General features: G+C 29.6%; 3 protein-coding genes across 5 annotated transcripts; 1 reads left to right on the top strand and 2 right to left on the bottom strand.

Annotated features, from left to right (window-relative positions):
* Positions 1-12,118: 12,118 nt before the first annotated feature.
* LOC147805190 (uncharacterized) lies at positions 12,119-12,898 on the bottom strand. Its single transcript, XM_087151559.1, has 2 exons — positions 12,847-12,898; positions 12,119-12,801 (listed from the first exon to the last, which is right to left on the bottom strand). Exons 1-2 carry the CDS (start codon positions 12,896-12,898, stop codon positions 12,119-12,121), a joined length of 735 nt encoding a protein of 244 aa, XP_087007685.1.
* Positions 12,899-14,045: 1,147 nt separating this feature from the next.
* Positions 14,046-15,464, bottom strand: LOC107443940 (uncharacterized). The gene has a single exon (XM_087151558.1). It carries the CDS (start codon positions 15,462-15,464, stop codon positions 14,046-14,048), a length of 1,419 nt encoding a protein of 472 aa, XP_087007684.1.
* A 9,234-nt stretch (positions 15,465-24,698) lies between these two features.
* Positions 24,699-134,455, top strand: LOC107447802 (sialin). Of its 3 annotated transcripts, none has more exons than XM_071186307.1 (11): positions 24,699-24,801; positions 96,477-96,518; positions 104,133-104,341; positions 104,464-104,697; positions 106,282-106,465; positions 107,456-107,583; positions 116,122-116,271; positions 122,976-123,108; positions 124,767-124,922; positions 127,208-127,293; positions 132,904-134,455. In XM_071186307.1, the coding sequence occupies exons 3-11, from the start codon at positions 104,210-104,212 to the stop codon at positions 133,129-133,131; spliced, it is 1,431 nt and encodes a 476-aa protein (XP_071042408.1). In that variant the 5' UTR covers positions 24,699-24,801; positions 96,477-96,518; positions 104,133-104,209; the 3' UTR covers positions 133,132-134,455. The 3 variants fall into 3 exon arrangements, with proteins under 3 accessions (XP_071042408.1, XP_071042407.1, XP_015918314.1); XM_071186306.1 differs by having other exon boundaries at positions 24,706-24,807; XM_016062828.5 differs by lacking the exons at positions 24,699-24,801; positions 96,477-96,518 and adding an exon at positions 99,736-99,890.
* The last annotated feature ends 9,724 nt before the right edge of the window (positions 134,456-144,179 follow it).

The following is a 144,179-nucleotide window of genomic DNA, read 5'->3' as shown; positions in this document are numbered from 1 at the left end:
AAAAAATTCATAAAATTTTTTTTTCAAAATATTCACGAATTTAATTTTTTTTTAAGGGAAAAGATATAATCTCGTCATCAGTTAACGCGATTACATCCGAAAAATTAGTGCTTTCTAATATTGTATTAATATAGCCCAAAAAAAAAAATATATATATATATATATATATATATATATGTACATCAATACAATCGTGTGAGGAGGCACCAAAAAATTTAAACAAAAATAGAACTTATCAAGCAAAAAATGTGAAATAAAAATAAAAAATGCAAAATAAAACAATCAACCAAAAATGGAAAAATACAGAATAAAACTCAAAATGTAATATATAAAGGGCGTAGGGATTTCAAATATACTTACATTACAGGCATTTTTCAAAAATGATTTTAAATAGAAGTATTAATAGAGGAAGGGAGTCAACTAATGGCGCGTTCGATCTACAGTCGCTCGTTTGATTTCCTGTGTTTTTGTCTTTATAATATACAGATATACACACAGTTATGCAAATTCAGACTAGCACTACTGTAACACAAATTTGCTTGTTTTTACCTGATAGTTTTCTCCAAATTTTTTACTGGAATGGTGTTTTGCGACACTTTTTGTTTTGATATTTATGCATGCCGGTACAGTAATATTAATACATATCTCAATACATATAGCCTGCTTCACTCCATTCAAATAAATGCTCAGTTTCTTCAATTGAACTATTTTGAATCATTTTGAACTATTGTTCATCTTCATATTTCAAGTTTTACTTAAAGTCAGTTACCATTGATCAAGTTGACAACTGGATCGCCTAAGCACAATCAATAGAGCTAAGAATATATGTTGCATTAATAATGTTTTTCCATAATTATTTATATTTTGTATATTGTCAATAGTCATGACAAGTTGGTCGCAGTTGTTATGGATAAGGCTCCTACTATCAGAGCTGACCTATGAAGCAATATTGGAGCAAACAAGTTCGCAAGTTAACGTTGTGTTAGTATTATGCTTATATTAGCTCTTTGCTCCAAAAATAGATGATAAGTTGGCCTGTCTAATTCAGGTGCTCTAGTTATGGATACAAGCAATTCTTGCTTTGGCGAGAACTCATTTCGTGCGCATGCGCATGCTTGAAAAATGCTTCAATTCAAATCTGATTTAGGCGACCGAACAAACTGAACATAAGTTTAACTAAACATTTCGAAGTGTTGACTAAGATGGATAAAATTTTACTTTAGTCATCTTATTAAGATGCATATCTTTACTAAGATTTTCTAAGCAAATACGATTAATTAAACGACTAAAATAATTTTCGATAATTTGCGATGGCAACGCTCGAGTAAGCCTCTTAGTGGATGGATATTTTCAGGCTTTTATTTAATAAGTTTTCGCTTGGTTCTATCAGCATCATTAGCAGAATAGGACGCCATTTTTTAGCAGCAACTGAAAAGCAAAATTTCCTTGAAAAACTTGAAAAAACGACCCAGAACATTGGTAAATATTTCTGAAACATAACACGCCCAACAATTGAAGAACATTTTATCGATAATTTTTACCTTTCTATTATCAACAGCAAAACTTCCGATTTCGTGATTGCATGCTCTTACAGTATTACTGTAAAGCTATTTTTTTCTTCTCTTCAATTCATTACAAATTAAAGTGAAGTCAACATTGCTTACTTCATTCCAATAAATTAATGTGATTTCAGAACGTACAGAACTGTAATAATTATAGAATATTCTTCTTCTTTACAGAATAGTATATATTTCTGTATTCACATAATTCGAAAAACAACAGTCAGAATAACCCAAATTACTTGAAATAGTATCATTTGTGTTCATTATTAATAAATTGCTATCGTTTTCTTGGTAAGTATTTTTTAATTTTGAGAGAATGATAAATTTCAACTAGAATTCAGCTATTCAGCTATTCTGCTTTTATGTTGCATATTGAATTTCATATCGAGATCTTACAATTATAAAATTTTATTGTGTGGTATGTCTTTTTTAAGTAATGAAGGGATAATCTATGTATATATTATTTGAGAATAAAGTTTTTAAACGAAGAACATATCATTTTGGAATTCTCCGGATTTACAAATCAGGTACCGTAAACCGGGGCGAGTCTACCCATCCAGGGGCAAGTCTACCCATTTTAGTTTTATTTAATTTTCACTTCTTTAAATTGCAAATAAAAAAATTTTTACCGACGGAGGACTTAGTTCAGACTCAAAAGAAGATGGCGCTGTGGTAGTTTGATCCGTTTTTATTTATTTGGTGTCCTTTTAACCGACCTGTTCAAACGTCTTTTGAGAGATTTGTATTGAAAATCAGCAAACTTTTAGTTGGTGCTCCGTAAGTATATTATTATTATTACTATTTTCACTTTGGTTAAGTGTTAAACTTATCTAAGACTAAGATTACATTGATTTTATATGAAAAAAAAAACAAAAAGAATGTAAGTTTTGCTGTTGTAAACAAAAAGCCAGAATTCGCGGGGCGAGTCTACCCATTCGTATTTAGTTTTAATAAAGCATAATAATATAATTTAGAACTTTGTTTATATTAAAATTAAGTCATATTAAATGAATTTGAGTATATCATTTTAATTCTGCATTGATAAATTTATCATTAATAAGAAAATTTATAGGTTAAATATAAATGTAAATATAAAATATGTTTACTTTACCTATTGTTTCAATTTTTATATTACAAAATTAAATTTTTTTATTTAATGCAAGTTAAATAAATTATTATTTATTATAACAGATGGTTCGAAATTATATTCGCAAAACAAATGGATTTATACGTTACAAAAAAAATGCCATGATTTTGTTAATAATCTTTAATTATTATTATTTATTAATTATTTAATTGTAAATTTATATTAATTTTAATTTATTTTTATCAACAATAATCAGAAAAAAATGTTATTTTATAATGTTAATGATTATAAAAGCAAAACTGTGATCAAAATGTGATAATCGATCAAATACTCAATTTGTGTTATTTTATGAATAAGAAAATGGAATATATAATAAAGTTATGAATTTCACTTCATAAATATCCTATATAGTAACTAAAATAACAATTTAATAGTAAAATTTTATTATTTACAATGTTAACATTCATTTTAGTAGAATGGGTAGACTCGCCCCATACGAGAGATTTGTCAGCAGTTCTATAAAAATATACAATAACAGCGTAACTGTTAATATTTTCTAAAATCGATTTCACAGCTTTAAAGACGGATAAATAGTGATTCCGAAACACCTATTAAAAGCCTTTTTTCTTTAATATTTACAAAAGTTTGACCACTTGAAAGTTGACAAACTGAAAAAATGGGTAGACTCACCCCAGTTTACGGTAAGTGTTATGATTTTTATAATAAAAAATTTTTTGAAAATATTTTTTTTTCTTATTTGATGATAGTTTTCTATAGAATGCTTTTCTACGTCCGATTAAGAATAAAAAAAACCATGGAAGCTTTTTTTTTTATTTTAGTTTGAGGAACATTTAGAATCGCTTTTTTTTCGCAAGCATTCTTTATTTTGCGATTTTTAGTCTATAAATAATGATATTTATTGAAACTTAAAATTTTTTGATAAAAATTTTTGTCAAAAAACTTTCTTTGCAAAATTGAATGATATAAAATTATGGGCTTAAGTATACTTTTTGCATATTTTAATGTTTTATTTTATATCCATCCTTGAACAGCCGATCCAATTATGGGTTTACGACTACTGATGTTCAACTCCTTGCCTTGTAATTTTGAACCAATCCAGAAGACAAGGAAACTCCTGGATCAGTACCCCCAGAGGTTTGATTTGTTATGAGAACATGAAGAATTTGTGACTCGACAGATTTAACGCGCATCATTCACCATTTACTACACGGGGACTCATCGGGCGGCAGGGATCGAACCCAAGAACTTTTGGACATGGGCCCACTGCCCTACCAACCAATACCACGCTGAAAATATTTTAATGTTTGAAGTAATATGATTCATAAGACTATGGAATGTAGAGTTTAAATAGGCCTTTCACGTTAAATCATTAAATTTAGTGAAATGATTTCGCAAGCAATAGGTTTTAACTCTAATAAGGAGATACATATTTTTTTCTGCTTATTTACAAATACTTTTCTAATGTGTTTCGGATGTTACTTCTTTAAAAAGAAGAGGTACTATTTTGTTTTCGCTTGAATAAGAAGGAATATCAAACATTTTTCTTTTTTTAAATTTAATAAGCCACAATAAAGAAGGAACGTTATAATGCTTCAAGCTACATTATAGACGTCTGCAGAGAAACTGAATGACTGTTCATATGGAAATCGCAGCTTTTCGTCTCATACAACAACGCCCCCTATAGTTCGTTGCGATCGCGAATTACATCGTATGTCGTTTAAGAAAAAACATACACCTGTAATGATGCAAACCTTTAACTAAATGTTATTTCTGAATTTTCGAAACACATGAGAATCTATAGCATTATATAATAATACACCTTTCATTTTAAAGGGAATACAAAAATCGATTTCAAAGAAAAATTTTCCCGAAATCATTATTTAAAAATAATCTAATCACATGATTTTGTCGTGCGCAAGGTCAGTAAAATCGCACGCATCTAAGTTTCATTTTATATAAATGCAAATAACGCGTTGCTCGGACAACGTAACATTAATAGCAATCCTGACGTTCTATATAATTGGGTTATTAAAGAAATAATGGGTGTAAATATTTTCCCTCATTAATAATGTATTTAGGTGATTCTCGCGAAATATGACAATTTACTGTTCAATACTATACTACCAAAAAAAATTTTTTTTTTTTTAAATTTCAATAAATAGCATTTTTGTTACCATTTTAAAATGACCTTGTATTAGCATTGACTGTTTTGTATATTAAAAAATTTTAATTGAATTTCAAAATCTCATTTTCCTGGTATGTCAAAAACAGTATTTCCAAAAATAACTAGCTTCAAAACTTCCCATAAATTTTTCAATATCTAATTTTTTTTATCTCAACCGTTGTAAGCATTTCTGGAATATATGCAGAGGGTATTATTTACAAAAACATTATTGATAAAAAAATTTCTGTCAATAATTTGTTTTTCACATTAAAATCAGTCATTTTCCTTGCCACTTTTTTTTAGTAATTTGTAACCAAAATATATAGGGCCAGCAATCAATATTTTAGGTTAAGAGATTTATTAGAATACCATCATATCTGAACCTGTCTTACTTAGGGAATAAAGAACCAACTTTCTGGTTCGAAATCTATTTCAAAAAATTTTACAAGGTGAGTAGGTTTTTATGTTGTCATTTTCCTGTCTTCTTGAAATCATTAATAACATAAACATAGATTTACCTGAGTTATTTCAAGAAAACCTGTTGTGTTCTCTGGAATGTAAGCGTCTTAGGCCCAAATGTCAAATTGAAGAAAAGTTAATTGCTATAAAATGGCCAATTGTCATTACCCTGGATGTCATTTTCCTGGCTTATGAATGCCAGGACATTGACACAGTTACCAAAAAAGAGGGAAAGCAAAAATTAACTAATATCAAGTTTATGTAAGATTGTAATATGATTGAATGTAATCAAAGTTATTTATTCATTTAATGATGGATAATTATACGCAATTTTATTCTTTACATGTAAGCAACAAAAGCATTTTGGATTCTTTCTACAGTGGGTAAAATAATTAATTTAAGCAATTCATGGTCCATCTAACGCAAAGGCTTAAGTTGATATACTTACTGTTTTTTTAACTTCTAAACTAATATGTCATTTTCCTGGCATTCAAAATTTGGTGAATTTCTATTTTTTTTTTTTTTTCCTTGAGGGAAATGTCAATGAACTGCACTGGTGTCTGTAAGATATTAATAAATGTAACTAAGTAAATATACAAAAAAAAAAAAAAAAAATTAGATTATTTTGAAGACTTGAAATTTAAAGAAAAGTTTTGCTCCGAATTGTCATGTTTCCAAAAAATCATCCATTTAACTGGAATCAATCATGCTTATAAATACGTATTAATTTGTAAATAACTGTAGATATTAAATGTTATAGTGTCGTCAATTTACTTAGCATTTATTCATCCAAAATCACATACTGTAGGAAAACTAAGCACTTACCCATATAATTTCTTATAAAATTACATTAGTTTAAGTAAACCAATTATTATAACTATGTAATTTATATTTTTCCAATATATAAGGTACATGCAATATTTCGAGCACTTTTTATCTTTCAGGAGAAAATAAAAATTTATAACGATGCAAAGATTTCCCTGAAATTTTTACTTATGTATCTTCAAAACCAATGAATTCCTATATGATTGTATTTTATAATTTTATAACCGTCGTTGAACAGCAGACCCAATTTTATGGGTTTACGACGACTAATAACTAGTTTAACCCCGCCCCCATAAGGGGGCATCCGGGGACACTCCGAAAGTTCGAAGTGCGAGCAACAGTTCAATCACATAAGCAAACATATTCAAAAGTTTCAAATTAGAGTTTTAACAAATAGGTAGAATATTAAATATGAAATCCAGAAAACAGCGTTACTTAGAAATGAACTAAATACAAACAAACATTACAAAGAAAATAAACAGCATCTTTCAGAAGAGATATTGATGTCGCATTTTCAGTAGGGGTGCAAAGTTAACAAAATGAAAATTTATTATAAATAGTAGTGGTTAACGTCATTATAAACCAAATTTATTAAATCAAGAATTCGCGATCGCAAAACTTGATCGCAAAATTTCTTAATAATTAGTTCCTTTCCTTTATCAACAAACTTGCATCTGATAACTTCCGATTTCGTGATCGCATACTGTTAAAGATGTGTGTAATAAGGTGAAATACATTTTTTTATTGTCTTCAATTCATTATACATTAAAGTGAAGTTAACATTGCTTCCAATGAATAAATGTGATTTCAGAACATGCAGAACTGTAATAGTTATAGAATATTCCTCTTCTTCATAGAATGATATAGATTTCTGTATCTAAATAGTTCTGTATCTAAATCGGAAGACAATAATAAAGAATCATCCAAATAGTATCCCTTGTGTTGATTATTAACAATTTTTTTATCGTTTTCTTTGTATTTATGTATTTTTTATATGAGGTTCATAACACCGTAAGTGTACTTTTTGTCTTGAACTGGAATACAAAAATTTATAATGATGCAAATCTTCCTAAATATTATCATTAAATAATCTTCAAAATATTGAAACACATGCTGTGCTATAGGGCTAAACATTTTACACGACATTTAATGCACATTTTATCTCTTTCGAAATACGATGCAAATATTTCCTAAAATTATAGCTCAATAATCTTCTTCCAAATCATTAAAACGTATAATTTCTTTAGAAAAAAAAAAAAAAAAAAAAAAAAACTACAATTTTCTTATTTTTAGTGAAAGTTCTCCCAAGAGATGTCACTGCAACCACGCCATTGACTATCTGCTCAAACCATCTTGTAGTTCTTCATTCCATCTTCGCCTCATAAAACTGTCTCCCTTTAAAAGGTCAGAAAAGTACACAATTTCCCTCTTCATTGTTCCATATGTCACAGTTAGACAGTCCCTTAACAGAAGCAGAAAGACCTCCCAGGTAAAGTGTTTGTCGTTAAGGACTTACCTGAAATTGGGGGAGGGGAGGGAGTGAGAGTAAGGCGCGTGAAAAAGCAGCAGGGTTGTATGGACGAGTAAGAGCAAAGCTTTGCCTTCAGGAACGCCGGATTTATTTTTCTAAGAGGACCCCCTCCAGACTGAACTTTAAACCAGTTTATCGGGAGAAAAGACAGTTAAATGTAATGACAGTTTGCACACCTTTTTTCCCCAAGGTTTGTAACGCCTTTATTATCTTATAACATCATCGTCTGTGGGGGGTTTAAAAAGAGTTAAAACACCTAAAACTATCTAATACGAGCCACCTTCAGTGACCAGCCTTTTAAGTCAGTAGAATATCAATTATTTCGAGATTTAAAATTGTACAGTCAAGACAATATATAAGTGAGCACAAGTAAGAATGGATTTAATTTTCGTCCTTTTCGCACTTTAAGGTGATTTTGGAGTATTTTTCAGATATGACGGTAATGAGTACCGTGTTGAATTTGTTGTATAGTGGACAAAAGAAAAGTAACACCCCTAATAACTCTTGGTTTGATGATGGGATCTTTGTGCAATAAGACTCAATTTCTATGGCTTAAGGGGGTGTCCTTAAATATGTTAATTAAAGTTACGAACCTGACACGGAAACATAGTTTCTCCTAATAAACAGATCTTTTTTTACCTACGGATTTGGATTCTTGTTCCTCAAAATAATGGGAGTGGCCGCAGTCTGGGAAATATTGTAACTTCCCAATAGTTTGGTCAGGGGAGTGATTTGGACTCCTTAATGTTAATTTTACTTTTTGCGCATTTCGTTGCATCTTTTAAGCGAAACGAAATTTTTTTTTTACTCAATTATAAAATTTGTTTATCCAAAGGTAATTTCCATGAAAAATTTTTTAATGATAATTAATTGTTTGTTATTATTATTTGTATTTGATTTAATAATAATGAAAAGTAGGTTTTGAATTGTAAATTATCTAAGTTTTTACTTTACTTTAAAAAATGCAATTTCACAAGACAAAATGTAAAATTTCAAGGAAATTGGTTGAATAGATCCTGAGAAATCGAGTTTGAAATCTACAACTTCGTTTAAAATTTAATTTCTTAGGAACTACTCCGTCGATTTCAGTCAAATGTTATATTTTGAAACAGAAAATTACATTCTTTAAAATGAATTGAAAATTTTTATACTTTGAAATTGAAAATTTCTTCAACTATTGTTAAATAAACTAATAAAAAATATTGAATGATCATTAATAGTTATTTTTTACATTTAATTATATTTTGACGAACGATATTTATAATTGTGAGCATAAGTTTTCGATCCATTCGAAAGTTTCGAAAAAAGCTCTCTCGATATGTGAAAATACACAAAAAGCAAGATTTTCTATAAATGGTCCAAACACTTCTCCTAGTTAACCATTCACTTATCCTAGCCACCCTATTTTGAGAGTCAGAAATCCAAATCCGTCGAAAAAAGTTTATTTTGAGAAAATGCATTTGTGTATCCGATTCTGTAACTTAAAACTTTGTCCGCGTTAATTAATTTGCATATTTGAGGACACTCCATTAAACCATTAAGATTGAGTTCTAGTAAGTGAAGTTATCATCATCAAATCAAAAAGTATTCGAAGTCTTCAGTTCTTTTCAATTTACTTTTTTTTCTCACAACTTATGATAAAGTTTTAAATAAAGAAATATGCTGATTGAGTCCATAACACTTTTGTAGCATATTAAAATGCAATTTTGTTGAAATCAAACTACGTACTTATGCACTTATTTGCCAGTATTTGTTTACAATTAAAGTGTGAGGTAATGAAATTTATTCTTTCACTAAAAGGAAATGAATTATAATCGTCATAAATTTCTTTAAGTTAAAAAAACACACAGATCTGAAACAGTAAAGAAAATATTTTAAAGTAAAAATAAATAAAAAATAATAATTTAGCTGAATGGGGCTGTTGAACTGCAAGACAAACGTAGACAAGAAAATGAGTTGAAAATTTAAAATTAGTCCTTACATTAATTTGATGCGTTTAATTGGTAATTAAAATAGATTTTCGATTGACAACCAGTTTTATTTTACTTTTTTATTATTTTACAAAATATGTTTTGCTGCAAAAAATTTTTCGTTTTCCAATATTAAGAGTCAAGATTAGAGGCGTAACTCATTTACGTCTAAATGTGAGTGTAAAACAGTTAACATTCTATTAGCCTGCGAATTCTTTTACGCACGCCTTTTTACTTCGGCTTTTAAATTATGAACTTAACATAGAGAAATGCAACATAGCGTAGGTAACAGTTTAACGTAGAGAAAGGAAAATATCGCAAATGATGCCCGAAAAAAAAAAAAAATTTTTAGCAAACAACAGAAACTGCCACGCCAATCAAAGACGCCATACAAAGGATATTAAGAAAAGTTTAATCTGTAACAACGGGTTTTAAAAATGGAATTTCGTATTTTTGATATTAATACGATTCACAGAATTTGCATAAACTACTTGAATCTGGATAGTGTTGATTCTTTACAAACCACTCCATAAAAATTTGCAAACTGCTGGAGAAAAAAAAATCAGTGCTCCTGTTGTCGTATGTATATATATATATATATACATACGATATATGTATATATATATATACGATATATGTATATATATATATATACGATATATGTATATATATATATATATATATATACGATATATGTATATATATATATATATATATATATATATATATATATATATATATATATATATATATATACGATATATGTATATATATATATATATATATATATATATATATATATATATATATATATATATATATATATATATATATATATATATATATATATATATATATATATATATATATATATACAAAGAGGACAAAAGAAAAAGAAACGAAGAAGATTAGGAAAAACAATAAGTTTTATTTACTGCGCACAAGCTGCGAGTAAATAGAACTCATGAAATAAGTTCAAAATGTAGAGAAAACAAGAAAAAAATTACAGAACAATGGAAAAAAAAAGGTGGGGGGAATGAAAAAAATAAGAAGAAACCGGGGAAAAAAAGAAAAAAACTAATAGAGGTCCGGAAACTAAAAGATATAATCTTTTCATCAGCTCAAACGATTATATCCGTAAAAAGGAATGCTTTCTAATGTTGTATCAATATAGCCAAAGCAAAATATATCAATACAATAGTGTGAGGAGCACTCAAAAATAATTTTTATAAATAATTACAACAAATAAAATAGAATACATTAAGTAAACGTATCACGTAAAAACAGAAAATAAAATTTAATTACAAAACAGAATAAAACATGAAAAGAAAAATATAAAGTGAGAAGCGAGTTCAAATGAATTTACATGAACGGGAAATTTTTCAAGAATGATTTGAAATATTTTCGCAACGAGATTGCCAGATTGCAAAATATGAAACCAAAAGCGCAAATTGAGGTAAAAACGTAAATAGAGGTGTTTTGTATTAAAGTGCGCTCTTATTGCAGTACCGAAGTGCGTTTGATATGTTTGTTACCAAGGATGGGCCCGAAAATGGATGTGTGCAAGGTAATATTATACTGAATAATTTAAAGAAGTTGACAATTAATAATTTTAGAAAATTAACATTTATTTAAGAAAAAAAAATAAAATAGAAAAGAGTGTGGGGAATACTAACATGAATTTAACTAATATGAGCCATCGAATAACGAGATAAAAACTAAATTGCCAAAATAAACTATTTATTAAAAACTTTAAAATAAAAACTGAATTATAACATACTTTCAAAATAGTTGGGGAAAGAAAACCACGAGCCCTGAAACGCTCAAAGGCCAAAATAAACATGCAGTTGCGGAATCGCTAATCCAACTGACTGGCGAGCAGTCAAAAATATTTTAGTCAGCAAGAGTCCCAGCGCGCATGCGTAACAAATCAACAAATAACAAAAGATTTCTCCTAATAAGTGATTATTCAACTACAGCTGAACATACCGCCGCCCTTGAAGTAACTAACTTCAACAATTAATGAAGTAAACAATTGAGTAACAAAATGAGCCAAATCACAACTTCCTAAACTTGTTCAAAACATTTAAATTACTAAAGAACACTTCAGAACAGTGTTTCAAGAAATATTAAATTTAGCAATCTTAAAAATATCTAATTGAAAAATTAAACAAGCATAACTCTAGAATCACAAAATCAATTATCTTAAAGTATAATGTGCTACCGTAAAGTGCTCGACTTCGCGCGCAGGTCGTTGGGCTACCGAAGCGGGGGTGCCATCCTCTCTGCACAGGATCAAAATTGTGATGGCATGTCTTCGGATCATCCTCAGGGATGTTTCCCAGACCGTCGCCAATAGCCCATTGTGCAGCTCTAGTGCGACGTAAATCAACAACAACAACATCTTAAAGCATAAATTTTGAAAATCACAAAAATATACGAAACTCAAACTTTAAATTATTCTAAGTAACTTAGAAATTTCAGAAATAATTGTAATAACTAAATAGTAGAATCTAGAGGCAATAAACATAACTTTACAATTGGTATTTTAATTATACCATTAACAGTTTTTAAAGATGCAACTCGTATCTTATCGTCACTGCCTGGAAATGTCTCAATAACTTTTCCTAAATTCCATTTTAGAGGTGGTAAATTGTCATTTTTTATGATCACTAAATCACCTACCTTTATGTTTTGTCTGCTGGCATACCATTTTGGACGATTTTGCAGCCGGGATAGATATTCGGATTTCCACCGATACCAAAATGTTTGTATCAGTTTTTGTAATAGATTCCATCTAGATAACCTGTTGTCAGGAAGAGATGAATAATCCCTCTCTGGTACTGATGTTAGGGATTGTCCTGTTAGAAAATGCCCCGGAGTCAAAGGAGCTAAATCGTTGGGATCACTTGAAATTGGTGTAATGGGTCTTGAGTTCAAGCACGCTTCAATTTGCACTAGAAGCGTGTAAAACTCTTCATAAGAAAGTATGGTGTGTCCCAGAATGCGGCGTAGATGGTATTTCACAGATTTATCACCTGCCTCCCAGATGCCTCCCATGTGAGGAGCTGACGGAGTGTTGAAATGCCAACTTATGTCATTGTCGGCTAGATGATGGGATACTTTATCTGTGTGGGTTATAGACCTCCAGTTGCGATCCTCTTTCAGTATTTTGGATGCACCTACAAAATTAGTACCACAGTCACTATATAGATCAGTTCACTGACCTCGTCTACTGATGAATCGCTTTAGAGCAGCAATGAATGCCTCTGAAGTCATATCACCCACTAGCTCCAGATGAATGGCTCTTGTTACAAAGCACACGAAGAGTGCGATGTACCCCTTGTAGGTGGATCTGCCTCTTCCTTTCGAAGCTTTTAGTGAAAATGGACCGGCATAGTCCACGCCACATTTTGTAAAGGCCTTGCATGGTAAAGTTCGATCTCTAGGTAGATCTCCATAAGCTGTTCCATGGTCTGAGCTTTATGTCGGCAACAAATGACGCATTTTTGAACGTGATGCCTTGCAACATTCCTAGCTGCAATGATCCAATACTTTCGAATTAGCACTGAAAGCATCAGTTGGGGACCAGCATGCAAGTACCTAAGATGAATATCAGACAACATCAAATCTGTTAACTTGTGTTGTTTGGGAAGTAAAATCGGATGCTTTTCAGTCTCTAATAGCTTACTGTGACGTGGTCTGCCTCCTACTCGAAGAATTCCTTTCTCGTTTAAGAAGGGATTTAGAGGAGCTATTTTTGATCTGCAAGATTTTTATGCTTAATCAAGGTTGCAATTTCATCTTGAAATGCATCTTTCTGCGCTTGGCGAATGAGGTGAATCAAGGCTGATTCTAATTCCTGAGCTGTTAAAAAGCCATATTTTCTCGAACTACCAGGTTGAGCATTAGAAGCAAAACGTTTGCAGTAGGCTAATACTCTCTTCAGTTTCGACAAACTTGAGTATTTGGCAAATGGAAAGATGCTTGTGTTCTCTGGTTGGATAGCGTGATGAATTTTCGCCGGTTTTGCTTCACTTAGTGTTTCCTCAGTCAAATCATTAACTGAAGAACTTGTATCTATATTAGATAAATCAGGACCTGTCCACCACAGATGATGGTAATTTAAGTCAATAGGATTGATTCCCCTGGTAGCACAATCTGCAGGATTGTGTTCGCCTTTGATATGATGCCATTGTGCTTGGGGAATTATATCTGACTCTATTGGCGACAAACGTTTTCCATCGACTAGGATTATCCAAGCTAAGATAATTTTGGAATCTGTCCAACAGTGAATTATTGGTGACTTCATGGAAAGAGATTCAAGAACCTGTTGTATTGTACGAGCTAAAAGTAATGATCCACATGGCTCCAGTCGAGGCAGGGAAATCAGCTTCAACGGCGTTACTTTAATTTTAGCTACCGCTTAACTTGTCATCGAATTCCCCAGGTTGTCACTAGTTCGTAAGTAAACTACACTGGCGCAGGCTTTCTCCGATGCGTCACAAAATCCAAGAACTTCAACATTTATGGAGTTCTTCAGCACTATGCACCTTGTAATTCTGATGTTCCTTAAGTCTTTAATTTTAGAAGACAGAGCCAACCAATCACGTTGAATCGTGGTCGGCAAAGTTTCATCCCAGTTTAGATTGTTCCTCCATAGCTTTTGCATTAGGATTTTTCCTTTAACTGTTACTGGTGACAACCAACCAAGTGGGTCAAAAATTTTAGTTAGTTCAGATAAGAGTTGTCGCTTCGTAACTGATGTAGATAAATTTTCAATCACGTTGAATGAAAAGCAATCAGAAGAAGGTTGCCATTGAAGACCAAGTGTCTTCATTTGGTCATCGATATCAATACGTCGAGGTGGGCTTATGTCTTTGATTAGAGGGTCTATTGTTTGAATTATCTTTGGTAAATTTGATGACCACTTCTTCACTTCTAAGCAACCCCTTTTCAAAAGAGATATAATTTCTTGTGCTAGCTGCATAGCTTTGGTTTCACTATCCGCACCACTCATTAGGTCATCAACGTAAAAATCTCGTTGAGCAATTAAAGCAGTATATGGAAAGTCCTTCGCTTCGTCGAGGGCAAGTAGCTTCAAACATCTAGTAGCTTGATACGAAGCTGAGGCTGTACCGTATGTTACGGTTCGTAACCTCCAGTCTTGAATTGGATCTAACGAGGATTCCCTCCAAACAATTCTTCGATAGTCCCTATCCATATCTTCGACATTGAATTGTCTGTACATTTTTACGATGCCTGCCACAATAGCTACTTGGTGGATGCGAAATCTAAGCAGTATGTCAGCAAGAGTATCCTGTACTACAGGTCCGACCAGAAGCTTATCGTTTAAGGATATTCCGTTTGAAGACTTGGCCGATGCGTCAAAAACCACTCGAAATTTTGTAGCACTAGTTTCATATTTCGTAACAGCATGATGTGGCAAATAAAAGGTCTCATGAACAGGTTTTAATAGTTCTTCTGGAGGTAACAATTCCATAGGTCCTAAGGACATATACTCCCACATAAAAGTTTTGTATGCTCTGTCTAGAGCAGGGTTGCGTTTCAATTTTCTCTCTATGCATTTCAAACGTTGAATGGCAAACTCTCTAGAGGCTCCCAATTCAGGACTTAAACTTTTAAACGGTAATCGAACAACAAATCTTCCTTCTGCATTTCTCATCGTAGCTTCTTGGAAGAGTTCTTCACAATACTTTTCAGATTCACTAAGAATTTTCTTACATGGAGTATGTTCAAGCTCCCAAAACGTTTGAAAATTCTTGTCGATATCATAGCAAGCAACGTGCAAATTTCTGACTTTCTTCGTAGGGGCAAAACTCATTTTTCCTGTGACCACCCATCCGAATACAGTTCGAAAGGCAGCAATATTGACATTAGCTGGCTTATGTTTTTCACCAAGAAAAACATTCGGAATTGCATCTGCTCCTAATAGCACGTCTATCTTGTTTGTCTAATTGAAATTTAGATCAGCAAGTTGTACTTTGAAGTAGGTAAACTCGTCAAAGTCAAGTTTGTGTTGAGGTAAACTACTTGTTGCCTTCTAAAGAACTAACGTGGATATATTTAAACAAAAGTTAGGATCCAGTCTTGAACCAATTTTATTTTATTTTATAACCGTCGTTGAACAGCCGACCCAATTTCATGGGTTTACGACTACTTACGTTCAACTCCGTAGCCTTGTAATTTTGAACCAATCCAGAAGACAAGGAAACTTCTGGATCAGTACCCCCAGAGGTATTGATTTGTTGTGGGAACATAGAGGACTTTGAGACTCGACAGATTTAATGTGCATCAGTCACCATTTACTACACGGGGAGTCTTCGGCCGGCGAGGATCGAACCCACGACCTCTTGGATATGGTGACCTACTGACCAGGCTATCCCGGCCCTAGTCTTGAACCAATTGTAATATTTACAAAGTTTTTAACTTTGGTCATGGGTTTCGCTGATAAACTTGACAAAGATATATTTCGGTTCATCCTTTTTAAACGCAAACGTTGAACTAAATCTTGATTGATAAAACTCAATTCAGATCCAGAGTCTATAAGTGCTCGGCAATCAACACCAATTCCAGAAGAATCAAAAATCCTAACTATGGCAGTTGGAAGGATGCCACAATCAAATTTCTCGCCTGTTGAATAATGGGCAGAAGATTTTATTTCAGAATTTTCAGCAGACGCTAAGTTCGAATCCTCAACTTCTTCATGCAACAAACTATAATGCTTTCCTAAACAAAAGTTGCAGTGTTTGCTTTTACAATTCGCTACAGTATGTCCGAATTTCAAACAATTAAAACAAAGTTTTGTTTTAAAAACGAAATTCTTTCTTTCTTGAACTGATTTAGCACGAAACTTTTTACATCTATAGATGCTATGTGAACCATCGCAGAATATGCAACGTTCCAATTCGGTTGGCGAAATTTGAGTTTTGAAAATCTTCACTTTTTCAACTCTCACTTTCAGTTTTTGAAGTAGCATGTTTGTCGATTCAAGAGCGCGTGCCCTCATTTCTAAGAAAGACCGAAATTCTTCTAAAGTCGGCATCTTTCCTTTCGTCTGTGATAATTCCCATTCTTTTAATGAGACATTATCAATTTTTCTTCTTTATGAATAAACCAAGATTAAATCCTAATTATCAACCGGTTGGTTTAAAATTCGTAAATTGTCTAAGCATTCAGTTGATAAATCCAGAAGTTTCCTTAAACCTTTAGCGGATTCAACTTGCAAGCTGGGTTGCGTGAATAATTTATCTAAATGACAATAAACTAAGTCAACTTCACTGTGATACCTATTAGTGAGTGCTTTCCACGCCTTTTCAAAGTTTCCATCTGAAACTTGGATAGAGTTGATTAACGATAGTGCTTCGCCTTTAACTGATAATTTCAGATATTGCAATTTTTGAGAATTCGATAATAATTCATTATTGAGTACAGTAGCGGAAAATAAATCTCGAAATGATATCCATAAAAATAAATAACCTGAGAAAGTAGTTAAGTCCAGGTTTGGAAGATTGATGAAAGCCTTTGGAGTTTCAGGTACAACCGAAGTTTGAGATTGTGTATTCGTCAAATTACTATTTTCGGTCAAATTACTATTTCGTTTCTTTAAAGACAATTCCAAGCTATCTAATTTATTCAGTAAGTCAAAAAGCTCAGTTTCGTAATCTGAATAATTTTCTTCATCGCAAACAACTAAAGATGTCTTTGAAAAGATTCGAAACTTCCAATATGAGTTCACTTATTTGACGTAAACAAATATCAGAATGTTCAACGTTAAGTTCAGTATCCTGCAACAAGTCAGAGATAGAATTAGTTACCCTAGTAACTTTACTTTTAACTACTCTTTTCAGCTTAAGTAGCTCTTCTAATAATTTTGGCATATTGAAAGCTCATGAAAAGTAATTCAAAGCCCTAACTAAAATTTAATTTCGATGCCTCCGGCTCGACGGACCAGAATGTGGGGAATACTAACATGAATTTAACTAATATGAGCCATCGAATAACGAGATAAAAACTAAATTGCCAAAATAAACTATTTATTAAAAACTTTAAAATAAAAACTGAATTATAACATACTTTCAAAATAGTTGGGGAAAGAAAACCATGAGCCCTGAAACTCTCAAAGGCCAAAATAAACATGCAGTCGCGGAATCGCTAATACAACTGACTGGCGAGCAGTCAAAAATATTTTAGTCATCAAGAGTCCCAGAGCACATGCGTAACAAATCAACAAATAACAAAAGATTTCTCCTAATAAGTGATTATTCAACTTCGGCTGAACAAAGAGAAAGAAACTTGAATTGCCTGTTTTGCACATAATTTTAGCTACGGATTTGCCCGAAATGGTGCACATGGTAAAAATTATATAAATTAACAATGAAATTTTTTAGTAAATTTATTTGCCCTAATATATAATTAACTAAATGATTTTATGTAGAATTTAATTACTTTAGTTGGATATCTATTGTTTTTTTATTAAATTTCGAAATAGTTTGTCTATTTGTTTTTTGGATAAATAAATATTGCTACATATTCTTTTAATTCTATTCATTTCATTAAAAATGGTTTTTAAATAGATGCTCCTAGAAACATTAGAATTCCAAGTAATTAGTTTATTTATATTAAAATTAAAATAATTTATTTTTTCGTATAAGTCAGCAAAGCAGATATTTTCTTCGTTTATAATACCCAAATCCAAAAAATTTAAATTAATATTATCATCATGATTACGAAGAAAGACTAATTCATCGGAGTAAATATTATTTAATAAGATAGTATAATCTTGAAAATTAAAGATAATTAGATCATCAATAAATCTAAAAACAAATTGAATACTAGGAGTATAATTTTTTTCATAATAATGCAAAAATAAGTTAGCTAAGAGAGATGAATAATTAGATCCTTGTGGTATTTCATCAATTTGAAGAAAAATATCTTTTCCATTGTAAAGATAATTTTCAGAAAGACAGTAATTAATTTGAACTTCCCAATAAAAATATCACGTGTAAAACAGAAAAGAAAATATAAAATATTTTCTGTTTTTACATATTATTTTTACTTAAAGTGTTCTATTTTATTTGTTGTAATTTTTTTGTAAAAATGTTTTTTGAGTGCTCCTCACACTATTGTATTGATATACTTTGCTTTGGCTGTATTGATACAATATTAGAAAGCAGTCCTTTTTACGAATATAATCGTGTGAGCTGATGTAAAGATTATATCTTTTATTTTCCGGAAATTTATAAATTTTCTTCTTTTTTTTCAGATTTTATTCCCGGTTTCTTATTATTTTCATTTTTATTGTTATTTTTCGTTCCCCCCCCTTTTTTTTCATAGTTCCGTAATTTTTCCTTGTTTTCTCTACAATTTGAACTTACTTATATATATATATATATATATTAGAGAGATTTAGAGAATTTGCAGCCTTATTTCAAATTTCATACTTAGCCTTGAATGATGATGGATTTTTTTCTTCTTTTTTGCTGTTTATACTACACAGTTTGAAGTATTCATTATAAAATTTTGATTCATAAATATATATACCCTGAATACGTAAGATTATCATTTACGAAAAAAAATCAACATAACTCTAAGGCCGTTTTCTTTCTCTCATGAACTTGTTGATAATTTTGCATCAAACAGCAATTAATTATTTATGTCATATTTACTGGGAATTTTCCAGCTTATTTCAGATAATTTTTGTTAATTTTCAGATCAGTAAATTGGAATTGAGAAAATAATGAGCTTTCTCAACACCTCTCTGTTTTAATCACGGTTCATTATGTGCTTCTGGAGAGGGTGAAGGAACTACTCGTGATTGTTAGGTCAAAATATTGAAAAATTGACATTTTGACCTTAAGAGGGCATCGTGTTCTGACCGTCTAGTTGAGTTCGACGATGAGTAATTAAATCAACTTTTAGGCGAATATTCGCGTGAAATGATAAGGAAACTGTCAGTGAAAATAAAATGCTCCCACAATTTAAACTTTCATAAAATTAAAAATAATAATAATAAACGTTGCTAACTTAGTTACCAACCCACTAAACAAAAATTGACATGAAACCAATCTATGAACTTTACTCACTCTGTCAATATATGGATTATAAATTATTTTTGGTACAAAAATTTAAATATAGAACTCCACAAAACCAATATCATTACTTTAACTTCATCCCCTTATAAGTATAACTGACTGAAGCGAATGATTAAAAATATTTTGCAATATCCTTTAAAGGTAGAAACTAAATAATAGGATTCTGTCCAATAAGTACTGATTTTACTGCCCAGTTTTAGGTCAACTCGCCTCATGGAATTCATCTCTTCCTGCAGTTAAGATTATTTGCTTTTAAACATATAAATTTGAAGGCCATTTTATAATGATTCGGTATTAGTAAGATGATTCTTAACGGAGCTTTTGGCGATAAGATCTGGCGTCATTTCTTGTCTCCCTTCTTTGGTCTCGATGACCCTTTTCTGAGAAGCTTTAGAATTATCACCGAACTTCGACCCCGCTAAATAGATCTTTGCTGCAGTCAGGTTAGCCGTTTAGACAGCTTTACTGTTGTAAATTATTTCAAAAAGCCAGTTTTAAAAATCAAAATACAATTGTGATTTTAATTTCAATCAGGGAATTTCTTCTTCCAGGGAAAAAACAACTTCTTCTTTCTTCCTAGTGGTTTTTACCCAAAGGAAACGATGAGAGAAATTTTCTTCAAAAAGAAATATTAAAACAACTTTTCAAGCATTTATTAATGTTAATCTAGTTTAAATAAAAGCATTGATTCTCAATCTTTTTTATACGTCATTAATAAAAAGATGAGATTAATAATACTATGGGAAAATGGGAAGAAATAAATAATGTAGAAAAATTAAATTTATGAAAGAAAAAATAAGAGAATTATTGTTTATCCAGTAAAAATACAATGATTTTTAGAGAACATTTACAGTTGTTGACAAATATTTATTATTTAATTAAATTTGGGAGAAGATTTTTTATTAGTTTTAAAATTTCTATTTATTTATAATAAAGTACAGATTTAATTCTTGGTTGCCGCGGATTTTTAAGAATCAAAACTGTATATGGGAACTCTTTCATTAATGTAAATAACTTAGTGCTTTTTTTTTTTATAAAAAATATGTTTTTTTATTCATTAATTTTAATGTACATTTAATTCGATTTTGTGTAGAATTTTATTACATTTGTTAGATAACGTTTGTTTTTAATCAAATTTTGGAAAAGTATGTCTATTTGTTTTTTGAACAAATAAATATTACTTCATGTTCTTTTAATTCAGTTAATTTGATTAAATATAGCATTTAAATAAAGGTTTTTGGAAACATTAGAATTCCATGCTTTCAATTTATTTACATTAAAATTAAAATCCGTTCTTTTATCGCAGATGAGAACTTTTTCTTCTTTTTTTTTATACTTGTCCAAAAAATTATCAATATGATTACAGAATAAGATTAATTTTTCGAGGTAAATATTTATTAACAAGATTGCATAACTTTGAAAATTACGAGGAATTAAATCATCAATAAATCTAAAAACAAACATGATATTTAGTGTAAAAGTTTTATTTCATAGTTGTGAAAAAATAAGACAGTGATAAAAAATTAGTAATTTTATTTTTTAAAAAATTTACCCTCTATCTTATTAATTTTTTTCCATTATGAAGATAGTTATTAAAAAAACTCTGATTAATATATTGAAGTCGAAATTTGGGATATTTATATAATTATAGTAATACTTCAAAAATAATTCCTAAAATGGAATGCCTTTAAAATGTTCCTAATAATCAAAAATCGCAAAGATTTATTTTTGTTGTGTTTAATAAAATCTAAACTATGTCATTCATTGGTAATAATCTATGTAAAATCTTCTTTAATAATATTGTTAATACCTTTGCTTAAATAGTTAGACAATAGAGTGTCATGATTAATTAGACACACAAGTGATTGTTCTAATTTTAATAGGCATTTTATGAAAGTTTAAACTTATGATTATGTATAGGGATTGTGAATAACTGATTCAATTTTTTAACTTCTTACGGAAAGCTAAGAAATTTTTAGAGGGATTATTATTACTTAAATTGCTAAGTTTGCAAATTTCGTTATTCCATATTTATAAATTCAACATTATTTTTTTCTCCAGAAGATATCGTAACTGTTTGTCTTCAAAAGATACCACAAAATCCTTTTGAAGTTATTTTACAGTAAGATTAGTTTTTTTTAAATAGTTGAATTGCTATGGATCTTTATCATAATTCTTTTATAACTATAGGGAGTTATTAGTAGTTAGTAGAACCTATTAAGTTTCTAAAGCTATGATAAAGTGCGTTCTTTAAATAGACCAAAAGGGAAAGAGAATCTATTGGAAATTTCAAAACAAAAGCTATAGAAAGCATTTGGAAAGTATTTTAGAATTTTACTAATAGATAGATTAAAAGCCCGTGGAAAAGTACATCTTAAGTACTTAATGGTTCTAAATTTTTTTAACACAAAATTCTTTTTTGCTCTAAATTTTCTATAATATTTAAATTGCCAGTAATAACAAGTTTATGAAATTTATCAACATACTCATAGTATTTATTTTCTTCACAGTGACATTTGTAATCGGAAAATTCCGTTTTTCCTAAATTTTTCCCCCAGATCCCCCCTTTTGGAGTGGGTTGGAGTTAAGTTAAGTTTTACTAAATTTTTACTATTATTATTAAAATTAAAAGTTCGACCAAGAATTCTATTATACGAGTTTTTATGGCTTTTAATTTTTCTAATCTCTTTTAATAGGAACAAATTTTTTTATTTATCAAAGATAGTATAGAATTTAAATATAACAAAAATAGGTTTTTGTAAATCATTAACAAAATATAAATTATCTAAATATTTAATTTTTGGTTGAGTTTTAATTATTTTTGCTCTCCCAAGATCAAGCTAAGAATTTTTAAGTGTAAGTGGGAAAAAAAAGCTGTTAGTAAAAATTTGAAGCCAATAAATATGATTATCCTTAAGGGAGAAACCGAAATCTTTCATTGGTTTAACACTATGATGTTTGCATTTTATATTAACATTACAATATCGGCAGTCCTGTTGTGTTAATATAACATTTTTAATATTTATCTTCAAACGAGGATATTGTTTGGTAAAATTTTATATTGGAATCTTTCAAAAATTAAGAGTTTTTTTTCCCTATTGGCATGCCTTTCCAAAGCGATTGTCTATTTAATTAATCAGAGCTTTAAATGAAATTGAAAAAATCATAAGAAAAGTAAAAAATTCGATTCAATTTTCAAGCAACTTTTATAATAGCTTTGTGGCGTGTAAATATCTTATTATTTGCGAATTTTTTTATAGAGCCAGAATAAGATGAACGATCTCAGAGTCTATCAAAGTATTTTACAACGGGCAGAAAATGCTGAAAATTAAGATTATGATTCTAATACAATAACTAAAAATAACTAAAACTTGCTAATTGATTTTAATTAGTTGAATGTTTTTAAAAACTAGGAGTCCCCTGCTCGCTAAACCTTTAATTGCTTCTCAGTAATCATTCCCTCCCCTTAAACGGCAATTTTTTTTATAAAAAATATTTTGCTTTTAAAATATACAATTATTGTAGTTTATGTAAGAGCATTTTGTTAACATGTCAAATTATAAAGAAAAGGACGATTACCTGGATTTAAATGATAAGTATGTGAACTTAGAAAAAATAAGTTTTACTTAAAGAATATAGACTCACTTATAAGAAATTATTATGTGATTATTATTACGCAATTAGATATTTACTATTACGTACGCTTATATTACGTACGATCATTATTATTGTTACGTGACTTAATAATACGAAATAAATGAAAAGTACTTGTACTCGTTGAAAGACTTTCGACAATTTAAATAGTGAACTGCTTTTATCGTTCTTCATTAATTTTTTTAATATTTTTTTTTTCACTTTAATGTTAAAAATGCATTTTAATGTTAAGATTTATATCTGGTAGGACGTAATCTCTAATCTCTCTTTTCTCTTTTCCTACTTCGATTCTACTCAAGCGCGAGCATATAAATATAGAAATAACGACTCATCAGGGAAAAATAAATATTCTTCAACTATATGGATAAATAGTTAATATTTAGAGCTGAAAAAAAATCGGGAAAAGCACTTAAATTTATTTCTAACAAATTTAAGTTTTGAAAAAAAATAATAATTATTTTTTCTCCTGAAAAATATGGCCTTTTCAGCATACAAAGGTTTAATCCTGAAATTGCATTTCTGTTGCCTGGAGAGTGATCCGTACGGATTTTTTTTTCACTTCAAGTTTAATAGTTAATGATTCTCGAACTAATAACTAATTATAAATTATTTTTATTTCATTGTAATCCATTTACATTTTTTTACATGTTTGTGTAATTTCCGGTTTATAAGTTCTATAATATCTACGCAGCAAAGCAAAATGTATAGGAACACCTAAAACAGTGTTGACGGCCCTTAAAATTTTCCGATATAGACTGAAGACACACTATCTCACTTATGAGATTATTTCTTCTAAGCCTCATATTAATGTAATTGCTAGACTAATTAAAAATTGAATTTTCTGCTGTTATTTAAAGCTTGGGTTAAATAATATGTTAATGCATTAAAACAAAAATTATACTTTTAGTTAGTTGCGTCCTTAGCCGTTGTTGATTACAAGCGTAACTCATCAAATTTTGGAAACTTTAGGAGATTGAAATTTTGAAAATGAGTGTTCAAAACGAATTAAGAAAAATAAGAAAATTATTTCACCTTGCCATAGAAACCTTGGCGACAATTTCCGCAATCAACTTCTTCTCACGTTTTATATGATGTACGCGATGCAGTTTCTCTCCAGGTGGAATAGAACGTGATGCCGTAGCTTAATTCCCACCAAATCAGTGAACAACAAGGGGAGTCCCCAGTGTCTCTTTTGATTGCGGAAATTATGATCAGATTAAGGTCTTTAAGCATAGGGTGAATTACGAGACAAAATGTCCAATTTGTTAGAAGAAAGGGTAAAAAAGCAAAAAGCTTTATAGTAGCCACCATTTCTGATTGGGTCGTGGTATGGTTTAGATCTTGGCTGAAGTGTCTCTATTTCATCTTGGCAAGCTGTCTTTTTGACATCATTACTGCGTTCTGGAATGTCTGGTATAGGTATTTTATTTGTCAGGTTCTCATTTCATCAAGGACGTGTAGGTTAAATTCTTAAAACTGTGGAATATATATATATATATATATATATATATATATATATATATATATATATATATATATATATATATATATATATATATATATATATATATATATATATATATATATCAGGAAAAAGTAATTTCAAGGCTATATGTCTCTCTGCTTGGGTACGTGAAAAAAATTGTCATTTTTTAATAATAAAAAATTAAAGATTTAAATAAAAATAACTAGAAGGTTTCGACGTATTGCGTAAAATGCCTGTACAATATTTCATATTACATTAAAAAGAATTTATTTTACATATTCAACTTCGAACGACATTAGGTTTGAGGATAATTTATTATCTAATTTTTGACTCCATACGCCATGTTATCCTATTTCGAGTCAATTATAGGAACACACTGGTTAACTTACGTGCTTGAATGCCCAGCTTAGATCAGAAAGATACTTTATTTTCAGTGATAATAAATATTGCGTGGTATTGTAGGATTAATTGGATTATGAAAAAATCATTAAAAAAGAGGTTTTCTGAATGTTATTTATGATACAATCGTATTTTAAACTTTATCTTGTTTATCTCCTTCACTTAAATTAAAGAGCTTAGAGAAGAAAATTTTTTTTAAAGACATGAAAAAAATAATCCTAGTTTTAGAACATGCTATTGATTGTGCAGAATATCAATCCATTCTAAGTAGTAAACTAAGATGGATATCTGTTATTATTGTTATGCAAAGAAAGGAAAATTAGTTGAACACCTTTAACAGAAATTAACCCATGAATTTCACAAATTGCTAGTGTTGTGTCTTGACTAAAAACAGTATTTTTAAATACAAAAGTAGAATGATGATAAATCTTTTTCAGAAAAATAAGAAAATAATTAATATTTTCTTAAAGAAAAATAGCTAAATATCAAAAATGCTATTGTATATTGAAAGTTTATTACTTAATCTCCTTATCGCGTATAAGACCAGAAAATAAGGAAAAATATTAGCTAACAACATACAGGTTTATAACTTCTGCATTTCACGCTTGGGCATCAGTTAAACATTAAAGTGACCAAAAATTTCCACACAATCACCCTACAACCCCAGAAAAGTCTATTATTTGCTCCGGAAACACCACAAACACTCCAAAACCTCAAACCGAAAGAATGGAAAATACCCAAGATCTATCCCCTACCTTTACAAAATCTCACAATTTTCCACGAACTCAAATTTAATCTCTAATCCCCGTGTTCCATTATCCCTCAAGATGCATTTGAACAAAGAATTGTAATTTCCTCTCGAGTGGTTGTCCAAGTCTGTTTGGCCCAATTTATTGGCGACAAAAAGGATCCGTATCAAGCTTCTCAAATTCTAAGAGATGGCCCATCACGCTCCATATGACAGACACCGTGAGATAAATATGCCGACTTTAAATCGGGTTATTGTATACAAGATCTCTTTCTTAACTCAAGAATGAGTTTTTACCCTGGCGGTGTCTTGGCCATTGCCTGAAATCGTTACCTTTAAGTAAAGGGATTAAATGTTCTTTTTTATTCCTTATCCCCAATATTTTCACGCATCGCTGGAGACGTGACATTTCTAAAAATTGCATCAATGTATATATATATATATATATATATATATATATATATATATATATATATATATATATATATATATATATATATATATATATATATATATATATATATATATATATATATATATATATATATATATATATATATATATATATATATATAAATATATATATATATATATATATATATATGTATATATATATATATAAATATATAAATATAATTTATATAAATAAATATATATATAATTTCAAATTTGAAATCGCACCCTTTAGGAAAATTTGTCATGGGTTCGAAATAAGAAAAAATGTCATAGGATACATTATTGGAGTTTTGCCAACAGTAAAGTTTTACCATGATTTTTTGCCGTAAACGTAAGGTAAAATTTTCATCTCATGCGTACGCATTCATTCATACGTATGGTAAATTTTTGTTTTGCGCATATGGCAAAAGTGCTTGGTAAAATTTTATCATAGGTAGGACCACATAGGGATATTTTGTAGTATTTTTTATATAGTAAATTTTTGCCGTAAAACTATGGTATGCTGTAGAAAATGATGACATTTTTCCATAGGCTATGGAGACATTTCTCCTCAGCCTTACGGTATTTCATCACTCAACTGTACATGGGCAAATGTATACATAGACAATAACAAGTTTCATTGAATTATCGTGAACTTTTGGAGTCTTTTCATAAGAATTATTATAAAAAGATAAATTAAAATGAGATATTAAGTATTTAAACATATGAAAAAAGACAATAATTTTGTAAGAAAGTGAAAGATTGTTATTGGGCAATACTTTGATAATTTTAGTCCTTATGACAAAAATTAAAGAAAAAAAAAATTAAGGCAATGCGAGCAATTAAAAAAAAGAAATTAGAATGAATTTAGATTTACTGGTTATCTACTGCTCAATAATGCCATATCAATCGCAATATCAAAGATTAAACACAATATCAAAGAAGGGCACTAATTATTAGTGCTATTCGCACTAATATAGCCACGAGAGCTAATTTAATTGCAAATATTTCTAAAACCATTTCAGTCCGAAACTAAGTTGTTAATAATATCGTCTGACTATAAGTTCAAAAATCCTGAAACAACATAGTCGAAACTAGCAAGATATTGATTAATTCCAAGAATATCGATATAGTCAGAAATTCGAAGAAAAAAAAAATACCTGAGTCTGAAAACTGTTAAAAAATGCTGTCTTTTTGGCCGGTAGAAATCCGTCGAAGCATCGGTGCCACGCTTACTTTGTTGTCGACATGATTGCAGTTGAAATTTTAAATGCCGTTTTTTCATGTAAATAATCGAAAATAGTTTTAAGTAACTCGAAATCTCTTTAAGGTCGGCGAACTTACAGAAATAATTAAAAATAAAAAATAATATTATAATAAGAAAGTTCATTGTTTTGAATGGATTGGTTTATTCTACGCAGAATTGAGTTGGATTGTTGGAGCTAGAGTAAAACACACTCTTCCGCGATCATATCCTCTCTCCCGTATGAATGACGCATGCGTATGGTATGTTTCCATTGTCTTGGTACTTCTTTTTAATCCTACCATTACAGCCGTGGTGGCTCAGAGGATTCCGATGTGGTGAACCGGGTTAGAATCTCAGCGATGGCTGGTCGATAAGAATTCCGCCCCCGGCTTACAGCGACCACATTGCTGATGTAAAATATCCTCAGTGGTAGACAGATCATGGGTTAGACTCCCCTTTCCGTCAGGCTAACCGTGGGAGGGTTTTCTTAGTTTTCTTCTAAATGTAAAGCAAATGCAGGTTAGTACCATCAAAAAGTCCTTTACTAAGGTAAATTTCCTCGATTACTTGATCCAGGAGTTCCCTTGTCTTCTGGATTGAGTTCAAAATCACAAGGTTACGGAGTTGAACATTAGTAGTCGCAAACCCAAAATTGGATCGGCTGTTCATGGGCTGTAATAAACTTAAACTGTATGAAACATCTGGGCACCTGAGGCTACTTGCGGCCCTTTTTCCATTCATCTTTAACTTGATCTTTGTGGTGCTTCTATTAAGTAGTGGAATGCAAATGAAGTAAAGGAGTATTCAGGACGTTAATAAAATATAAAATCCTACCTTTAGATCATGGTGTCCAGCCATATTTCTATGGATAGTTGAACCCCTACAGCCAAAGCTAAGTGCAGATGGCGCTAGGGATTAAAATTCGTCGTAGGACTTTCGGGTACTACCTCCGATTTCTTTTTACGCCTGAGCTTAGAAAAGCGTCCCGCTCAATGTTACTATATTTGTAGTGTTCATAACTTAGCCTTCCTTTAACTTTCAACGAAACAAATAAGAAAGGAATTCGGAAGAAGTCGCAAGCATGCTACCCAAATAATAACTACCGGTGACATTGTACACAATTATAACCAAATAAGGGATAACACTCAAAACTTGGCAAATATTACACTTTATTTATGTTGTGATAATAATTTTCGGTAATTTTTTTTGGCTCGTGACTTATTAGCATTCATAAATTGCAGAAAACTCTTATGAATGGTAAAATTTTCCGTGAATTTGTTAAAAAAATCACAATCATAAATCTTCCAAGAATATTAAGCCTGTTCACACTTCGCCTCGTAAGTAAAACATACTCCGAGAAATACACCGGAAGTTAATTAATTTCTTCCGGTTTAAGGAAGTTTGTTATTCTTTACATTCAGTCAACCATCCATAGTTACAACAGGATTATGGTGTCTTTCCATATAAATGAATGTCTGTGTGTGACTCCATCACACCGTAAGCTATGAAATTTGACATACAGATAGTTTAAAGCACGAGAAAGCTCACTGCCGACATTAGAACAAAAGTAGCAGAATGAATCGAACAGAATGAGCGAAAAACGAAATGGAACATTTTGATTGGTTAAGCATTAGCCATTGTTCTAGATTTACCTATAGACAATTCAATATTTCTCATATTTTAAGCATACCATTTAAGATACTTGTTAGCCTATAGCTCTATTTAATATTAACGTCAACAATATTAATGCCGTAGTATTCGTGGTCTACTTCACCAAATTAATTTTCCTAAAGTTATTTGATACTATTTTGTTTATAGTAATTCTTTTGAAATGTGTTTTTTTTTTTACAAAAGTAAATAATTTAAAATCAATGATAATTGAAAGAAAAAAATAATTAGTTGTGCATTGAAAGGCAAAATTAATAAAAAAATAATTCACTTAGGAGAAACGTAAAAAATCCCCGCGTTGTTATTAACGCCAATGAATCTTAATTAATTTCGGTAATTTATGCATATTGAAATAGAAGTAATAAAGCTATGCACTAAAATTCGAAATTAATAAAGTAAAGGTACTTATTCGTTTGGTGGAACCGTAAAAAATTGCTAAACTATTATTGATGACAATAATGCTTAACTAATGTCGATTAAATGTATTTTTTTATTATCATCGTTGAACAGCAGCCCAATTTTGGGCTTACTACTACTAATGATCTACTCTTTAGCGTTGTAATTTTGAACCCAATCCAGAAGATAACTTCTGGATCAGGTGTTGGAAGAAATTTTGCCTTCGTAGAGGACTTAGGTAATGCTTATTGAATGAAATAAACAGATAACCTGTGTACTAAAAAGCAAAGTTAATGGAGAAAAGATACTTATTTACTTAGATATTATTATTATTATTCGCCATATTACTATTGATACCAATGCTTAATTAATATTGGTGTTATGCATTAATTTAAATTAATTATGCAAAAAACAAAGTTAATGGAGAAAAGGTGAATGGGAAATTTCTTTTGGGGGAACCGTTGAATATTGCCATACGCAGGTGACGCTTAATGAATTTTGGTATTATATACTGATAATTAGCGCAGTTTTATTAATAACTCTACATTAGGTTTTCCGAAATTTTAGAAAATAATTTTTTCCAGTGGTAGCTGAGATAGTGTTTTAATACTTTAAAGAAGTGGAGTTAAAAGAACGTTTTTATCCCTTTACGTATAAATATTTTAAACTGTAGATTAAAAGTCAGATAGAGAAATGGTCATACTTCAAAGTCCTTATCAAGGTCTTATAAAATTTATATTTGTTTTTAAAATTTCGACGTTAGTTTGTTACCACTAATCACTTTCACGCAATATTCAATTGTTAAAGGGTGATACTATAAGTACCAAATATACTAATATAGGTGTAAAGTATTAGGTGATTATTAAAACTGAACCAATAATAAGCAGATTTAATACCAATACTGTGGAAATAAATCTTTACGGCCACTCGAAAAGGAAATGTAACAAAAAAAATTAGTTGAAAGTGGTAAATTTTGACTATCGACAGTAGACTGCGAGCTTAAGCATACTGCCAAGTAATGCTAATTACAGTTTCCGATAGGATAAACTACAGAAAACGAGTTTTACTGATTTTACTGGAAAGCTGGAACGCTACACTTAAGAATAAATGCAATATTTTTTTTAATGATTTAAACTTTATTAAACGAATAATTTAGTGTAAGGACCGGATGAGGTGTAACAGTTTCAGAGAGGCTATAATCAGAATACGAAAAAAAGTAGTATATTATTACCAATTTATTAGAATCTGAGGTTAACATTTCTATGCCTTACTGCCTAATTTGAAAATAAAAATAAGCAGCCATACTAAAAACTAAAGTGGATTAGTCGTGTTAAGATTAAAGTAACAGCAGAAAAATTACATCAAATATACCCATATTGATACAACCACTTTATTTTCTTTGATTTATTGATTTCCCCAAAACTTTCACTAGCTTGGTTCTTTCAGTAAGCTTTTCAACTGTTCAGTTTTGAGCATGATTTTGTAATGTTGCTCAGTACTTTCACCTTACTTCACTCAGTGTGGGGTATTCAGCCTTATGAATTTCCATATTAGCCACAAGTTATCATAAGTGAATTTTTCAGCTATCACAATTAATATCATGAGTATCATATTTAAGTTGCCATAAGTTAGCATTTTTTTAACTATAGGCTGGAGTTTTTCATAAGGGGCAATATCAACAAAAATATCTGAAAGCTCTTTTCAAACTTAAAATCACATTATATAAACTGAAACATTTGAAATCTATTTCAAAAAGACATTGGCAGACTAGGGTTTTTAGTCAGGGTGAATTCGGGTTTACCAGGTAAGTTTTAAGCATAATGTAATTTCTTAGCTTTGTACTTACACGATGATCTTTTTTTTTATTTAATTTTAATTCTTCTGTTTGATTTTATATTAGTTATAGGATGTCTTTAGTACTATAAATACAGTAAAAATCTTTAATTGATTTTGGAAGCTACAGACAAATCACTATAAAAAGGAGTTGTTTATTATCAATTCTTTTGCAACCATTGATATGCAAACCAACATTTTCAGCAAGATTGATAACAAATAATAAATTTTTTTAACAGTTAAATAATCCTTTCTGACAACAACAGAAAGCCTTAAATTCCTCGTTTCATTAAAAAGGTTCAGTTAAAATTAGAATTGTGATTGTTTGATTAATGATCTACCTTTGAAAAAATCTTGACAGATCAAATATATTTGTGGGCCGATCTGAAACTTTTTCAAATATTTTACTCTCTACATCATTGCGCAAACTTTCTGATGAGGTGTGGTTCTACAAGCGACACACCTGAAACAAAAACAAAACAATAAAAATGTTAAAAAAATATGAAACATATTCTAGCGGGGGGCTGGAAAACTTCTAATCAAACCACCTTCAGTTCAATCCACCAACAGTATCCTTCTGATGGGAAATGGTGGGCAATTATTTTAAAGACAGCTTTGTTTGCATTGCTGTGCAAACTTCTTTGGCTTGTATCAACAACTGAGGAAAATCAGATTTCTTTTTGCTTTGAAAAAGAGATGGCATGGAGGTAGAAATGTTTCATTGAAAGTACATATTGAATATATTTTTGTCAAAAAAAAAAGGTTCTCTAAACAATAAATGAGAATCAGTAAAAGTGACAGAAGTGTGTGAGAGGCATCTTGGGCAGAAAATTCCAACATTCTCTGTTATCTTCTTAGTTATTAACCTTTTAATCTTCTTTCCCAGATAGCTCTGAGCTTAAAATTTAAAGGATATTAAATAAAGCTGAACCAACATCGAACTTCAAGAAGTAAGCAACAACTTACCGTCCTAAATTACGATTATGAAGTAATTCTAAAGATCCTGAAGGAAACGCACGAAAAATTTTAATTCTTGTTTAAGAAATATTGATTTTTTAAAAAAAAGTTTTAAGCGTTTTGTGTCAGAAATATAATTACATACTTAAAGTTTAAGTAAAGCTATTGCATAATTTTGATGAAAACTTTTAAATCTATATAATTTTATTTCATGAAATTTAGTTAATCAAATTAATTTCTATTTGAATCACACATTTTCACGAACGAGAAATAAGTTTAATTTTCTCGTAAAATATTACGATTGTAACATAATTACTCTGCTAAACATGGCCTGTAGGAAGCATAAAGAAAACTCTTCTTTTGATTTTTCAAAGATAGTTTTTCTTTATGTCAAAAGTATTTAGTATTGGAAAAATATTGCATCAATTTGATTAAAACTTCTTAAAGTACACAATTGTATTAAAAAGAAATTTAGTCTATTAATTAATTTCTATTTGATTCGAGATACTGCTACGATTGAAAAATAAGTTTAATTTTTCTCATAAAATTAAAAGAAGGTTTAGAAGAGGAGTTTTTTCAAAAGCTAAGTTTTAAAACCAGACTAAAACTTTGCCACGTTCTTAATTTATTTTTTGGAGCTCTGAAAAATATTTCAATAAACAAATGAAAAAAAAAATCAGTCTGTGAATTGAAGTTATATTTGCCTCTTCTATTGTTTGGTTTAAGAAATAATCAGGGTGTCAATCCTCTAATTTTCAGAAAGTTGTTCCAGTTCACAGTAAGCCTTTTGATTCACTAAAAATTTCTATTTAAAATTTTTTTTTCCTTTTTAAAAATCCTAAAAAATAGTTAATCTTGAAAAAGTGATATTCTATTGAAGAAATGTCTGATAAGCATTCCAGATTAAACGAAGTTTCATGACTAAAAGAGGATCACTGAAAAAATATTTTTCAATTTTTCTCCTTCTTCTTTAATCATTCAAATATTTTTGGTTCCATTTACTGTAACAACACAAATTTTCTCAACTAACAAAACAAACAAAATAAATAAATAAATAAAAGTAAAAACAAGTATTTTTTCCATACTTACAGATTGTTTAAAGCTAGTTAATTATTTAAAAAAAAATTTATCGTTTTTGTATATCATAGCCACCGAGAGTCAAGGCTTATCAGTAGATTTGTGACGTCATCCTCTGAAGTGTTAGCGAAGCATAAGATAACGTGGTATTTGAATTTGTATTAAGAGAAAGCTATAATAAATAAAAAGTTCAAACTTTTGAACGACGTAATATATTTTTGCTTTAGCTAATTTAATAGCACTTAATTTTTTTTAAGTGGGGAATTTTTAGCTTTTAAGTTATTCGTAACTCTATAAAATGAACATGTTGGACTGCTTGATGCTTTTCAATAGAAATGAAGAAATGAAATTTAATAATAAATTTTTTACTTTTAATTTTTAAATCTTGATTCAACATAACTATTCTTAATATCAAAAGAATAAACCGTATTTAAGTGTATGATTTATTATTTTCTAATATATAATTAAATATTAGATTTAATCATATATTCGAAAATAAGAAATGATACATAAGGAAACGGATGCGAGACAAATAAAAATATGTTATATCATGGCAGAAAAGAGACAAATGAAGAAATACTAGTTTTTTTGGCGCATTCATAAAATTTTTATTTTAAAATACGTTCTAAAGAATTCTTTCAGAATCTTATGATATACATTCAAACTCCAAGTGGAAATAATATAAAAATAAATACTGCAATTATTTACAAGTAAATGACGCATATAATATTCAAATAGTACAAAATAATTTGCTAAGTAATAATTATATAGCAATAATTAAAAAATAACAATAATTAAGAAATTATAAGTAATTTAGCAAAGTATTTCCATCATTAAGATTGTAAAGCTTTAAAATAGTATTTATTATTTTGAAAAATAAATATATATTTATTTACTATAAAAAAGTAAAGTATTTTCAAATCTTAAGTTTTTCTAACATATAATAAATTTATTGATGACAATCTTTCTTATAAGATTTGTTAAAAAAATATCCCAAAATAGAGATTCTTCTGGAAAATTATTAGTACAATATTCTGAGCAGAAATTGCTCTGTAATTAAAAAAATTTATTCACTGAAAAAAGTAAGAAAATATTGAATATTATTTATGAACTGCATTTGAAATTGTCAACAAGTTTCTGTTAAATCGTAATTTTTAAAAGAAAATTAGGAAAATATGAAAGCAGTGTTATTAAAATCATTTTTCCTGTCACTCAATAAGATACATCTCATTAACTAATATATTTTATATAAGATACATTTCAATCAATATTCTCATGAATATGCAATGCTTATTTATCTATTAGAACAATTTCTACGGTTATGCGCAAAACCGATATATATATATATATATATATATATATATATATATATATATATATATATATATATATATATATATATATATATATATATATATATATATATATATATATATATATATATATATATATATATATATATATATATATATATATATATCGAATGCACGCATGCAACATGCTTTAAGAAGTTTAATAATTTTTAAAACGCTTATAAAACGCACTATTTTATAAAGTAGATTAGGCTGATTCTAAAAAAAATAATTACTTTAACAAAACTCGGATTTAAATAACATGCAAACACCAAAAAAGCATGCACGTGAAAAAATCCTCGTTTTTGCTTTAAAAATTACTACCTTTTTGTTAAAAAATGCACATCGATTTATAAAAATTGTAGCCAGAAAGATAAATATTTTTCAGGGTGTTATTTGAAAATTTTATTCAAGCAGTAAATTATTTTTCAACACTTTTGACAATCTTTGGTTAATGTGACGCATTAAAATTAAATTACAATATTTAATAACGAATTATAAAATACTAAAAAAAATTATTTAAGGTATCAGCATAAGATAAGACGAAAACAATTCATCTGTATTCGAAAGATTCATGCCATATGATGCATGAACAGCAATTTCATTAATATTCATTTAAATAGTTACATAAAAAAATTAAAATGGGTAACAATGAATTGAATTTCTTTTTTATTAATATGATTTAATGTATCGGAGTTTTTTTGCTTTCAAGTATGAATATTTACGAAATTTTACTCATATGATCGTAAGCTATCTTTAAGAAAAAATAAGCTTTAAATGCCACTCAACATTGTTACTAATTTTTCCTTCTTTTAAAGGTATAACTAAAGCTGTTTTGCTAGTTTTTTTTAAATAATAAAAATTTTAACTCTTTAATGACATCTGATATTTGTTTATATATGCATTTAAACACGACAAATGATGTTTAAATTTGTCTTATTTAACGTCTAAGAGTTTTGTATAAGTACGAATGTTTTGCTAGTTTCATATTCTAATGTTCGCTAACAATAAACAATGCTTAAAGCAATGTAATTCTTAGACACAACTTATTTCATTATTTAATTAAAAAGCTTATTATTAAGTCTGAAAAAACGAATGTTAAAACATGAAAGATAAATTACACTTACTCGACTATTAACGGTTATTTGATAACTGTCTCGCCTGATGGAATTCATCCATTTTTTTTTAATTTCCTCTCTTTTCGAAACCTAAATACTGATACTTCAGGCCCATTATTGCAGTTCCCTTTACATCTTGGAACTACACACGAATATGGCATTGTTAAAAGCTGTAAAATAATGCAACATATATTCTTTTGAAATTGTGTAAAAAGACACATCCGACGGACAAACGAGACTGCTATTCAATGAGGGACAAATATTTGAAATTGGCGGCTAATCGCATATCACCACAGTATGTCACAAAATACTCGTCACAAAAAGGCGACAAAATACTTTTCCTTCTTCAGCATTTATATTCATATTGAAATCACCGTCAAGCCAGTAATTATAAGTTAATAATAGAAGGAATATAAAAATACTTTAAATTATTGTTATGAAAATACATTAAAATTCCTGCTAGTGAAAATAAAAGGTAAAACGGCACGATCTCTATAGCAACGCATGCAATGAAGACGCATGCACACTGTTTAGTATGAACACAGTTGAAAAGTGTGATGATGTTTAAAAAAAGTTGCGCACACCATCAAAACCCAAAACAAGACCCATTTTCCCAATGAAAGACAATTATGTAATAGTTTTTTATATTCTAATACATTACTTTAGATCGCGATTCATGGTATAGTTTTTTAAATTCTTCCCATTACAAATTTTTTTAATACATATATTCTTTGCAAACTTCCATTTTTCAGAAACTTGAATTAATTCTACCATCAAAATTTATCAAATTCGAAAAACAACTCAAAAGAACATATATTTATTCGATTTATTAAAAATACGAAGTGAAGTGAAAAACAAATTATACACAAAAGCAAACAAAATAAGAATTACACAACAGTTGCTGCACCGTAATTCATTCCTTACGCCGAATCCATAATTCATATTTTGAAAGACGCACAAAAGAATTCGAATGACACAGACAAGAGATCTTATAAAGATTTAGCTGATTCTACTTGGTTGGTATCCCCGATAAAATATTCCAAAATAAACATAAATTAACTTTCAGAAAGCATGTATAGATTTTTTTCCATTTTTTAAATTTCTTTTGTTATTTTAATGTTTCTTGGCTTCTTTTTTTATTATTATTATTTCAAAAAAAGAAAAGTTTCATAGCATCCTAAACAACCAACGGCGGGGGTGAAGTTTGGTGGCTTTTGCGTTTTCTTCTTAGACGCCAAGAGGTCAAGTTCATTTCACAGCGGGAGAGGCATTTTTTTGCCGAAACTGCAGATATTTTTTCCTGTTGGAAAATTTTAGTCTGATCACCTTCTTATGTTAAGCGTCTAATGACAACGACAGGAAAGATTTCATGAAATCCATGTGCCTTGTTTTGACCTTGATTGAAATTCCAGGTCTTTCTTTTTGAACAAAAATGTGATGGGAGGTATTTACGGAATATTAAAAGGGTATTACAACCTAAAAAAATGAAGAAAATAAAAAATTGTGGTTCATAACTAATGTATCACAAACTAAAGCTACATAATATTTTTCATTTATTTAAAAACCGATTTATTGAGTTTCTAATTATCCGATTAAATATTTTTTTTGTCATTGATTAACTAATCTATTTTTTTATTAGCAACATACATATAATGCATACGTGCTCAATAATACTATGTGAAGATTTGATTTTCTTCTTTCTTTATTTACTTCTTATATATCAATAACCATTCTTGGGAAATGTTGCCAAAGCATTTTTTGTTCATAAAAATTTTTAAATGACGAGAGAGCTATCCTCCTTATGCTCTCTCCCTAGACTAATACAGGTCTGTAAACATAAAAATGTGCAGACGAAAGTTTTTTAACTTAAAGATCTCAAGGAAAAAAATTCGATTCGATTTTTCCATGCTAACTATAAGAGATTTATATGGACGGAGTTTTCTTAGTTTTGAAATAACCATCTTATATTGTTTAATAATTTTTATCGCATATTTTCCTCGATGTGTATTCTGTTTTAGATAATTACAAAATTTTAAATTTTAGAATTGTCAGCTTTTTAAAAACTTTTTAAAGTTTTAGTTTTAAAATTATTTACATTTCAATGAAAACATAAATATATTCCAAAACCTTAAAAGTCCTGCGTTAATTGAAATTTATTTTGCGTGTTTAATTTTTGATTTCAGTTTCCTTTAAATGTTTCTACAGAAAATAAACAATTTTTTTGACCATTTAAATCACTCAATATTTTCAAGAAAAAGTGAAAATTCTCATCGACCTTTATTAGATGGTGGAAATATCGTATTTTTGTGAATCACGAAAGAAAAAAATGCTCTGGAAGACGGAAATAAAAAGCATCGAAAAAAAGCACCGGAGAAGGAGTGCAACTTGAACAATTATATGGATTTAATGACCGATTTGATTCGGTCCATTGACTACAAATTTAATGTAACTAATTTATTTGAATGCAATGAGATACTTTTTTTAAAGAATTAATTAATATACTACGTTTAAGTTTGCGTAATAAAACGTTGTTAGGTTTACGTAAATAAATTTATAATAAAATAATTACTTCTTTGAGTGTGGTTAGTCTTCAACTAATACTTTTTCTTGCTTCGTTCAAATTAAAGTTATTGAATAAAGACAGTATTGCGGGCATTAATTTTTTCCCAGTAAGCATTTATGTGAGCATTATGTATGATCTATTAGTAAGCATTATGTATGATCTATTATTAGTGGAAAGCGTTTCTTCTATATTTTTATTTACTTTTCTTTATTTCTTTCTATCATATAATAAATTCCATTAGAAACAGAGGAAAGAAAAAACCTACTTAATAATGCTCGCATGAATCCATTCTTATATTAATTCAAAAGGATTAATTATGCATATCGTCCTTGTTAATACGCATTTTATTCAGCATTGAAATTAGTTTTAAAGCAAGGAAAATTGTGAGAAATTAATTTTTTAAATAAATCGCAATTTACTTTACCTTTTTTTTAAATATTCATTTTCGTCCTCGTTAATGCACAGCATAATAATGAGAGATAAACTCTTCAATTTAACTAGTATTTAATCTTTTTGCCGTAGCATGATGCTAAAACCTTTCAGGCAAGGCTAGAGTTATAAGAGAAACAAGCACTATAAACTCCTTTTTAGCAACAATTTTACTCTCTAACATAAACTCCTCTAAAACAATTTTATTATAGATATCATAACACAATTTTTGGATATATATCATAATGCAATAAATATAATTATAGTTCGAACTCTTAATGTGTTTTAATCATTTTGTTAGACATTATACAACAAGTTCCTTTCTATGAACTTTAAGTTTTTCCTTGTACATCAATGAAAATTAAAGAAAAATATCTAAGTCAATTAGAGTTTATTTTTCTCAAGATATAAATATTTAATTAATTCGAGCTCAAGGGCTCGAATTGAAAGGTTTGTTAACTACATATAATTTCTAAATTGGTGATTGTTTTTCCAGGCTGTTCTTTTAAAGCGTTCATTTTTTCAGTTCACAGTTTTCGGCTGAGCATCTATGAGTGACGTACGTTAGTGTGATTATACGTTATTGCACGTTATAGTGACGACGTATAATGTTTAATAAACATAAGATTAGCGAAAAGTTTTCAATCTAAATTTTTTACATCTTTAAGATGGTATCTTTATGTCTTTAACAATAGGTCTTCAAATTAATCATTTTTAAATTGCTCGACTGCGTTTTTATAACTTCTGCATTTCAGATAAAATGGGAAGCAATGTTGAAATAAAAATAAATGAAGTTTGTGTGTAAACAATTAATGAAGTTTGTTTGTAAGCAATAGACAAATATAATCGGGAGTATTTTTAATTAAAAGTAAAAAACAAAGCAGATAAAAATTGGATTATTTTAAAATTCAAAATTAAAAATTTTGTAAGAAGTACAAATTTTTAATTCCCGTCTTATTCGAATATTTCCTGTAAGAGATCTGTCCCAGGGATGCATTTTACTTATGATTATACTCTCATTACAATGGTTTTTGCTTTGTCCTATGATTTCTATAATGATAAATGGGAAAGGTTGTATATTATTTTTTTCCAACCAAAACAAGTTATTAATGTTTTCATTCTTTAACAGTCATTACACAAAACTTCCCCTGTAATTGTATATCTCATTCACCAAGACATCGCCCCAAAAGCTAAGTTCAACATGGAATAAGAAAAAAAATTCACATTTTCTCTTGGCGTTCCTCTTTTATTGCCTTACACTCAACAAAGGGCGAATGTGCACTTAAATTCCGTTTCCGCAATTCCTATAAGAATCTTACTTAAGAATAACAGAGAAAATTAAGGGGGAATAAAAAAAACAAGAAATAAATCGTTAGTTAAGGGCGTTAAGAATTAAAACCTATTTAACGGTTTTTTTTTCTTTTTCCTTTGATGAAACGTGTCTTCCAAATCGTTTCCATGAAGTCATCCGGGATTTTTCTTCTAAGGATTTCATAACAAGATCTAGGTTTCTTTCTAGAAAAACAAAGTTCTTAATCTACAAAACTCTTGTCAGGCCGGTCGTGATATATGCTTCTGAAGTTTGGACAATGACAAAACTGGAGAAAAATTGTATCACAATATTTGAGAGAAAGATTTTGCGGAGTATACTTGGTGGTGTAAATGAAAATAATAACTGGAGAAGGAGATTTAACTTTGAACTATACAAGATTTTTAAATAAACTGATATTATTAAATACATAAAGATAAATAGAATGAATTGGATGGCCCGCGTGATTCGAATAAGTGATGACAATACAAGATGCTACTTTTTAAACCCACTGGAGCAAGAAAGCGGGGAAGGACGCGGTTGAGATGGGCTGACTGGGTGGAGTCTGATTTTCTTTCAATTATTAATTATTAGTGAAAAGAATTGGAGATCAAAGATAAATCGGAGGTCATTATGGAGAAATCTTCAGAGGAAGGCATTGGCCCACATTGGGCTGTCTGACCAACTATGATTATGATGATGATAGAAGGTGCTTTCTGCTTTGATGCTTACTTAAGACCCTTAAGTAAAATAAAGTCTCATATTGAAACTTGGAAGGTTTAACTTTTGTTAAAATGTTTTTGGTGATGTTATAAAAAGGATATTATAGTAAAATGTGAAATAAGTGCATTTTATAAATTAATAAAATTGGTGAAACACTCGAAAAAGTGCTGTTTTTGGTCAGAATCATTCAAAGAGGTATTCATTTGCTTAGGATTTAGAGGAAATAATATAGTATAGGAAATAAGTTTTGAAAAAAGAATAAAAAATTGATTTTGGATTGCTGGTTTGGATATTAAATTATTTGGCTCGATTTTCAAAAATAGAACGTAATGTGCTTTCTTTTCGCTTTTTCCTTCTTTACATAATTTAATTACTGTGTACTTTTGAGTATCTTTTTATAAAAGTACTTACAAGAAAAAAATTTCAAACACACATTATAAAAGGTTCAATTCAATATGCATTTAAAAGTCACTATTTAAATTGAAATTTTAAAAAATACGCAAATAATTAATATAAATTATTAAAATCATTCCTCCGAATGATTTTTTTTTTAAAAAAAAAGAAAATTCAAATGTTTTAAAATTATTAACCGAAGCAATTTGACTTTTTCTAGATATAGTATTTGTGACGCCTTTCATCCGAACTCAACTGTCAAAAGTTTAAATCTTTTCTTACTCCTTTTCAATCACAAAGAAACTCACTGTGGATAACTACTCTGTTAGGCACTATCTTTCGAAACATTTAAATTACAAAGTCATCATATAATCAAAATTTAAGATCTAAGGTATGCGGTAAATTTGATTATTTATAATTTTCTTTCTGACAAAATTAAGCTGATACAATTTTGCAGTTATCATTTTTCAAAACCTAATTTAATATAGTACATTTTTCTGTCTTTAGATTTTTGACAAATAGCTGTTTCAGCGTAATTTAAGAGAAAAAAATTTGCGTAATAGGTTTTTATTAACATAAACTATGACAAAATTAAATTTAAAAAAATTTGAAGCATGCAAACAAGTTGTTTTAAATTAACTACTCGAAAACACACAATTTTACTGTCTGATATAAAAGTTCTAAAAATGTCATCAAGCACTATTTCTCCTCATCTTAATAAAACTTTTATTCATCTTTTCCGAAAGGCATAGTTATTTCGAATAATAATAGATCATCAAAAGTTAAAAAAAAAAGAAATCCGAGAAAGTGAGAACAGATATGCTTAAAGTTAATAGCAAGTAGAAAATTAGAATTCACTACTCAGAAGCAAGTATTATTTTCAAATTTAAAGTAAGAAGTATTATTTTTAAATTTTGACACGAGTATAAATCAGTTCAAATAAAGTTATATGGTGCGAATTCTTTTAATATATTTTAAAGTGTTTAGTGCATCATTAAGCAAAAGAAGGCTACCTCTTCACCAGAGAAAATACCACTTTCATAAGACAATGACTAACAGGCTCACTAACAATGTGGTACTTTAAATGTTGCTATAAGAAAAAATATTTAATTCATGAAATTATAAATTATGAGGTATAAATTCTGATGGTAAATGTTTGAGGTATTCGGTACGTTAATTAGATGAAGTTTGACTTTTTTTTTTACCGAAATTTCATTTTTGGTAAAATTCAATAGTTAGAAAAATTCAGATTCTAAGTGTGAGAATTTTTAAAATACTTTTTTCAGTGGCTGTTATATTATTGAACATACAATTACTTATTCACAAAAGTAAACTCTTATTTTTGACTGCATGTTATGGAAAACTTAACAATTTTTGGAACATTTTAGATAGTTTGCTCAGGAAAAGTTTGCTTATTTATAATTTTCAGGAGATTAGTGTTTTACTGGAATATCAACGAAAGTTTTGAAAGGTGCGTAGTCAATTATGGTTTTTATTCGATAAGAAGTTTTTTTTGTCAATGAACACGCAATAAAAATCAGCAGGTAAAAAGATAATGCTTATTATCAAGCGTTACTTTACAATGGCGAAAATAGTTTTGACGTCACTTGACTTTAATGCACAGATCGAAACAAAGTTTAACTTTCAGTTCTCAGAAATATTTCAACGATTCATTTTTGTTAACTTTACGTTATTGTCCAGAAAGCGCATATTTATTTTCGGGTGCATAATGACGCACGAAAATAAATATGCGTCTTACTATACCGCACTTGTCTTCACTCTATTAAAAAAAATAATAATAATTTGGACATTACATTAATTTTAAATTTTTTTCATGCACTATTCAAATTTACTTCAGGAACAACAAAAATACAAAAAGCACTATCATATAAACACCGAAGGCAGTTAATCTTGGGTCAATTAAAGCAACTGCAAAGCAACTACTTGCCTTTTCACTTACTGTCGCCATTCGTTGCACATTTTAACAAGTTCTTTTTTTTTCTCAGAACAACCTTAAATAAATACTCAACTTTACAGTCACAGTTAAGATATTTTTCGAAAAAATTTATTTCCTTTCTAACAGCGGGATATCAGTGTGAACTTGAAGAAGCCAATTAAGCCGTTAACTAAGAAGCGGTGAAGGCAGAACAGTCATTCATTAGCAAAATAAACGATATCATGGGCACGTTTGTAATTTACGAAAAGAATAAATTTTTAATAGAAGTATGAAAGAAAGAGAAGAAAAAAAAAAGAAGAACTTCTTTAGAATCTTAATGGTTTTCAAAAATGCTATCTTTATCGTTGTGTCTGTAAAACAGTTGATAATGTATTGCCATGATTTACTTATAACACCTGTCAGAGAATAATTTACGCCATTTTTTTGCGCTTTGTTTCTCAGCTGAATGACAACCACAAAATCACTGAGTGTCTGTTATTATAAAAGGAAATCATGTTGATCACAGAAAGGATTTCAGTTGAGTAAATTACTGATTCTTGTACCCAATTTTAAACCATTAATACTCAAGTGGCTATTTTTCAATAATATTTTGAAATATAATGTTCGATGTCAGGAAATCAACTGAAAAATTACTATAAAAACCCTGTATTTTTATTTATTTATTTTTTATTAATAATTTATTAAAAGAAAAGAAAAATTTGTAAAGCTTTTTAATGTAATGGAAAATGTTAAGGTTTTATTTTCGGAGGCTCTATCGTCACATAAAATAAGGTTTTTTTTAGCGAAGAAATACTATAATCGTGAGTTTATAACAGTTATTCCTGACAGTAAGATCACATTTTGACCAAGCTAGTGCCTTCCATTGTAAAAATAAATGACATGAAATAAATGGCATAAAAATAAATGACATGAAAATGAAATCGTTCGTATCTTATTATTGTGACCCTCGTAAAAATATAATAGTTTTTTTTTCACTATAGTAGGTTTATATTATAGTAGTTTTAATTCTTTAAATTATTGCTTTGATTATTCTTTTTTTTTTTCTCTTTCTCTCTCTCTTACCATGTTTTTCCCCCCTTTTTTTTATCATCAATTGAACTTAAATAATTAAATGATACTGCGTTTTTTCTCTTTGTGTACAAATTCGAAAACGAGATGCTTGCGTAGTTATCACGAGATAATCTATGGTGGTGACATCTAGTGATGAATTAATATCAAGGGATGAATTTTATAAATAGTAATTTGAATATTTATTTTAAGAAATTTTTTTGGAAAGTGATCCTTACATTGTTTATTGAAAAACTGCCTGGTTCAAGTTCTCATTCATAGAACATTGCCCTTGTAAGGTTGGCAATTCGAAACCTTTGTTTTTCTTACAGAAAAACATTGATAATTTTTCGTAAAGTTGAAAAGTTGTAAAGATTCTGAGCTTCTGTCAAACAGAAAATTTAAATATTTTTCGTCTTCTTACGGCTACAATAAAATATTATAAGTTTAGATTACAAAAGAAAGTTTACGATTACACCACCTGCAATCATGGTTTCTAAAAACAATCATTCAAGTTATCAAAAAAATAGTTTCATTTTATTCAGATATAATAAATAGATTAATAATAATAATAATAGACTAATAGTTTATTCGTGCTGAAAATTTTCATCGATATTACTGTTAATTGTTTATTCTTTATTTATTAAACATTATATAGGGGGGAAATGGGAATTCATATCACAAATAAGTTTCAAAATTTTAAACTAACTCATTTATTTTTAATATCTGGTAAATAGCAGTTTCACATTTGAAAAATGTGGTTAGATTAACTATATGAAAAGTTTAAAGTTATCGAGAAAAATGTTAAAATTGGGTGTTGTGAGCTATATTAGTATTTAATAATTTTAGTGAACAACATTGCATGTTTCTGAAGAAAATAGGAAAATTATTTGTCATACTCTTTTAAGTCCTTACGTCAAATAACACCAACGATTTTCAAACTCAATTCAAAGAAGTACTTGGTTGCTTAAGGTCTATTGAAAAACCGTGTTGTTACAGAGGTTTTTATCCTTTAATGCTTTCAAATATTCCTAACTTAAGCATTAATATTAAAATATTATTTAAAAAAATATTGCCTTTCCCTAACTTTTTTTTTTCTTCAAAACTCTTTTCCATTTCTCTTTACAGCACATCTGTATCTTAACTACCAATAATAACAAGGGTAATTTTTATTCTGAATAATATCATGGACACTAACTTCAAAACAAAATAAAAAAAAGAATGGTCAAAAAAATTGTTTTATTTTTTCGGTTAATTTACTAATATTATAGCACTTATATATGAGATATTAGATATTTCATAGTATTTCTCTGTAAGAATTTCATATAATGTATATAAATATTTCTTTCTCACGGTGGCAAAAAAAGTCTTCATTTCAAGATGTGAAGTATCAAGTGTGTGATCTGTCATAAGCATGAAAGCGTAAACGCACACGTTTACAAAATTCTGAATGCAAATTCTTTTCTCACGTGTATAACGAAAAACTGAAAGCAGAAGTTCAAAGCGAACAATTCATATCAACAAACGTTAATTATACTTTGCATTTTCAATAAAAATAATTTTATAATAATAATAATGATAATGAATATTTAGTTGTAATTTTTTTATAAAAGCATATTTATTTTTTTGTTTCTGCAAGTTTTTTCGATTTTACGTCATTTATTTCAATTTAATTTTTTTTTATTTCAATAACTTATTATTGACTTTCATTTCTTAAAGAGGAATTATTTTTAAGGTAGTGAATTTGAAATATTAAGAGCTGGAAGCGCATTTTAAATAGGTTTTAGAGAGCAGGCTATATAAGATCACTGTTTGGTGAGCGTCAGGTTAAGGAGTGTTACTTTAAATTCCTGACTTATAAGCATGTTACAAAGATAATGAACACAAAATACATAATTTGAAATAACAATGGAATCGTCATACCTCATTTTACTAAGTTTTTCAACTCTAATAGATAATAAAAATTATAAAATATTATGAAAAATATTTTTCAACGGATTTATCTTCGGTTAAGTCAGTTTTATAATTGTATAGAAAAACCTTTTGATCCACTTAAATAATTTAAGGTTTGTGGTAAAATACTCAAATCATTAATAATATGGCTTAATTATTACCACCCTATACAACTAGTGACTGCATAGTTTAATAAAACATTACGAGCAATTTTGGTGCAATAATGATTAATATTTTTTTTTTTACAAAAATTCGTTTCTAACACATCCAATAACTTTTATTAATTTTACGATTTATTTTTCTTTGTTATTCAGAATCATACTTCGAGATTTTCATTTCCAAAGAGAATATAACTAAATACGATGCCTTCTCGTACAATATTATTATTACTGCGCCTTTATTAATTTGCTTTCTAGTTTAAGCAGTCGAAATTCCAATCGGCTTTAACTTGAGGGTTAAAATATCATTTAAAACTTTGTGTCTCATGAATGACAAAATCAGTTTCAATCGTTTCATGATAGCCAAAAGCGGAATTTATTGCCTCTCTAGCTAAATATCAGTTCTTCGCGAGGGATGGAAAAAACTAAGCAATTAATATATCAGTACTAAGCAATACGAAATCCTGCACAAAACTGAAAAACATATACCAACGGAATTAATAATTCAATTATTAGTTGCGTTAGTATACGCTTTTCAATAATTAATTATTATTATACTTTGTCCTTCCCTGTGGCTTTATGTTATTATATTAAGCATAATACGTTTTTAGTAGTTCATCCCCTTAAAATAAAGATTAATTGTATCCAGATTCCTTTGGTATAAGGCTGTTGCTCGAGGCCAATTCATGATAGTCAAAATTTACCACAATCACACGGCTTATATCCCTTTAGGGGGACAGTCTGCTTTCACAGTATCTATAATAAAGCTTCCCAGTATTGATGCAGTTTTAATAGTTATTAAATAAAACACACTGTATCAATATTTATACAATTACCTATGAAAATCGTAACAATTACCATAATACCAGTAATGCTTCGCTTATTACCAAAATTATTTAAGTCAAATTGACGTCAATATTAATATGGCGATTTTCTACATTCTCATACTCGAATTAGTGTCATTTCTCTTTTAATTTTTGATTTAGTATATGGCTAATATATAGTATGTAACTTTTTTTTCCGTTTCAGTTAGTACCAAAATCAACTAATCATTATTGGCATCAATAATAGTTTGGTGATTTTTTGCGCTTCTTTTAAACGGATTAGTGCTACTTCTTCATTAATATCGCTTTTAATATAGCTTATTTTTAATTTAATTAGTAATTATTACGAAATTTAATTAAGCATCAAAAGCGTCAATAATACTATGGTGATTTCATACGTTTTTCCTTAACGATTTAGTACCATTGCTCTATTAATTTTGCTTTGTAGTACATAGCTAAATATTTTTAATCTCAATTAGTACTCATAACCAAAATTAATGAAATATCTTTGGCGTCTATAATAGTTTGGTCTTTTGCGTTTCTCTTGAACAAAATAACCATTTCTCTATTAATTTTGCTTTTCAATACACAACTGCTTATTGCTATTTAATTTCAATTACTGTTGATTTTAAATTATGAAGTTTTATTGATTGAAATTTTAAAAACATAACAATAAACATAACAAATACGAATTAAAAAATATTTTTAAGCAAAAAAGACGCTTTTTATTCACATTCATGACGTTGTACTAATGACTATGTAACGAACTAAAAAAAAAAAACACCAAAAAAAGTCAAATAGTATCTAACTATTTAAAAATTAAAGCAAGAGTATAAAATTTAAATTGAACTGTCCTATATAACGATATCCTCATCAAATGCCAGCAATAGATAAGCTGTGTGTGTCAAAGATTTTAATTAAAAGCAATTTAGTGCTTTGATGTCGGTTTCAAAAACTCACTATATTATTCTAACAAAACAAATTATTTCAAGGAGAAGTACAAACTTGTAAATGCAAACTTAAAATAATTTTTCGTGCATTTTCTTTTGTTTTAAGAAATATTTTTGATTTCTTAAAGGTGAAATATTGAATTTTTAAAAACATGCGCAACGCTGATAGTTTATCCCATAAATTCATTGTTAAAGATAATGTGATGTCCTAAAACTCAATAAATGAAAAAGTTATTTTTGTATTAATTTTATTTAAATAGGAAAGTATATTGTATACATAATAAGTAATGATCAATAGAATTTAGAACTGTTAACATAATTTTTCCATCTTTTAAGAGATGTGATCATCTATATAAATAAAGCCGAATACGTGTGGCCGAATATGAAGCTACGTGGCTTTCCTTCCATGGCCGTTAAAAGATAGACCTCTAAAAAAAAACGGGGCTTGGTGATTGGCCATTGTGAGATACTGTGTATGTATGTACCTTCTAGAAATCCGCAATTCTGCACTGATCCACATCAAATTTGGTATACATAAGTTCAAAAACACAGCGGACCTTGGAAAGAACTTTTTTTTATAGGATTTAATAAATATTTTATGATGAGTTGTGGTTGCTCAGGGGATAGAACGTTCGCCTCTCAATGAGGTGCACCAGGTTCGAATGCCAGCAATGGCTGGTCAAAAATTCTGTCCCTGGCTTGCACAGTGCTGACGCAAAATATCCCCAGTGATGGGTTAGAGTTTCCTTGCTGTCGGGCTAACATTGGGAGGCATCAGTGGTTTTCCGCAACAAGAGACGTGTTTCGTTCCATCAAAAATTCTTCCTCGAAGGCTAGTCATTCCCAGTGCTTAATCCAGGAATGCTCTTGTCTTCTGAGATGAGTTCAAAATTACAAGGCTACGAAGTTGAACATTGGTAGTCTTAAATTCAGATTTGCGTCGATTGTAAAATAAAATGTTGTATAATAGGAGTGGTTGCAGTTTTTATCAATCAAATATCGCACGTTCTTATTCATCTTAGGTTTCCTGTGTAAGGTAATTATTGCAAGTAAAGTCAACTCTAATAATTTTGCAATGCATGGGAATGAGGTTACCGATTTTAAAAGGTAACCACGTATTTCTCAAACGCCACTTTTAAAGAGTTTCTTTGTAAACTAAAAAAATGGAACAAGAACTAATAGAATAAAATTAAAATTATCCATGAGAAAAGTGTAGTATATTCTGATTATCACAAGTTAAATGATAAAATATGAATATTTTTTTCCTTGAGTTGAACTTCCAACTTATATTATGATAAATCTAATCGTATGAAGCCGCATCAAAATATGCAACAAAAAGCGGGGAAAAAGAGTTCTGTATGAATTGCCATCAATGAGTAGTATGGTGATTTGAGAGCACTAATCTGTCTCAAAGAGCAAGGCATTACCACATTAATTATTAGGCAACTGTACTGTTATAATAGGTTCTCATTACTACAGCACCTATAACCAATACCACATCTAATTAAACATCACAATAATAGTTTGGCGATTTTTTATGGACATCGAAATAAGTAGCGATATCAGCTAAATAAGTTTATCAAAACAACAGTGTCATTAATTTTCGAGATTTACAATTAATTAATTTTGTTGCAGGTTCAAATATTAGTTCATTTTTTCAAAAAAGTTTTGTATTAAAAAGCTATATTAAGGCACAAATGGCACTTATTCGAAAATGAAAACCGTAAAATTTCCATATTGTTATTGATGTGACTAATGCTTAATTAATTTTGACAATAGGTACAAATTGAAAAAACAAAACAAAATGAATTAATAAAGAAAAGATACTTATTCGTCTGGGAGAACCATAAAAAATCACCAAACTGTTATTGGCGCCAATGATGCTTAAACAATTTTGGTAACAGGTACTATAGGAATTACGTTAAGTGGTGTTTTCTAATAGGTACTAAATGGACTAATATTGGTATTAAGATGTCTGCTATAGGTATTGTGGAAATAGGTTTTACCGGACCATCGGAAAGAATAAAAGTACCGGAGAAAACTAATGATTGGCGTAATTTTGACCATCAGGAGTTAATCTCCAGCAATAGCATTATGCAAATGATACTGAATATGCTATAGTTAGACTTCATTTTTTTTTACTTAATCTGGTATTGTGAAGCCACCAGAAAGGGTGGCAAATAATAATAAATAAATAAATAAAATGAGAATTCTTTAGCTTACTTAACAATATCGATAAATGTCTTAGGATAATTTCGCAGCGTTGATCAAAACTGATTTATTGATTATTCACTTTTTCTTCCGTACGAAGAACGGGTATTCAACTAGTATATCTATAAATTTGATTTCAGAAATCAGTACATCCTGTTCGGAAATTAATTCGATTCAAGTAATAAGGATTATTTTTCTCTTGGGGCTAAACAGTATTTGATCCCGCAAAAATATTCCATGCATCCCACGTATGGGATCTTTTCTGCACAACGTTGGACACGGTTAGGTCAAGTTGTTACACAATTTCGTCACTTTCCTTTGTAGTTTTGCAGCAAGATCGAACGAAGTTTCTTTTTTATAAAAACACCGCCACCTGGAAAGATCCAAAATAAATGAGTTTTAGAACGAAAACTGAGTAATTTCGTGACAAAGAAAGCATATGATGGACATTTGTGATTTTTCTCCCTGACGTTTAAATTATTTTTTTATCTGTAAAATTCCACGTCCGTATAGAGATTTGAGCATGGTTGAGTAGATTTCAAGAGAAACTTAACTGGTTGTGAAAATCAAAAGTAAGGGAAAATATTTTTTAGTATTCTAAGCATAGTTTTTTTTTTTTTTTTTTCCTTATCAAACTTGTAAAAATAGGATTTGTCGAACAGCTTTTCATTCAGAAATTGGTGTTCAAGACCACAATATGATGTTTATTTTATATGTTAAAATATTAAAGTACAGGTAAATTCATCATTTATAATTTTTGTTCAAAAATAATTAATTTATGTCTTGCTCAAACTTATACATTGTTGAAAATCACTTTGCTTGCTTATTTCGTAATATTCGGAGATATAAAAAAATGAGGAAAAAAATTTAAAGCCTTTTTGGCTTAATTTTTCGTAATTTTTGTCCCAGATTATTAAAAAACATAAATTAAGGAGATTGTATTTATCATGAAATACACAATGCAGAATTTGTTTAAAAAAACATTAAATACTATATTAAATTTTTTAGTATTTAATGTTTGGGATAATAAAAAATAAGAAGAAGAAATGAATCTCTTGTGAAACTTTCGTAGTTATACACTTGGGACATAATAATTGTAGAAAATGTTTAATACGAAATAAAGAATTTCAAAATTCAAAATATTATTTACCATAAAAATTTAAATATATTGTTTAATCTTTTATGTTTGATATAATAGAAATTAATGGGAAGAAAATTAAAAGTACTTCATGTTGTTTTCAATCTGATTATTAAAAATGTGAATTGGGAAAACAATTTGTTGTCAATTTATCATGTCATGAAGAATTTAATAGTATTTATTCTGAGAATTTATATGAATTGTTAAATTTTTCATGCTTAAGAAAATAAAAATAATAGGAAAAATTGAATGTGTTTTTTCGGTAATTGTTTTCCATCAGACTATATTGGGAAAAAGGGCAGGGGTGGACTGATCTCAGCAGTTGCCTAAATTATAACTCCCACCCCTATCAGTATGCTGATTGCTCTTCCAGTTGGTTAGGCTTCTAGGTAGGTCTCTCTTCTCATTGACATGTGAGGGGGGCAATTTACGAAAATCAAGCACTATCTTGGCGATAAACTTCTACTTGGCCAAGAAATATATAAAAATATATTATGCCAAGCTATTGCAAACAGAATTAAATTTACAACTAGAATGTAATACATTTAATGATAGTATTGCATTTATCATTACAATTTTATTATCTTTGTGGGAAAGTGAATCTTGGAATGAAAGAACGGGTGAACTTATCCATTTGCGAACGTTGTGTTACTCTCTTTTCAACTTTTGATTTATTCTGAATAAAATTTTTTGATTAGGACACATTTAAACGCATTATTTCGTATAAATATTGTACTCAGTGTTTTGTAGTTAAAATTAAGAAACAGTTGCAATCACGAGATTGCATAAGAATAGAAAGGAAATAATTTTTAAAAATTTTACAAAACAATTCTTTTATGGTTTTATTCGATGAAGTAAATTTGAAATATTAAGTGTAACTTTCTAATTTTAGGAAAATAGAGTTTATATAGTTTCAGTTAATTTTTCTGATATTATGGTATTTTATAAAAAAATTACTTAAAATTTGTTACAAGATTTTCTTATTAACTCTAAAAATACGATAAAAAAGTCTATTAGTAATAACAATATCAAATAAATTACTAACTTTTATTTATTTATTTTTAATTTATAAGAAATTCTTGCAACGCCTTTTATGATAAAAGTTCTACATAAAAAATTAAAAAAAACATGTATTTGGAAAATTAACTGAGACTATATCGACTCGACTCTCATAAGTTAGAAAGTTACACTCAATATTTTAAGTTTTACTTTTCTTAACAAAACCTTAGAAAAGTTGTCGTTTTTTAAGATTTTTTAAAACTATTTTATTTTATACTTTTTGAGCTTAGGATTTTTAAGAAGTGATTAAAGAATCCGCCTCTCCCAATATTTTTTTCATTTTTGTAAATTTGGTATTGACAGCAAAACTCAATCTAAGATCATATTTGTATTGCATATAACTATAGAGAAAAGCTTTTATTAATCTGCTGTTCTACTCAATTATCAACTGAGTAAGTAGAAAGAATAAAGATAGAGGTTTCTTTTATTAGCAATCAAATTAGTTAAATAAGTTACATTACAAGAAAATTATAAAAGATGATATCGTAACAATTAATTCTTCCCTGGAATTTAGTGGTAATTTTAATCGTTTATTGATCGGAGTCAAGTTTATGGGAGAGTCCGGAATCAAAGTTGGATTCGAACATTTCAACAGATTCCATAGCTCTAACCAACACTACAGAATCAAACAAAACTAAAAGACATGTACAGACACAATTAATAAAGATAAAATGCTTCCATTTCTTTTTATTTATAGCTCTTGCCGATAGCTTTATGTTATTAGATTAGTAACATTGCACAGTAGTACCTATTGGAAACAGCACCAATTTCCATAATACCAGTAAAACTAATTACCAAATTTAAATAAGCATTATCAGTGACAATAATGCATAGTGATTTGTTCATGACTTCTATAAATGAATCAGTATCTTTTCTCTATTGATTTTGCTTTTTTGAACATATGATATTGGCCGGTGTGGCGTGCAATAGTGAAGGCAGGATACCTCCTCTGCCCTGTTCGTCTCCAAACACGTCTTCGATGATCGTCAGGACACAATTGGAAGCGGGATTCGTCGCTAAATACTATACGTCCCCAGTCGGCATCATTCCAGCCATATCTGTTCAAAAAATTCATGCACGAAATACATCACAAACACATTTTATTTTTATTTTATTTACACGTCACGAAATTTAAAAGCAATCGGATGATTGCTTCTTGGTGCGTCGATTTCTTTGTTATAGAGTGTATTTAGAATATAAATATATAAATGTCTTCAGATATTTAAAATATATAAATATCTAGAGTGAGTCAATTAGAGTACGTATTCCATTAATCTATATATATAAGACATTCTATAGACTGAAAAATTTAAAAGTTTTTTGAAAATACGAAATTGTTGTAAATTAGGTTTAATAAATAAAAGAATATAATAAAACGACCAAATAAAGGCAGGACAAATGGTCAGAGTTTAAGTTTCAATAAAAGAAGTTTTATAAAAGTTTTAATAAAAAAGTTTTAACTAAAAAGTTCTTTTACAATCTCAATTAAAAAGGCCTAATATATTTCATATCTAAATTGTAGCTAAGAGTAATCAAGGATGAATTTTTTTTAAAAAAAATACGTATTGTTCTGACATAATTTTCCAGAATTTTTTGAAAATTCACCCAGTTTATTTTTTGCATCTTTTCGAAATTTTATATAGCGTGTAAACAATTATTCAAATTATTTTCAGAAATTTTACATGAGTTACAGTGATCAATGCAGAATTGTGTAATAATCTGTTCAAAGAATTCGGTTTCCAGAAAACTTATTTTTCAACTACGTCTCAATGATTCCACCAAATCTACTAATACAATTTTTTGATATATATATATATATATATATATATATATATATATATATATATATATATATATATATATATATATATATATATATATACGCTTCGAAATCTCTATATTAAAAAGTATAACTGTCTTCAGATTTAATTTATATATTTATTCTTATTATTATTTGATATTTTATTCCAGTTTTCAATTTTAATTTTAATCAGATTCTCTTCTCTGTAATACGGCGTACAATATTTTTATTTCCTTATATGTGTATTTTTTACGTTTCAATTGCGTAGCACCTAACATTAGCAGCAAATCAATCTATAGAGTTTGCATTTTTCTTTATTATTGTTATTTTCTTAAGTATTTGAGCAAACGTTTATAAGTTTGCGGTCGTTTCCATTTCCTCACTAACGCATGTTAGTGAAAACCAACCAAACGATGAAGTTATTATAACATATTATTTTAAACATTTTCAGAAAATGTGAAAGAGAATAATGTTTTAAGTCTTTCCAGAATCTGCAATTAGAATTGCTTTTGAGTCTTAGGGTTCGCCATCATTTTAGTTTAGAAGTCAGAATTTTTATTTATTTATCTTTTTAAATTTTTACTTCCGATGAATAAATGCTAAATTCCATCTAATTTTATTCTATAGTTAAGACACTTCTGTCGTTTTTTAAACACCTGATGAGCATACGATTTTGTCTATTGCATCATACTAATCATTTTATATTTTATTTTATAACCGTCGTTGAACAGCCGACCCAATCTTATGGGTTTACGACTACTAATATTCAACTCCGTAGCCTTGCAACTTTAAACCCAATTCAGAAGACAAGGGAACTCCTGGATCGAGTATTGGGAGAAATATTCCTTCGTGGAGGACTTTTGATGGAGCTAACCCGCATTTGCGTTACATGGAGAGGAAGACCACGAAAACCTCCCACGGTTAGCCTGACGACAAGGGGACTAACGTCTCTGAATTTTCCCGCATTCCTTTTTTTTTTAAACCTATTTAATCTCTCGTTTTCGGTAGGGATATTTAAGACTATTTTTTGATGGCCTCGTCACCTTACAAAATAATGCTTCTTTTGCGAAAATAATATTCTATTTTCCCGAATGCCGTGAGTTTGAACCAACTATTCATAAGTGTAGGTCAAGTTAAGTCCAATTTTATCCTACGCCCTCTATGGCCCAAGACGTTAACATGAAAAAAAGGCCACAGTTTTATGAAAATAAAAATAAAATGTGTTTGCGATGTATTTCGGTTTTAGTTAAAGATTATGCCTTTGCCTCAAGCGTAAGGCATTTAAACTGTTGACTTATTTTATTTTTGCCGAAAGAGATTCATTGTTAATATTTTACGTTAAAAAAACATCTGATTACGTTTTGTTACTCAATATACAATTTGATTACGCCATTCTTTTTTAAATATATGGTATGTTCTTATATTATTTCCGGGACACTTAACGTCACCTTTTCTTTTTGCTCATAATCAAAAAGCATATTCTTATTGCTGTTTTTATCTATACCTTTCATTCAAAAAAACCTTTCAGAAGGGCCCCAATTATCTTTTTACAAGTATCGCTTCATAAAAAATAAAAAATAAGAAATAAAAAACCTGTCGCTAGATGGACGGTTTCGCTTTCACCGCCATAATAGGATCAGTCGGAAAAATTATGGCGTTGTTTGATTTTTTCATTTTGATGGCTATGTGTTGAATCCCCTGGAAAAATGTCTGACACATGCGCAACGCCCTGTTACAGACATCTCTTCGCTGATGTCCTTATTACCAGATCTGTCAGCTAAGATGTAGACATTTCTTCTTCAGATCAAAAAGGAAATGAAAGAAAAGAAAACACAATTTACCTGTTCGGCAATTTTTGATTGACGCTCTCTTGGGTGTTCCACAGTCCCCCTCAACAATGGGTGTGAAATTCTCAACATCCCATCCTATACTATATGAAACTTCTTCAGAAGAAGAAATCTGAGATTTAATTTACTTTTGGTGAATCTTAATTTTTTTTCTTCCTTCAATTATTGGACTTTGTTTTCTTTTGTTTTCCTTAAATTTATCTTGCTTTCGATTTTTTTTTCCTATTCTTTTTTTCAGATTTTTCTAATTTCAATTCACAATCTTTGATTTTTCCATACGATTGACGTATTTTAGCCCCAAATCTTTATAACTAACAGGATTCCTTAGCCACACACTTTATTCTTGAATTTTCTGTTTAAATCTCAGGTTTTTCTTTAAGCAATTATTAAAATAAATTAAAATTATGTCAAATAACGAAAGTCTAGTTATTAGCCGTAGTCCTTAGACGAAGTTAACTTTCCGAATACTTGAATGAAATTTAAGTTTCATTTATAGCGATTTTTCTGATTTATTAGTTTTCTTCATTTTCTTTGATTTTATAGGTTTTATTTGGATTTTTCTTAAAATCTGGTTTCATACGGATCAATTGGGTGTGTGTTTCACAGTCTACCTATTTAAAAAGAATTTCTATGAATTTCTGTACATCCTTAAATAATGTTCTTTCCCACAAAAAGGCTTCCCCCATCAATTATCCAAAATGGCTTATACAAAAACATTTATCCAACTTAACCCAAAGAAATGCCTAGCTATATCTCCAGACAAGCCACTGCAAGCAAAAGTATAGCCATCTAATTGGGTTTTTTTCCAATTGATCCCAATTACAGAAGCCGGGAAGTCATGCGTGAGAAACAGAAGAGAAATAATCACAGAAAGCATAATGTGAGAAAATCGAAATATTAAAAAAAATCTTGATTCTCTCTAAGGTAAAGCATTACAGATATATTTTTTATTTTCATCCGAAAAACAAATCTACCATTGACTCAAAAATGCTAGCACCTTTGAAATAGAAATTCAGTCTAGATGCTGTTTAACACGATACTGACTCCCACTACACAAAATTTGGAGTACACTCCCCTTAGTAAACATCATTGGTAAGTTATTGATAGTCTTACCAGCAATCTTTAGAAACATTCTTTGGGCTCCTCTTTTTTCAATCGTGCTAATCCTGTATTACAATAGCACGAGAGGGTGTTGTGTGTGTATGTGTGTGAGTGTGTGTGTGTGTACTGCCAGATGAAGAGGACTTTATACGAGGGTAGGGAGGAGATGATTTTAAATTTAAAGTTTAGAGGAAAGTGAATTTTTAGTTAAACATAGAGTAAATCAAGAAGTTTTAAATGACGAAAAAGTGTCTTCAAAGTATATTCAAATGCAAACAAATTATTACAAGACTACTTCCCCATTGCACAATCCTGCCATAATTTGTTTACATTTAATATTCTGAAGAAAAAAAAATTCCTCTTTCCATACATTCAAGATTTACTTGAGCTTTTTCTGACCTTTTTATCTCTTTGCAATTATAACTTTAAATTAGATGAAAGAAAATTAGCCATTAAAAGTTTCTTACACAGTACTGCGCTCTTTAAAAATGTTTTATTAATTTTAACTAACTTGAAAGCTTTCTTTTTATAAAGAAATATAATAATTTAACCATTTTTGAATTTATGAAAAAGTCAAAATATGTACCAAAGTGTTTGTTATGAAACGGTAATTTAAGCTTTTATCTTTTTTTTCCCACAAAAAAATATGTTTTTTTATCAAAAGTGTTTAACACGCACATTCCGAATCTTTCCTACGTAAACTAAGTAGCTAAAACTTCGTATTTCAACAGAATAACACAGATAAAATCTCTAAAAATCTCGAATCATGACACTTGAAACAATAAAATAGAACAAAATAAATCTTTCAAACCATAAACTTTGGAAATCTGAATATAAAGCACATTCACCATTATAATATTTTCTTACCTGCTTCTCATTAGCATACAGAATAGAAATTTATATAAAATGTTACAGCTTTATTATGTATATGTCCTTTTAACTTTTATTAACTACTTCATTATTTTTAAATGATGCCTTAAATTTATAAGGAACTTTAAACGTGCATCGTTTGCTGAATAAGTTTGAATCTATTCACTTTGAGTACTTACAATGCTTAGAAGCAAAACTTAAAAATGAGGGGGGAGGGAAGGTTTAAGAACTTCCTGTTCAGCAAAAAAGTCAAACTGTGATGAATAGTATGAAAACCACTAGATGAGGTAATAACGTCATGTGGTGTTTGGCCACGATTTTCAGTTTAAAAATAATGTTAGCAGGTGCAAAAGTTCGGCAAATAGCCTTTCAAACAAATGTGTTGGAACTGAATCAGTTTATATTTAAAAGACATATAAATAACTAGTTTTTTTAATTACTTTTTTATGTGAAGGTATAACTGCGAGTTCGGCAGGATTCAGTTGCTCAGAGGTGATGTACAAACACTAATTTGCTTCCGGCGCTTCATTTAAAAGAATATGAGACACAATTTTTAGTCTTTTTTTGATGTTAAAACTGCGAATTTACAAAGATTTAATTCCACGGAAGCGAAGTACACTAATTCGCTTCTTATAGTTCATTCCTTACTTAAAAGAGCTATTGAAAAAATGTATTTCAAATTCACAAATTATATTCATATTTCGCACACATATTTCAACTAGTTTTTTTTTTTTCAAGCGAGCTTTTAATTTATCTGAACGTAAAACTGTAAGATTTCGTTGTACCGAAGTGATGTACAATTCCATTAATTCATTTATGGATCTGAATACACCTATGCATTGTCAAATGAAATATATTCCCATGGCCGACCAGGTGGCCAAGTGGTTAGCGTGCCTGACTGCGGAGCTGATAGTTGCGGGTTTGAATCCCGCTCAGGGCATAGATGTTTCTTTCTCTCTGTGTTCTATGTCCTTTCTTCTGCGTGATTGTGTGAATGTATCCCCACCCTATAAACGGGTTTGTGGTTGCATGACGTGGGCGACACTGCTCCACCACTGTGACTTAGCCATAGGTGCTCACTGGGTAATGATAAGAGAGTAGCAATTCTGGCATTTCTGAGGTCAATGGGAAATAAACCCAAGTGCCGCGAAATCTTTCATAGTGTTTTGCTCCGGTTTTAATGTTTTCCATTTCGGCTTGTATGCATGCCATGTATGTAAAGAGCCATTAACCAAAAAAAATATCTATGTATGTGAAAGAACACAAGACAGATTTTTTTTTACAATATAGTTCTCTTCTTTTTTTTAATTTTAATTGTAAATAAAACCTCGAGTTTGACAAAATTTAATATCAGGGAAGAAACCCACTATACTAATTCACTTCCAGCGGTTTGTCTATAGATCACAGTTTTATTATTATACTCATCATTATTTAAATAAGGTAATATTAGCCAATAAAGATAATTATTTTATATATAGCGTACATCTTTTTTTAAAAGTACATTTTAAAGAGCAACTCAGCGGCCGAAACAGGACGTTTCGCTAACGTTGGAGGCTTTCCGTCTTTGATTAAAACCTTTCTTTTTGAAAAGAAGTGAAGCAAGTCAACTCCGGACTTCAACTTCACTTAAAAAAAGAAAGTTTCTCTGTTTAAATTTCTACCAAATCGTCTGAAATATTGTTATTAAGTAAGTATTGATTTCAATATATATATATACGCAAGGTTAAAAGTATTTTACTAAATATTGCTTTTGATATCGAAACAGTTGAAGAAACAGCTGAAAACTTTACGAAATATAATTATACAAAGTATAGAAACTGTGCAAAATCCTTACATAAGAAAAGAGCTAGCTAATGCAGGCTCTTGGTCAGTATTTTATAATAAAAGCATTATATTAGAATAACATGTTAGTATTTTATGATAAAAAGGTTTTAAAGTCTCTCTCTCTCTCTCTCTCTTAAAAAGAGACAAACTACATTCTAACAACTAATATCCAACTAATGTAAACACATTCCATGTAAAATCACTGAGCTCATTATAATTCTCGTGATTATACGCTAATTATACGTGCTAATTATTAATTATGTTACAGTCACTAATGAATTCGTTAAAAATTTCTGTGTTAACTAAATTTATATTTTTACCATGAGCAAATTTGATTCGAGAAAATTAGAGTCAAAATCTTTTCAATTCAATATTTCTTCAATTAATTTTCTTTTAATAAATGTTAATTTTTCGAAGGATCAGCATAATTAAAGTTTTATGATTAAAATCCGACCTATTATTATTTAGAAACTTTAAATTATCGAGAATAATATTATTAACTTGGGGATATCCAGTTTCGGGACAATCAAAGGTAACTGACAAATCAAATACGGTTCTGTACTTCCGTAAGAACGTGCCATAAAATACATCCCACTGTTCTCTATTTACGCTTTTATAAATATACAGGGTGGTCCCGAATTCATGGTACAAACTTTAATGGTAGGTACAGGACATTGTAACAATGATTTATTGTATAGGAATGTATAGTCGCAAGTGACGCGGTGAAGCGTAAACAGCAGCAATAACGGCCGAAAGGAAAAACAAAGATTTTATTGAAAGCGTTGTTGACAAGTGTCATGTTTACAGTAAGTGTTCAAAATTGCGTCCACCAGAAGCGATACATGCTTGACAGCGTCGGTGGAGCGATTGGCGTGCACGCTCAAAGATGCCTGGTATTTCACGTACACCTGCAGCAGCTACAGATATGCGAGCGACGAGATCCTCATCTGAGTCAACTGGAGTCTCATAAGCAAGATGCTTTAGATGTCCCCATAAAAAGTAATCGAGGCTCGATAAATCGGGAGATCGGGGTGGCCAAGGGATTGGTCCACCACGCCCAATCCATCATCGAGCACCAAACGTGGCATTCAGGTAATTCCGTACATCAATGCTGAAGTGTGCTGGCGCCCCATCTAGCTAAAACCACATGCGGTTACGAATGGCGATCGGAACATCATGTAGCAGTTGTGGTAACACTTTTTTCAGAAAAATTAGATAGCTTCCGCCACTGAGTCGCGCGGGTAGTAAGTATGGGCCAATCAAAAAGTCGTTCACAATACCAGCCCACACATTAATATAGAAACGTTGTTGAAGCGCATGTGGAAGCGTTGCATGTGGACTATCGGTTGCCCACACATGCCACAATTGTGCGCATTAAAGACACCCTCGCGTGAAAATGTCGCTTCATCTACAAATAGCACATCACCTACGAAATCCGGCTGCAACGCACATTGCTGCATCACCCACAGGCAGAAGTTCACGCGGAGAGGATAATCTGCCGGATTCAATGCTTGTACTTTCTGAAAATGGAAGGGGTGTAAGCGATTTTTGTTTAACTCTGCATACAGCCTGATGACTCACACCTACGTCACGCGCAACAGCTCTTATGCTTGACTCGGGTCTATCAGCCACAATGTTCAAGATGCTTTCTTCCAGCCTTGGAGTGCGTACAGCTCTTAATCGACCAGCGTCATGTCTGTTGACGTCGAACGCACCTGTTTCACAAAGTTGACGATGTAACCGTTGAAAAATTCTATGATCCGGCATTCGTCGATCAGGATACTCCGCGCGATACATTCGTCACGCAGCTCTGCCGTTACCATTTGCACGGCCGTACATGTAATGCATGTCTGCTTTTTCTGCATACGTAAAGTCACCCATCGTCTACGGCAGCACAATTGTGAATGGCGCTTTTCCCTACTGCGATGCATCATTTTCAACGGCGGCTGGACATCTACTGCCCTCTACCGGCAATGATACCAACCGATCACTCCATTTCTCTTTCCTTTTATTTCCCCTGCTTACGCCTCACGGCGTTACTTGCGACTATACATTCCTATACAATAAATCATTGTTACAATGTCCTGTACCTACCATTAAAGTTTGTACCATGAATTCGGGGCCACCCTGTATATATATTATGTATTTTTTATACATTATATGTAATCTTAATAACGAATTATATAATATAATAATAATAAATAATAATAATGGTTCTATAATGGTCCTCTAATAATAATGGTCCTACGAAACATGTGAAATGAAATACTGTCAACCAAGTTTCAGAGTGTTTAAGAAATATAGGGCATGGTATTTCAGATTTTCTATTGAGTTTTTTTCTTTTATAAAAAAAAAAAACTTACTCATCTGATTTTTTTTTCTTTTTTTCTTTTTTTTTTGCTTTTAGTATTTTCTTGCGTTTAAATTTTTGATATACCTCTATGTGTGATGTTGCTCACATCACATTTTAGCTGAGTTTATTGGTTTCCGTTTTTTACCTGCCGTGGCATTGTCACCCTTATGTTTTTGTTTTGCTGGTTTCCTTTGTGCTAAATGTAACTGAACCTAGCTTCTTCCGATCGGCGTGCGGGTTGCAGTTCACAAATGATTTGATCTCGTCAAAAAGAAGGGAAGTAATTCGTTGCAGTTTTTTTTTTTTTTTTTTTTTTTTTTTTTTTTTTTTTTTGGGGGTACTTCTCTCCGCCGTGTGTCTCTGATTTATATTCTTCTTAAGAAGATCAAATATAATTCTAATATGTGACTAATTATTAATTTTTTTTTATCTATTGTTGACTTCAGCAAGTAAAAATTAATTTGAATCCCAGACATACAGCACTTGGAGAGAGCATGTGGGATCCATGCTGACGTCTCCACACGTTGGCGAACTCTGCGCCTGAATGGCGATCTCAGAAGTCCTTTACAGGATGTATGCGCAGTACATCCTGTAAAGGACTTTAAATATGTCAACCAATTTCCTGGTGGAGAAATACAGGCATCCAATTCTGAAGATCTTTTCCTGAATAAATTGGACTGAGTTAAGAATAGTGCGCTTATTTCATAGAAGGAACTGTACTTTGGGTACAGCCCAAAAGGAACACTACTAGGATGAATTGATTCCCTTTTAAATTATACCTCTGGGGCTCCTGAATGAGAGATTGATCGTTCTCTGGTTCAGGTCAAAATTACGATCTGTGGATGAATGAATGAATGTATGAATGGGTCCGCCCTATAAACGGGCTGTGACAAGTTAGTGACTGAAGTGGTATTCTGTTATTCTTGGCCATAGGTGGCGCCACTGAAAAAAAAGAAATGCACCCTCTGCCTTAAATTATCTTGGTTTCACCAAGCAGGCTTGCAGATATTGGCAAGCAACATTAGAAGCAACAGCAACGGGAGAGAAACAATATTTAAAGTAAATTTAAAAAAAAAAAAACTTATTACAATCGAACCTGTGCATTTGTTTGTGCTTACATAGTATCGAAAGTACTCGCCATTAGTACACTGTGCAGTGTTATATTATCTGGCCTAATGTATTAACTGCATAATTTTATTGTTAAAAAATTTTGGGGGAAATTCATTGAAGCTCTTAAAATTACGAAAAGCTATTTTTAAAGTTATTCTTCTTTAAACTGTTGCTAAATGATATTCTTTTATCAAAACAATGTAAAAAACAAAAACAAAAATCAAAAATTTGACTTTTTGATTCTGAGATGGCGAGTTAAGAGACCTTTTTAATATTTTCCTAATTAGACTCATGTTACTGAAAACTTCCTTTGCACGTTTCTGTAAATATATTTTTTTATATACATACATCCTGTTTTTCTAGTAAATAATATTAATGTAAATTTTTATAATTGAAAACATTCTTTTTCAATAGTGGAATAGTTTTTTATTTTTTATTTTGGGATAGGAAGCTTATTAAATAAATTTTTTCCCCTATTTTATCTGAGCTTCGGTGCTCTCCGTTTGGCAGCAAAAATATGCGATAAGTGTATTGACTATAAAATAGGAGGATTTCAGAAGACAAAATTGACTTGTATGAACATGAGAGTAAGGCTAACTCCATTTTATGTTTATAAATTAAGTCGTCTTGTAGAACTATTTAAACGAAGCCATTAAATAAGTACTTGATTTCGGTTTATACGAACCATAAAATACAAAACTCAAACTAAGAAGGGTGGATGTCTAATTTGAGAGACTACTTTCCCAACAGCAGTTACTTATATAATTATAAAAGCTAACATTTTGAATAACTGAAATCTCACCATTGAAACTCAAAGCAGTCGGATAAAAATTATTTTATTTCATAGTTTTTAGAGAAAAAATCTACAGAATTAAGCATTCAAATTAAATCTTTTGTTTTTATCAATGTTATCTTCATTTCAAATTTTCTTTGGGAATGCGAAAGATTGTAAAAAAAAAGTTAAGCTCTCCCGCAACAGCCCGTTATGAGACATGAAGGTTCATCAATTTCGTGATCAACGGCCTGATTGTGATCAGCACAAGTGGTTTTTATTTACCGAGCAAACTGTCCATGTCGCCACTGGGGATTCAGAATTTTTACATATCATCTTTATTCCCCGCAAAAGCCACAACATTTTGAAATATCTAAAAAAAATAACAAATTTTTATAAATTTTTAAAGTTTTTTAAACTTGTCGATTAAAAATGAATTACCTCTAAAATTTTCTGTATTAACTGTATTATTGGTAGTGATTTCTTTCAAAAATTTTCTATCCTATTTTCCTTTTATGCAATGTTATTGAATTTTACAATTTTTACAATAATTTTCAGTAGGATAGAGATATGTTGCAGATTAATTTTCACAATAAAAGTTTTCGCTTCAAGAGAAAATGAGTAGTACTGTAAACATGGATTTTTTTAAACCAGCAAAAGATGGTAAGCGTTGTGTCTTTACTCATTACAACTGAGAATAACAACGGACAGTAAAAGGCAAAAAAAAAAAAAAAAAAATGCTGCTGAAGGAAATTTGGTGTCCTTTCCAGTTCTCTATTAGAAAAGAATCATTGCTTTGATAAAATGAGAATACATGCAATGCAGATAATTTTAAAATTGTATAATCGTCGAAAAGAAATACTCCCGTTTATGATATGAGACCCGTTATGAGCTGACTTTCCACAAAAGAAACGGAATAACTTTCTGACATCGCTACGTTTACCACGAACATTGCAACTGCTGCAAAAAAGTAAAGAAAGTTCATCTAAAGAGCGAAGTTTTTCCCTGAATGGCATACTGTAATATAAAAGGGTTCTTCGTATAGGTTAATTTGCGTGTCTTTGAATACTTGCAGCTACGCTGTTATAACTATTTTATTAAGTGATAGTCCTGAATTTTAGATAGATTTGATAACACTTAAATGGTTCACCGCGTGATCACTGGAGCTAAGTTGCTTTTGATATGAACTTCTGAATTATAAAAACGAAGTATAATTTTATACCAAATTTTCTTAAATATAAAATCAAACATTAAATCATAACTTTTTCTACAACTAGAAAAATGCTCATCACGAAGTTCAGAAAATTGGCATCTCTGCACAAATGTTCTTTTCTGTTTTGAAGTTTTCCCTATTTTTTTTCAATCTATTTAATTCTTAAAAGGAGTTTCTGTAAAAATCCATATTTTTATATAATAACTCTCTTTTAAGGAACATCTTAAACAAATAACCAAAAACAAAATAGAAAGTAAATTAAAATATAGCTACAATGACTTTAGAATGTTTATCAAGTACATGAAAATTAAATTTTTTTATAATACATTTTTATATATTTTTTATAATAGAGGAAATAGAAAAAAAAATCGTTATAAAATACTCATAATAAATAAATTAACAAAAAAAAAAAAAAAAAAAACCTATTTTAGCTGAAAAAGATATCACGAGTGATTTTCCCCTGAATTCAGCGCAAATGGCTGATAGACGGAAACAACGCTTGTTTTTGCTTGATATAATCTTGCCATCTAATGGTCGTCAGCTGAATAAATATTAGAAAATCAGGAGAAATAAAGGTTTTGTCCAACCTCTCATGTTTGCTCCCCCTGATACAAAATGTAACACAATGTTGAACACCAAAACCCTCATCCCCCCCTCCACACACCAGTAATGATATCAGCAAAGATATTTAATAAATATGCATTATGACAGCAAGACAGGAATGTTCTTTTAAGAGCAAAGACGAATCATTTTCTCTGGACACAGGATATAGCTTCAACCACCCATAGTTCAATCTCCATCTAAATTTTTTTCCCCTTATCTTCTTTTTAATCTAGATCCTGCATCAACCCCCACGGTCACCCCCTTATAAATTCCAATCAGTCAGCGAGGGCGAATTCGGGGACTCTCTGTCCAAATGCGATGAAGAACAGCAACCGAGGCAGATGAACTGGTCGCACGTCCTTTGCTCTGTCTTCTTGTCGTCGATCTTATTTCCCCTCAAGGAGATATTTTATTGTTATTACAACTTTTTATTGCGTTCTTGGGGGGCCCTTGGGAGAATCTTCGGTTTACTTTTTATTTTATTTATTTTAAAAATCTATAAAATCGATGTCTTAGTGGGAATTTCGATGATCATTATTTTTATGAACTGTTTATTTTTATTCGAAGGACAAGAGACTAAAAAAAACAAACATTAAAGTTATTTTACTTTACGATATTATGAAACTCCTTTTCAAACACTGTTATTATTATCGTTTTAATTTACTTTTTTGAAATTCTTCTTTTTTCAAGCAAACTGTTTTTTAAGTTAATTCAATATATTTCATTTTGTTTATAAAAAAATGTCTGGTTTGAAACCAAAGTAGCTTCAGATCGACCAGCTTGATGAAAAATAGAGGTGGCTGGTGCAAATTTCTGACCACATTGTCGCTGTTGGTCGAGAAATTGTAAATCCCACGACACTCTCAGCCGACAACTGGCTATATATTTCTCTTTGATTGTTGTTGACTGCCCTCAGGAAATCCACTTAAAATTATATTGTGAATGTGACTTTTGGACTTGACCTTTCCACACATTTGCAGCTTTTATCACTCCAAAAATAATGATATAAAAGCAGCCGAAGAAAAGGGTTAGCAGAGCGATCAAAGTGAGTCTACTGTAGGCAGACACCGAAAATAAACTTGGTAAGTCTCTCTCCCTACCAATTCTAAAACAATTTAAGCACTAATGTTATAGTGCTAAGTTGGTTTAATTGTAAATAAAATATTATTTCTTTAAAGTAAATTTCCTTTATTTAATTTTATTACAACAAAAACTATATGATACGGCCTAAAATCAAGACATGAATTTTTTAAAATATCGAAACAGGTGTAATTTGGAATTTCATTCTCAAAATAAAGACTTTCTGTCAGAAAACTTTAAAAAAAATTCAAACGTTTGGTTAAATATCATCCATATTTGGTCTTTTTATATATTGGAAAAAAAAAGAATGAATAGAAACAAGAAAAAATTTACAGAGAGAGTGAAGTATATTCTATAGGCGATCTGCGCCACTGTTTTATTTCGCTGCGCATAAACTATAAGTTTTAAGAACTTGAAAATGCAATGGTGTATAGAAAAATATGCAGGAATCAGAACGAAATTAAAAAAAAAATTGCATTCGATAGTACGAATTATCCACTTTTGAACTTGTAGTAAAAAAGACAATCCAGAAACGATGATGAATGAGAGGAACGAAACTTCTCTGTTTATTTTCTGAAAATGGCTACTCACAGATGCTCTTCATTAAATGTAGTTTAGCGTTTTCACTATGAATAATTTCCATTTGTAATGTTATATTAGGCATTTTGATAAAAAGAAAATTACTGAATGAATTCAATACTGAATTTTAAGACAGTTTCTGTAAAATAAGGGGAAAATTCGAGGAATCAAACATAAAATTTAATGAGTAAGTGGGTTTGTGAAAAGTTTTAAAGTATAACATTTCATTTGAATTTTACGTGTTGAATCGAGTTTAGTATTTCTCATTCAAGGAGGGTTGAAAAATGGGCTGAGATTCACAAAGTTCAAGAGCTATAAAACTTAATTTCCCAATCTTTATTGTTACAACTAAACACCAGGAGGTAACAGGTAGCTTAGCTACGCAACAGAATGGAAATTTCCAATTTCACAGCATGTTCTACCTTAGACACAGTAGGTATTTCCCATAAAACTTCCGAAAGCCGCCTACAATTTCTTTTGTTATCAGACGGTTTGAATACTGTGCTTTCCTTCAGATTGCTTAAAAAGAGAGTTCCAATAAATCTTGATTTCACGCTGATTTTGAAATTTTTTTAAAGTGATAGAAAATACTGGGAAGCTAAAAATTATTTTCTATATGACTCAACAATGTCCCTTTTCTGAGACTAAAACGTATATTAACATAAAATATGCATAAATTATATTTAAGTATTACTTTGTTTTAAATGGTTTTAAACCGTATCAAAGTGACTTAAATGTTTTGACAGAAATGTTATACAAATTATTTTTATACACTGCCTTTTTCTATTTTCAAGTCAAGTAGTTGCATGATTTATTTATTTAATTAATACCTTTTCTTTCTTTATGTACTTAAATTTAAAAAAAAGTTGATTTTAATTTTTTGGAGGGGGGGGGGAGGAGTAAGGGTTAAGTTTAGTTCATATGAGATTAGGCAAAGATGCACATGCACACCAACACTAAACCCTGTTGTGCTTCTATCCCTAAAGAGGCATTTATCGGTTATTGTTTAACATTAGAATAGCCGGATTTTGCACTTATCTAAAACAGCCATTTAGGGTCAATTCGACCCTCGTGCGAAACACAGAATCATTAGTTAAATTACATCACATTAAACGCATACAATTATTTTGATAACATACAATCAATAGGATACTTAAGAGAGTGGAGTGAAATTTTTTTTTTCGCTGATTGAAAAGTAATACCTTCTAAAAGTTACAAATGAACTAATATATCACTCCTGAATTTCTTAAGAACTTTTACTCACCCTCCTCCTTTCCCTCAAAACTCTTAAAATTTTGAAATTTTTCAAAAAACAGCTAATTTTTGTAACATTTTCAAATTCTCAAAAGTTTTCATATAAAAACAAACTAATAATAAAAGTTGGGTATTGAATAAAATATTTATTTTTGATTTTATCAGAATTTTTCAGCTATATTTTCACTCTTTGCAACAACTTCAAAAATTATAAATATTTGAAAAAACTATAAAATTTTAAAAAAATTATCAAATTTTTAAATGTTATCAGAAGAAAATAAAACACCTCGCAAACCTGTAATTTCGAAAGTATTGCTCATAAATTGTTTTGAAAATTTTCTGGTTCATTTTCCTCTTTACTCAGTAACGAAAACTAGAGGTTTTTTTTTATCCATATGAATAATACTATTGGGAGAGCTTATAAAATTACGATCAAATGTAAACAAGAGGGACAAAACTAAAAATTACACCATAACATCACTAAAGTAGCAGTGATTTACATTTGATATAAAATCACACTGGAACATATACTTTCATAATAAAAGTAACTTTGCTTACCGTAATGAACTATCTTGCATTTGAAAGTTTCTCAGGTCTTAATTACGCCCAATTTGGTTTATATTTACCAGAAGAAACAGCTTAGCTTATATTCATTAATATTTTTGATCTATACTGAGATCAGAAATTCTCTCATTTCTGACGAATTTCTTTCAATCCGTTGAAATGTATTAGTGTTTGAGGATGATTCTTGCCCATTGGTTGGAAAAATCCATGAAGACTCACTGTTGGTTCATAATAAGCCTTAATGATAGCACCTTTGAGTGAAATATCATCCATTGCAGATCCTGTTAAGCAGCCTAATTCCACATATTCACTATAGTTCCATCGCAACCAACTGCAATATGGTGAGGAGCATCATTTGCTTCGCTTTGTAGAAAATTCAAAATAGATTCCTTTTTAGAAGGAGTTTATGGAAAGATGTGTCCAAATTACATAGTTCTTGAAAAACTGATATACATGTTCTACTTTGAATCTGCTATGAGAACGACCTCCTTCATAAATAACGTTTTTTTTTCTCCCATCAAAGAAAATTATTTAAAGTTTAATTTCCTATTCTGCAGATTTAGTTACAGTTTTCCTTGCTTTCTTATGTGTCGACAATAAACCTTTGTATATCGTAACTTCATCATTTATTTTCGTCTTCGTTTTTTCTAACTGTAAATATGGCAAAACTACCGAGAATGCAGCATCTGGCACACGTACCAGCAAATGTCCCATGTTTAATTCCGGTTTGGGGTGTGACTGAGCTTGGAGGCGGTGGAGACCCTGAGACTTTTTCGACATCGAATTCGAAGTTTTCAGAAATCGCTTCTTTGTTTTCTTTTGTAACTAAAATGTTTTGATTTAGCTTATTTTCTTAAAATTTAGAACTTATGCTTCACCTAAAGCAAGGTACTGTTTTTATCCATCCATCTTTTTAGTGAGCTGTTCACAGACTTACAAATTAACTTAAACACATTCAAAAAACTTTTTTCCAATTTCTATTTAAAATACTTGAGGGAGGGTACCTCATTATTGGAAAAACATGCTTGATTTTTATAGTTAAATGTAAATTATATTTGGTACGAGCCAAAATATATAAATTGTATGGTTAGATCTATTTAATTTGAATAAGCTGTACAAACAAAATAATGTTAATTCAGTTCGAAGCTTTACAGAAGTTTACCAGTAGTGGATGAGTGTGTGCATCTAAATAGGAAATAGAAATGAATTTAAAAATCGATTATTATTGAAGGTATAGTTTTTCGTTTTTTTTTTCTACCTGCAATTTTTATAAAGATTTTCTTTTCGTGATTAAATTACTTTTCTTTATCATTATATTAGTCAGACTAATTTAAAATTTAGTGCACCTTATTTCAGATGTAGTACTTTGACTTTGTTGCAAAAATGGTTATGTAAAGAGAATTCGCATGGAAGAAAAATAGAGAACAAAAAAATTAGCGCAGAATACATTGGAACTGGATTTAAATATTGTAGGTGATACTGCTAATTTTACTGACTTACATCTAAACACACTATTGATGGATACAATGTGTATTTATTTACTAATATATTAATGTAAACTATATCTATCGTTTTGCGATTTAACACGGGCAATAATATGAACTCAGCTATACGAATATTAATACTTCATTAAGGTGTAAATCACTGCTAAACTGAAATTTATTTCAGTATTTAAAATTTTTGAAAGCATGATTTATGTGACAGAAACTGTGATGGACATCCGAGCCACCTATTATTGTCTATTACGCTGGTGGATGGATAATTAAAGACGAATCAAGATGAATTTTAGACATATAGAGTATATGTAAAATCAATAAGTATATATTAACCTTGATAAATAAACTATATCTATAACTTCTTTTCCAGTGTAGCCGAGATCATATTTTTCGAAAATCTCTTCTATCTATTCTATCCTTTTTTTGCGTCCATTCTAAAAAACTTCTCCCCTAGTTCTAAATTTTCACTCGCTTATCTCTTTCTTCAGAGAGTCTCGTTCTTTTAGGTTGAATTAAATCCTTTTGACAAACCAGGACAAGCTGTCCTTACAATCTGTTAATGCGTAATGTATTAAAAATATTCTAAATATCATTTGAATGTTTATTATAATCATCTGTGGTGTTCTCTATAAAAATTATATTTGTCAAACGTTTTTTTTTTTTAATCTTGTTAAAACCTATAATTGGTATATTAAATAAACTTCCATTCTCAATATTTCTTATATATTATATTAATTTTCATTAAATAACAAATTATCATTGTAAAAATTCACCTTTTTTGAGAATAAGTATGCATGAATTCGTATCTTTTCATGAGCATAGCTTAAAACAAGTCATTTTAATTTGTAAGAAGTAAGATGAAAACATATTAGATACTTTTTCTAAATAACTGTGTTCATTTATTTTAAATTTATTCACAAATTTATACGTAATCAAGAAATAAATTCTATAATTTACAATTATTATATTGCTATTTCAAATATGATATTGTAACATTCAAAAAATTTTACTTTTTAAAATGTGTTTAACGAAAGAAAAAATAATTAAAAAGAAAAGAAAAAATAATGTACCTAAATTCAATGTTCTCTGAGTTAAATACATATGCATACTCAAAAATGAGTATTTAAATCAAAAATTAGTCAAACTTTTCTAATAATTCAAGTTTATATTTACACAAAAATGAATTCTTAAGTTATTTTTATTGTTTATAAAATTGGAAATTTCAGGTACTTAAAATTTAGTACTTATCTGTAAGCTGATAGTAAAGCTTTGGTAAAGCTGATCTGTTCACAAAATAAACGATTGCGCACTCAAAAATGGGTATTTAATATGGAAATAAGTTGAATTGTTTGAATAATCGAAAATATTTATGTATTCAAAAATGAGCATTTCCCCAAAAATAAGTTAAATTTTTATCATCTTAAAAAGATGTTCAGAAATAAGAATACGTTTTTCTTAAGTGGATGCTAATCAGAGTTGCATATCATAGCACATCTTATACTAATTTTTGAGTACATTTAGCTAGTTAAGTATCTTGTTTTAACAGGGTATATTTGACAAAACATTTTCTTTTTAATTTCTTAAGACGTGAATGATTGTTATGAATACTTTTTTCAATTCCTGGGAGTTCAAAACAGAACGGAACCCTAAGCAAAATATTTTGCTTTTCGGACAATTTACAAAACATGAGGAAGAAAATTCTCTAAATATGCTTGCATATTAACTGTCTGTATTTCATATTTTAATTTTAAAAAATGAAATTTTGGTGCTAATTTTCATTTATAAAGTGTCACTATGTGTGCGCCAAAAATCTTTATGTTTCATGGTCTTGCACAGCTGCACAAGTCGTTCTGCATGTCTTTAAACTTATTTATGTATGATCTGACAGATATTATTGAGAGTTTTTACCTACATAAATGTGCTCACTAATCTTTGTTACAGATGGTAAGCACATATAATTTTACTCTTTATTATTGTCACACCCGCAGCAGAAAGTTACGTTTATATTTCCACAGAAAAAATCCTTTCACTGTAAGTTTTAATACTTTGTATTCAAAAAAGTTCATACAGATACTTTGAATTTAAAGTTATAAAGTATTGTGGGTGGGACACTGAAGTCCCACCAACAACATTATTTTCAATTAAATTAAACGCAAATGTCATTTAAACAAGGCATTTAGTATTAGTGAAACCCATTTAATCAAACAGAATTAGCCTTAAACGGAGCCACTATTTATTCATTCAGATGGATTAATAAGTTTTTGCTTCTTCAGGCAAATATTTTCGTAAATGATATATTATTAAGGAAATGAGCTAAAAAGTAATAATTCTTTTAAAATTTAAGAAAAAAAAAAATTATTGTTTTTTAAATATGCATGTATGATTTTGCCATTTTATAATTTTTTTTTTAATTTTCGAAAATAAATATAATATTATTTACAGAATTTTTGTCTATTTTTACTTAAAAAATAGATTAAAAAAGCGAATAAGAAAAAAAAATGAATCATTGAAACTGTCATTTGAATATTTATAAAGTTAGCATAAAATGTAGATACTGAGTGTGAAATTAAGCAAAATATTACGATAAACATTTTCTAAGCTTAAAAAGTTTAAGTTATTCAATAAAAATATTTACAATTTGTAGAATGTGAAATTTTGGAAAATGTGCTATATATATTTAATCAAGCTATTTATATATATATAATGTTGCTAATATATTAAATGTGCCATATATATTTAATTTATACATTTATTTCTTTTTGAGAAGAAAGAATAGCACAAGATAATAACAAAATTCTCGTAAAAAGATTTTTAAAAAAACTTTAATATGCAGACTATCTACAAAAGAGAAAAAAGTTAGAATTTTGATTTTTGGCACTCAAACATAAAAATGCATGTACTTTTCATATCACAACAGCAAAGTGAGGTAATTATTATTAAAAAAATAAATAAAATACTTGTAGATTTGTATTAGTATACAATGCGCAAAATGAAAAAACTGACCATCCTGAATAACTTTTGATCGTCACGGATCATCACGTTCTAGGACTCAATCTTAAAGTCTCGAAGGGGTGCCCTCAAGTATGCTAATTAATTAATGAAGACGATATTAATATAAGTACTAATAAGTTACCAATAAGATAATAGGATAATATAAGTTACGAAATCGGACACAAAACAAAAACCTACTTTCTTCGAATAAACATACCCTTTTTTCGGCGGATTCGGATTTCTGACTTGCAATATAAAGTGGACAGCCTTAGGTTGGGAAATATGGTCCCAAAAGTTTTGTCAAAGTTTGAACCCTTTAAAGTTAATTTTACTTTTCGTGTATTTCACCTTTTCACGAGAACTTGTAAAGTGAATTGAAACATTTGTTTATCAAAAGATAATTCAATGGAAAATAATAACTTTAAGTAAATATTTATTATTATTTTTCTTCATTTCATATAGTCGAAAAATTTTTTAATTATAAGGTAAATAATTTTTTGCAGTTTCCAAAGTATGCAATCTTAAATGGCAAACTACAAAATGTAAGTGAAATCGTAGTAGAGTTTAAATTTTAATATAGATATTAAAATTTAAACTCCAAAAGAAATACAAGGAGAAAGTTTCAAGAGTAATTTTCTGTATTTAATCGAAGAGATATTAATAGCTATTATTTAGGCAATAATTAAATGCTTTCGTGTTTCCATACTGTGTTCAGACCATATTGTGAAATCATGACCAGTTTGAATTTTGATGCTTCACCTTCTGAAAATTTAGAAGAAAAAAAGAAAAACATGACATAATTTCTTTTTAATAACCCCTTCTTGTCAATGCTAAAATTTAAGTACAATCCTATTTCAGGGGCTGCTAACATAAACAGTCGATTTTTATCGGTTCCTAAGTGTATTTTTATACAATAATCATGTATATTGGTTATAAAAAAAATTTCTTAATTTTTTTTTTAACATTCACTTTCTTAAGTAAATATTAGGAAATTCTTTTAATAGGAATTATGTTCCATTTTCAAAATATAGTTGTGATTGAAAAACATTACACGATCCTAATTGTCACAAAGTATATTTTTAACAAAATAACAGTTTAAACAAATTTAGTCTGGGCTTGAAATTAATGATATGATAGCTCCTCCAGCAGTGCCCAAAACGTAAATAAAGTTTTTACAGATTTAGTTAGTTTTTAACTATCACTCGGAAGATTATGAGAAAATCAGATCCTTCATAATGTACTTTATTTATAACTTAACAGTGCAATTCCTTATTGTGAGATTTGCTTAAAGTCTAAAAGAATAAATTTTTTACTATGCGCCATTAAATGTGTCACTTTTTTATATTTTGTGCATTTAGTGCAATTCGTTCTTCCAAATCCAGTCCTAGGGTTTCAATAGTTATCTGGCAATCAAATAAAATAGTTTAGTACACATTCTATTGAAATATACGGAAAATTTTTATGCTAAATTTAAAAAATCAGTAATGAAAAGAAGATACTGCGTACGAGAATAAAACTTATTGGTTTAAAATTGCAAAAATATTAAGTATTCTATCAAATTATACAAGGAAATTTACTCTTGGAATATAAATGAAGAGCCTCAAGCAAGTTGGTTAATGCTATGAGACAAGTTAAAATGATACTAAAAATTTACAATAGTTTTAAAATGTAAATAATATGTTTAAAATTTATTACACCATGTTAATAGAAAATAATGGTAATTTAGAGCATAAATTAAACAAAGTAATTAGTAAACAGTATTATAAATTATGCTGAAATCATTAAGTAATAATTTAAATAAGTTCCATAAAAATAAATGAATGACTTTTACGATTCGACTTGCATAGAAGTGCTAAACACTAAAATTATTCTGTCAAATTACTAACAAAATTACAAAAGTAATTATTTTTTTATTAAATTTTACGGTATTTTTTGAAAAAAAAATTTTGAATTTTTAAAACTTATATTCTAACCGTGTTTCCTCTATCCAAGCACAGATCTTGCAATTACGATGTGAGAATGTCTCAGTCTTCCAAATGTGATTTCTTTAAATTGTGCAATAATTCTCAGAAGCCGTTAATCGACAGCTATTTTGCAAAGACGTCGTTAATTACTGAATAATCATTGTTGGAAACTATAATGCTTATTAAAAACCTACTAGATTTTAAATTTTCTTTTTATTCAACGATTCGTTTTACTTTTGAAGTATTCCTTTATTTAAATAACTACTATTGATAGTAATGTGCTGTTCGATCTTATGGGACAGATAAAGGGGGATATAAATGTTTTGAAAGAGGAACACATATAACGTGAAAGCGATATAACATGAAACAAGTAATCAACCTAGTAAACATACTTTACAATCTATGATGCATATAGATTTCAGAATTTTGATCCTAAAATACGTAATAGATGAACTCGAGTGAGGAATGAACAACGATATGTGAGTAACCAATTTTAAGGTGATTAGTGGCGATATCTAGCGAGCAAATGTAAAAGTAGACTTTCAAGAGATTTAAACGCTGTTTACGAAAGCTGAACATTCAGAAATAAAGATACAAGAATTTTATGAAATAATTTCCATAGAGCTATTTTTATGAAGCTATTGTATTTTATTTGTATATTTTTATTTCATTACTTTTTCCCTTTTGATATCCTCCATTTTTGAGTAATTATAATTTTAAAAAATGTAATAGCTCTATTCTGTGAATGATTTTTGTTTTTATTCGCACATTTTATGCTAAAACTTATTTTATTTATTTTAATACAATTCTAAAACGATTAAGAATTAATGACAATTGATTCTTACTTTTTTATAAAATCACTAAGATGTTTAGGGGTGCTATCTAGCGAAATTAATTTTAAATAAAATATCCATTGATAAATCTTTTTGAGACGTCAAGCTTGAGAAAAATGATTTAGAAACATATCTTTGTTTTCTTTTCAGGGATGTACTAACAATTGTTTCTTTTTCTAATCGGTAATATCCCTTGAAGCATGTAAAATATTAGGTCATTGTCTAATCAGAGTACTGATTTTGTGGCGATCTAGTTTGGTTTTGATAAAATTATAGCATTTAAAAAATCAAAATTTTACTTAGTATTAATCTTTTACAATTTCGATTTTTGGACAAAAAGTCTATTTATATTATCGAATTAGTTAAAAAAAATTTTTTTTTGATTGTCTTTAGCTAAGTTTCCTTCTCTTAAAATGTAAATTCCTGCAGTTTCATTATTTTTTTTGGTTCTATTTAGATATCATGGCATATAAATGTTCAGGACCAATCATTTCCATTACAAATTTTAAATTTTTAATATCAGTAAAACCAGTAGTATTTTTAGAAATATCTGCTCTCTTTACAACACCCTAATGAGGAATATTATACAACCCTTCTCTCTCTTTTATAATGTTCTCCATTATGATTTGATTTTAAGATATAGCGATTTATACATAGTAAAACAGCAAGTTCAATGTTAGAAAAGTATTGTTGCTGCTGTTTGAAAATCTCTAGAAAACAGGAATTCCATAAACTTTAATCACACTTATGTTTACCAAGTTTAAAACAGTAATGTTATGTAAAATTTGATAAAAGCCCAGTTTGCAGTTATTATACAAATATTTACACTATAAGAGAGATGCGTTTTATCAACGATGATTGGCCATACATGTTTTTTCACATTTTTTAACCTTCTTCTTTGGTTTCTGTGCTTTTCTATAACGAGTGTATGTTTAAATAAAGGATTTAAGGTTTTGTATGTCCAAGCACTGAAATTTATAATCGAGTGTAGAATTTTTTTTTTTTTTTTTGCATTATTTGTTTCATAGGTAATTTTCAAGCATCATTGAAAGATAATTTCTAAATATCAAGTGCATATGATCCCCACGAAAAATATCTTAAGAATTTCTTCAGAAAAAGTAATTTTCTGATTTTTAGCAATTTTTAAGATATTTTGAGGATTTTGTTTTCTTTTTGAAATGATTTCATATTTTTCGTAGACATTTTAAAGGTTTTAATTTACTATCAACAGAGTTTTCATAGCCATTTTGAAGACTTAACTCTTTTTTTTTTTTAATATCTGCGGACTTTTTTAAGACATTTCGTAGACTTTATGATTTAGCAAAAGAGAGTGAAATTTATTTTTTATTATTCTTGAAATTATACAGAAATTAAATATTTGTAAAACGACATTGTGTTTTTCCTAGGCATATATATTAATTTTCTTTTATTTGATTTCCCAGAACAAAAATACAGACAAAATTAACACGATAAAAAAGATTGCAATTTCTATATTAAACAATTATAAAACTGATTACATTAAAATTATACTATTTTCTACAATATTAAAAAATACACAAATTTTTTGGTGCATTTATTGTAAGAAAAAAAAAAAACCTCGATATTTTAATGTAAAAGGAATATATCTTTGAATCTATAACTGTATGTAAGAAATTTGTCAAGAAAAAATATTGAAAAGTTGTATATGTGCTAATTTCACTAGCTTTCTATAGAAATAAATTTTGCAATTATTTGTGTTTCTATTTTAAACCTATACAGTTTATAGAATTTACATTTTAAATTAAAATTTAATTCCTAATAATTTTCTTTATATCTAACCTGAAGATTTTTAATAATCCTATATAGATTATTAGAAGTCTTCAAATTAAATTATGTAAAATTTTAATCTTAATAAGTATGTGGTGAGCACTTTATTAAGCCACTCAGACTAGGTATACGTATACACTACTGGTCATCTACACCAGGAAGGAATACAAATAAAAGAATGATATTTATTGGGCACATACATTATAGTTGGAAGAACAAGAGATTAAATTTTGGATGTATAGATCCTGAAGAATCAATACTCGGAGCAGCCTCCCCTGGTAGCAATAACAACAGTTATTCTCCTGGGCATCGAGTCGAACAGAGATTGGATAGCATGGACGGTTACAGCATTCCATACAGCTTCAACATTATGCCACAATTTATTGACTGTAGTGACTGACGAGTGGTGGCGTGCCAGTCTTTCGGCAACCATTGACCAGACGTTTTCACTTGGTGAGAGATCAGAAGAACGTGCTGGCCAGGGCAAGAGGCTAACATGTTCTGTGTCAAGGAAGGTCAGGACAGTTCGGGCAACATGCGGTCGTGCATTGTCCTGCTGAAGCGTAGCTTTATGGAGGCCTCGAAGATAAGGCAGAACAAATGGCCCTGACACATCAGAAATGTAACGGCGGCTGATGTTCAAAGTCCTAGCAATGAGAACAAGAGATGATCGAGACGTGTATCCAATGGCATCCTATACCATTACTTTTTTTTTCTTTCCTCCAAGCCCTGAGCATGTACATAGGTTATGAAAAACCCTTAACCATACAGCCCGGACTTGGCCACTGGTCCAGACCTATACCCTAGGGGGTGGGCCAGTATGAAGATGTCGAATGCAAGCTGTCAATGGGCATTCTCCACGTCACGATGTCGCCAAACACGGATGCGGCCATCATGATGCTCTATACAGAATCTGTATTCGCCTGAGAAGACAACGTTATGTTATTCCTGCTTCCAGGTTCGTCGTTGATCACACCATTGGAGGAGCTCCTGCCTATCATGCAGCGTCAAGGGTAGGCGAAGCCATAGTAGCCGTGCTGACATTCCATGCTCCTGCAAACATCGTCGAACTGTTCGTGCAGACACTTGTTGTCTTGCAAATGACCCCAATTATTGACTCAGGGTTCGTGAAGTAGCTGTACGATCCATTAAGGCCATGTGGATGACATGTCTGTCTTCTCTGCTGTTAGTGATGGGGGCGTCTGAGATCCTGCACGGCGTTCCATATGACCGTCATGAACCCATCGATTCCATATTCTGCTAATAGTCATGGGATTTCGACCAACGCGAGCAGCAATACTTGGTTATGATAAACAGCATACGCCCCAATTAGACCTCGATCAAACTCAGACACGTGCTGGTAGGCATTTTTCCTTCTTACACGAGGCATAATAAAAACTTTTTCTCAAGAGAACAGCGCTCGAATTCAATTTCTGTATGAGAAACTTACTGTCAAATCTCTTCTTTTTTGCACATTGTAGGTGTCGCTAACCGCCGTCTGCTTTGCATGAATGCGCTGATAAGCTAATTATTTGCATACCACAACATATTGCAATCCGTCCTACAAATTTCCCGTTCGTGGTGTTTCGCCTTCCTGGTGTAGCAATTTTAATGGCCAGTAGTGTATTTTTGACGATAGGCTAATCTACCAATCTTGTGACCGGCTGAAGGGGGGCTCGAATCACAGCGTTGACATCACAATATTTCCTCTATTCCTTCAACTCACGAGGATTTTAAAGTCCTCAGTTGGTGACTTTGGACGCTTGGGATACGAAACTCTCATTTTCCCATAAATGGCAACACCACACTGCTTAATACCAAAAAGTCTTGTATTTCCCATCCAGAGGCGTATCTATGGAAGGAAGCGCCTATGGCAAATCTCGCATTGGCGCCCTTCCTAAAATATTTATAATCTCTTTTTTTATGCGATGCGAAATAAAAGCGTTGTTTGAAGTATTTAAGCCTTTTGGCAATATTGCAAAGAGAGCCGCGGTGGCTCAGGGGATAGAGCATTCACCTTCCAACGAGGTGAGCCGGGTTCGATTCCCAGCGATGACTGCTCGACACGATTTCCGTATCCGCTTGCACCTACCACGGTGCTGACGTAAAATATCCTCTTTGACGGATCATTGGTTACCCTTGCCGTCAGACTAACCGCGGGAGGCTTTCGTTATCCTCCTCTCCATGTAACGCAAATGTGGATTAGTTCAATAAAAAAAGTGGTCCGCGAAAGCAAAATTCTCCGAAATGCTCGATACAGGCGTTCTCTTGTCTTCTGAATCGGGTTCAAAATTACAAGGCTACGAAGTTGGACATCAGCAGTCGCAAACTCAAACAATTGGATCGGCTGTTCAACAACGTTTATAAAATTTTCCAAAAAGATTGCAACGCAATTTTTTTTAATAGATTAATAAATAAATAAAAATTAACTACAACAATAAAATTATCTCTTTTTAATTATAATGCATTCAATTGTGTTCGAAATCAGCATTAGTTAGAAATAAAAAAAAAAGTCTGCTTTATCATATTTAAAGAAGATTCTCTTGCGTTTCTTCAACTGTCAATAACAATTCTAACAATTTGTTTAATTAAGCAACAAATACAATTAGGTAACAAAAATACGCACGCACAACAAATGTCTCTGAATTAAAGAAGAACTATAACATAACCAGACGATTACCCATTATTTTCAAAATTTAAACTGAATAAAATTAATTGTTTTTAGAAATAATCTTGCTTTGCTAATACCAAAACAATAAAATCATCGAGATATAACAAATTCATTAAAGATCACAGTGTAAATAATTACGATTTGTTATGACAATTACAAATAAAATAGCTACAATCAAATTTTATAACTTCGTTAGCTTTTTATTTACAAAAAACCGATGGTCTTAATATAATTAAGTTTTACAAACATTATATAATAACCGATAATAAGAAAAAATATACATATAGTAATTAATACAGAACTCTAGACAAAATAGCGACAATAATACATTCTTTAATGAGAAATAAATTAGAGGAAGTTGACGTCTTAGTTTAAGAATATCTAGAAATAATTGATTTTTTAACAGTGAAAAAAAAAGGCAAAAAGTTAAGAAATAGACCAAAAAAAAAATCTAATTATGAAAAATTTTCTTCGCATCAGAATGGAACAAATTAGAGAGAAAGCAGAAAAAAATTAAACAGATTTGAATCACAAGTTTGTAGACGTTCGATGCGCAAAAAAATAAATAAATAAACGGACTACCCTGATAACTTTTGATATAATAATCAGATCTTCACGTTCTTCTCATGTCAATGGTTCAAGGAGGTGACTTAAAATATGCTAATTAATAAGTGCAGGGACAATATTTCAAGTTACGAAATCAGACACTAAAACGTACTTTCTCTGAATAAACATGCCATTTTTTTGACTGATTTGGATTTCTGTACCCCTAAGTATTGGGGGTAGTCACAATATGAGAAGTAACTCGAGAGCTTTTCAATCGAATTTTAAAAAAATTTTCCCATAACTATAAAGGTCCTTTGTTAAAAAATATCTTTTCGTAAATATTTATTATTTTATTTATAATAGTCGTAAAAAAATTCAATTGTTAGATGTACATTTTTTACATTGTTTTAAAAAATACTACATTTTAGCAAAATTGATCAAATAGTCAAATTTATAGTCAAATAGTCAAATTTATAGTCAATAGTCAAAATAGAAATCAAATTTTAAATATCCGACTTTTTTTTAATTCTATTTCTCAGGAATCCTAACTCCATATTCAAACAACATGAATTTAGACCAACCTGTAGAACAGGGGAAAAAACTTTTTTTAAAAAAATAATCAAAATTAATTAGCTTTAAAATTTGCTTTTTAGGAAGAAGAGAAATATAAGTGATTGGAATATTTGAGGAAAAGAGGGCTTTTTTTGTATCTTTATGAAAATACATTATAAGAATGCGTATACTTCATTATTTAACAAGGGCTAATTTTTCAATATTTAAAATGCTTATTGTTTTTTTTTTATATTCTTAAAATAAGGATAATTATTTAATGAAAAATAATTATTGTGATTGTTACTTTATTGATTTTTTTTCAAGTAATATAATATGTAGTGATATAAACATAATGTAAGTGATATGTATTGTAAAAGACTTATAAAATTAAAAGAAAAGTAATTATTTAATCTAATTTTTCTTTTCTTTTTTTTTTGAAAAGGGAAGAAAATTGTAATCTGAAATAAAATAAAAGATATAGGGGAAAGAAAGATGACAAAATTTTGCACCCGAGATGCTATGGAAGCGTGTTCCATAACTCGAAGAAAGGTTGATAAATATTAAATAAATGTAATTTAAAAGTACAAAACAAACATGTCTTTATGAATTAAAAAAAAATCAATTTGTAAGTAAAAGGATTATTGAAACTTACACTTAAAGCATTGTTCCTTAATATGATTTTAGGAAAAAAAGGTACCGGAAAAAAAGGTACGGAAAAAAAGGTCCCGGAAAAAAAGGTACCTGGAAAAAAAGGTACCGGAAAAAAAGGTCCCCGGAAAAAAAGGTCCCGGTAAAAAAGGTACCTGTGTAGGGAAAATTCTGTAGGGGAAAATATTTTAAATGAGAAGATTGGATTGAAACGCTTTTTGCTGTTCCGTGCATGTTTTTTTGCGTGTCGCGCGTGTTCAAAGAGCTTTTTATCCAACTTTTGTTTCTTATTTATGCATTTATTCTTAAAAAGTTAATTAAATATGAAAATGTTCAATAAAATTGTTTATTTATTTTCTAAGATCATGATTCTACCGGGAATCTTGACTCTTATCTATTGAAAAAGTGTTATCAGGCTACATGAAACTTTTAGGGGAGAGGGAATAACATTAATGTGTTTCGCTTATAACGCTTCTAATAGAAATTTTTTGACAGGTGTCATTTTCTTTCATTTTTCGCTTTTTTTTATTTTGTAATAAGTTACAATTGATAACATAGCACAGAACCGTTTCAGTTAACCAATGGCATGTTTGGGAATCGGTTTATGCATTGACGGTCTTACTTGACCCACTGTTTGCCACCTCTTGTTTACAATATTGGGGAAAAAAATGAAGTTTAGAAAAAGTTTTTGATTTAAATTTTTTTTAAAGTTTTTGATTTATTAAAACATAATATCCCCTAACTATTGAATTTATAATTTAAACCCTAAAATATGACAAAATTATAATTTATCTAAAAAGATATTGCAATAAACAAGGCAGAGCATTCTATATCCACTATCTGGTTAATGTTTAAATATCATTTGCTATCGAATTCGAGAGCATATTTTTCTTTTTTATAGTTTGGGTTTTAAAAACTTCAATTTTCGGTGCCATTTCTCTTAAAGATTTTTTCTCTGTTAGTGACTTTTTATTTTCATTATTTTAGTAAATAAATCTAAAAATTATTTTCGATTATTTTTTAAAATTTGTTAAAAATTATAAATATTTGTAATGTCTTAATTGCTTTTAAAAGGCTACTAATGTTCAATTACGTAGTCTTATAAAAGTGAACTCAACCCAGAAGACAAAGAGAACTCCTAGATCAAGCATTGGGAGAAATTTGCCTTCGTGGGAACTTTTCAATGGAACTTAAAAGCATGTGCGTTACATATAGTGTAAACCACGGAAACCATCCACGGTTAGACTGACGGCAAATGAACTCTAACCCATAATCTGTCTTCCACAGAGGATATTTTACATTAGTACTGTGATCAGTGCGAACTGAGTGCATCTTCATATTGACCCGCCGGCTCTGGCATTCGAACCCGGTGCGGCTCTTGAGCATTTGATTGGTGGTAATGGTGGTGTTATTCGCTTATTTCTCTCTTTAAATAGATAATAATTCTTATTTATTTAATTGGCAATAAGAACAACTTAAAAAATTATCTAAACAGTAACAACTATCATTTTAATTACTTTACATCTTTAGTAATTAATTTACTAATTGAAGCGTAAAAGGTTATTTAACGTTGCATTACAACGTAGTATTATAATTAATGAATTTTTTTTCACATTTATTTACATTCACAATTAACATTTATTCAATGTACTATATTTAAGAGCAAATTAGAATCAAAATGCTGGAAACTTATCAGAAGCAAACCTTATTGAATATTTTTAGCAGGATTTCATTGATTTAATCATGATTTAAGTCAGCTGGTTTTTTTAAAAATATCATTGTTTCGTATTGAATCGAATGTTATTTTAATACTTAAATATATATTAGTCATTTAATGTATATATGTATTATAATATCTGGTCTTTTACATATTTTAATTTGTAATTATGAAATTTCCAGAAAAAAAGAAACCATTCATTAAAGTAGGATTGCTTTTTTAATAAGTAAATAAAAAAAATTAGTATGCTTGATTTGTTTTTTTTTTTTTCTTCATGTATTTTTCTTTATTTTTTTTATGATTCATTTATATTCAATTTCCAATTAGTTTGAACAAAAATTGTGCATCCATTATGCATTTGCTAGAAAGTAATTTATAATACAGTAATATTGCCTGAAATATGTAATTATTTTTATTACATTTTCATTGGATTTAAATTATTTTAATATTTATAAAGTTGAATTAAATAAGATGTGTTTTATAAGTAGATCAGTTTTTTCAATTTAAAATAAAATATATCACAAACCTTTTATGACGTAGTTGACAACTTTTTTAACTATTCCTCTAAAAACTTCAGCTTAGACGTATATGGAGAACTTTGTTTCTGCTTACAACAATATATTTATAAACATCATTTTTTATGACATTATTTTTTGAAAACACAAGAAAATAAAAAATAACTTGATTGGAATACATTAGAGGAAAATTTTTTATTTTTTTGTAAAATAATGACGATTTCGATGTTTAAAATATACAAATTCACAAATATACAATATACAAAAACATAAATAGTTCATTGCTATGAAACTGCAAAAAAGGTATTACATATCAATGTTAAAATATCTTATAAATTTTTAAAATAGTATGTCTTTTAGATGTTAAAGAAAATTAAAAACTTACATTTAGGAATATTTAAATATAAAATTTGCTTTATTTAAAACTGCCATGTAGTATCATTTTTAGCTATTCAAAAAAATTAATAAACTAAAGTAATGAATACAGATTTTAATATGAAATTGGAAATGAATGAAAATTTTGTATGTTGACAATTTTGAGTTTTTAGGGGTTTTAAATTTACATGTTTTTCTTTCTTAGATTATTAGCTATTGAACTTAAAAATTCTGGGATGTCTAGATTTCGGTTTAAAAACTTAACGCAAAGTGTTTTCAACCTTTTTTGAAGAGTTTCATAGCTCCTCTTTTTTCTATGTGCGATATGCACTCCAGCTTTGATTTGCTGGAAACTGAAATACAAAGAATGACAAAGAATGAAAAGCTGAAATACAAAGAATGGCTGAAACATTCTTAGAAAAAGGTTGAAAGGATTGTTAGAGTGAAACCCCCTCTTATTCTTGTAGGTGTATTCAAGAAACCTCAAGGACATCCATTTGCAGTACACTAATGTACACATACGTCAAAGTAATTGCTATCTTCAGAAATTTACAAGATTAATGAAATGCACTGATTCTAGCAGTAGACTCGCAAAAAAGTACATAAACATCTTTCCTTTTTTATAACACCAATTACCTTTTGTTTGCAAAAATTTTAATATAGCCACAAATGCTTGTTTTTTGGTAAAGGCACACTTCAGTGCATCTAACATGATTCAATCTGTAACATACCTTATTGAATTTGATAATCATTGATTTATAATATATATTATTCACTTTCTTAAAATGATATTTGTTTTAGACCAGGGGTTTCCAACTGGCAGCCCGGGGGCCGCATCCGGCCCGCGAAGCCTTTTTTTGTGGCCCGCGGACTAAACTTTACTAGTTGTCATTTTTTTGCGGACAATTTTCGTAAAGAATCAATATGGGTTTGAAATGCATTTCTCGTTAATAAAAACCTAATTTCTTCGTATCTGTGAAATTTAACATACCAATTGTGCAAAAAAATTTATTTCTCAGGTTTTACACCCAGGAAAATATTTATTCAAATGCAAAAATAATCATGTATGTAGCTCTATTTTATTTCATTTCTTTTTGTATTTTGTTAATATAATTTAGCATGTGCGTATCAGAAATTTTCTCGAAGAAATTATCCGATTTAACTTTTTGAGACCACTCATTTTGAACGAAAATATTTGCACACACATTTGTAAATTTTAAATGTAAATATCTATTCTCTGGTGGTTGTAGCAGACAAATCTCAATTTTCTCATTGAATATTTTGTGTGCTACTATGTAAGTTTTAATAAAACCTAAGTTATTGTAGCCCGAATTTTATTATTTATTTAATATTTTTAAAAATATTATTAATAAGAATTAAATATTTCTAAAAATCTACTTCTTATTTTAATTTGTAATTCAATACTTTTGTTTTGCACAACTTATTAAAAATCTGACAATAATATTTAATGTTCTTTCAAACATGAAAAAGTCTTTCATAAAATTTTGATAAAGTTGTGGCCCCACCATTTGATTTGAATTTTCAATTGTGGCCCGCGGCCTCATGCAAGTTGGAAACCCCTGTTTTAGACCATTATAACAGAATCGTCCTTTTAAAAACATTTCTCTGATAATGAAAGTGCATAGAGAAAGTGATTTTTTATTAAAAAATGTAGTTTCATGAATGCTGTTTTTAAAAAGAATTAAAAATAAAACCGTCTTTAATGAAATAAAAAAAAATATTTAAAACTGAATAAAAATAGACATAACAGAACAGAAATGTCTATTATTTATTATTATTTCTTAACAGAAATAATAATAAATAATAGATTTTAAACAAAGCGAAATTTACTTATATATTTCCTAAAAATAGCTGAGAAATGTGTTACAGGCTATTTAATGTAATTTATCAGCGCAAAATAACGCGTGTTTGAATAAGTTCTTTGAAATAAATTTTTTTTATGCCGAAATCTTAAATTAAATCTTAACCGTGTTAAAATGAAATGTATTAACAAAAAAATATTCTTAATAAAATTCAGTATTAAAATAATCCCTTAAAAGACTACCTATCTGGTAAAAGACTCCTCATTTTACCAAAGTAAATGAATCATAACTGTTAAAATAGGGTGAAAACAATTTTGCAGAGAATTGTATCTCCACTAATTACTTAAAAACTGACATATGTTTTAAAAAAATCCATGTTTAATTAAGAAAAGAAATATATTTAACAAAAAAATATCTAGTTTAAGAAACTCCTTCTTAGAAATGAAAAAAATTTCTTGCATCAAATCCCTCCTCCTCCTACTTGCACTAATTAACGAATCTGAATCAAAATTATGAAACGGCAAGAAAACTATTCATAACGTTAGCGTCGTGTCAACTACTTCTATAAACTATTAATTAAATAAAGAATAACACACGTTCTGTAACAGAAACAACAAAAAAATTTTAAATAGTCTTTTTATCATATAAAGGAAGGGGAAAAAAGTAACACTGTGCTTAAATGTTCCTTCTCCTTTACCTCAATTAGCAAAACTAAATATCAATTAATATGAACTTAAAATATTTCCATGACACCAACCATTCGAATCAGAATTTTCGACAATAAAATAAGTTAATAGAGATAAACGTATCTCTTATAGGAAATAAAAAACCTATAAATAAATAAATAAAAGACGAAACCTCTTATAACAATTTTAAATCTTATAAAAAGAAAGAAAAAATGCATCCGACACAAAAGTCCTCCTACCTTCCTCAATCGGCTAATATGAATATCTATACCCTCTTTCCAATTTATCATTTAAAATAAAAAAATAACATCTTTTACATTAAACATATTAAAATGCATCTTCCCCTTAGAAAAATAAATAAATTAAATACATCCAGCTTCTAAGAAAAGAAATACCGTGACTCTAATTAAAAAAAAAGCAATACTTTCCTTTCTCCACAATTAAGGAATAAACATCCAACACAGAAATCCACCCACCTTCCTTAATCGGCTCATATAAATATCAACACCCTTTTCAAAAAATATCATTTAAAATGAAAAAAAAATAGCATATTTTATATTAAATCTTGCCCTAAAAAAATAAAATAAATAGAGAAATTAAACATACCCAGCTTATAAAAAAAAGAAATACCGCTACTCTAATTAAAAGGCACCAATACTTACACCTCCAATCACGAATAACCATCCAACACATAAATCCTCCCAACTTCCCCGATTGGCTACTTTAAGCCCCACGTTAGCAACTTCTACACAAAATATAATTTAAAATAGAAAATAACACATTTTTCGCTTAAAAAAATTTTAAAAAAAAGTAAAATATTATTGAAAAATTTAAATTGTATCTTCCTGCTTTAAAAAATAATCAAAGAAGAATAAATAAGTGAAATAAAATTAAAAAAAAAAGCGTAATACAACCAGCCTATAAGTGCCCCCCCCCCCTTACCGCGACTTTACACATTGTCGACTCCCGGGCACTTCTTTGGCACCGTATTTTGAAATTCGCCAATTTTGCATTCGCCAAGTCGGGTTTCAAATTTTCTCGCGAAAATCTTCGAATATTAATTCGCGCATGTTTCACTTGCGACATACGATTTAAAAAACGCATGAGTGAACATGAGGTGTGAATAAATTTAGCTGCTTTAAAAATTTTTGTGTATTATCATTCTCTTTTTATTCGGACTTCCTGAAACACATATTTATTTTTTATTTCCTTTTTAGGATAAAGTTTTGTTGTGGGTGTAGGATATATGAGTAGGGTATAGCTTTTTAATTATTTTTATAAAATTATTGCAAATAATTTATGGTGTCTTTACCAAGTATGTGGACACAATATTCTATAATGCAGCAGGGTTTTGTACCTTATTGTTTAGTTTTTAGAACCTTTAATTTAAGTCAATTTATGAGTTTTAAGCATTTTCTTTTTATATACGTGTAATGATGAGGAGATTGTTGCTGTCAGCTTTATGCATGAATTTATTCTTTTTTACTTTTCTGACATTGATATCTATGATTAAATTTGATGTAATGATTCCCATTTGCAGTGCCAACAATATTTGCGTCCAAACAATTGTACTTAGATTTGAAATTTTTTGTAAATGTTATGTCCCAAACGATAAATTCCTTCATACGTATAAGCCAATTCCACAGCTTTGGTAGCAAAGACTGAAAAATTTGTAGCAGTTAAAGTATATTTATGAGGTGAACACAATTTCGATTAAAGAAAACTTTTTATGATTTGTAAAATAAAAATATAGTGTGAACAGTAAGCATCAACTTTGACATTCTCATATCATAACTGTATAACAATATAAGGACAATCTGTTTATTTATTTCTGATTCATTAAAGACAAGATATTGAGTCAAATAAGAGAATCTTAACAATTTTTAAATTTAATAATTTTCTTTAAATAAAGAAAGTAGTTTTAAAGCAATTGGGTTGAAAGGCTGAGGACTTACACTTTTCTCAAAAAAATTAATCGATGTTATGATAATAAAACAAAACTCCTGCGATCAGTTATCTCAGCAAAAGTAAGATTTTTATTATCAAATAAGAAGCAATTATTATCATTCTGCAAGGAACAATTAAAATAAAATAGGTCATTCAGTTTTCAGACACACAGACTGCATGACAATCCAAGAATAAATATTTGAACTTTTAAAGCAAATTGCATACAATAAAAGCTATTGTGTAAAAAAAATTAAAAACAAGTTGTTACAAATGAGACTATTATATGATTCCAGCAACTGAAAAATTCTTTTGGAATTTTAAAGACTAATGAAGACTATTAAATAATAACAGAAAAATTTTCTGTGTCTCTTTTGTCTCATTTTTGAAGCAGAGTTTAAATTAAAATACACATCTCACTTTTTCTGATCCTGCTTTTCTCTGAATCTTTCTTATTAAAATAGATGAATCGTGTTAAATTACGTTACCTTAAGTTAGTAAATGTGTTTTCGCACTTAGGAGGAAAAAAAGGCCGAATTTTAGATTGATAATAAATGTAATAATTTTCATAGTATTTTTTCCATATCTTATTTAGAAGCCCAAAAATTGAATAAAAAAAATTATAAAATATATAGACCAATTGTTGAGTTATAGAATCTAATAAGCTGAAGTTGTTATAAAATTATGAATAAAAAGTTACAAGATGGATATGTTATGAAATTAATGAAGCATAGAATGAAAGGATAAATATATAGCAAAATATATGATAAAATTAATTAGGAAACAATTAAAACAAAGGTGAGTAATTTCAGATATATACAAATAATAGTGATAGAAGCAAGAAAAATGGAAAATATCGGAATTTTCCCTGACGAATTTAAGAAACATTTAAAAAAGTTAAGCAGCCACAACTTTAAGTTTCAATAAATATGATTTGATGTTATAAAAAAATAAATTAACTATACGAAAATAGTAGTGAATATGTCATACATTTGTTTCTTTATGTCATGGCTTCACTAAAAATATTTTTTCTCCTTGTTTTCCTAATAGCACGCATTTTACAGAAAATATTTGAACAAATTTAATGAAAATATTTTCAAATTTTTTTAAAGACTCTCTTATGAAGAAAATACTGTCAATCAAAAGTTGTTCAGTATAAAATATATGCAATTTTTTTAAGATATTGTAAGCATTTTGAAGAATACATATTTTTTCCAAAATAGAAATAATTGATAAAACCTGGTAAAAATGAAGGAAATGAAAATAATTATTTTTCAAACTGAGTAAAAATTCTTTTTAATACTTTTATCTTTAAAAATATGTACACTTAATAATGTGATGATTTCTATAGGGAATTATTTTTTTAAACTTTGTTTATTGATTAAGATATTCAAAAGAAATTGATTATTCAGAATAAATTGACTATTTTATTACTCCAGATTTTTATTTAATTTACAAGAATAGTTTCTATTTGAAAATTTTTTTAATCGAAATATGTATGTAATTAACTGAAATAATTGTGTGTATGTAAATTTTTCTTCCTCTTTCTTTAAAGAAGGACGAAGTATTTTGTTCTCGTTATTTGAATTTTTCTAGTCTTAAACGAGGATAAAATTTTAACTTAATTCAACAAGCAACTTTTAAAAATATCCATGAGCGCGAAGATTCATTTATGACTTTTGCGAGTGCTGTATTGAGGCGAGCGTAGGGTTGCCTCTGAGTGAGGGTTACTAGATAAGGCGGTGAAACAGTTGACAAATAAAACCGCGGCGAGTGGAGGTGCCCGGGAGTCGACAATGTGTAAAGTCGCCCCCTTACCCTTCTCGTTACCTCAATGATCTAATCTGAATTATTACAGATAAAAAGATTATTCATTGAAACAGCGAGAAGCATTCATGTTGCTCAGAAAGCGAGAGGGGAAATATCCCTACAGATTTTCCCTATGGAGGTACCTTTTTTAACGGGACCTTTTTTTCCGGGACCTTTTTTTCCAGGGACCCTTTTTTCCGTACCTTTTTTTCCAGGTACCTTTTTTTCCGGGACCTTTTTTTCCGTACCTTTATTTCCGGGACCTTTTTTTCCGTCTACCCCTTAATATAACCCTTCAAAGAAAAGAAGGAAAAAAAACAAGTGGTTAAACTCAAAATCTATCTATTTATGAATAGAAAGAGAAACATTTATCGGTTGTTGGAAACTATTTGCTGAACGTAATGAATGTTACGTAATAAACGCAAAATTATTTACTTATCGCAATTATTTTTCAGGAAAATTAAGAAAATATATTCCCACTAACATTAGAAATTTTAACATTCGTTGCTTTTTTTATTACATATTATTTATAATTATAATGCATTAACGAGTATTTAATTATACAATATATAATTATTAATACAAAAAATCTATGTGCATATTAAATGTACTGTCATAAAACAGTAACAATAAAAACTAAAAAAATATTATAAATTCTAAGTCCCACTCGATCTACACATACAGAGATGCTAACTTGCAACTTAATGGGGAACTTCTTTCTAGTGGTAGCAAAATTTATGTTTTGATGTTTTATTCTTGGTTTATGTAAATCTGATTTAAAATTATATTTTCCGCCACTACGCATGTATAATTCGAAATTTTCCATGAAATACAATTTTACTCCAGTTACCTTGTGGTAAGAATTTCAAATTTTACCAATATCATCTAAAATTTTGCAAGGTTTAGTTTTTAACTCTCTACCACTTAATAAAATATTTCGGAGAAATCTTACATCCCTGCATATCGACATCATTTCTAGAAAATATAACGAACGCATATAACGGTATTAATAATTTAAGTATAATGCATTAATTTAAATATTTAGGAAATGATTACTTACAATCAAAGAAAATCCTTGTAGTACACGTTGTTTTCTTAAATCTATGAACCAACTATAAAAGTCCAGAAGCTGCATCAAAATAGATTATAAAAATCTAAGGACTTTAAATATTTGATTTTCTTGGCTTAAATCTTGAAACATTAACTAAAACGAGCAGAATTTTTTGTATGAGCACCTAACTACTTATAACGCCTGCCCTTTATTTTTCAAAATATTGGAAAGTATTCATTATTAAATCGTTCCATTGGCTTAAATTATTTGTAGAGCGAGTCATCAGAGGAAACTCCTATTTTTAGTATTTCACACTTTAGTGGCGGTGATTCCCACCATGGGTGGTAAAAATCTCCTGTTGAGGAAGAATTTACGCTAATTTATAGAAGGGGCTCTACTTGAAATCTATTCAGCAAATTCCGAAAACGTTTTTCAAAGAGATTTTAACCCCTGATAAAATTTAAGATTTACAAGCATTTCACTACAGAATAATTAGTCTAAGCAAGACTGGGACACCCCATGGTTTTCACATCTCTCTGTCCTCTGGTCATCACCATCTGGCCATCTGGTTTTTCTGCCTGAAGGGGTTCCATTCATTTCCTCCCCCGAAAATCGTTCTTTTAACTGGAGGTCTCACTTTCCTTAAGATAAGGGGAGAAAAATTTCTTTACGTTTGTCACCAACTTTTGAACTTCCAAAGTTTCTTTCGTTCGCCTTTCATTTTTTTAGTCTGTTGTACTACTAATTTTTTCATATAGATAAATATTTTAAATTTAAAGATTCAGCTTATATTATTATAATTTATATTTAACGTATAGCATTTTCAATTATACATAAATAATATCAAATAATCTAAGTCGAAAAGCATTTTTTCCAAATAAATTATTTTAAATTTAATTGACTGTCTAAGTAAACTATTTTAAATAAACGAAATCAATAAATATTATTTTTAGGATTTGTTTTCTGTTTTTATCATCTTATTATAAAAAAGGACACGATTTTAAACAAATACGCTATGTATTGCCGAGGAAAAAGGCATTGACTTATATCTATATATTTGCTACTCAAGAGCTATAACATCATACATAGTACTACAATACACATTCAATACAATTCTACAATATACATTCTTAATGCTAGTACATATTCCATACTTTTGTAATCTAAATTATGCTATTAAGTTAATTATTTTACTTTTATATGTAACCATGATTTTTTGTGGCTATTTTAGTGTTTTTTTTTTTTTTTCTCTTGTGCAATATTATAGTTTGACTCTGAGTTACAGTTTCAATAAAGTCTTATAAATAATGTCTTGCTTGTTTATAATATTGGGAACTTCAATATTTATAACTCTTACTCGTGAATAACCCTTCTGAATGAACATTATTAAACTGTTTATTTTATCATCGTTTATACCTGGAAAAAAAATTTTTTTTTTTTTCGTTTTCCTCAAAAAATTTCACGTTAAGTTTGTGCTTTATTTTTCGTTTTTAGTAGAAAAAATGAAATTAATAATGCACTAAAAAAATAAAATAAATAAAATTCCCTGTAATTTTCTATAATAAATAATGAGCTTACATTTTGTCTTTTCATTTTATCAGCGATAACTTAAATTCTTTCTACTACAGCTTTGACGTATCGTGAAGCAATAAGAAGCTACATTTTAGAAAAAAATAAGTTTAAATTCCTTTTAATTTAAATATAGGAGCCGCGATGGCTCAGGGGATAGAGCGTTCGCCTTGCAATGAGGCGAACCGAGTTCGAATCCCAGTTGATACGAATTCCGCACCCGGCTCGCACCGACCACAGTGCTGACGTGAAATATCATGGAAATATCCTCAGTTGTAGACGGATCATGGGTTAGAGTTCCAGTCCCGTCAGGCTAACCGTGAGAGATTCTCGTGGCCTTCCTCTCCATGTAACGCAAATGCGGGTTAGCTCCACGAAGGCAAATTTCTCCCATTTCTCGATATAGGAGTTCCCTTGTCTTCTGGATTGGGTTCAAAATTACAAGGCTACGGAATTAGGTCGGCTGTTCAACGACGGTTATAAAATTAAATATGGGGCTAAAAGTCTTTTTGTCAAAGGATTTTGATCGACATTAAAATATTTAGGAAATTCTCTGAAATTAAAAATATTTTTATTGGAAAGTATCAAAAAGTTAGTAAAGAGAGTTATAATTATAATTATTAAAAACTCTGCATTATTCTTTAAATTACGATATTATAATTAAAATTTGGTTTTTGCCGAAATCATCGTAAATATAGTAGTAGAAACGAAAAAGCTACTTTTAATTACTGATTTATTTTAGTATTTATCTTGAATGTATTCATGAATGTAAAGTTTTTTTTATTTATTTCGAATCCTCTGTTGCTCAACTTGAAAGTATAATGAAAGAAAAAGTGTCTAGTGAATGATTGCAGAAACGTGTATGAATTGTTATTACACAGACGTCAAGTTGTTTAAAGTTATGTGGAATGTTTTTTTTTCTTCTTATTTCCCCCATTTTTTTTTAATGTTGAATCCAATATAACAACTTAGATTTCTCGCGCTTTTCGAGTTATGTAAAAGCGCTGGAAACCTTGGCCCTCCTATTATCCCTAACTGAGGTGGTCTATGAGTTTTCAAACGAAGTTATTAAAAAAATGAAAAACAGTGGGAGGTTAAAATTGCTTAACGCTCGTCACCTACTTTGTTTTTATTATTAGCGGTTCCCTTTCATATTTCACTCCCCCAGTTATAAAGAGTTCCTCGAAAGACCTCGATGTCTTCTTTTCGAGCCCTCGAGGAAAGGTTAAATGTTGGATGCTTTTTTTAATTCTGCCATAACTTGAAAAAAAAATTAGTAAAATTTTTAATTAAAAAAATAATCGTTGATGTTGATTGATTTTGCGCCTTTTTGAAATAATGCGCCCATGGCATTCGCCATACTTGCCATACCCTAGATACGCCACTGTTCCCATCTCTCAAGATCGATAGTAGTAGTTAGTAAATTTTTATAGAATTTTGAAGAAAATTTTTTTTTAATAGTAAATAATTCTGTAGATAATTTGAAGAAAAAGTAAGCTTATGGAGTGAGTAAATACCTTTAGATTTTCTTCAGAGTTTTTTTCTTAAGAAAATCTTTCAGAAAAAGCACAGCATATCTAACACACAGTTTAAAAAATTTCTTTTGAGTAAAAGTCAAACAGTTTAATATTGTTTCAGCTTTTATTTTCATTTTGTTACCATAATAATTGTATTAAATTATTTCTGTTGCAGCAATGGTTCCCGTGGTACTCTGGATGTTCCATTTTTTATAAGGTAGCCATTTAAAATATTGTCATTATGTTTTCTGTATTCTAATAAAATAAAGTTTTAAAAAAGTAAATTACTTTTCTCTGTTACTAGCATAATTTCAATAATATGTAGACGTAATATACATATTACTGAATAGTAATAGATTTTAAGTTTAATGTTCTAAAGTTCAGTTGACTTAACGCGTTAAATGTACAGTTCACAAAATAAAAAACGTACAGAACACCCCCTTAATAATCCAATAATTTAATCAATGATTGGATTTTCACGTTCTAGGACTTATTCTTAATGATTCAAACGAGTAACCTCAAATGCGCTAATTAATTAGTGCACGCTATATTTTAAGTTACGAAATCAGCCACAAAAACGTACTTTCTCTGAATGAACATGCCATTTTTTCGGTGGATTCAAATTTTTTACCCCCAAAATATAGGAGGTAGCAGCCATCTGGGAAATAGAGTCTCAATAGTTTGGTCATTAGATCAGTCCAAAGTTTGAATCCTTTAATATAAATTTTACTTTTTGCGTATTTCACCTTATCTCGAGAAATTTGCACGCTAATTGAAAACTTCTTGAGCACAATTAGAAAAAAAAACATTTATCCAAAGGTAATTCCAAGCAAAAATTAAATGTAAATATTATAATTTGTTTAAATATTAGTCAAAGTATTTTTGAATTGTAAGGCGAACAAATTTTGCATCATTTTAAAGAATATGACTTTGCGTGGCAAAATATGAAATTTGAGTGAAATCAGTCAAATAGTTCCTGAGAAATCGAATTTTTAAAATACTTTTTTTTTTAAATTCGATTTCTCAAGAACTATGAGACCAATTTCACTTAAATTTTATATTTTGCTTTTTAAAATTATATTCTTTGAAATGATGTCAAAATTTGTGAACATTACTATTCAAATTTTTTCAACTAATGTAATAAAATATTATAAATATATATATATATATATATATATATATATATATATATATATATATATATATATATATATATATATATATATATATATATATATATATATATATATATATATATATATATATATATATATATATATATATATATATACATATATATATATATATATAAATATGAGCAATTCTACAAGTAAACGCCAATTAGGCGGCCAAAAAAAAAAATTTGGGGGGGGGGGGCACACTATTTCTACATGAATTTTTTTCTTTTTTACACCCTAAAAAGGCAAGAAAAAATCGCGAACATGATATTTTTTCTTTGTGACATACTTTAAATGTGACATACTCCTTCTAACATACTCAGATAAATCTGAACCATTTATTCAGATAAAACGATTTTTACATAAATATAATATTATTATACTCTCTAAAATGTATTTATAGAGATTTCATACTATAATATTATATTTTAGCATAAAAATTGGCGTTTATTTGTAGAATTGCTCATATCTTCACTTTGAAACTAAACCGTGGTAACTCAAAAAAGCAAGTTTTTCAGGAGAGCAATTTCTAACTTTCCGCGCTAATGCTAATCGCGCCAATGCGATAACGATTTATCTGCTCTCTAAATTAATTTTATGGAACTATGAAGATAACACTTTATTTCTCTAAAAGGGTGATTTTTTTTTTTACACAAAATGACCCAAATATCTCATTTTTCGATTTACTACGGTTAGTTTCAAAGCGACGATATGAGCAATTCTGCAAATAAACGCAAATTAGGCGGCCAAGCAAAAATTTAATGTTTTTTTTTGGGGGGGGGGCATGCTATTTCTGCATGAATTTTCTTCTTTTTTACACCCTAAAAAGGCAAGAAAAATATTAAACATGAAATTTTTTCTTTGTGACATACTTTAAATGACAAAATACCAATTTTAAATTTTATCCGATTTTTTCAATTTTGGAACTTTGATTAAATTTTTTAATTTTTTTTTTTTATACTAAAATATAATCTTATAGTACGAAATCTCTATAAATACATGTTAGAGAGACATTATAATAATATTATATTTATGTAAAAATCGTTTTATCTGAATAAATGGCTCAGATTTATCTGAGTATGTCAGAAAGAGTATGTCACATTTAAAGTATGTCACAAAGAAAAATTTCCATGTTCACGATTTTTTCTTGCCTTTTTAGGGTGTAAAAAAGAAAACAAATCATGTAGAAATAGTGTGCCCCCCCAAAAATTTTTAATTTTTCTTTGGCCGCCTAATTGACGTTTATTTGTAGAATTGCTCATATATATATATATATATATATATATATATATATATATATATAAAGTTACTTTTTGTATGGAATTATCTTTGGTTAAATGAATTTCATAATTGAGTGCAAAAAATTTTCAATTCACTTAAAAATTTCTCGAGATTTATAATACTTCTATATAATACTTCAAACTCATTATTACTCATTTTTCAACCATCGTTACTCAACGATGCAAATTTAAAAAAAAAAAAAATATTTTAATGTGTTTGCTGTATCATTACAAAAAAGCTGCTTTTACAGAGACCTATTCTTCGTGGCTATTTTCATAAAAATTTTTTACTCTAGGGCAAAAAATTTAAATATATACGCAAGTAAACAATATTTATCTGAAATATTTTATAATTTCATAGAATTGAGTCTTTAAAATTTTTTAAAAATGTTTTTTCCATCATTAAAAACAGGTCTACTATTTCATTGAATAAAACACTTAATTTTGGGTCCAACTTTACAAAAATATGAAAATTTAAGGTACTTATGTTAAATATGTTATGTTTTAAAAAATATTAATTTCTGAGGTTTAATTTGTTTGAAAATAATTGTAATTTGTTCATTGCATAATTGCTTATGATGCTTTATTTTAACAAAAGGGAGCACTTATTTTTGCTTACTATTTTACGAAAAAATTATTATTCGAAAGTAAATTGTAATATTCTTTGTTCAAAATTGACACAAGTAGGAAGTATTTATTTTAAAAAAATATAGAATTCTGAGGAGAAATTATTTTGCAAAAAGGCGAGAAAGGTTCAAGAAGTTTTGAGCAGTTAATGTTGTTAGATATGCTTACAAAAATAACTAAAATTTTGCAAAAGAAAAATAAATATTTGCTTACCTAATATATCTTTCAGATAAATATCAAGTTACGATAAGAATGACACAGCATGTTTTCCGTTCTCGAAAGATGAAATTCGAACAAAATGATCATAAACTATTTAAATGACATACATAGTCATAAAAGTTAAAAAAAAGCTTTGCATAGAATTTCATTTTAGTTACGTAGGTGTTTTTCGCTAGTTTCTTAAGTTTTATGAAACTTAGAACACCAACTGACTTACAAATCTGAAAACACATTTTTCAATCGCGCCTAGATGAAATAACAATAAGTAAAAAATGGATTTGTCAGGTAAATTTTCTTTATTATTAAAAACGTTTACAAAAAATTACATAATCAAATAATTGAGTATTTTAATTCATTTCTCTCTCACGTCCAGTTTTTTATTAATTTTATAGTGATCTAATAAGTGGTTAGAATTCAGCACTTAAGCGCTTTTTTTTTAATGTGATTTTCTCGCACTGTTGTAGGAGCGTGCAAAATCTACAGACGATATCGAAAGTGCTACTAAATTGGTGTTTTCGAAAGGGAAATAATTTAACGTATGGTGTGAAAGCACGTGAGCGGGGTGTAAACATTCCGCATTAGAAGAGTTTTAGGCTTAAATTTAAATTTTATTCTTTTGAATTGTATATGAAAGCTTTATTTGATGTTAACTTGAAAAAAATGTTCCTTAACACAATTTTTTTGAGTTGTACAACAAAAAACTCGGAGAGATATTACACAACAAATTTCACAGTGCAGTGAGAAATCCGACAGACAGCGCAACTACAAAGTTAAAAGGGCATGCTGAATAGGCCAGATTTATTTATAAACTTAACAACGATTTTTTTCTCGAAATTCTAATTTTATATTGTAATTTTAATTACTTTTTTACGAAATTTTTCTAACTTATTTTGTTTTAAATACGAACTATTTATACAATGATGTGGGAAAATTCCAGCACATAAACTATTGATATAGCATAAAGGTGATGATTATGTAAAATACAGGTCTGTAAATATCTTTATTTTATATGCTCATGTTTACGCTGATGCTGAAAGTGAGAAAATTAAGATATAAGAAGACAAATGCAACATTTTAATATTTTTATTGAAAATTTTAAAAATACTTCATTTTTTAAACATTTGTTATTTTACACGATAATTTATACAGCGGATATTCAAGTATTGTAGCTGGAGGCGGACGGCTCACTGACGGAAAAAGTTGTGCTAGATAAACTAAATTTAATAGACTTGTTTATACAACTAAAAGATGATGTCTATTCAGACTTGGCACAAAAACTGCTAGTAGCGCCATTATGAACACGTAAATCATGGCAACTTTAAATACGTGCTCTACAGTTCGTAAGCGTTATTTTTCGTTGAATTTTGACATAGTGAGTTGCAGTTAGTCAAGAAGTCATTAATAACAGCTCACTGACTTTGAGTCCCGCAGTGGACTGATCGTTAGGACACGGTTCCCAGCAGATCACCGAAGTCAAGCATCACTGGTTGCGGTCAGTGTGCGGGTGGGTGACCACTTGGTCCAGTCTGCGTAGGGACCGAGGGTGTGCGGTATTGGTCCTCGTTAAACTGTTCTACCGTAAAGTGCTCGACTTCGCGAGCAGGTCGTCGGGCTACTGAAGCGGGGGTGCCATCCCCTCTGCAGAGGATCAAAATTGTGATGGCATGTCTTCGGATCATCCTCAGGGATGTTTCCCAGACCGTCGCCAATAACCCATCGCGCAGCTCTAGTACGACGTAAATGAACAACAACAACACTGACTTTGAACGTGGTCGTGTAATAGGGCTGTGAGAAAGTGGATTTTTTCCCGCGATATTTGCAAAAATGTTGAGGAGATATATATTCACTGTATATGATTTTTAAATCTTATTTTTTAGCCGTCGTTGAACAGTCGACTCAATGTTTGGGTTTACGACTACCAATGTTCAGCTGCGTAGTCTTGTTATTTTGAACCTAATCCAGAAGACAAGAGAACTCCTTGATCATGTATTGGGAAAAATTTACCTTCGGAGAGGATTTTTTGATTTAACTAACCCACGCCTGCGTTACATGGAGAAAAAAAGGCACGAAAACCTCCCACGGTTAGCCTGACTACAAGAGGACGTCAGCTCATGATCCTTTGAGGATATTTTGCGTCAGCACTATGGTACGAGCCGGTGAGAAAATCGTATCGACCAGCCATTGCTGGGATTCGAGCCCGGTTCACCTCACTGGAAGGCGGACTCAGTCCCCACGGCTCCACTTTGCATGATTGTTGGCAGCAGTGATCAAGGGAACAAGGAAAGGTACTGCTTCAAGAGGATCGAATTCTGGTAGGCCACCTGGCACTACTCAGAAGGAAGACTAATGTATACAGAGTATGACTGCGGCACATCGTACTGCTTCTGCTTCAGAAATTCGAGCTGCAGTTTGCACTGCAGTCACACAGTGAATTGGGCTGCAAATGGGCTACTTCAAGTTCAGCTCCGAGCAAGACGCTCTGTAGCTTGCATTCCACTCACTCCAAACCCCTGCCGTTTACGACGAGAGTGGGGTCGAGTTAAAGCTCACTGGAGGTCAAAGTGGAGATCTATTGTGTTTTCTAATGAAAGTTGGTTTTCCTTCGTATCTGTGATAGCAGTATATTGATTAGAAGGAGGCCTGGTGAGCGCCTTCTATAGATCTGTCCTCGGCCTCGTCACACTGGTCTTTCACCTGGAGTTAGGGTATGGGCAACAATTTCCTATGACAGCAGAAGCCCTCTCGTGGTTATTCCGCGCACCTTGTCTGCAAATTTGTATTCTGGTGCCACAGGCAAATACTCTGTCTCATTGTTGATTTCTTTAAAAAATCCACACAATCGGAATTTTTTTTTATTGTTAACGCTTCATCTTTTGATTTTTCTGATGTCATAAGTTACGGCATATTAGATTTATTCATATTTCTTCGGTAACAACATTTTCTTCAAACAAAGTTAAAAATTTTTTTTATTATTTTGAAATTTTTCTCCTTTTTCTTTTGCGAAGCTTTGCCCTAGATATTTACTTTTTATTCATCTTGAATGCAAAACTCGAAAAAATATAAAAATGAAATCATTGAAAAACTTAATGATGTGATTTCTAGCGGTTAAAGTGTATGGACAAATGGAAGAATCTTTCAAATACATCTCCGTTGGTTTGACCGACTCGAACATTCGAAGCAAACGTCAGTTTGGCGGTAATAACAAATTTATCACAGTTATCGTTTACATCTTCGCAAAATGAAATAAATCAGTCCGTATATTGCGCTACTGGAGGAGTACTGTGGTCAAACAAAAGAAGGTGGGTGAGATATTAATTATTTATCATGTGATGTATTAATGAATATTTCATTCAGAAAGTATAGGAAAAACAGTGAATTAAAAGAAAACTATTAATCAGAAGAAAAACTTTTTTATTTTAATTCATAGTGTTAATATTTTTCTTGGAGCGCGAGCCCTCCTTCATCGTCTATGCACCTCCTCGCCAGGGTGGCGTGGGGTTGTTATTGCTGGTGGATACAAGTGTTCTGTATAAACGTAAGTGTCTGTCTGACATCGTCAACAATATATAACGATGACTCATCCATTTCTTTTATAATTTCAGAATCATTTATACAGGGTGCCCGACGGAGGAGTGATTGATTTTAAAATTTCGGATTATCGTATGCTTAGTGTGAAAGCTATAGAAATTTTATACATAAATTTTACAATTTAATTGCAAGGGTGACAGATGGTGCCATTGATTACGAGCGTTATCAGTTTTTAGCATTAAAACGAGAAATAAGTTTATCGTTAAGTGGTTTAAGCCGTGCATTTTGTTGAACCACGCCTGCTTTTGGCACTGGAATATCACAGATTGGATTGCTGCTCTATGGCATTTGTATTCTTTGCAAGAACTTTGTGAAGGTTGCAACGTCATCTGTTGACAACTTTTGTAATTACATTCCAAAATTTCTATTCACAATTTTCACTGCTTTCATAATAGACTTATTAGTAATGGACAGAGGATTCAAAATACCTGTATATGTATGTTACTGAAGAAAAGCCAAGTTCAGTGCCGGATTCTAAAGATCACGCAGCATTTTCCATTAGTCCATTAGAGAGGGATGCTTGATAAATGAATTTATCACGTATGTGTGTTTGATATTGTTATACATTAAATTGTAGACTTTTTTTTCTTTTTCAGTTACTTAAAAGATAAAATATTAGTGACGCTACTTAGCCTACAGTTCTTTTTAATCTAAAGCTCATTTTATTGCATGTTCTTCAATAAATGTTTCTCTATTATATCATGTAAACTCACGCAAAGGAAAAGTGAAAGATGTCTCTCATCGTTTTTGTACACCGTTATAACTATAGGTTCATTGTCTTGCTACTTGTGCTTATTTCAACCTCTAATTAACCTAAATTAGCTAAATGTTTGACAACAATTATCCTTAAATAAGAGTATAAGCAGCTTCTTTGCCGATTTTATTTGATTGGGTGACCGAGCTTGCCACATTATGCATACATAAAGATTTTAATTTCAGATTTGAGAAAAGTTTACATTCCGAAGAGATACATAGTTGTCATCCTAGGCTGTCTGGGTATTCTAAATGTATTTGCCATGAGAGTCAATCTTAGCGTGGCTATAGTGGCTATGGTAAATCATACAGCAATAAATGAAAAGGCCATTAACGCAGAATGTCCTAACCTCATTCAAGATCGACAATCTTCCAATGAAGTCATGAATTATAAAGTAAGAGATTTCCCATTTTAATAAATGTAATTCTCTGTATTGACGTCACTGTTATATTTATTCTCTTTAATTTATAGTAAATTTATTGCTGACAGAATTACTAAAAACAAAATCTTTTGAAGGGTGAAAAATACAACTGGAATTCTAAAACCCAAGGGTGGATTCTAGGCTCTTACTATTATGGATATGTAACGACTCAAATACCTGGAGGAGTATTGGCTGAAAAGATTGGGGCCAAATGGGTATTCGGAGGTGGTGTACTGGCGACATCAGTCTTTTCACTGTTATCTCCTTTAGCTGCAAGCTTAGGAACAACTGCATTTATTTGTGTCAGAGTGCTTCAAGGATTAGCTGATGTAAGTTTTCAGCTCAGTCAATCTACTAAGCATGAAACAGAAAAATAAATCTAAAAAAAATTGATTCAAAACAAATCTGAAAAAAATATTGCTAAAGTTAAATCAATAAAATAGATCGTTTGAATAAGCACTTTAAATAAAAGAATCAAAAAATTCTTCAAGTGCTCATAATAAGCTATTAGTGTTTTATGTTAATTCAAAATTGAGTAGATAAGTTGTAGGCAGGCGAACTAGCTCCATTTTTTCCTTTCTCTCAGGTAAGTGGCGCATCACTTGGACAACAACTTCACTATACGGGAAGAACCTTCATAACAGGAGAGCAATTGCTTAACTCTGTGCTTAAGTTTTGTTGCTCTTAGATGCTTAAGTACACATCGTGTATAGTACATAAAATGAAAAAGTGAACACCTTAATAACTTTTGAATTGTATTTTAACGAAATAAAATGTGATCCTAATGATTTGAGAAACTAACATTAAATGTTTTAAAATATTCTTGGAAACGATATTTCAAGTTACGAAATCAGACCAAAAAAAAAAAAAAACATGCTCTCGTCCAATCCTTTTATACCAATCACTATTCTTTAAGTAACATAGAGTTGAAATGCATTTCTTTATATAGAATGTATTTTCTACTGTCACAGTTTCTAAGGTTATGCATAACTAAAACATGTAATTTGCGACTTGAGTAAAATCCGCTAAACACAGATACGTTCAGTGCTGAAATCCGACGGGAAAGCCCTCAAATGAAATTCGGTATGCTGCTATTTACACTAATAACTTATTACTAATACGCATTAGTATATATTCATTGAAATGCGTACCTTTATGGTTTACCAATATCATGAGTAGATTTTGAGGGGCAAAGAATAAGAAAAAAGCCTTAATTCGAAAATGTTTGAATAAAACGCAAACAGTATTACCACATGTAAATTGACGCAATTTCTCAAAATTTCTAAAGACTATAGGAGTTGTAAAAAGAGACCTAGGGGGAAATTACCATCTAATATTAGCAGTAATATCAAAACAGTAAAAGAGATCTTCAAAGAGAAAAAAAGGAGAAGTTGATGATTTTGGAACGTCTGTCTCCTCAGTACATCTTGATTCGGTACAAAACCTTCAGTTTTGATCCCCAAAACTTCAAGAAAAAATGTTCTATAAAAAAATGAGTCTAAGCACATGTTTTACATAAATAACATAGCCTGGAAATTTCAGCAAAATTAAAATATACCTTGCTAGTTTTGTTCTATTTTTTTTAAAAAAACTGACGCTTAAACAATGTTTATACTTTCTATTACAAGCTACCACTTTTAGTATGAAAAAATTGAAACAGATTGAGTTTTGATCAATATAAAGTTATTAATATAAATAATACATTATGGTGGATTTTAAGAATAAAAGAATTAGAAGTTTGAAAAATAAATGCTAAGAATAAAACACTTAAGTAATTATTCTATCTTTCTTTTTCTCTTTTTGTTTAAAAAAATGTGGAATCTTTGGTATATAATGGGTAAAGGTTCAGTGAAAATTTAAAATATGCATTATGTGGTGAATTTTCGTAATTCTTTTAAAATTTCATTTTGCAGGGTGTTACTTCGCCATCGATTAATGTTGCCATAAGCAAATGGGCACCAAAAATGGAAAGAAGCAGAGTATCAACTATTATTTTTACAGGGATTATGATTGGTGATGTGTTGGCCTTGACCTTATCTGGATTGCTTTGTAGTTCAGATAAGTTGGGTGGGTGGCCTTCTGTTTTCTACCTTTTTGGTGAGTACAATTCTATTCAAAAAATTAGTTCTGCAAAGAAGCGTAATTAATTAACCATCAAAATTTTCATACTCTCTCCTGTACTTTTTTCAAAAAGAAAAAAATTATATCTTTTCAAATTATTTTCGTAAAATTAAGCAATTTTTGTTTACCAAAAGATATAAATAAAATAAATAGTTACATTTTGATCTGAAATTATGCATCATCATCGGGTTTCTTTTCCATCTAATTTAAGAGGTAACCATGTTAGATATTATCAACTTACAACACATTTCTTTCAAAAAGATATTTTTCGTATTACGACAAAGTAATAGGCAAACGAAAGTTTGTAATTAAGGAATGTAATAAAACTTCATAGACACACTGCATAAGTGAAATTTTCTGTTTTTGTTCTCTTCGGATCATGCTAATGAACTAGAAACTATTTTAAGATTGATTTAAAGAGTTAATGTATTTATGAAACAGTTTAACACTATACACAATGCAAGCAACTCTGGTTGAATTATCTACTCACTTTATATATTCTATTTTGAGTTTCATTCTGTATTACTCTTATTTTCCATTTTTTACTTGATTGTTTTATTTTGCATTTCTTGTCTTATTTTACATTTTTTGCTTAATAAGTTCTGTTTGCGTTTCAATTTTTTTGGTGTTCCTTACACTATTATATTGATACATTTTGCATTGGCTATATTAATACAATATCAGAAATAACTCTTTCGGATTTATTCGTATGTTTTAGTTTTTTTTATGTGACGAGATTATATCTCTTCCTTATTTTGTTTTCCTGCTTTTGTCTATATATATATATATATTTTATTTTAAATATTTTTTAAGCTTTAGATTTTTGAATAAAAAAAATTTATTGCCCTTTAAACAATCTTCATTTTTTCCCATGTTTTCTTTATTTTTTTATTACAGTGAATTTATTGCGGGTATTTGCAATACCTTTAAAACTACTTCCATTAGTATTTTTCTTTTACTCGCCAGGTGGAGCTGGCGTCATTTGGTGCATATTTTGGTTTTCTTTAATGCATGAAACACCTGGAGTGCATCCAACAATCTCTAAACAAGAACAGATCTACATAGAACAAAACCAAGAAGACCAATCTAATAAGGTTCGAGACATTATGAAATAGTATAAATTTTCATATAGATGAGCCAAATTCAATTGATCTTACAGATTCAGTCACATTACTTAATCAGACATGCGTGAACGACACCTGTAACATACTAGAACATCGTCAGTTTAAAATAATGTGCACAGCGAAGAACATAAAGCAGTCGTTAAAATATTTTTCAAGTACAGAAGTTTCGTAGTTTGGGATTTGCATATTTTTTTCTGTCAAGAGGAGGGTTATGAACGATAACGATAAAATTCCCCTATTTTCAATTTTTTTTAAATGCAAAAAAATAAATCTATAGGAAATTAAAAAAATTGCACTTGGAGAGATAAAATTTAAAATAGAAATAAAAATTTAATTAGGAGAGAGAGAAGCAGAGACATTTTCAAAATTTCATGAAATAATTCAAACTATTTTGTTTTATGCTGAGTTACATATTTATTTGAATTTAATACTAAAAGTCTTAAAATTCTATAACAACAGCAAAACCAAAGTTAAAGCAAATGGGTGTTTTTAGGCTTTTTTTCATAGACAGGAAAAGGAGTTGTGATTTGTCTTTTTTATTATAAAAGGAAGCCCAAAATGGTCAAAAACAAGCTAACGGCCTTAAAAAAAGAACTTTACTATTGAAGTGTTGTTTTATCACCTTAATACAAGATAAGCTTATTCAGAAGGTTAGCAAATATTTAATGTGGCGTAACTACCCCTATAAATATAAAATATCGAATCACTAGTATATAAGACATGTTAACTTGATTCCATCCTGACGTTACCTTTTAATAGATGAAGGTTGACATAGTCTATATTTAAATCCCCTCAATGGATTATCCATCAATATTGGCAAGTTCTTATCACGTCTGCGGGTCACCATTGAGGAGATTTAATTATAGACTATGTCAACCTTCATCTATCAAAGGGTATCTCAAGATGGAATCAAATTAACATGTCTTACATACTAGTGATTCGATATTTTATATTTATAGTGATAGTTATGCCACAGTACTCCCCTTCCAGAATTTTATCTGTGATAGAATTCGATGAACGGATACCACTAGTTGATTCATGCTGCTTATTTATTTATATCAATTTTGCTCCTTATATTTTTTCCCTTCATTATTTTTAATGGCAATTCGCTCATTTTTTTTCTTCATTTTTGTTTATAGCATTTCGCTCATTATTTTTTCTTTCCTCATTATTGTTTTATGACCGGGAGACTTTATTTACTTCACCGGATTTTCTTTTTCTCTGATCAGTATATTTTTAAGCAAATCAACTATTTAATGTGGATCCTCTATCGGCATGTTCTTATCACGTCCGCAGATCACCATGGAGGGGAATTATAAATCGTCAGCCTTCATCTATCAAAAGGTACCTCAAGATAGAATCAAGTTAACATAGTCGATAATTAAATTCCCCACAATGGTGACCCGTTCTGTACGTAAGGATTTGGAAATTCCAGATTTTACAACCGGTGAGCTTGATTAAACCTTCTCTGTAGTAGGAATCAAATATGCTGGATTTACACGGTCTATGGACAAAGTAGATTGCCTACCATTTAGATAAATTGTAAGGTTTTTAGCTGACAGTTCCAAAACCTTATGTGGACCCGAATAGGGTTGACATAAGGGAGGTTTTACAAAATTCACTCACGTGAGAACAAGTGCTTAGTGAGGGATTTACGTAAAATGTAGTTCACCCATGCACCGATGTTGCAATTGGATTCAATTCCCGCATGGTGTTTCTAAGACGATCAACAAAAATGTCATCACATGGTGGAATAATGGATGTTTCTAGCATGTCACTTGGACGTTGAAGAGTTGTTCCGTATGCCAGTTCGGCACACGATGCGTTGATATCCTCCTTTACTGCAGTACGAATTCCTAAAAGGACTACTGGAAGTATTTCTGTCCACAGTGAGTTTTCATGCGCTTTTATTGATGATTTTAAGTGGCGGTGAAATCTTTCCAGTATGCCATTTGAAATGGAATGGTATGCTGTCGTATGAATTCGGTTTTCACCCAACATTACGGAAAAATCACAATATAAAGATAATCGCTTCTGAGAGCCTTTATCTGTTGTAATTATCGAAGGGCACTCGAATCGAGATATCCAAGTGTGGAAAATTTCTCGACAGATGGTTTTGGCTTGCATGTCCACAATCGGTATGGCTTCTGGCCATCTTGAAAATCTATCAATCATAGTTAATAAGAAGCTGTAACCATCAGATGAAGGTAATGGGCCTACGATGTCGATGTGTATTTGTTGAAATCGAGCACCAGGTAAACTGAATGTTCCTAGAGGAGCTTTGGTGTGTCTTTGAAATTTAGAACGCTGACAAGGTTCACTTATGGTTTTGAAACGGTCAGCTAAAAACCTTACAATTCAACTAAATGGTAGGCAATCTACTGTGTCCATAAACCGTGCAAAGCCAGCATATTTGATTCCTACTACAGAGAAGGTTGAATCAAACTTACGGGTTGTAAAACCTGGAATTTCCAAACCCTTACGTACAGAAAAAGATCATTCTCCTAAGGATCCTGACAAAATTGTGACTAGGTCTGGAAGACATGTACACTTTCCAGCAAAACTGGCAGCTTATGCTTATTATTAACATTATGAACTAAACAAGGCTGTTTAGTATAAAATATTATTTATCAATAATTTAAATAGTGTAATATTCAAAATTTTACTTGAAATATTATGTCGTTTCAGAGAGTATAATTCTGTGTCACTGGGGGGATACTCTGTAGTATTATTCTTAGTCGATAAGGAATCGATTAAGCAGGATGATTATAAATTGTTTCCTATGTATTGGATGACAATAGTCTGGTTGAAAAATAGAACAGCTATGGTGAATAAATATTTGTAGTGGTAGTTACGCCACACTATCATATAAATTCTTAATATAAATGAGAAAAACATCACCACAAAATTTATCATTTTAGTCATATAGGATAAACCAACCAGTGAAGGAACGCCACCCAGTGAAGGAACATTTCATATATATTGATTAAAAATAAGAATTTGAACGTTTTTCTTTAGATTGATTGGTAACAATGGCTTACTGCCAAACAATAGGAAGTCATCTAGCAATGTTTTGGATTACCTGGTCAAATAGACTTCTCTGAAAAAATTTTTGAATTTGTTATTATCTCTGCAACACCTTGTTTCGTTGAAAAAATTATAAGGTGAGTATTTGCATTTATATGCTTGAAGTGGAATTAATTGCATATAATAGTTTTATTTTTCTCACTGTGAAAATAAGAATTCAAAATATAGTTATTGAAGTTACGTTTTATTTTTTTAAAGCACCATAGCATAATCAAGCACTGAGATAAAGGGGTGTTTATTCACTGGATCACCAAACGATGAAAAACCAGTGAAGGAACAAGTGTTCCTTTACTGGGTCTTTTTCCCAGTTAATGAAAATAAAAGAAATTTTTTAATTTTCTTGTACTTTTAGGCATATTATACATCAAAATTCTGTTTAAAAGACAAAAAATAACTTCTAACCAGTGAGGAAACAGGCATGTTCCTACACTGGGAATACTTCCAGTGAATGAGCAGTAATGTGTGAAATATGATTTTACATGACTCTAGGATGAGTAATTCTGCTATATAGAGGACAACCGAAATTTTGTTAAAAATTATATGAGTAATTCCTGAAATAATTTCAGTTCAAAATGTTGATTTAATAGCTTATTTTATGAGAAAATTATAATTTATATTTATTAATGGGGTGTGTAGTTGCATCAAATGTTAGGTAACTTAATAAATTATGCTTACAAATCGAAAACTAGTTAAATATAATCATAAAAATTTGAATAGAACATTTTTTCGCTGTCTTTTGCACCAAGAACTCCTAATAAGTTATCATTATAGGATAGCTACGTGATTATATAATTTATAAAAACTACTTTACTATGTTAGAATTTAGAAGCAAGCTCATCAACAAAAAACAGAGTTAAGCAGAAACGATGCTCAATTTCTTCAGAAGCTTGAGAGAGAAATCCTTCAAGATAAGTAGCAAATTTTTAACGCAGCATTGACTGAAGAGTCTAATATCGGAAATGTCCAAGAGCCTGTACTTTATTCAAAATGGAAGAAGTACGTATTAAAAGAAGACCACTTGGTTAAGTCAAACTTAGGAACTGAAGCTAGAATTGATAATGAATGCATCTTAGATATCGAATTTGAAATGAGTCCTCATGCTGATCCTCTCTTAGTTGAAAAAAGAAATGATTCTCTAAGTAAAATCAGGACTTCTAAAGATCCTCTAGATATAAGTCAACAAGAGATGGATTTTCCTCAAACTTCAAGATATTTTCTATTTTCCCGTCTATTTTCGAGAAAGGTATTCTTGAAATGTTGCTGAAAAATCAGAAGAAGTTTGGGAGAACCATTTACATTGGCCAAATATTGATAATAAAAAGAAAGGTCAAATAAGAAGAAAAACGAATAAATTACCTTTTGCACTAACTTCAGAGAAATGGCAAAAATTTCAAGAAGCTGAAAGATCCAAAGAAAAGTTAAAACAAGAGAATATGGAGAATAAAAGGAAAGAAAAAATACTTAAAAAAGAAAAAAAAGCTTCAAGAAATAAGAGGAAAAGGAGTAAACGAAAAGGTGATAAAATAATAATGATAATAAACAGCATCGGATGACACAATGATTTAGATTTGACTGTCAAATTATAAGAACGATTTTTTTAAATTTATTTTGTATTTAACATCACTTTAATTTCAGTTCACGATTACAGAAAAAAGTTAGCATTTTACAAGTACTTGTATGTTGCAATTTCATAAATAGTCTTGTTTTTATATATTTGTATGGCTAATAAATTCATAAACAGCATTGAAAAATAACCAAAATTAAGTGTTTCTTTACTGGGCAATTTTGTGTTCCTTCACTGGTAAGAGCTGTTCCTTCACTTGGTCTTCTTACTACTTGTTATTTGAATCTCCAAAACTTTAAAACAATATTATGTAAGTTCTCTAAATTTCTTTTACATAATTTGCAATAAGTAACAAATATGTTGACACTGTCATTTAACTAAAATTACGAATTTTGAAATTAATATGATTTTTTAAAAGGCAAGTGTGGGAACGAGGAATAGCGTTCCTACATTTTTACGGAACCAAAGACAACATTAACACAATCAGAAGGTAAAAATAAACACTTTTATTTTCCGGGAAAATGATAGAGTCACAAAAGCTGCGTGACTAACTTAAAAACAAATTAAAATTCAAAATAGAGTATAACAGAGTAGTAGTAGTTTTGTGGTTTAACAGATGCATATATATACTGGAGAAAATGTGCGATGAATAATTACGACATCAGTATCCTGCCGTCAGTTGCAGTTAGTTTCTGACAGCAGAAAGAATATCAGGATGAGATGTCGCAGGTTCGGTATTCCGATCCGCAGGTCTGATCTAGCGAATTCTACACAAGCTTAGCTTAAGTGCTCCTTCACACAAGTTTACCCAAGTAACATAATAACAATCCAGTTTAGAAATCCAGATTTCAAACATTGCTACTAATTTTTGATAAGAACCAAGTTCTCGCAGTAAAAAAATTTACTTATATATATATATATATATATATATATATATATATATATATATATATATATATATATATATATATATATATATATATATATATATATATATATATATATATATATAAGTTCAAAATGAAGATAAAACAAAGGAAAATTATAGACTTATGAATTAGGGGGGGGGGAAATAATAATGAAAAAATAATGACAGACAACTGATTTAAATGAAACAGTATAAAACAAACAGTATAAAAATGAAAAAACAGTACAAAAATTGTATAAAACAAAATCTGAAAAAACAGTATAAAACAAAATCTCTAAAGCGAGTAGCGAAATCAGATGTACTTGCATGAACGGGAAATTTTTCAAGAATGATTTAAAACTATTTTCGCAACCTGATTGCCAGATTACAAAATATGAAAACAAAACCTTCATTTCTTTTGATTTTATTTCATTTTCTGTTTTTACGTGTTATTTTTACTTATTGTGTTTTATTTTATTTGTTTTAATTTTTGTAAAAAAGCTTTTTTGAGTGCTCCTCACACTATTGTATTAATATATTTTGTTTTGGCTAAATTGATACAATATCAGAAAGCACTCTTTTTTGCGGATATAATCGTGTGGGCTGATAAAAAGATTATATATTTTATTTTCCGGTTTTTTTAAAAAAATTTCATTTTTTTTCTTCTTTTTTTTTTTGAAATCAGTTGTCTGTCATTTTATTTAGCAGTTGTCAGCATTAATTTTTGCATGCAACTCGAGTTATCTTTCTTTTCTTTTTTATCCTTTTGTACGGATTGTTCACTTTCTATATATCCTGACACAAGTTATTGATACTTTTTAGTCTTTGATGTTCCAGCTTTATTTTTAGTTATAGCCGGATTATTTAAACAGGATTGCCCCCACTGATATGCTTTTCGTATGCCTATTTTTTCACAAAATTCACAAGGTTTGGGCGACAAATCTCGCACCACATGTGTCGTCTGATTCTCATTATTTTTATAATCACTTAAATGCAGTTTAACCTCCTTTTGCTCCAGTAATTTAGAAGAATTGTAACGTACGTAATTATTATGTATTTTATTTTTTCTCTATCCGTGCAAATTTGGTCATATATCCTTAGTTTATTTTTGAAATCATTTAAATTAGTTGACCCATATAATATAGCTTTATTATCTACTGTATCGGGTATGCCATTATTATAATATTTCATTAAAGATTGTTCATCAACATTATTTTGAATTGCAATTTCTTTTAATTTTAAAAAAATATTCTTGCACTGATTCATGCGTGCGTTTTTTCCTATTTCTTAAAACTTCATGAATTTCGGCTGAGTTATAGGTAACAAGAAATTCTTCGATTAATAATTCTTTCAAATTTATGTAAAGGAGGAAAATAAAAAAACTCGTTTATGTGTAGATTTTAGAAAATTAAATCAGGTAACGAAGTCGGACGCTGAACCGTTACCTCTCATGGAATCTCTAATTGATAAATTAGCATTTGCAACACCCAATGGGTTGCATGAATGGTTGCTTTTACCTTTTGGCTGGAAAAATGCCAAGCATTTTTCAAGGAACTATTCGTAGAATCCTTACTAAACATAAAATTAAATTCGCTGCAAATTATTTTGACTATATGATTATTTTTTCAAACAGCTATTCTGAACATTTAGATCATATTAAACAAATTTTTGATGTATGTCGACAAGAAAATATTAAATTAAAATTTTCTAAATGTTCCTTTTTAAAACAAAAAATTGACTTTTTGGGGTATGAAGTAACAAACGGCACTGTTACATCAAATAATAGTAATATTGAAGTTATTAAAAAATTAAAACCTACGACAAATCTTTGCAAAGATTTCTGGGGTCCATTAATGTTTATAACAAATTTATAGATAAATATGCATCTATTCGAGCTCCACTAAATAATTTGTTAAAAAAGGATACTATCATTTTTATTTGATTCTTAATTGTAAAATTCATTTTGACAACCCTTTCTAGGTGCCCTAATTTGTATGGCAATGAATGTATCTCTCTCCAGTCTCTGTATTTTAGAAACTATTGTTCATTTTTTTACTCTTAGAACGTACATTAACAGGCCAGAACTTTCATCCATTCATTCTACCCTAAAAATATTATTTAAAAAGAAACAGTTTCTTAAGCTGGAAGCAACAAACTATGGCTGCAAATGTTAGTTAGCTTTTTATGAATTGTTTTAGTAAATATACAGTCCCTGGCCATACTATTAGACACGCTGAAAGATTTTATGTAAAATTATAATTATCAGGTGATACTCCATACGGCTGTATAATTTTCACTCGGATAAAAACAGTCTGCATTTGTTTATGATACTGTATCAATTGGTTAACACATTGTAATCCAATGCGATAAAAATAAATACGAGCAGGAAGTATATAAGTATATAAAAAATCTTCTGAATCGAAACCCATAACGTGTATGTTTAAATATAAAAGTATTGCACATAAACTCGTGCAAATCATGTAATTATTTAAAAAATACAGTGCGTCTAATAATTTTATAATGTTTGATATAATAAATATTCCATATTTATATAATATATCGTCTAATTTGTCCTATCGTCAAATTTATATTATATATCGTCTAATTTTAGCAATGGATACACTAACGTAAACTAGTGCAAACCGGTTTCAGATAGGTAAAAACAATGAGGCTTTATAGTATCCCCTGATAATAAAGATTTTACATGAAATCTTACAGTACGTCTAATAATTTGACCAGTTACTGTATACACGCTTTAACACTAACAGTTTACTTCTTTTGAACTAAAGATAGCAAAAAGGAGTTTTCACTACTTGTTCTTTAAATATTTCACACATATTTCAAACATTTTCGTAATATTGATAACTCTGATTTTAAAATGTATAAAATCATTTTCTTTATCATAAAAAAATATCTAAATGATGCCTTATGATGAATGAATCTTTTTTAGAAACTTCCTATACCTTGGAGAGAAATATTGACATCCTCTTCTGTATGGGCATTTGCTTTTGCTATGTTTGGACACAATTTCGGATATTTAATGCTTCTAGCTGAGTTACCAACATATCTCAGCACAATTCTTCATTATGATCTGGCCTCGGTATGCATTGTTCGTTATTTGATCGATTAGATGCATGTATTATGTTACCAACAAGTAGTATTAATTATATTTTTCTACATCATTATTTCAATTACTATAAAAGATAATATGATTTCCCATCTGTTGCTATTTAATGAAAGCTTGTAAAATTGCTCTCCTATATTTTAAGTTAATACTTAAAAAGAAATTTTACATACTCTAATCAAATTTACGCTATAAATCACTAAAATTGTCTTCAATACTTAATAAATAGTAGGTAACAGAGTGGGAAGACTGTCAGTACTTGTATTGCAAAGTATTGAATTTTAGTTAAACAAGCATTGATATTTTTCTTTATTTATTTAAATGAACTAAATATAATGAAATGAAATAATTTAAAAATGGAGGAATTTTCTCTCATACAGCAATTTATTATTAACTAAAACAAGAATATTCAAAAGTAATTTTTTTAAATTTATTTCTTATTTCTATAATTAATAGTAAAGAAGAAAAGTTGTCAATATCATAGTTACAAAACAAAAATAGATGAAAATAGTTATTGATTTAAAATAATCCACTTTTATAATGCTTCATTAATATCCACAATGCAAACACTCACTGTATGTATAGTTTAGGCTGAGGTTTTTTTGTGCACTTAAGAATTGACTATGCCGACCGGCCTGCGTAGGGGTTAGGGAACTGCCCTTGCATCAGAAAGGTTTTGGGTTCGAATCCATGGCAAGGCATGGATGTTCTTTCCTTCTCTGTGCTGTATGTCCTTACTGTGGGATCAACGTTGACCCGCCTAATATGGTATCCCTGCAAGAGTGGCCGACAAATCTGCCCTCTAGGTGTCTGTATGACCTAGATCATTATCCAGGTGGGCATTGGGAAAAAAAAAAAGAATTGACTATAACTAGGGTCGATCATTTTCGTGGATCTATCACTTTTTGTTTTTTGCTTTTTTTTCTAAGGTTATCAGTGAGTTACTTTCATATCATTGTTTTCAACACCAGATTTTATTTTTAATGCTCTTAAGTTAATATCAGAAAAAAATTGTGTCTGGTTATACCTGATCAATGAATTCGAAATAATAATATTTAAAAACAAATTATCATATGTCTATTCCTTGTGTTATTCTTTGTTCCACTCAGTTGTCATGATCATGGTAACAGATTGGAAAGGTAACACTGAGAGATAAGAACTGAAATTGAATTGACTTGTTTCCTAAAAAGGAGAAAAAATTTATACGAAGCTGGAAAGCATTATTTTGTTTTATCATTCAAAAAACTCATTTTAAAAAATTTTGTGATTGAAGATGAATAAAATATCCTATCTAAAAATAGAAAATCCATCGAATCCTAATGTTGCTTAAAACCTATTATTACTGACTTGTTAATGAATATAGTAATCATGATAACATAGTGCAATAAAGTCCGGGAAAAATATTAAACTGTCTCATTATCACTATAAAACTGTATTTAAAGATTATCTGAACTATAGGTTACACTTGAAATTATTATCACAAATGGACAAAGTAATATTATTTTCACTGGACTGTAATTTAACTGTAAAACCCATCAGGCACCTTTATGCCTAGTGACACAATTGTATTTGAACTATTGCATTTAATAATGAACGAGTAACGAAGCATAAAAGATTTTGTTAAAAAAAAGGATAATTAGTTTTATATTTATAGTTTATTCCTCGAAAAAGTCTAAAAATATGGATCGATGAGCAGGGATTATTTACTACTTGTAATAAACTATTTGAGTCATCTTTTAAAGGTATTGAAGATGACTTGTTTCTAAAGATTTTCCGTAATTATAGTGAAAATTATTTTCGAAGATCGTGTTCAAAGAGCGGGGGGAAGAAGGTCACAATTTTCTGCCTATTTTCATTATAAAATTTGAATGCTCAATGAATATTTTCATTCTCATAAAAATAAATAAAAGATTTCAAGGATTTTTTGTGACAGATTAATAGAATTTAAACCAATCTATGAAGAGGAAGCAGACAGTAGAAAGAGTAGTTGTTCCCATAGCGGGAGTTTTGGTACTTTAATGGGTAAAGAGAGAGGTAAGGAAAGATGAGCCATAGCCATTTGGTAGCGTCTGACATATTAAAGACGCATTACACAGGTATTATTTTTTTAATTTTTATTTTTATCCACATTTACTAAAGACATTTAGTAAATTTGAGTATTTAAAAATGGTATTTGGAATTTTATTTGAGTAATTAAAACTACTTAAGGTTATGGGACCCACATACACAAGTTTCTCTATATTTCAAAACAAAAGGAGAACATTATATTTCTCATTAGTTATGTATTTAAACCAAAATTCACATTGAGTGGAGTTATCATTAGATTATAGAGTGAATTCATATTAGAATGCACAGTGCATGAAAAACGGAAACATCCTGAAGAAATTTTGATCTAATTATTTGGTCTTAACGCTCTAGGACTCAAACTTAATATTTCGAGGGGTTGACCTGGAATATGTTAATTAATTAGTGCAAACGATATTTTAAGTTAAGAAATCAGACATAAAATCGTCTTTCTATGAATTAATCTACATTTCTTTCAACGGATTCGGATTTCTGATCCTTATGACATAGGGCGTAGCAGCAATTTGGGAAAAAGAATCCCCATAGATTGGTCAGGAGAGCGATTCAAAGTTTGGACCCCTTAATGTTAATTTCTTTTTTGCCTACTTTGCCATATCTCGATATTTTTTGCTTTTCTTTTTGCGCATAATTATAAAATTCATCGACTCAAAGATAATTCCGTGTAAAAAATTAATTATAGTAAATATTTATTATTTTTTATTATTTTGTTTAATAATAGTCGAAAAAAGTTTGAATTGTAAGGTATACAATTTTTACGTCATTTTAAAGTATGTGATTTGACATGGAAAAATGCAAAATTTTAATGAAATCGTTTAAATAGTTCCTAAGAATTCGAATTTTAGATATTCGACGTTTTCGAAATTCGATTTTTCAGGAACTATTCGACCAATTTAACTCAAATTTCATGTTTCGGTGTGATATATTATGTTTTTCCCAATGATATAAATATTCTGTACCTTACAATTAAAAAAATGTTCTGCTATTATTAAATAAAATAATAAAAAAATAATAAATTAAAAAAAAATAATAAACTTTTGATAAACGAATTTTATAATTGTATGCAAAAACTTTTCAGTTTGCCTAAAAAGCTTACGAAAATACACAAAAACTAAAATTAACGTTAAGGTGAACAAATTTCGATCGCTTTCATGACCAAACTATGTAGACCCTATTTCCCATACTGCTGCTACCCCCTATCTTTTAGGGGTCAAAAATTAGAATCCATTGAAAAAATGTTATGTAATTAAAAGTATCGTCTGCACTTATTAATTCGCATATTTAGGGTCACCCACTTAAACCATTAAGATTGTCCTAGAACGTGAAGAAAACGATCATTAGATCAAAAATTATTTAAAGTGGTCGGGTTTTTTTTTGGAGCACTGCACTTGGAGAATTGAAAAAATCTTCATTAGTAACAGACTTATGAAGCAAATAGTAATTTGCGTTTACCTATTGGTCATTGTATTGACTATTACATTATATTATTAAAAAAACATTGAAAAAAAGATAAAAAACAATAAAAAAAGTTAGCAACTAAGTTAGCACCACCGTGTCAGCAATAAAAGTAATATTTTAGAGGTACAACTACACTTTTCTACTCAGTTAAACAATACTATAAAATTAGAAACGTAACGCTTTTGACAATTTTTGGGCGTAGTTGAATATTACAACTCTGCGCCAACCGCGGTACCCTATAAATTGCTTCGTTCGCTCATTGGATGATAGGGTATTTTAGTCAACTTTTGTGTTCATGCTGACACTTTTTTTAAAAAAGAAGTTCTTTCAATGTCAAATCCTTAATTTATTCATTCAGTTTATACGTTTTACGATTTTATACATACAATATTGTTTTGGTGTTTGGTGGTACAATACATACCATTTTTTACATAAATTGAAACTACTAACTATAAAATGAAAAAAAAAAACATAACTGCCTGGTCTTCATGGATGAAATGTAGATATACAGCATCATTAAAACTAAAATGTAGCTTAGTTGCAAACGTACACATATTATTAAACCTGAATAACATTATTAAAACAATAATTTGCTTGTACATTGAAGAATTTTTTAAATTTTAATCATTATTAGGAAAAGGAATTGTTAGCAAATTATTACAAAAGCAGAGAAAAACAATTTTCTTACGTGAAAAGTTCTAAATTAATATTGAATGCGCGTAAATCGATGAAGATCTCTTCGTTGATTGTTCGCTTAAAGCGGGCTCAGGCATATTTAATATTATTTCCCTTTTCAAGCTTACGACAGCTCACTTGCTTCTGACGTAATTGAAAAACTGTTATTCGTTTTAAAATAAAGCTCTAAAAATTAAGAGTGCCAATATATGGATTGATGGCTTTTTACTTTTCATTACTATCTGACTTATCAATTTGTTTCAGTTTTTCTTAGTCTATGCGTGAAAATTTTTTCATTCTGAAGTTATAAGCATGTACGTTTAGCGTTCCTGTTTATGACTGCTCACTCGCTTGGTATTTCTGTACTTCATTGCTTTCGTGAGAAATAAATTTCATATGTTTTTTAAAATCTACCTACTTATACTTACAACTATAACGGATGAGACACATTTCTAGAAATTTCTCAAGGAATCGATTACTTATGCAAAAACTGAAATCTGGCTGAAACATTTATAGACACTTTTAAAAAAAAAACTTTTTTTTTTGCCCTACATTTTTTTACTATACTTATAAATATATAATTAAACTAAACAAAATTTTTGTAGCAGTTTTTAAGCAATAAGAAATATCATTATTTTTTTTTCTAATGGCAGGTAGTACTGAACATTCGTTCTTCACCTCGGTAGATGCTCATTTAACGTTACCCAGTTTGCACCTGTGAACCATAGTAACGAAGGCGAGCGATACTACCAGAGCCACATTACCACAGATATAGCTCGTTCACCAGGAGTTGGCACTTGGCCCCGCCTACATCACGTGGTATGCGACGATTCTATTTCGCTATTTTTGGGAGAAGGTTGTGAGCAATCCTGAACAATGTTGCTATTTGGCGATCGTTTGGCAAAAATATTTATTTCGCTAACTTTATGTGCAGTTTTTAACAATAAATATTTCATAAATTTGATGGTATTTTGCTCCATTTTTTATGATATTTCTTTCTTTTGAGTGAATAGTTTGTCCTTTATGAGACATTTTGCTGGGAGAGCAGCAGTTTTTAAATTTAAACTATATTTAATTAGCTAGAGTAACAATAGGTATAATAGCAGATGATAAAGCGAAGTATGTGACTGAAAAAGAATTCACTGTTTGTGTTTGGCGCAAATTAAGGTTTGTCTCAATTTCAAGCACGAAGATGTTTCTCTTCTGACTCCCGCGCTGAAATGAACTCTGCGTCTGAGTAGGTGGAGCCAAGTGTCAACTCCTGGTGAACGAACTATACCCGTTCATAGGGGGGGGGCACATTCACACAATAGAGGGAGAGAAACATCCATCCCCAGAGCAGGATTCGAACCCACAGACATTGGCTTCGCACTCAGGCACGCTAACCGCTCTGCCACCTGGCCGGCAAAACTATCATTATAAAACTAGAAAACATTCATTAGAAATTGCCCAAGAAATGAGCATTTAAACTAATTTTTTCATATCACGCCTGCGAGGATAACATTTGAAAATTTTTTTTTTCATAATTTTGTCATGAATCGCATTTGGTAACTTATGAAAAAAGCTCATTAAATATCTTAAAGGCTTCTAGCAGTTTTCTAAGTAGTTTTATCTTAAATATTTAATCAAGCTTTGAATGTTTATCACTAAGTTCATTTTGGGTCAAAGTTTAATAGAAATACTCAGCACCTGACAACAAAATGTGACGATAAAAAGAAAGAAAACGTAAGTTATTTTAAAGTATTTTATTATATAAGTTATTTTAAATCTCGTCTTCTTTCATTATGAATTCACTTCAAATAGATTTATTAATTATTAATAAATTATTTTTCAAACAGTATGTAATTAATGAGACGCCTGGTGGCTGAGTGGTTCGCCCTCCCGTGCCACAGGCCCAGGTTCCATCCTCGGGCCGGGCAAGGTTAACTCAGCCTTTCATCCCTTCAGTGGATCGATAAATGAGTACCAAGCATGCTTGGGAACTAAACACTGGGGTTCTCGCTTTCAGCTGAGCACCTAACCGGAACGTCTGCTCCTGCACCCCAGAGCCCAAGGTCAAGAAAACTGAGATGGGTTGGGCCTCTATGAGCTGTCGTGCCACTGAGTTGAGTTTAGTTTTTTTATGTAATTAATAAAACTAGAAATTATATTTCATCCGTTCAAATTTGATTTAACTACATTATAAAGTATGAAATTACATGTATCACGCTAATTATAATTTGTATAATTTAAAAATGAGATTTTTTTTTTCTTCTTATCAAATTTATGCAACATGACAGCAAAAAGTTGAGATTTAACTTAAGAATTAAAAAATTGGTGAATACCTCGAAAATAATATGAAATTTCATATAAAATGCGAAATGAATCATAAGAACAAAAGTTATTTTTTGTACCTCGTAAAAAATGGACTAATCCGGATTTTGATCCAAATTCTTCAGGAATTTATTTCAGCCAATTTCTTTCAGAACGGATTTCTATCGGCTATACCTTTCATACTTCAATGTCTATCATCTTGGATCGCATCTGCTGCGGCAGATAGACTAAGGAAATCTGAAAAAATTTCCATCACATTCATCAGAAAGTTATTCAACAGTATTGGTAAAAAATTAATTATTATATTTATTATTAACATAAAAAATACGCGTTTCTTTTTATTTCAAATTACAAATAAAAATATAATCAATGTTCGATTTAAAGTCGTTCAAAAGGAAAACACGGAAGTCATTAGTTGAGGTCGCGTTATGTCGTGATTGCACTAAATAATCATAATATTTACTGAGAATTAAAAATTACCAGACCATTTTGAAGAAGACAAAGCTCTTTATATGAAGAGAAAACCAATAGAATAATTTATAATAAAGCATTTTTTAAAATTTAATATACTTAAAAGTATCATTTATAAAAACACTTTAAAGATAAAAAATTCATTCACAATAATAATCTGTCAGTATAAAAAAATTTAGAAAAATGAAATTAAATTACATAATAATACGGGGAACTAAATGCATACCCTCCAACTTATGAGGATTTTGAAAATAATTCTTTCTAGTGGTAGCGAACTAAAGTAGAAATTTTTAAAGCAAATGGATCTCTCATAAAACTTTTATCAGAACTTAAGAATCTAGCCATATGGCCTGCACTTTTATAAGTAATAGTGGACAAGTTATGCTAAAATTATTTTTTTTTTAAATATTAAGACATTAATTTTGCTACCGTCTGAAAAGAAGATTTCTGAAACTACGGAAATTCCGTAGCAGTTGGAGGGTATGTAAATGTGACATGCGTGAAATTAAAAACATACGAAAAAAAAGTGCTGCAAAAATTTAAATACAATTCCAAAATGAGAAGCGAAAAAAAGACACCCACCGATTTAAAATCACTGACAATTCAGCACAGGAGTTACTCAAACTCTCGAATGTGCTAGTTTTAAGGAATTTTAGGATCGAGGGCTAAAATGGCCCCTCACATCCACTCTACTATTGCTAGATTATACCGTTTTACAGCACTTTCTAACACAAACAAGTTCTATTATTTTCATAAAGTAATTAATTTTTATATTTGGAGTTAAAGGGATAATTTATCATTCAAATGAAAATCTAAGTAACTTAATTGGTGAAATTGTTTAAAAAAAAGCTGGCTTAGTCAAACTTTCCCCTTACTTGGTTCGAAATATAGCAAATTTTATTAATGATTAAATTATAACCAATAATATAGCTTTTCTTTATTGTTCAGATTGCTCAACATTTTAAAGTTTCCTTCTAAAACTTCTTTTCAAAATCTTCCTTGCAAGCATTTTTATAAGAACGGAAAACTATCTATAGAGAAGTCAACTGTAAAGAAATCTACCAGAACAATCAGACACATTTTCCGCGCTTTTATTTTGTGCTGTTCGATTTCCATCCTGTCCCGTTTCCACTCGAATTTTTATTTTCATTTTCCCTGTAAAAATAAATGCTCACGTTTTTTTTTTTTCTTTTTGGTTTTGTTTTGTACAAACATTTCCCATAACATTCATTTCTGAAAAACTACAATTAGTTCAAAAATTCATTTCATAGGCTCATTTATATTAACCGTTGAGTAAATTAAATATCAACCATTAAAGTGTTAATTACGGCCTATCTGCATAATAAAAATGTTGACGACTTAATTGTATTTTGTGATAGATAAACTATTTCTTTGAAGAAAAAAATTATTCTGAATTTCAAAAACTTATAACATTTTTTATTTGTCGACTAACTCGAATTTATAAATTCCAGGTATGGTTGGGCCAGCTATTTGCTTACTCGCGGTCACACAATCTGGTTGCCGTCCCGAACTTATAGTGGCTCTTTTTTCAATAGGGATGGCATTTGATGGCTGCATTTTTTCAGGATACAATGTTACTCACGTTGATATGAGTCCGAATTTTTCAGGTAAGTTCAGAAGTGGAAAAAAATAGGGAAAAAAGCGAAGCTTAGCTTCAACTATAAGTATTTATTTCCCTATACTGAGAAACCGGAGATGACTAGTTATATTTTGAAGTAATTAAAATAATCCTTCAAAATATAACCAGGAGTAATTATTTAAAATTGTTTGATAATGTATCTCTGACATAGTTTGATAATGTCCACTTCCTGCTCGAAGTGTAACAAAGAATCTGATACGCATTTATTTTTAAACAGTTGCAGCTTTACTCTTAAGTTTCAGTATAGTCTTGGCTCTAGCTTCACGATGCAAATTGGTTAGTATCTTCCTGACGTTTGGTAACTACTCTACTTTCATAAAAAAGTTTTATAAAATGGTAAGAAAATAAAAAAATTCTTGCAAAAATTTATTCAATTTTTGAATACTTTAACGGTCTTACCAAGGGATATAAAAGGCAAAACTGCTTTTTAGATAAAGTTTCGAATTTTTTATACTTAGTGGTGGGTAGAAATTTTGACTTATTTTTAATGTTTTGTGGTTCAAGAAATTTTATTAAAATCAATAATATTCATTTGACTTTTTAAAATTCAGAAAGATTTTTTTTGGGGACATTATACAGTATGCGTGCTTCAATGAGCGATTCTAAAAATATAGATACTTAAAATACATGTTTTAAGAAAATAGTTCATAATGAGAAGTAGAGAGAAGCGTAAAATGTATCACTCTAAATTTAAACATCGAGATCCCTGATATGGGTGTTCACTTTGACGTTGCATTTTGTTTTGTTGCGTAAGACTTTGATACTTCAAATAACGACTGAGTATAGAAAAACGTATTGGGAGTAGGACGGAAAGATTGAAAATAAGTTAGATAACCATTAACTGTTAAAGTGGTAGCAAAATATGCCGCGATTAATAGATAAATTTATTATATATATTTGTATAATAAGCTTATAGCTGCTCTGATGACAGCGAAAATCCAGTTACAGACTTGAAATTTGACGTGCCGAGAGGGCCATTTCTATTTTTGAACTTTGAGTTTTCCCATTTCTTTGAAAAAAATTTTTAATTTCAAGTACTTTTTTGCGAATTTTTCCCCTATTTTTACTTTGAATAATGACGATTTATTCATTGCAATGTAAAATTTATTTATCCTTCTCGAGATCTTCATTTCATAAACTCGTGCTTGAGTTGCTGTCAAGTGTAACAAGAATAAAGAAGGAAAAGAGGAGAAATTGGAAAATGTAAGATATGAACTTATAAATTTGAACATTTGTAGTGAAAATTTTAAAAATACTCATTCAATAAATGCAATTCCAAATACAATACAAGAAAATTAATTCAATGGAAAGAAAATCTGTTTCCCATTTGAACTGTTACGATGACATAAAGTTATGCATCGTTAGAGAGTAAAATCATTTCACATTTATTTCTTCTTATTAGGTCACCGATTCCTAAGTATAATTTATTGTTTTTCAAATCCAGGCAATCGTTCACTTGGCACGATTAACAAAACAGTCATTCATAAGTTTAGAACAATTATTAAGAAACTAATTTTTTTTTAGGACAAATATCGAGCTGCTAGAAGAAAGAATTATGAATGAGAAAGAACGAGGGCGTTTTGAACCCTCTGTTAAAAATTGGACATAGCTCAAAATGTGTGATAACATGGACAAGTATTATTAGAAAATGAATATAGCATTTAATTTAGTTTCTTCAACTACTGTTACGACCATTAAATTTTAAAAGAACCATCGAGCAAATAATGATTATTCATGGTACTTAAAAAAAACTAAGCTGCTTAACTAATATTTGGAAAAACAGAAACTAAAGATCTTTATAATAGGTATATAACAAATATGTATTAAAAATTTGAGTTAAACCGTTTACTAATCAATATGTTCAGTTTGTGCGGCACCTGGTTTGTTTCAAGTGCATTTTGATTTATGTATTTCAAGTTAGGTATCTCAATAGGCATTTTACCTATTTTCTTAAATACTCTTTTCGGTCTAATTTCATTTTTTAAATAAGCATTTCAAGCAATGAGAATTTCCTAAGGATGCAACTTTGATCTATGTCTATTTTTTTAACAGGCATTTCAAGTTATATAAGTTTTCGGAAAGGCTCATTTTGAAGTACTATCTTAAGCACATACAATGAGCTTATATCGAGATATATTCATTCTTTTCTTCAAATACTAAGGTTAAGTCTATTTTTTTAAGCGGACATTTGTGCTTCCAAAATATAAAGCTTTAGTTTGAAATAAAAATATGCGCCTATATTTCTATTTTCAGGAACTTTATACGGTATTGCGAACACAATATCCTGCTTGACTGGCTTTATATCACCCATGGTTGTTGGAGTTTTCTTGGAGAGTGGTGTAAGTAAAATATTTAATATTTATTGAAAATTAATTTTCTTTTAAGAAAAAACTTAGATACGACGTGTAAAGTTTTTTTTTTACTTACAGGAATTTTTTTTGCATTGTTTAATCAGAAAAAAACAACTATTAATGCACGTTTCACATCTTTACAATAAAATTTTGCATACTGATTAAAAACAAAGTGAAATCAACAGAAAAGAGTATGTAAAATCTCCTGTTTGAGAAGCATTCATTTTATTCGAAAGTTTTAAAAGGAATGTTAAAGTGACTTAATGCACTATGTTAAGCAATTTATGTGAATCTGAAAGCATGCAAATTTTTTATATAATGTAGTAGTAGCATAGAATGTAGTAGTATATAGTGTTGAAGTATATAATTTTCTTTCTTCGTCTTACCGATTTCACAGAAGTTTTGTTTAATTTTTCCTCTTAAGATCTTGTTTGGTTTCTTGTAATTGATCTCCTGGAACTTTTCTCTCCTCTTCTGTCATCCAACTGCTCCTCTTGATCACAATATGGTTTTAGCCTCAAGATTTCGTCTCCTTCTTTGACTTTCAATGCTTTCCACTTCATAAGTTATGCGTGTCATATTTCGAACTTCCGACCCGAAGTAGTATCTTAAAAGCTTCACGGAGAGCCCAACTTCTTCATATCTCTGATATTGTAGGAGACTGGTTGATGTCGTTTATCTGTCACTTGAGCATTCAAGTATATGGAGCTTTTCAAGTTGTCTAGCTTCCTCAGCCCTCGTGATGTGGTGCTGCATATTGGTTCCTTTTCTCATGATGAGAAATTGTGCAGAGAGGAGTCCGTGTTTCTCTGCCTTGAACAAGAAAGAGGGGTGCTGAATCCAGTGGTATCTTGTTTCGCCGAATTGTAAGCGAATGTCACAAAAAGCAAAATGGTATCCCAATTCCTCTGGTCAACGTAAGTATACTTGGACAGCATGCCTGCTAATGTTTTATTAAATCTCTCTATCAATTCTTTAGCTTAAGTATGATAGGCAGTCGTCTAAAAATGAGATTTCTGGCACAGTTCATTGACTTTTTTACAATATTAGTCAGGAAAGAACGTCTTTAATCACTTATCATTTCTTCCAGGGCCATACCCTTTTCTTCAGTATTATTTCTTCAACCATAAATTTTGCAGTTTCATTAGATTCAGAAGTTTTCATTGCTTTCGTGATGGTGAACCTCGTAAGATAGCCGGCGCAATGCCGCTGTTGTTTTTTTCAGGTAACTACAAAATGTCAAAGTAGGTCTGTTATGACTTTAGCAAATGGTCCACCAGGAGGCTTTATTGGCTGTAGTTGTCCTGGTGGCAATCGAAGGAGACATATATCGACTGTCTCTTACAAACCTGGTCAACAATATTTCCTCCTAATTCTAGCATATGTTATGGCAAATTCCAAAATGACCGGTGGTTGGGGCATCATGAAGACTCCTTAGAATATAAAGGTGGAGCTATTTTGGCACCACTAAAAGTCATTGATCGCCCTCCTGATCATAGTTCCTCTTGTACAGTATGATATTTCTCATCCTGTAATTTTGGTATTTCTTGCCATTCGTGAGAATTTTAATGTTCTTTAACTACTTTTCCTTAAACTGCTCTTTTCCATAGTATGTAATGGCTGCAAGGAATAAAATTTCATCGTTGTTGCCAATTTTGGCCACTGCTTCTTTAAGAGGCTTTCTAGAAAGGGAATCCGGGTCAGAATATTTACATACGCTTTTCTAGACAATGTTGATGTCATATTCCTACAATTTATTCCAAAATCCATTGTGTCAATCTTCCATGATAAAAGTATAGGCATAGAAAATTTTGGACGTTCGCAATATTTCTGATAATGGAAACTTGGTTATGGCGGCTATCTTTTCTGGATCAGGGTAGATCGAATGTTGATCAATTAAATGCTCCAATATCGTCCATTTCTCCCGGCCGAATGCGTATTTATTAGAGTTAAGAGTTGTTTTTTTTGAAGTGCACGTTAAAACCTTCCCCAACGCTACTTGATGTTCTTAGAAATTCGGGGCATATACTATGGCGTCATCTAGATAGTAAAGAGATATTCTTCTTAAAACCTCACAGAACTGTATTCATCTTTTTTTCGGAAGTTACTGGGGCGTTACACAATCCAAAAACAATAATATTTTAAATTCATCAACAGCTCATGTCCTTCTCATCAACATCTATTTGCCAGTAAATTGATTTTAAATCCATCATGGAGAAGAATCTTGCACCGTCAACACAGTTCAAAGCATCATCGATACGTGTCAGAGGGAAGACATCTTTTCTGGTTACTTTATTCAACTTTCTGTTGTCGACACAAAAACGCCATTCACCATTTTTTCTTCTTCACAAGAACCACTGGGGATGACCACGGATTGCTTAATGGTTGTAGGACGCCTTCTTTTAGCATTCTTTGTACTTCATTAATCACACTTCCCTCAGCGACTGATGTTCCATAAGGTCTCTGTTTGATTGAGATATTTGTGCCTATTTTGCACTTTACATTATTGACTCTCGATATCTTTGTTTTTCTATTTAAGTCAAAAATTTCCCAAAATTCTTCTAGAACATTGAGTAACTCACAGTATTCAAATGGTCAGTTCATGGTCTGAAATTCCTCATAGTCTTCAAGAGTTAATCATTTTTCTGGATTTGTGCTCTCTAGAACTTCGTTGGTCTTTATCAGTGATATAACTAAGCACGTCATTCATTATTGTTGTCAAGCTGCCTATTTTTCTTCTTTTTGGCACTATCTGAGTTACACGAGAGCGATTCTTTACCGCATGCTTTACAACAGCTATATTCGAAAAAGATAATTGAAGCTGGTATACATAACTGCCTTTTACATCTGAGAATTTCGTTTCCGATAATCACAGCTTGATCTGCTTCTCGAATAACTCGATTCAAAGCACATATTTGATTAACTGTGGTTAAACAGCATAACCTGTTGCTGAAAATAAGGAGCGATCAGATCGTTTGATGAAATATTATCTGGAACAATCTATGCAAGTTGGAGTTCTTCATTGCCACAATTTTACGAAGGCACCTGAGGCACGGAAAAAGTTCAATCCACGTATCATTTGGTGGCTACGATTCGGAAACACCGAGAATTCAAATAGTTCTGCAGCTCCATATAAATTTAATTTCAAAACACTCCTGAGGTGGTCACAGTCTTTTCACATGTAGTTTTCAATATTGGTCCCATCTCAGAAAACGTGGGTGCATTTAACTGCGTGCGTAATTCCTCAAATATGACAGAATAATCGCAACCTAAATGGACAAGAGCCCTCCCGTGTTGTCCATTTGCTATAACATAAGAAATGTTCTTTTTAAACTTGATTGTTGTATACTACAGAGAATTTTCAGCAATTGCGGCCTCACTTCGTCTCCCAAGTTAGTTTTTCTCGTGAGGTCACCGTACAGAATGACTAGATACGCGTATAGTTAATGCAGATTGTCGGTGATTAAACTGGTTGCGGGGACATATCAGACTGCTTCTGAAATCGGGGCTGGATTGTGCGTGGCTGTCGTTTAAACTGTATAGCGAGTCTATCTATTTATATAGTATAGAGAGAGAAACTACGAGAACTCGCCATCCTAGAATTTCTTGCTTTAGTACATACCTGTCGTTGTTCCCTACAGTATCTCAGCATAAGTTCGGGACGTCCATAATGGTAAAAAATTGGTACGTTAGTGACAGTTCTCCACAAAGCTGTCTTATGTTGTGGACTGGTTTTGTTTCCGGCTCTACGGTTTGAATGAGAACTAACTGGGACTGATTGTAAATGAGCAGTAATTTGTTTTCTATGCCTCGTAAGTGATGCGAGTGTCTACATTACTTCCTCTTGGACCGTCTAAAAAATGTTCTGGTTCCTTATCTTGATAAATTTTACTTTTCGCAAAATATTTTTGAAACTCTTCCCCTACAATGTCACGTAACAGTGAATGAATGTCATTAGTGTCCATTTCGGCCGAAGTTGAGGAAACTCTCTGGAATCTTAATCGGTCGATCCGCGATCGTCGAAGATTTTCAATTTGTCGGCAATGCTTCGACTGTTGAATAATCGTGTACTAACAGGATCTGATACATATCTATCGCAGTAGTTTTCATGAGATGTGCCACCTTTTCGTTTCAGTCATAGAGGGATTAGCCTTTTTGAACAGAGATAGCACATCTTGGATGTAAGATTCAGCCATTTTTGAACACGAGTGATGTATGCTGTAAACGGGCGAGCAAGAATATCTCTGCTTGCTGACGATAAAAGGTATTTTTCAGGAATTTTCGGTCCAATATGGTCCAATTTGTATATGTGTCCTCATCGTTATTGAACCATTGTCTGCGTGTTTCGGCCGGATAGAAAATTACGTTCAGCAAGCACGTTTGTTCATCCCAGTGATTATCGGTGTCAATCGGTTGAAAGTCATTAAGCCACCTGCTAGAATCTTGTTGGTTTACTCGGAAAAAGATGCACGCATTCCTAGGGAATTGAGGTATATCATATCAAGATTGTACTGTAGCAGTGTGGGGCTGTTAATCCTCAGGAATATTTCCAGGACTTCTACTTGGATTCGGCAAAATTCCAAACTCAGGAGGTAGTTCTTGAAGCCGTTTGCTTCTGCGTAGCTTTTCCGTTGTTCTTGATACCTATCGATACTCGGTGTCTCCATCAAACTGTCACGTAGATAAGTGTGGGATTACTAAAGGAAAAAGAACAGAAAGAGTGTTAATTTCAATTTAAGATTTTATTCAACTGAACGCAATGCTATTTGAGCCTACATACAAGCGTCGAATTTTCTCAAACACAGTATTCCAAAATCCAAAAATTCTAGAAATTGAATAGTTGACAACATGAATATTAACGAAAAAATAAAAAGGATTTATAATGTATTTTTCATCCAAAATCAGCTTTTAGTCAACTTGCAATGGAGCAGGATTTGATCTCCCAACCATTGGCTTCATATTCCGATGCTTTACCACTCAGTCACCGACTTCACAGGAAGGCGTAGCAAGTTATGTTACAATATTATATAAATAAAACAGTTGTTATTAAATTTCTTTTTTAACCTTGAATTTACATTTCATTTATTTATTAAGATTTCAAAAAAAATTCGCGCTTTATGATACCCTTTTTTAGAATGGAATATACGACTCTAATATATTAAATATGATCTGCCAATAAATAACGTCTGCAGAGAGTAAAGAGCATATACACCCAGTTAGTACAACAAAGTTTTCCTTTTTAAATAAGTGCAAACTCTGCATGGAACATATTTTGTTTAAGCTTAAAGAAAATTATAAGAGCTTTGAAATCGATTAGAGCAGAGGAGAGAATAAAATAATCAACAGACAAGTTTGTTTCTCAAGGTAGAATTCGTTTGTATTTCTTTAGGAATCATTTTAATATAAATTGGTTTTTTGAACATTTTAAATCCTTTTGAATATTTTGATCTATAAAATGTAATATCATTTTTTGTATCACAAAAATATTAACTTGTAACTTTTTATCTAAATGTTTTTGACTTCTTTACATGCACAGCATAAATTGCAGAAGGAATATATGTAACATAATTAATTTAAAAGCCTTTAAATTTCTTTCAGGCAACCATGGCAAATTGGAGTAAAGTTCTATATACAACTGTTCTTATTTATATATTTTTTGCGATCATGTTTTTAATTTTCGCATCAGCTGAGTTACAGTCTTGGAATTCTGAAAAAGTTTCCCCAAAACAAGAATGCAAAATGGTGGATGGAATATGTGTCAGAAACTTCGACAGAGGAACTGAGTTAACTCATAGACAGCCATTCTCAAACACTGACAAATTTTGACGCTTATTGATGTGTGTTACATTTATAATATGCTTTAGTGTTAATAATTTTGTTACTTAAAGAAAATCGAACAGCAAAATTTAAGAACAGTTACATGAGACTTGCAAGTTTGTTATATGCTGAACCATGAAATTCTCCTAAATGACATGAAACAAAAATTTTTTACCCAACATTAGGGTATCGATGAAGTATCTTTCTGCTGTCAAACTTTTCATTGCACAGAGAAGAGTTGCCTAAATCGAATCACTTCTGATTTCTCAAGAAACATTGCGTAGAGAACGCACGAACCTTTTTTTTTACATGAAGATCTACGCAGAAGAATCAAATCGCAGTGTACGTGCGTTGCGTTTTTATTTAAGTAAATCAGTTTTACGAGTTTTCAATATAATTTTTGAACATCCTGCATAAGGATTTGGTGGAACTAAAGTATTGTACAGATTATTTAATACATCGTATAGTTGTCGAGAATCTTGTTCTGTTATTTTCTACTTGTTTCCTTGCTAGAAAATGGGCTTAGAATAGCACTTCATTTAAAAAATTGGGTGGTAGCATAAATCGTACCCTGTGTACATTCCTAAATACTGAGGTAAAATTATACCGATACGATTTAGAAGCAACGTATCAACTTTAACTACTGAACAGGTTGGATTTCAAGCCATTAAAACTGTACTTCATCCAAACTGCCGGAAAGAACTGTTAATGAATTATTTTCCACCCAAATTTTTCATCCCGTGAGTGAAGTTTAAGAACAGTGAGATAAGACAATTAAGAACAGTGTTTAAACAGATTTAACTATTCTGATGCGTCAATCCTTAGAGAAATCGACTTTAACAACAGGGAATCTTTATCCATGCGCGAATGCATCGGAGAAAAAGGAAACCATTTCAATTATTTCAGTAAATTCAATGAATTTCATAAGTTTATGTGGAGACTTATTTTCCTTTTTCCAAGGAAGGAAAAAATTATTAAAAACATCTAAGTGACGAGCCTTCTGGTTAGTCAAGTAATGATCGAGTAATTATTGGTTAATAAGACCTATCTATACCAGTATCAGTTGATAGACCGATCTGGTTAAGTACTATCTATGATAAAGGCTTCAACTTCCCCATTTCTAAAATCTAAAAAAGAAAATTGGTTATTGATCTTAAAAAGATGCAGTCTTAAACAGTAGCACAAATAAAAGTTTCACTTGAGCTAAATAGCACGTCACATAGTTTACTTTACATTTTATATGCTTATAATATTGTTACTATGTTTGTAATAACTCTAAAATCTAGAAATTACATTTCTTATTATGCTATTAAACACATTGTTTTGGGTTAAACAAGGTCTACTTATTCACTCAATCATAAATAGTTATTATTTTTAGGGTAGTACAATTTAGGGATCAAGTAATACAAATTCGGGAACCGGCTTCTTTAATCGTATTAATTGCACACTTTGCGAAAACAATGAATTTTCAGTATGACCAAAAAATAGTATTTTATTCATAAAATATTTCAAATGTAGTTCTAAGCGATCTATGACTTATAAAATTATAAATGTGAAAGTGGTACAATGGTCTAAGAAGTGAATGTTTACAGTCTTTGATTTGTTTTTTATTGGAAGGGAAATGAGAGAATATTTTAATCTTCATGGGAACACCTCCTACTGATCCTAGAGTTCATTATTCCTTCCTTACCCATATAAGTTTTGCTGCCTGTTATTGGAATGATAATTTTATTCGGACTCATTGCAATTAGCTCTGAAGGACAATATATTTAACTAGTATTTCTTTGTAGAACGCAGTGTTTAATAGTGCTGTGATGGATGCTATATTATAGATAAATCAAAATGTATTCTTAGAGTTACATTTCGGATTTTATCTTATCCTGAAATCAAAATAAATATGTAATTGTTATTAAAAATTCTAAAGTTAATTAGAAAATGCATTTATAATAGGCAGACTCTCAAATTTTAAACGAAAAATTAAATTATTCATTATATTTGTGTAAAAAAAAAAAACGTGATGTTGATAGAAAATTGCATTTAAAATTTGCGAATTCTAATCCCATATGCTCAAAAAAGAAAAGCACCAAGTCATTCCACTACAGGTATACCATATTTTTTTATTTACTAAATATGTAATTATTCGTAACCCCACAAATAAATTTAAGTTTAATTCAATTTTATAAAGAGAGAAAGTTCCCATTAAATACAATGGTTTTTATTTCAATGCAGGTATCATTATTATTCAATGTCACGACAACTGAGCATCCATTTTTTAACTTTTTTTTCGTGAACGACAATAATTACTTTACTTTATCTTTTTGACCTACAGAAAATTATTTAAATATTAAAATTATCTGAATTGGTTTGACTTTTTCGCACCTTTAATAAATCTCTACTGTCGATACTCATATTTGAATTGGCTTTTGATCCATTGGGGGATCACATGGCCTGTTTCTACTAACATTATCCAATATTTATTATTTCAATTAAACTGTTTTTTGGTTTCTTGAGATATCAGCATTTTATTATTAATTTACGAAATAAAAGCTTTATTCTGATTAATATTCTATTTTCATCGCCTACGATTTATTTCATTTTCAACATATACGGTCTGTAATTGTATGTTCGTATACAAACTCAGTGAAGCAGTCAAGTCTTAGTATTGCCTTCCATAATATAAATTTCTGCCATAATCAACAAAATTTCTTCTACTTCAATTAATTATCCACAACAGCGACAAAATTATCTTCATAAACCGAATCTTTTTCTCTTATATGAGATTAAATTTACACATAAGAAAATTTTTTCATATCAGCATATTGCAGAATTTTTAAAAACACGAAACTTTATTTTACAGAAGTGTTTCATTTCTTCAAAAGATGTCTGTTGATCCAGTAGATAAAATAAACATCAGTGATAAAAGGGGAATTAAATACAGTCGAATGAATACTTTTTAACATTCCTTAAGAATATTTATTAGCTTAATGAAAAAAATATCCTGAACACTAAGTGTAACATTGCTTATGAAAGAAAAAAGAATTGTATAAATTATTTACATTACAAATTGTTTCTCTCTATTTAGAGTAAATAAGTCAATTTAAGGCAGCCAATTTATTACTCGACCTAATAAATCACGCAAACAAATCACATATTTTTTAAACTAAACTTTTTTAAACTATTAACGAAACAAATTGACGAAAAGCAACGAAGCAAATTAAACTTTAAGTTTTGTGGGCTCTATAACTCTTTAAAAAATAGATCTTTAACAGATAGATCAAGTTCAAAATGAAGATAAAACAAAGGAAAATTATAGATATATGCAAAGGGGGGGGGGAATAATAATGAAAAAATAACAAACAACTGATTTTAAAAAAAAGAGAAAAAAGGATGAAATTTTTTAAAAAAAACAGAAAATAAAAGACATAATTTTTTCATCAGCCCACACGATTATATCCGCAAAAAAAAGTGCTTTCTGATATTGAATCAATATAGCCGAAACAAAATATATTAATACAATAGTGTAAGGAGCACTCAAAAAAATTTTTTACAAAAATTACAACAAATAAAATAGAACACAATAAGTAAAAATAACACGTAAAAACAGACACGTAAAACAGTATAAAACAAAACAAAAGCTATAAAGCGAGTAGTGAAATCACATGAACGGGAAATTTTTCAAGAATGATTTAAAAATATTTTCGCAACAAGATTGCCAGATTGCAAAATATGAAAACAAAAGCGCAAATTGAGTGTAACTATAGGATTTTAAAGTGCCGTTCTTACTGCATTGCTAAAGGGATTTGCTATGCTGTGCATTGATTTGTTAGTTACCAAGGACGGGCACGAAATGGATGTGCTCGAGGTAATATTATACTGGATAATTTAAGTAGTTGACCATAAATAATATTAGAAAATAAATATTTATTTAAGAAAAAATATAAAATAGAAAAGAGAAACATAAATTGCATGTTTTGCAAGTAATTTTAGTCATGGATTTGCCCGAAATGGATTTGCACATGAAAAAATTAATACAGAAATTTTTAGTAAATAATTTTACCCACGGATTTGCCAGATATGGATCTGCACATGGAAAGATTACAATAATTAACAAAGAAAAATTATTTTAGTAGATAATTTTAGCCACGGATTGGCCCAAAATGGATTTGCACATGGAAAAATTGTAAAAATTAATAAATAAATTCTTAGTAAATAATTTTACCCACGGATTTGCTCAAAATGGATTTGCACATGGAAATATTATAAAAATTAACAAAAAAAAATTTTTTTAGTTGATAGTCTTAGCCACGGATTTGCCCGAAATGGATTGGACATGGAAAAATTATACAAATTAACAAGGAGATTATTAAGTAAATAGTTTTGGCAACGGATTTACCCGAAATGGATTTGCACATGGGAAATTATATAAATTAGCAAGGAAAATGTCTAGTAAATATATCCACAAAAACATACGATTAATACAAGGATTTTATATAAAATTTTATTATTTTAGTAGGGTATCCATTGTTTTTTTATCAAATTTTGAAAGAGTTTATCGATTTTTTTTTGGATAAATAAATAATACTACAAATTCTTTTAAATCTGTTCATTTCATTAAAAGTGGTATTCAAATAGATGCTCCTAGAAACATTAGAATTCCAAGCAATTAGCTTATTAATATTAAATCATTTCTTTTATCATATAAATCAACAAAGCAGATATTTTCAACTTTTATAATACCCAAATCCAAAAAATTGAAATTAATATTATCATCATGATTACGAAGCAAGATTAATTCCTCAGGGTAAATATCATTTAATAAAATAGTATAATCTTGGAAATTAAAGATTATTAAGTCATCAATGTATCTAAAAACAAATTTAATACTAAGAGTATAATTTGTTTCATAATAATGCAAAAATAAATTAGCTAAGAGAGATGAATAATTAGATCCTTAGGGTATTCCATCAATTTGAAAACAAAGAGATGAATAATTAGATCCTTGTGTTATTCCATCAATTTGAAGACAAAATATCCTTTCCATTGTAAAGATAATTACGAAAAAGACAAAAATTAATCAAAATTTCCCAATAATCAAAATCGCAACAACGGATACTTTTGAAATCATAGTAATAATTCAAAAGGACATCTTTTAGTATAGAAAGGGGAATGCTATTGAAAAGATCCTGTGATATATATATATATATATATATATATATATATATATATATATATATATATATATATATATATATATATATATATATATATATATATATATATATATATATATATATATATATATATATATATATATATATATATATATATATATATATATATATATATATATATATATATATATATATAGATAGATAGATATAGATATAGATATAGATATATAATTTAAAAAAACTCAATAACTAACAATTCTATTAAGAAGTTTTAAGAAATTTTTAGGTTAATAAATTTTTTTCAAATGATTAATGCTTACATTTAAACGAAGTTGCTCACTTCTCTAACCGAACATTGGTTTCACAATTTTGGTACCTTCTTTGATTTTTCTTTAAATTTGTTTTTATTTTAGACTTGGCTAGAAAAATTCAATTCAGTTTCCTTGAATATAATTATTTGAGAAAAATTTGCATTTGACACCTCTCACGACTCTTATACTACAAAGCTTTTTTCTCTCAGTCTAATACTAGATTTCATAATGCAAATCTAACATTTAGGAATTGCGAATAATGCAAACATGTAATGTTCCGCCATTATTAAATAGTACGCTCCAATATTGTTTAGAAAATTTTTGAAAGAAGGGGAAACAAGCGAATTAGTTTGTATTTATAAGTTTAGTAGAGTAATTATGATTAATTCAATCTGAAATAACATGAAAAAGATTATAAAAAGACGTGTTGGATAAAATTAAAAAGAAATAGCAGTTGGCGTATGTTAGTTAGAGTTACTTTTGTTACGAACATTCTTCATCTATCTACTTGTTTTATATCTGCAGTCTACTCTTCTATTTTAATATTCAAGGCTACAGTAAAAAATATTGAAAATGATTGAGAATTTCCTCACAATTTGATATCTCATTCATACGTATTCGATAATTTCGATTCGTTTTCGAATTTCAATATTAAAAATATTATTTTTTCCTTTAAGAAATATCTCGTAACAGACGACAAACAAATAATAATTTTTATTATTATTCTTTTTTGCATCACGTGATAGTGATTCGATTCTGTAATAAAAGGTTTTTTTAGCGCGACTTTAAACTTTAAAACAAATTTTTTTTTAAAATTCATTTTACCTTTAGTATACTTTTTCCGAATATCAACTTTATAATCTTTCTAAATTTTTTTTCATTTTAAAACGTATGGTTATGAAACTGATAGTAATTGTAGCTACTGTATTGTAGCTAATTCCAGCTACTGTATAAAGAAATTCTCAATTTGTTTGAGAAACTTTTACAGAGTACAGAGTCCAGTAAATCGTAAAAAAAAATCAGTTGCGTATTCAAAATACTTTTTCGTGCTTTCACTTAAATATTCGTCATTAAAAATTATAATAAATGGAATTTAAATTAGCAAATTGAGTTTTAACCAATTTACAATATATCAGGAAGTAAACTATAATACTGTTTCTAAAAGAAAATTCGTAACTTTTTTATAATATTTTTCTGCTATTTTTAAAAATTTGTAACAAAGTAACCCATGCTTCTTTCTTACTTGATAGAAGTCACATGTTAGTTGCGCTCTCCTACTGAAATTATACTGCAAATTGGCCAAAGAAAAAAAAATATTTTACTCATTTACACACAAAAAAAATTAGATTTAAAAAAAATGAGAAAAACTTCATTTCTGTTCATTTTGAATATCAAACACTTTATTCTTACCCTAATCAGCAATCTTAGGAACATGGTAGTATCCTTCAGCCTTAGAAGGAGTGACTTTTTTTTCTGTACTTATCATGTAACTGGATTCGTTCACTTCCGCAGTGAATGGGTAAACAAGCAAAAATTATTAACATTCTTTTAAATACAAACTATTTGATTTGATAAAAAAAATACCCATACCACTTATTTTGTTTCTTCAATACAAAAATTAACATCATTTTCTTGTTAGGACCAAAGTAAACTCTTAAAGAATAAATCAGCCCAGATTGTCGGTGTAATTATTAATTGATATGTGACAATTATTTAATAACAAGTAATACAAAACAATTTTTAAAGTCAATTCTTACTTGGGTCAACAAATAAAATTTTTATTTCAGTTACTTTTTATTTAGCAACTACAACCAGCATGATTGTCCGTTTGTGAAGTAAACTTCTCTCTCTTTCACGCACACTTTCCTTCTCACTCACTAATTTATTCACATGTTTCATCTTCTTTCCTCCTTGACTCAACCCAAAATGAATCTGAAAAAGATATATTTTTCGAGTGATCGACACGCTTCGCCACTGACGGTATTTATTCCTAAATTTATATCCTGCTAAATATCTTACATAAAGAGAGAAAAAAATTTCTCCCACATAAAGCTAAAATTCGACAATTAAATTTAATGTCTGAAAAACACTGTAGTCACATCAACTGCCATCCACTACAAGTTTAAAAAATTGTATTCGAACTTGAGTGAATGAATAAAAAGTATTTTATGAACGATTGAAAATTTGAACAAGATATACAAATATATATAGGGAGAATGTGAACTAATAGTAAGAATCGACAATATATATATTTTAATTAAGTAGGTATATATATATATATATATATATATATATATATATATATATATATATATATATATATATATATATATATATATATATATATATATATATATATATATATATATATATAAGTTCAAAATGAAGAATAAAAACAAAGAAAAATTATAGACATATGAAAAAAAAGAGGTGGGAAATAATACGTAAAAAAAAAAAAAAATTAAACAACATTTTATTAAAAAAAAAAAAAAAAATGAAATGAAATGTTAATTAAAAAACCGGAAAAAAACCGGAAAAAAAAGATATAATCTTTTCTTCAGCCCACACGATTATATCCGCAAAACAGAGTGCTTTCTGATATTGTATCAATAAAGCCAGAGCAAAATATATTAATACAATAGTGTGTGGAGCACTCAAAAATTTTTTTTATAAAATAACTACATAAAAATAGATCATAAAAAGTAAAAATAACATGTAAAAACAGATAATAAAATAAAATAAAAAGAAAAAACATTAAAAAGGGGGGACTATAAAGCGAGTAGCAAAATCATAACAACTTACACGGACGGATATTTTTCAAGAATGATTTAAAAATGTTTTCGCACAAAGATTGCCAGATTACAAAATATGAAAACAAAAGAAGAAAACAAAAGCGCAAATTGAGTGTAACAAGAGGGTTTTAAAGTGTCGTTCTTATTGCACTGCTAAAGTGATTTGTTATTCTGAGTTTTGATTTGTTAGTTACCAAGGATGGGCCCGAAATGGATGTGCGCAAGGTAATATTATACTGGATAATTTTAAAAATTGATCATAAATAGTTTTAGAAGATAGATGTTTATTTAAGATTATTTCGCACATCCATAGATTTATTTAGATTATATTATAAATCCATTTCGGGCAAATCCGTGGATGAAATTGTTTGCAAAAAATTTCTTTATTAATTTATTCAATTTTCCATGTGCAAATCCATTTCGGGCATATCCGTGGTTAAAATTATGTGCTAAAATTTTTTCTTTGTTAATTTTTCCATGTGCAAATCCGTGTTAAAATTATCTATTAAAATTATTTCTTTGATAATTTAAATAATTTTTCTATGTGCTAATCCATATCGTGCAAATCCGCGGCTAAAATTATTTGCAAAGCAGGCAATTTATGTTTCTCTTTTCCATTTTATATTTTTTCTTAAATAAACATCTATCTTCTAAAACTATTTATGATCAATTTTTAAAATTATCCAGTATAATATTACCTTGCGCACATCCATTTCGGGCCCATCCTTGGTAATTAACAAATTAAAACTCAGAATAACAAATCACTTCCGCAGTGCAGTAAGAACGACACTTTAAAACCCTCTTGTTACATTCAATTTGCGCTTTTGTTTTCAAATTTTGTAATCTGGCAATCTTTATGCGAAAACATTTTTAAATCATTCTTGAAAAATATCCGTCCGTGTAAGTTGTTATGATTTTGCTACTCGCTTTATAGCCCCCCTTTTTAATGTTTTTTCTTTTTATTTTATTTTATTATCTGTTTTTACATGTTATTTTTACTTTCTATGATCTATTTTTATGTAGTTATTTTATGAAAAAAAATTTTTGAGTGCTCCACACACTATTGTATTAATATATTTTGCTCTGGCTTTATTGATACAATATCAGAAAGCACTCTGTTTTGCGGATATAATCGTGTGGGCTGAAAAAAAGATTATATCTTTTTTTTCCGGTTTTTTTCCGGTTTTTTAATTAACATTTCTTTTTTTTTTTTTTTTTTTTTAAATAAAATGTTGTTTATTTTTTTTTTTTACTTATTATTTCCCACCCCTTTTTTTTCATATGTCTATAATTTTTCTTTGTTTTTATTCTTCATTTTGAACTTATCTAATGAGTGCTGTTTACTTGCAGCTTAAGCGCAATAAATGATACTTATTGTTTTTCTTAACTTTCTTAGTGTTTTCTTGTATTATATATATATATATATATATATATATATATATATATATATATATATATATATATATATATATATATATATATATATATATATATATATATATATACGGCACTTTAAGACAAAACCCCTCTAGTTACACTCAACTTGCGCTTTTGTTTTCATATTTCGAAATCTGGCAATCTTGATGCGAAAATATTTTTAAATCATTCTTGAAAAATTTCCCGTTCATGTAAGTACATCGGATTTCGCTACTCGCTTTATAGTTTTTGTTTTACTGTTTTTTATTTTTATTTTATTTTATTTTCTGTTTTAACGTGTTATTTTTACTTATTGTGTACTATTTTATTTGTTGTAATTTTTGTAAAAAAGTTTTTTAAGTGCTCCTCACACTACTGTATTAATATATTTTGCTTTGGCTATATTGATACGATATCAGAAAGCACTTTTTTTTGCGGATATAATCGTGTAGGCAGATGAAAAGATTATATATTTTTTTTCCGGTTTAAAAAAAAAAAATTTATCTTTTTTTTTTTTTTAAATCAGTAGTTTGTTATTTTTTAATTATTATCCCCCCCCCTTTTTTCATTAATCTGTAATTTTCCTTTCCTTTATCTTCATTCTGAACTATGCTATAGATATATATATAAGTTAAAAATGAAGAATAAAACAAAGAAAAATTATAGACATATGAAGAAAAAAAAAGGGGGGGGGGGAATAGTAAGTAAAAAAATAACAAACAACAGTCAAAAAAAAAAAAAAAAAAGATGAAGTTAATTTAAAAAACCGGAAAAAAAAGATATAATCTTTTCTTCATCCCACACGATTATATCCGCAAAACAGAGTGCTTTCTGATATTGTATCAATAAAGCCAAAGCAAAATATATAGTGTGAGGAGCACTAAAAAATTTTTTTTATAAAAATAACAACAAATGAAAATAACATGTAAAAACAGAAAATAAAATAAAAGAAAAAGAAAAAACATAAAAAGGGGACTATAAAGCGAGTAGCAAAATCAGATCAACTTACATGGACAGAAAATCATTCAAGACTGATTTAAAAATGTTTTCGCAGAAAGATTGCCAGATTACGAAATATGAAAACAAAAGCGCAAATTGAGTGTAACAAGAGGGTTTTAAAGTGTCGTTCTTACTGCACTGCTGAAGTGATTTGTTATTCTGAGCTTTGAGTTGTTAGTTACCAAGGATGAGCCCGAAATGGGTAATATTATACTGGATATTTTGATTTTGTTGATAAACATCATAAACATATTATTACTGGTAATTTAAATATTATAGAAAACTTGGTGCTTAGGAATTTAATGGCACAAAATTTAGACCCATTTACCATATACCAATCAATAAGAACGACACTTTAAAACCCTCTT

The sequence above is a fragment of the Parasteatoda tepidariorum genome, chromosome 9 (assembly GCF_982258835.1).
Source record: "Parasteatoda tepidariorum strain Cologne lab strain chromosome 9, Ptep-v5.0, whole genome shotgun sequence".
Lineage (NCBI taxonomy): Eukaryota > Metazoa > Arthropoda > Arachnida > Araneae > Theridiidae > Parasteatoda > Parasteatoda tepidariorum.
This window is presented reverse-complemented; position numbering and strand designations above follow the sequence as displayed.

Excerpts from the sequence above, each read along its gene's own strand:
- LOC147805190 (XM_087151559.1), bottom strand. The coding sequence starts at position 12,898 with ATGACTTCAGAGGCATTCATTGCTGCTCTAAAGCGATTCATCAGTAGA. Across the intron at positions 12,802-12,846 it reads GCGATTCATCAGTAGACGAG|GTGCATCCAAAATACTGAAA; the intron begins GTCAGTGAACTG and ends CTAATTTTGTAG.
- LOC107443940 (XM_087151558.1), bottom strand. The coding sequence starts at position 15,464 with ATGAGTTTTGCCCCTACGAAGAAAGTCAGAAATTTGCACGTTGCTTGC.
- LOC107447802 (XM_016062828.5), top strand. Across the intron at positions 104,342-104,463 it reads ATGAAGTCATGAATTATAAA|GGTGAAAAATACAACTGGAA; the intron begins GTAAGAGATTTC and ends AATCTTTTGAAG. Across the intron at positions 106,466-107,455 it reads TTCTGTTTTCTACCTTTTTG|GTGGAGCTGGCGTCATTTGG; the intron begins GTGAGTACAATT and ends TTTACTCGCCAG.